General features: G+C 44.4%; 1 protein-coding gene across 3 annotated transcripts; it reads left to right on the top strand.

Moving 5' to 3' along the window:
• Positions 1–41,558: 41,558 nt before the first annotated feature.
• On the top strand, positions 41,559–133,170 carry NCKAP5L (NCK associated protein 5 like). 3 transcript variants are annotated; one of them, XM_040425497.1, is made up of 13 exons: positions 41,559–41,659; positions 100,063–100,124; positions 101,222–101,323; positions 102,941–103,009; positions 109,467–109,505; positions 110,330–110,449; positions 113,989–114,069; positions 114,467–116,970; positions 123,166–123,331; positions 123,414–123,480; positions 124,048–124,350; positions 126,996–127,111; positions 131,975–133,170. In XM_040425497.1, exons 3-13 carry the CDS (start codon positions 101,225–101,227, stop codon positions 132,194–132,196), a joined length of 3,786 nt encoding a protein of 1,261 aa, XP_040281431.1. In that variant the 5' UTR covers positions 41,559–41,659; positions 100,063–100,124; positions 101,222–101,224; the 3' UTR covers positions 132,197–133,170. The 3 variants fall into 3 exon arrangements, with proteins under 3 accessions (XP_040281431.1, XP_040281429.1, XP_040281430.1); XM_040425495.1 differs by having other exon boundaries at positions 113,974–114,069; XM_040425496.1 differs by lacking the exon at positions 41,559–41,659 and adding an exon at positions 91,181–91,256 and having other exon boundaries at positions 113,974–114,069.
• Positions 133,171–144,179: the final 11,009 nt, after the last annotated feature.

Below are 144,179 nucleotides of genomic sequence, written 5' to 3'. Positions count from 1 at the left end.
AGAGAGAATAAGCAGCAGCCGGCAGTGCAGGGGGGCATGGCCAGCACAGGGACGTCTGGTGTACAGACACATATCTGCTCTCTCAGGCTTGTGCTGGAAACATTATCAGAGCAGGGAGAGAAGCTGACATCACAGGTCATGTGACCCTCAGTGAAATCTGAGAAAGGAGCAACTACAGATGCAGTAAGTGCATGGTAAAGCTGTTACATTTGATTAGTTAGAAACATACAAAGAACTCAGACAACCCCTATATGGGGCCCTGGAAAAACCTAATAGTGGCCCCATGTTGTAGGTAGGTCCAAATTGACAGAAGGTGGGGCAACATACATAGGCAGGGCCAATGGCCTGCAATACTGTAGTACCAAACAAAATACCGCAGTGCAGCACAAAATACTGCCTCAGCAGAACCAAATAACACAGTGCCACCTGTCAGGTGCATAAGTACCTGATGCTCCTAAATGAATTAATGCTGAAAGCATTAGATCATTATATGCCCGGACGGCAGCCATAAGGAGGGTTCGGGCGGCCCCCTGAGTATCGGCCGACCAGGAAATTTCCCTGTAGGGTTTATGGCCCGTCTACCCCTGGGACTATGGAAGGTGAGTGTTTTATTTTTATTTTTATGGGGCACATGTTAGGACCACAGGGGTTGTTGGACAACCCCTTTAAAGAAATCTTCAATTTTAAAAAAATACAAGCGGTATGAGCTACTTACATCATAAAATAACAAATAGTCACCTTTAAATTCTATCTCCACTCCAGTTTAATGGTCTCCTGCGGGACTCTGATTACATTATTGAAGTGATCATGTGCCATACCAACATGTGATCATTGGAGCCCATCCCTGGGCATAGTGGTAATGTCAGTTTGTATGGCATGTGACCACTACGCGATTTACCGCAGCAGTTACATGTCCGTACGGCATATCATGATTCAGCAATAGACATCGACTGAGGACCACGTAGCTGGAGCAGTGGACAATTTGAAAGGTCTTTATGGACCTAAACATAAAATGTACTTACATGCTCATTCAGGTGAGTGATTTTCACATCCGTGTTCTGTCCGAGTATAGAACAGACAGCACACGGACTGAATATGGATGACGTCTGTGTGACATCCGCGTTGCCTTAATTTTTTTGGCGGATCCATTATAACAATGCTATGTTTGTCCACAAAATGGACAAGAATAGGACATGTTCTATTTTTTTTGTGGGGCTAAAGAATGGACATACGGATGCTGTCCACACAGACCCACTGAAATAAAACGGGTCCACATCCTATCCGCTAAAAAAACGGAACAGACGCGGAAACAAAATACGTTTGTGTGCCTGAGGCCTTAATCCGTTAAAAGGTGGTCAGTGATGCCTCCGTGAAGATGTCCGTAATGGATCCATGTTGGGTCCGTGTGACATCCGTGTTTTACTGACGCTGAACAGCTGAAAAATAATTTTCAAAGCATCTCTTCCTAATGATCTGTGAAAGACAGATGAAACACGATGGCATCTGTGTTGCATCCATGGTTTTCACTGACCCATAGACTATAATGGGCGTGATGGAACGGGAGTCTCCCTAAGGCCTAATACAAAACGACAAGGAAATGCAACACACAGAAAAGCCAAAATACTAAGGGAAAGGTAACACTTAACTTCCAAGAAGCTATGGCAGCACCAGGAACTCAGCTGAGAACCAAACACCAGCTATCCACAGGTCCAACTGAAGCTATAAACCGCACAGCATTGTGGGAGAAACAACTATAAAAAGGGAAAGTTAGGCTACTTTCACACTACCGTTCAGAGCGGGTCCGTCTGATGTCTGCTCAGACGGATCCGCTCATATAATGCAGACTTGGGATCCGTTCAGAACGGATCCGTCTGCATCATATTGTAGAAAGAATTCTAAGTGTGAAAGTAGCTTCAGACGGATCCGTCCAGACTTTACATTGAAAGTCAATGGGGGACGGATCCGTTTGAAAATTGAGCCATATAGTGTCAACTTCAAACGGATCCGTCCCCATTGACTTCCATTGTAAGTCTGGACGGATCCGCTTGCCTCCGCATGGCCAGGCGGACACCCGAACGCTGCAAGCAGCGTTCAGGTGTCCGCTTGCTGAGCGGAGCGGAGGCTGAACGCTGCCAGACTGATGCATTCTGAGCGGATCCGCGTCCACTCAGAATGCATTAGGGCAGTACGGATGCGTTCGGGGCCGCTTGTGAGCCCCTTCAAACGGAGCTTGAAGTAGCCTTTGACCACAATAGCAACACCTGGAGGTTAAGGGTGTGGCCAGTATCAGAAACAACACAGACACCTATTGAGCCACAAGGTAAACAGGTCAAATTAAGCCACGTGTTGCCAGTCTCAAAGATCTCCTGCCACTCACTGTCACGGGGACGCTCGTATGTCTCGGTACGTCCGTGACAGTAACTTCCGGACTTCTGGTTCCAAACTAGAGCTAACTTCAAAAGGATACAAAATTGACTTATCAGTATATTTTCAATTGTGGAGGAAGCCAGAGGAAATCCACACACACATGGAACGAACATGCTAACTCCATGCAGATGTTACCCTGATCAGATTCAGACTCAGGACCTCAGTCTGCATGGCAACACTGCTAACCACAGGGAGCTCCAGATGCTCATGTAAGTCTGGACACATATGAAATACATTTGCTGTGCAGATGACGAGGAACTAGGTCACGTATTACATGCTGCTTGGCTACACAGAGAAATCTATAGACATGCATCAAACTTTGACCTCAGTGCTGTACATTTATGCATGTGATTTATGTGTGTCTGTATAATCTAAATATCAAACTGCATTATCAGATTGGATGTTATCAACTCTCCTGTTCTGCATGACCAAGGTGCAACGTGTGTCCATCCAGCCCAGGCCAGATGGATGGACAGATGTCTTTTTTTTTTAGCCTTATAAACTATGTTACTATGTATGCAACTGCATGGGATAAAATGCTATGTATTTGGAACTTCTTCAGATCTTTAATTATTTTTCACATTGTTGCAAAGTGAAAACACAAATTTGCTAATTTATTAAAAAAGAGAAAATTTGCAATTTTGCATGGACGTAAGTATTCACACCCATCACACTTCAAATTTAGCTCTGGGGTCCTCCCAATTTTCTTGATCATCTTTGAGATGCTTCTACGCCTTGATTGGAGTCCACCAGTGCTGAATTCAGTTGATTGGAAGTGATTTAGAAAGATACACCCCTGTCTATAAGGTCTCAGACTCACAATTAACAATGCATAGCAGAGCAAAAGCCGAGCCATGGGGAGAAAAGAACTGCCTGTAGAGCTCAGAGACAGGATTGTGTGGAGGCACAGATCTGGAGAAAGGTACAAACAATTCTGCTGCTCTGAAAGTTCCCAGGAGCACAGTAGGTTCCATAATTCTTAAATCTAGGAAGTTTGAAACAATCAAGACTATTTTAGTTTTTCTTTTTTTAATAAATTAGTAAAATATTTCAATTATTCTGTTTTCACTTTCTTATTATGGAGTATTAAGTGCAGAATGATTTTTACTTTAGCACAAGGCTGCAACATAACAAAATGTAAAAAAGTGAAATCCAAATGCACTGTAAATCAGGGGCAAATACGTTTAACCTGCATTTCTGTACATCTCTAGAGCCTGTAAGCACAGAATGTCTAGTATCTTAGACACAAAGTAGGCCACCCCTTAAAGGAGTATTCCAGGATTTTAATATTGAAGGCCTATCCTCACGATAGGTCATCAATATATGTACAGTTAACAGCACCCTTGACCCCCCCGCTGACCACCTGCTTTAGAATACCCCTGGTGTCGGAAGTCAGCAGTGGAACTACACAGTTCCATTCACTGTGTAGTGGACAGAGCTGGTTACTGCAGCATTGTTCCCACTGAAGTGATCGGGAGCAGTGCTGCAGTAACCAGCTACATCCACGTCACAATGGATGGAGCTGTATAGTTCCAGTGCCGACTTCACTCAAACAGCTGAACGGCAGGGGTGCGGGGTGCCAAACCCGCGCTGATCAGTTAGTGATGGCTTATCCTGAAGATAGGCCATCAATATTAAAATCTTGGCATACCCCTTTCGGTTGTGTAAGGCTTTAAAATGTGTGTGCGCTAGAAAAATAACAGCATGCAATCCATTTAACCTCCATTCACTATACACAGCTGTGAGGCTCTGCTCCTGACTTCAGATTGATTTCCAATATCCCTCACTGCCTCCGCTCTCTACTGTGTTCTTCGCATATTGCTAAATACACGTATTAACCAAATTAGGTTAATGTCACAATCCCCAAGACAAGCAGGCCTATTGTGGAAGATGGTGCAGCTGCTGAAATACTTCTGTAAGGATGCCTTCACATCTGCAGCGGAGTCTCTGGTAGAAGCGCCTGTCAGGTGCCGCTCGTGTCTGTCCTGTGATGGGTCTGGTAAGGCATTGTGGCTTGCGTCATCAGAAGAAGCTACGGTGCAGATGTGAATAGAACCATAAGCAGCTGCACAGAATTTACACTCCTATAGGCACACATTCACTAAAGTGACGCACCTACAACTCATTACAAATTGTGCCAAACTTGGTGCAAACTGGAGTCTGGCATATTTTTGGTGCAATCTGGATCACCTAGTTTCAGAAAATCGTTGTGGTTCAATTAGAAATGGGCGAGACAGTGTGGAATTCTGGTATAATATTCTGTCGCAAAGTAAGGCTACTTTCGGTATTGAGTTCCGTCATAGGAAAACACTTCAGTTTTGTCCCCATTCGTTGTTAATGGGGACAAAATTGAATGGAGTGCACCAGAGTGCATTATGTTCTGTTTTGTTGGATTCCCATGCCAGACAGAAAAACACTGAAAGCAGCGTTTTTGAGTGCATCATGGGATGAGGAGCAAGATGAATTCGCATGAAACACAATGTAAGTAAAAGGTGCCGGATCCTTTTTCTCTGTCACAAAAAAAAACAGATCCGGCGGCCATTGACTTACAATGGTTTTAGTGCCGGATCCGTCATGGCTATTTTTAGAGATTATACAACCAGATCCATTCATAATGGATGCAGGCGGTTGTATTATTCTAACAGAAGTTTTTGCTGATACATGACGGATCCAGCAAAAACGCAGATGTGAAAGTAGCCTAAGCCAACCAATAGTTGGAATAGAGCTAAAAGGGTTGTCACTTAAGGAAATAGCATTTATCATGTAGAGAAAGTTAATACAAGGCACTTACTAATGTATTGTGATTTTCCATATTGCTTTCATTTCTGTCTGGATTCATTTTTCCATCACATTATACACTGCTCGTTTCCATGGTTACGACCACCCTGTAATCCAACAGCAGTGGCCATGCTTGCACACTATGGGAAAAAGCACCAACCTATTTGTGCTCTCATGATCTCTGCCACCAGAGAGGTCAGAACTTTTTCCTATAGTTTGCAGGCATGACTTCCTCTTCCGGATTGCAGGGTAACTTTCTCTACATGATAAATGTCACTTGCTGAAGTGAGACAAGCTGTCACGTCTGTATGTGAGCAACAAGAGCATACACAGTGAATAGCTACTGACCGGACCCAAACTAGGGAGGATAAAGGGTGACCCCTGTCAGACCCTAAAAGCTCTCCCTATGCTGCTAAGCACATGTCCAGATCCAAATGGTGGATTGAGACATGCCCGCGTACCTAAGGCTGATGACCACTGTAACCCCTACAATAGTGGAAGGGGCACGGCCACCGGTGCCCTGCTCAGAATATGGACGGAACCGGGGTCGCCTCGGATCCAGTCAGAAAACAAACAGAAACACACAATGTCTGCACACTTAACTGAAGGAGCTGCAGCAGCAGTGAAAACAGATCCAAAGTCAGCAGACACTATCCGAAGTACTTGCTTCAGCAGAACTCAGGTCCATAGAAAGATATCACACAAGTAAAGATACTCAAGCGAGAGATACAGCTCAAATGAAAAGTATAATCCACACCCTACAAAGGAGGAGGGGTGATTTAAAGGCAGAGAAATCAAACACAGGAGGGACAGCTAGGAGGAAGGAAACAGAAAGTAAAGACCTCAACACAGGGGCGGAGAAACAGAGCAGAGGGAACTCCTCCAAGCTCTAGTAGTGACATCATCACAGGGGTGGAGAAACAGAGCTGTGAGAACGTCTCAAAGCTCTGGTAGTGACAGTACCCCCCCCCTCTACGGGTGGACTCCGGACACCCAGGACCCACCTTCTCAGGATGAGCCCTATGAAATGCCCTGATGAGGCGAGTGGCTTTAATGTCCGACACCGGGACCCACATCCTCTCCTCAGGACCATAACCCTTCCAATGAACGAGGTACTGAAGAGAACCGCGGACAATGCGAGAGTCCACAATTCTGGAAACCTCAAACTCCAGATTGCCATCAACCAAAATCGGAGGAGGAGGCAAAGAGGAGGGTACCGTGGGCTGGACATATGGTTTTAAGAGAGATCTGTGAAATACATTATGTATCTTCCAAACCCGTGGAAGATCAAGACGGAAAGCAACAGGATTGACGACTGACAAGATTTTATAAGGCCCAATAAACTTGGGACCCAATTTCCAGGAGGGAACCTTCAGTTTAATATTTCTTGTAGACAACCACACCAGATCATCCACATTCAGGTCCGGACCAGGCACACGTCTCTTATCAGCCACACGCTTATATTTCTCACTCATCTTTCTAAGATTACTCTGAATCTTTTGCCAAATGGTAGACAAAGACGAGGAAAATCTCTCCTCCTCAGGCAAACCAGAAGGAGCCCCTCCCGAGAATGTCCCAAACTGCGGATGGAACCCATATGCACCAAAGAATGGTGACTTATCAGAAGATTCCTGACGACGGTTGTTCAGAGCAAACTCAGCCAGAGGGAGAAATGAACACCAATCCTCCTGGTTCTCTGCTACAAAACAGCGCAAATATGTCTCCAGATTCTGATTGACACGTTCAGTCTGCTCATTCGACTGCGGGTGAAAAGCAGAAGAGAAGGACAGCCGAACCCCCAGGCGAGAACAGAAAGCCCTCCAGAATATGGACACAAACTGCGAGCCTCTATCGGAAACAATATCAGAGGGAATGCCATGCAATTTAAGAATATGGTCGACAAAAGCTTGCGCCAACGTTTTAGCATTGGGTAAATCAGGGAAGGGTACGAAATGAGCCATCTTGCTAAAACGGTCCACCACCACTAGGATCACCGACTTCCCTGAGGAACGAGGAAGATCCGTGATAAAGTCCATGGACAGGTGTGTCCAAGGACGGGAAGGTGTCACTACCAGAGCTTTGGGACGTTCTCACAGCTCTGTTTCTCCACCCCTGTGATGATGTCACTACTAGAGCTGGGAGGAGTTTTCTGTTTCCTTCCTCCCAGCTGCGTTTGATTTCCCTGCCTTTATATTCCCCCTCCTCCTATTGTAGGTGTGGATTATATTTCTCATTTGGGTTGTAGCTCTTGCTTGAGTATCTTCCCTTGCATGCTATCCTTTCACTGGACCTGTGTTCTGCTGCAGCAAGTACTCCGGATATTGCCAGCCTGTCTTTGGATCCGTCTTCACTGCGGCTGCAGCCCCTTCAGCTAAGTGTGCAGACATTGTTGTGTATCTGTGTGTTTTCTGACTGGATCCGAGGCGACCACGGTTCCCTCCATATACTGAGCAGGGCACCGGTGGCCGTGCCCCTTCCACTATTGTAGGGGTTACAGTGCTCATCAGTCTTAGGTACGCGGGCATGCCGCCTTCCACCATTTGGATCCGGGCATGGGCTTAGCAGCATAGGGAGAGCTTTCGAGGGTCTGACAGGGGTAACCCTTTATCCTCCCTAGTTTGGGTCCGGTCAGTAGCTCTATTTTCTGTGCATGCTCTTGTTGCTCACATACAGCCGTGACATTATAATCCACCAAAACCGTCTTTTTTGACATGGATCCGCTTTCTGGCCTGGTTGACCGCATGCAGGGTCTTTCTTTGGAGGTAGCGGATCTCCGTCAATCTATGACTCAGCTTCAAGCATTGGGCTCTGCTCCGGCCCATGGAGTCTGTTGCGAGCCAAAGGTCTCACTTCCGGAAACGTTCTCCGGGGGCAGTGAGAGTTTTGTTCGCTTCAGAGAGGCATGCAAACTCCATTTTTGCTTGTGTCCACATTCCTCTGGTAATCAGGAGCAGAGGGTGAGGATTGTCATCTCCCTGCTCAGGGGTAATTCTCAGACTTGGGCTTTTTCGCTGCCATCAGGGGATCCCTCCCTTCGATCCGTGGAAGGATTTTTTGTGGCCCTGGGGCAGATATATGATGACCCGGATCGTGTTGCTCTGGCCGAATCTAACTTACGTTTTTTAAGCCAGAGCAAACTGTCTGCAGAGCTTTATTGTTCTGAATTTCGGAGATGGGCAGCTGATTCAGGTTGGAATGATGCTGCACTCCGGAGTCAGTTCTGTCATGGTCTCTCAGAGAGATTGAAAGATGCGTTTGCTTTCCATGAAAGACCAACGTCCTTAGAGTCTGCCATGTCATTGGCGGTACGCCTTGACAGGCTTCTAAGAGAAAGAAACGAGACCTCTCTGTCCAGCCATTGTCAGTCTAGGGGCAGTGGTGCGGACTCATTCAGTGTGCAGGGGCCTCATCCTGTCTCGCTCCCCTCTGAGGAGGAGCCCATGCAGCTAGGTCGACTTGCCCCTGATAAAAGAGGATTTAGTCCTCAGAGTATGGTGTGTTTTTGTTGTGGGGGCATAGGTCATTTGGCAAATGTTTGTCCGTCTAGGAGATTCTTGAACTGTACTAAGAGCGATAATAAGAGAAAAACCTCAAAAGGTAAATCATCAAACTCTGCTTCATCTGCTACTTTGGGCAAAGTTGATGTAGGAATTGATGCTTTTCCTCTGACCTGCAGTTCCCGTTTTCTCCTGTCTGCCAGGGTGGCGCTAGAGAGCAAAGTCATTTCTTGTGAGATTTTTGTTGATAGTGGAGCGGCCGTCAATCTTATTGATACTCAATTTGTAGCCATGCATGGTTTTCAGGTTTGCACATTAGAAAAGGATATACCTGTTTTTGCTATTGACTCTGCTCCACTCTCACAGAGATCTCTGAAGGGCATTGTTCACAATATCCGGTTAGCTGTAGGTGACACTCATGTGGAGGATATATCTTGTTTTGTCCTTAACGGATTGCCTTCTCCTCTAGTTTTGGGGTTACCCTGGCTCACTAGACATAACCCCACTATTGATTGGCAAGGAAGGCAAATAAATGAGTGGAGTGACTTTTGTAGAGAGAATTGTCTTACAGCGACTTTTGCAGAGGTGTCTACTAAAACTGTGCCATCATTTCTCTCTGATTTCTCGGACGTGTTTTCCGAGAGCGGTGTTCAGGAGCTACCTCCTCACCGGGAGTTTGACTGTCCCATTAACCTCATTCCCGGCGCCTAGCTGCCAAAAGCTCGCCTCTACAATCTCTCACAACCGGAAAGAATCGCAATGCAAACCTATATCTCCGAGAGTCTCGATAAGGGGCATATTCGTCCCTCAAAATCACCTGTTGCCGCTGGTTTTTTTTTTGTTAAAAAAAAAGATGGCTCTCTGAGACCTTGCCTAGATTTTAGGGAGCTGAACCGTATCACGATTCGCGATCCCTATCCCCTTCCTCTGATCCCGGACCTCTTCAACCAAATTGTTGGGGCCAAGGTTTTTTCCAAATTGGATTTGAGAGGCGCGTACAACCTGGTCAGGGTCAGAGAGGGGGATGAATGGAAAACGGCCTTTAATACCCCTAACGGGCATTTCGAGAATCTCGTTATGCCTTTCGGCCTGATGAATGCTCCGGCCGTCTTTCAGCATTTTGTTAACAGTATTTTCTACCATTTAATGGGGAAATTTGTATTGGTGTATCTTGATGATATTTTGATTTTTTCCCCTGATGTTCAGACCCATCAGGATCATCTTTTTCAGGTTCTGCAGATTCTGCGGGAAAATAAATTGTACGCCAAGCTGGAGAAATGTGTTTTTATGGTATCGGAGATTCAATTTCTGGGTTTTCTCCTCTCTGCTTCTGGTTTTCGCATGGATCCGGAGAAGGTCCGTGCTGTACTTGAGTGGGAGCTTCCTGAGAATCAGAAGGCATTGATGCGCTTTCTGGGTTTTGCGAACTATTACTGAAAGTTCATTTTGAATTATTCCTCTGTTGTCAAACCCCTCACTGACATGACAAAAAAGGGGGCGGATTTTTCCTCTTGGTCGGAGGAGGCGCTTGCAGCTTTTTCTAAGATTAAAGAGAGTTTTGCATCTGCTCCCGTCTTGGTGCATCCCGATGTTTCCTTACCTTTTATTGTTGAGGTGGATGCTTCCGAGGTGGGTGTGGGTGCGGTTTTGTCCCAGGGCCCTTCTCCTGCCAAATGGCGACCCTGTGCCTTTTTCTCTAAAAAACTCTCCCCGGCAGAGAAAAACTATGATGTGGGAGATAGGGAGTTGTTGGCCATCAAGTTGGCTTTCGAGGAATGGCGCCATTGGTTGGAGGGGGCCAGGCACCCTATCACCGTTTTTACCGACCATAAGAATCTGGCATACTTGGAGTCGGCCAGGCGTATGAATCCGAGACAGGCCAGATGGTCTCTGTTCTTCTCCAGATTCAATTTTGTCGTTACATTCCGACCTGGGATCAAAAATGTGAAGGCTGATGCTCTCTCTCGCTGTTTTCCGGGAGGAGGAAACTCCGAGGACCCGGGTCCCATTTTGGCGGAGGGGGTAGTTGTTTCTGCTCTATATTCGGATTTGGAGGCCGAGGTCCAGGCTGCCCAGACTGAGGCACCTGCCCGTTGTCCTTCTGGGAAGTTGTTTGTGCCTCCTGAGCTACGTCACAAACTCTTCAAGGAGCATCATGATACTGTTCTTGCTGGTCACCCCGGGAGTAGAGCCACGGTAGATCTCATTGCTCGGAGATTTTGGTGGCTGGCTCTTCGTAAGTCGGTGGAGGGTTTTGTGGCTGCTTGTGAGACGTGCGCTCGCGCTAAGGTCCCTCGTTCACGGCCTTCAGGTTCCCTTCTCCCGTTACCCATACCTTCCCGTCCTTGGACTTTATCACGGATCTTCCTCGTTCCTCAGGGAAGTTGGTGATCCTGGTGGTGGTGGACCGTTTTAGCAAGATGGCTCATTTCGTACCTTTCCCTGGTTTACCCAATGCTAAAACGTTGGCGCAAGCTTTTGTCGACCATATTGTTAAATTGCATTGCATTCCCTCTGATATTGTTTCCGATAGAGGCACGCAGTTTGTGTCCAGGTTCTGGAAGGCTTTCTGTTCTCGCCTGGGGGTTCGGCTGTCCTTCTCTTCTGCTTTTCACCCGCAGTCGAATGGTCAGACTGAGCGCCTCAATCAGAATCTGGAGACATATTTGCGCTGTTTCGTGGCAGAGAACCAGGAGGATTGGTGTTCATTTCTCCCTCTTGCTGAGTTTGCTCTGAACAACCGTCGTCAGGAATCTTCTGATAAGTCGCCATTCTTTGGTGCATATGGGTTCCATCCGCAGTTTGGGACATTCTCGGGAGGGGCTCTTTCTGGTTTACCTGAGGAGGAGAGATTTTCCTCGTCTTTGTCTACCATTTGGCAAAAGATTCAGAGTAATCTTAGAAAGATGAGTGAGAAGTATAAGCGTGTGGCTGATAAGAGACGTGTGCCTGGTCCGGACCTGAGTGTGGGTGATCTGGTGTGGTTGTCTACAAGAAATATTAAACTGAACTGAAGGTTCCCTCCTGGAAATTGGGTCCCAAGTTTATTGGGCCTTATAAAATCTTGTCAGTCATCAATCCTGTTGCCTTCCGTCTTGATCTTCCACGGGTTTGGAAGATACATAATGTATTTCACAGATCTCTCTTAAAACCATATGTCCAGCCCACGGTAGCCTCCTCTTTGCCTCCTCCTCCGATTTTGGTTGATGGCAATCTGGAGTTTGAGGTTTCCAGAATTGTGGACTCTCGCATTGTCCGCAGTTCTCTCCAGTACCTCGTTCATTGGAAGGGTTATGGTCCTGAGGAGAGGATGTGGGTTCCGGTGTCAGACATTAAAGCCACTCGCCTCATCAGGGCATTTCATAGGGCTCATCCTGAGAAGGTGGGTCCTGGGTGTCCGGAGTCCACCCGTAGAGGGGGGGGGGTACTGTCACTACCAGAGCTTTGGGACGTTCTCACAGCTCTGTTTCTCCACCCCTGTGATGATGTCACTACTAGAGCTGGGAGGAGTTTTCTGTTTCCTTCCTCCCAGCTGCGTTTGATTTCCCTGCCTTTATATTCCCCCTCCTCCTATTGTAGGTGTGGATTATATTTCTCATTTGGGTTGTAGCTCTTGCTTGAGTATCTTCCCTTGCATGCTATCCTTTCACTGGACCTGTGTTCTGCTGCAGCAAGTACTCCGGATATTGCCAGCCTGTCTTTGGATCCGTCTTCACTGCGGCTGCAGCCCCTTCAGCTAAGTGTGCAGACATTGTTGTGTATCTGTGTGTTTTCTGACTGGATCCGAGGCGACCACGGTTCCCTCCATATACTGAGCAGGGCACCGGTGGCCGTGCCCCTTCCACTATTGTAGGGGTTACAGTGCTCATCAGTCTTAGGTACGCGGGCATGCCTCCTTCCACCATTTGGATCCGGGCATGGGCTTAGCAGCATAGGGAGAGCTTTCGAGGGTCTGACAGGGGTAACCCTTTATCCTCCCTAGTTTGGGTCCGGTCAGTAGCTCTATTTTCTGTGCATGCTCTTGTTGCTCACATACAGCCGTGACAGAAGGTATGGGTAACGGGAGAAGGGGACCTGAAGGCCATGAACGAGGGACCTTCGCACGAGCGCACGTCTCACAAGCAGCCACAAAACCCTCCACCGACTTACGAAGAGCCGGCCACCAAAATCTCAGAGCAATGAGATCTACCGTGGCTCTACTCCCGGGGTGACCAGCAAGAACAGTATCATGATGCTCCTTGAAGAGTTTGTGACGTAACTCAGGAGGCACAAACAACTTCCCAGAAGGACAACGGGCAGGTGCCTCAGTCTGGGCAGCCTGGACCTCGGCCTCCAAATCAGAATACAGAGCAGAAACAACTACCCCCTCCGCCAAAATGGGACCCGGGTCCTCGGAGTTTCCTCCTCCCGGAAAACAGCGAGAGAGAGCATCAGCCTACACATTTTTGATCCCAGGGCGAAATGTAACAACAAAATTGAATCTGGAGAAGAACAGAGACCATCTGGCCTGTCTCGGATTCATACGTTTGGCCGACTCCAAGTACGCCAGATTCTTATGGTCGGTAAAAATGGTGATAGGGTGCCTGCCCCCCTCCAACCAATGGCGCCATTCCTCGAAAGCCAACTTGATGGCCAACAACTCCCTATCTCCCACATCATAGTTTTTCTCTGCCGGGGAGAGTTTTTTAGAGAAAAAGGCACAGGGTCGCCATTTGGCAGGAGAAGGGCCCTGGGACAATACCGCACCCACACCCACCTCGGAAGCATCCACCTCAACAATAAAAGGTAAGGAAACATTGGGATGCACCAAGACGGGAGCAGACGCAAAACTCTCTTTAATCTTAGAAAAAGCTGCAAGCGCCTCCTCCGACCAAGAGGAAAAATCCGCCCCCTTTTTTGTCATGTCAGTGAGGGGTTTGACAACAGAGGAATAATTCAAAATGAACTTTCTGTAATAGTTTGCAAAACCCAGAAAGCGCATCAAAGCCTTCTGATTCTCAGGAAGCTCCCACTTAAGCACAGCACGGACCTTCTCCGGATCCATGCGAAAACCAGAAGCAGAGAGGAGAAAACCCAGAAATTGAATCTCCGATACCATAAAAACACATTTCTCCAGCTTGGCGTACAATTTATTTTCCCGCAGAATCTGCAGAACCTGAAAAAGATGATCCTGATGGGTCTGAACATCAGGGGAAAAAAATCAAAATATCATCAATATACACCAATACAAATTTCCCCATTAAATGGTAGAAAATACTGTTAACAAAATGCTGAAAGACGGCCGGAGCATTCATCAGGCCGAAAGGCATAACGAGATTCTCGAAATGCCCGTTAGGGGTATTAAAGGCCGTTTTCCATTCATCCCCCTCTCTGACCCTGACTAGGTTGTACGCGCCTCTCAAATCTAATTTGGAAAAAACCTTGGCCCCAACAATTTGGTTGAAGAGGTCCGGGATCAGAGGAAGGGGATAGGGATCGCGAATCGTGATACGGTTCAGCTCCCTAAAATCTAGGCAAGGTCTCAGAGAGCCATCTTTTTTTTTAACAAAAAAAAAAAAACCAGCGGCAACAGGTGATTTTGAGGGACGAATATGCCCCTTATCGAGACTCTGAGAGATATAGGTTCGCGTTGCGATTCTTTCCGGTTGTGAGAGATTGTAGAGGCGTGCTTTTGGCAGCTTGGCGCCGGGAATGAGGTTAATGGGACAGTCAAACTCCCGGTGAGGAGGTAGCTCCTGAACACCGCTCTCGGAAAACACGTCCGAGAAATCAGAGAGAAATGATGGCACAGTTTTAGTAGACACCTCTGCCAAAGTCGCTGTGAGACAATTCTCTCTACAAAACTCACTCCACTCATTTATTTTCCTTCCTTGCCAATCAATAGTGGTGTTATGTCTAGTGAGCCAGGGTAACCCCAAAACTAGAGGAGAAGGCAATCCGTTAAGGACAAAACAAGAAATATCCTCCACATGAGTGTCACCTCCAGCTAACCGGATATTGTGAACAATGCCCTTCAGAGATCTCTGTGAGAGTGGAGCAGAGTCAATAGCAAAAACAGGTATATCCTTTTCTAATGTGCAAACCTGAAAACCATGCATGGCTACAAATTGAGTGTCAATAAGATTGACGGCCGCTCCACTATCGACAAAAATTTCACAAGAAATGACTTTGATCTCTAGCGCCACCTTGGCAGAAAGGAGAAAACGGGAACTGCAGGTCAGAGGAAAAGCATCAATTCCTACATCAACTTTGCCCAAAGTAGCAGATGAAGCAGAGTTTGATGATTTACCTTTTGAGGTTTTTCTCTTATTATCACTCTTAGTACAGTTCATGAATTTCCTAGACGGACAAACATTTGCCAAATGACCTATGCCCCCACAACAAAAACACACCATTCTCTGAGGATTAAATCCTCCTTTATCAGGGGCAAGTCGACCTAGCTGCATGGGCTCCTCCTCAGAGGGGACCGAGACAGGATGAGGCCCCTGCACACTGAATGAGTCCGCACCACTGCCCCTAGACTGACAATGGCTGGACAGAGAGGTCTCGTTTCTTTCTCTTAGACGCCTGTCAAGGCGTACCGCCAATGACATGGCAGACTCTAAGGACGTTGGTCTCTCATGGAAAGCAAACGCATCTTTCAATCTCTCTGAGAGACCATAACAGAACTGACTCCGGAGTGCAGCATCATTCCAACCTGAATCAGCTGCCCATCTCCGAAATTCAGAACAATAAAGCTCCGCAGACAGTTTGTTCTGGCATAAGAAACGTAAGTTGGATTCAGCCAGAGCAACACGATCCGGGTCATCATATATCTACCCCAGGGCCACAAAAAATCCTTCCACGGATCGAAGGGAGGGATCCCCCGATGGCAGCGAAAAAGCCCAAGTCTGAGCATTACCCCTGAGCAGGGAGATGACAATCCTCACCCTCTGCTCCTCATTACCAGAGGAATGGGGACACAAGCAAAAATGGAGTTTGCATGCCTCTCTGAAGCGAACAAAATTCTCACTGCCCCCGGAGAACGTTTCCGGAAGTGAGACCTTTGGCTCGCAACAGACTCCATGGGCCGGAGCATAGCCCAATGCATGAAGCTGAGTCATAGATTGACAGAGATCTGCTACCGCCAAAGAAAGACCCTGCATACGGTCAACCAGGTTAGAAAGCGGATCCATGTCAAAAAGGACGGTTTTGGTGGATTATAATGTCACGTCTGTATGTGAGCAACAAGAGCATACACAGTGAATAGCTACTGACCGGACCCAAACTAGGGAGGATAAAGGGTGACCCCTGTCAGACCCTAAAAGCTCTCCCTATGCTGCTAAGCACATGTCCAGATCCAAATGGTGGATTGAGACATGCCCGCGTACCTAAGGCTGATGACCACTGTAACCCCTACAATAGTGGAAGGGGCACGGCCACCGGTGCCCTGCTCAGAATATGGACGGGATGGGGTCGCCTCGGATCCAGTCAGAAAACAAACAGAAACACACAATGTCTGCACACTTAACTGAAGGAGCTGCAGCAGCAGTGAAAACAGATCCAAAGTCAGCAGACACTATCCGAAGTACTTGCTTCAGCAGAACTCAGGTCCATAGAAAGATATCACACAAGTGAAGATATTCAAGCGAGAGATACAGCTCAAATGAAAAGTATAATCCACACCCTACAAAGGAGGAGGGGTGATTTAAAGGCAGAGAAATCAAACACAGGAGGGACAGCTGGGAGGAAGGAAACAGAAAGTAAAGACCTCAACACAGGGGCGGAGAAACAGAGCAGAGGGAACTCCTCCAAGCTCTAGTAGTGACATCATCACAGGGGTGGAGAAACAGAGCTGTGAGAACGTCTCAAAGCTCTGGTAGTGACACAAGCCCTTTAAAAAAGTGTCTATCCCTGCACCACAGTTATCATCAACCCTGAGCCCCTGTGATAAATATGGTGCAGGTCCAGACAGCCGGTCTAAGCCTACGCTATCTATAGGATTAGTAAATCGACTCCAATAATTTCAGAGGAAACAGCCTTGATCTTTTTCTTGCCATGCATGTAGTAAACGATTCATCAGCCTGTGTGGGTATGAAGCCATACTTACATCAGTGGCCAAGGACAGGTTATCAGGTCACTTAGGTAAACACATATGAGTAATAATTACCTGTGTCTTATAGTCTGCAGGGCCAGACCTCCCTGACTGCTTCCTTAACGATCTGGCAGACCGCTCATACACCGCTCTGCCCGGTCAATGAGAGACCTGCTGTGCGATGACATGAGTGGGAGGGGCCAGAACAGGAAGAATAAGAATACTGTGCTTGTAAGAAATATGATTTTTCATTAAAAATAATATTGTGTGCTTGAGAGAGAGAGAGAGAGAGAGAGAGAGGTAGCAGAGCTGTGTATGTATATAAACTGTGTAACAAAGCTGTGTTTGTTAGCCTAATGATGGCTTGCTTCACTGATAGTGACAGCTCTTTGGATCTCACCTTGAGAGTTGACAGCAACAGATTCCAAATGCAAATAGCACACTTGAAATGAACTCTGGACCTTTTATCTGCTCATTGTAATTGGGATAATGAGGGAATAACACACACCTGGCCATGGAACAGCTGAGAAGCCAATTGTCCCATTACTTTTGGTCCCTTAACAAGTGGGATCATAGAAGGAAACTCCTTAATAGAGAAGCCTTCTGGATATTCCAGCAAGGATCACGTCAGCCTCAGGGACTTAATAAGCGTCACAATCTTATTCTGCAATACTAATTATATGCTATATATACACTGCTCAAAAAAATAAAGGGAACACTTAAACAGCACAATGTAACTCCAAGTCAATCACACTTCTGTGAAATCAAACTGTCCACTTAGGAAGCAACACTGAGTGACAATCAATTTCACATGCTATTGTGCAAATGGGATAGACAACAGGTGGAAATTATAGGCAATTAGCAAGACACCCCCAATAAAGGAGTGGTTCTGCAGGTGGTCACCACAGACCACTTCTCAGTTCCTATGCTTCCTGGCTGATGTTTTGGTCACTTTTGAATGCTGGCAGTGCTTTCACTCTAGTGGTAGCATGAGACGGAGTCTACAACCCACACAAGTGGCTCAGGTAGTGCAGCTTATCCAGGATGGCACATCAATGCGAGCTGTGGCAAGAAGGTTTGCTGTGTCTGTCAGCGTGGTGTCCAGAGCATGGAGGCGCTACCAGGAGACAGGCCAGTACATCAGGAGACGTGGAGGACGCCGTAGGAGGGCAACAACCCAGCAGCAGGACCGATACCTTCGCCTTTGTGCAAGGAGGAACAGGAGGAGCACTGCCAGAGCCCTGCAAAATGACCTCCAGCAGGCCACAAATGTGCATGTGTCTGCTCAAACGGTCAGAAACAGACTCCATGAGGGTGATATGAGGGCCCGACGTCCACAGGTGGGGGTTGTGCTTACAGCCCAACACCGTGCAGGACGTTTGGCATTTGCCAGAGAACACCAAGATTGTCAATTTCGCCACTGGCAATTTCACAGATGAAAGCAGGTTCACACTGAGCACATGTGACAGACGTGACAGAGTCTGGAGACGCCGTGGAGAACGTTCTGCTGCCTGCAACATCCTCCAGCATGACCGGTTTGGCATTGGGTCAGTAATGGTGTGGGGTGGCATTTCTTTGGAGGGCCGCACAGCCCTCCATGTGCTCGCCAGAGGTAGCCTGACTGCCATTAGGTACCGAGATGAGATCCTCAGACCCCTTGTGAGACCATATGCTGGTGCGGTTGGCCCTGGGTTCCTCCTAATGCAAGACAATGCTAGACCTCATGTGGCTGGAGTGTGTCAGCAGTTCCTGCAAGACGAAGGCATTGATGCTATGGACTGGCACGCCCGTTCCCCAGACCTGAATCCAATTGAGCACATCTGGGACATCATGTCTCGCTCTATCCACCAACGTCACGTTGCACCACAGACTGTCCAGGAGTTGGCAGATGCTTTAGTCCAGGTCTGGGAGGAGATCCCTCAGGAGACCGTCCGCCACCTCATCAGGAGCATGCACAGGCGTTGTAGGGAGCTCATACAGGCACGTGGAGGCCACACACACTACTGAGCCTCAGTTTGACTTGTTTTAGGACATTACATCAAAGTTGGATCAGCCTGTAGCGTGTTTTTCCACTTTAATTTTAAGTGTGACTCCAAATCCAGACCTCCATGGGTTGAAAAATTTGATTTCCATTTTTTTATTTTTGTGTGATTTTGTTGTCAGCACATTCAACTATGTAAAGAACAAAGTATTTCAGAAGAATATTTAATTAACTCAGATCTAGTATGTGTTATTTTTGTGTTCCCTTTATTTTTTTGAGCAGTGTATATATATATATATATATTTTTTTTTTCATGTGTCCCTATGTTGATTATTTATAAACACTGAATCCCATTTATCACTATTGTTTTAGTGTTAGAATTTATACCTCAACCTCTTTCCACTGTTTTTCATGCTTTGGCTTGTAGGTTTTTTAACCTAATTAACTTGCAAGGAACCGCCTCCTGATATCTCCTCCTCCCAGGTGATAGGTATCAACCTGGGGTGAGTTTAGGATATATGTGGAGGTGCTTCCATTTCATATTCATGCTTGTCATGAGGAAGGACCCATATATCTAAGAGGTCTGAAACGCGTAGATGTATACTTGTATTACGGATTTTTAACGCTGGAATAAAGGTCAACTATAATTTCACCTGAATTGAGCTGGATATTTTCTTTCTTAACAAGTGGGAGGCACAGATGCAAACTGTTGTAATTCCTACACCGTTCACCTGATTTGGATGTAAATACCCTCAAATTAAAGCTGACAGTCTGCAGTTAAAGCACATCTTGTTTGCTTCATTTCAAATCCATTGTGGTGGTGTATAGAGCCAAAAATGTTTGAATTGTGTCGATGTCCCAATATTTATGGACCTGACATATATATATATATATATATATATATATATATATACACTGCGTGCAGAATTATTAGGCAAATGAGTATTTTGACCACATCATCCTCTTTATGCATGTTGTCTTACTCCAAGCTGTATAGGCTCGAAAGCCTACTACCAATTAAGCATATTAGGTGATGTGCATCTCTGTAATGAGAAGGGGTGTGGTCTAATGACATCAACACCCTATATTAGGTGTGCATAATTATTAGGCAACTTCCTTTCCTTTGGCAAAATGGGTCAAAAGAAGGACTTGACAGGCTCAGACAAGTCAAAAATAGTGAGATATCTTGCAGAGGGATGCAGCACTCTTAAAATTGCAAAGCTTCTGAAGCGTGATCATCGAACAATCAAGCGTTTCATTCAAAATAGTCAACAGGGTCGCAAGAAGCGTGTGGGAAAACCAAGGCGCAAAATAACTGCCCATGAACTGAGAAAAGTCAAGCGTGCAGCTGCCAAGATGCCACTTGCCACCAGTTTGGCCATATTTCAGAGCTGCAACATCACTGGAGTGCCCAAAAGCACAAGGTGTGCAATACTCAGAGACATGGCCAAGGTAAGAAAGGCTGAAAGACGACCACCACTGAACAAGACACACAAGCTGAAACGTCAAGAAATATCTCAAGACTGATTTTTCTAAGGTTTTATGGACTGATGAAATGAGAGTGAGTCTTGATGGGCCAGATGGATGGGCCCGTGGCTGGATTGGTAAAGGGCAGAGAGCTCCAGTCCGACTCAGACGTCAGCAAGGTGGAGGTGGAGTACTGGTTTGGGCTGGTATCATCAAAGATGAGCTTGTGGGGCCTTTTCGGTTGAGGATGGAGTCAAGCTCAACTCCCAGTCCTACTGCCAGTTTCTGGAAGACACCTTCTTCAAGCAGTGGTACAGGAAGAAGTCTGCATCCTTCAAGAAAAACATGATTTTCATGCAGGACAATGCTCCATCACACGCGTCCAAGTACTCCATAGCGTGGCTGGCAAGAAAGGGTATAAAAGAAGATAATCTAATGACATGGCCTCCTTGTTCACCTGATCTGAACCCCATTGAGAACCTGTGGTCCATCATCAAATGTGAGATTTACAAGGAGGGAAAACAGTACACCTCTCTGAACAGTGTCTGGGAGGCTGTGGTTGCTGCTGCACGCAATGTTGATGGTGAACAGATCAAAACACTGACAGAATCCATGGATGGCAGGCTTTTGAGTGTCCTTGCAAAGAAAGGTGGCTATATTGGTCACTGATTTGTTTTTGTTTTGTTTTTGAATGTCAGAAATGTATATTTGTGAATGTTGAGATGTTATATTGGTTTCACTGGTAAAAATAAATAATTGAAATGGGTATATATTTGTTTTTTGTTAAGTTGCCTAATAATTATGCACAGTAATAGTCACCTGCACACACAGATATCCCCCTAAAATAGCTAAAACTAAAAACAAACTAAAAACTACTTCCAAAAATATTCAGCTTTGATATTAATGAGTTTTGTGGGTTCATTGAGAACATGGTTGTTGTTCAATAATAAAATTAATCCTCAAAAATACAGCTTGCCTAATAATTCGGCACTCCCTGTATATATACAGTACAGACCAAAAGTTTGGACACACCTTCTCATTCAAAGAGTTTTCTTTATTTTCATGATTATGAAGGCATCAAAACTATGAATTAACACATGTGGAATTATATACATAAAAAACAAGTGTGAAACAACTGAAAATATGTCATATTCTAGGTTCTTCAAAGTAGCCACCTTTTGCTTTGATTACTGCTTTGCACACTCTTGGCATTCTCTTGATGAGCTTCAAGAGGTAGTCCCCTGAAATGGTCTTCCAACAGTCTTGAAGGAGTTCCCAGAGATGCTTAGCACTTGTTGGCCCTTTTGCCTTCACTCTGCGGTCCAGCTCACCCCAAACCATCTCGATTGGGTTCAGGTCCGGTGACTGTGGAGGCCAGGTCATCTGGCGCAGCACCCCATCACTCTCCTTCATGGTCAAATAGCCCTTACTTTCAAAGTTTTCCCAATTTTTCGGCTGACTGACTGACCTTCATTTCTTAAAGTAATGATGGCCACTCGTTTTTCTTTACTTAGCTGCTTTTTTCTTGCCATAATACAAATTCTAACAGTCTATTCAGTAGGACTATCAGCTGTGTATCCACCTGACTTCTCCTCAACGCAACTGATGGTCCCAACCCCATTTATAAGGCAAGAAATCCCACTTATTAAACTTGACAGGGCACACCTGTGAAGTGAAAACCATTTCAGGGGACTACCTCTTGAAGCTCATCAAGAGAATGCCAAGAGTGTTCAAAACAGTAATCAAAGCAAAAGGTGGCTACTTTGAAGAACCTAGAATATGACATATTTTCAGTTGTTTCACACTTGTTTGTTATGTATATAATTCCACATGTGTTAATTCATAGTTTTGATGCCTTCAGTGTGAATCTACAATTTTCATAGTCATGAAAATAAAGAAAACTCTTTGAATGGCAGCACCGGGAAAAATAAGAAAAGAAAAAGAAAACGGGTGCACAGCCCCAAAAAGATTACCCAGTATGAAGAGACCAAAAAGTGGGCAGCACTCCAGAGTAATGGTGAAATATGCAAAACTTTATTCACCCAAGTGACAAGGCAACGTTTCAGCTCAATGTGAGAGCTTGAGAAAGGCTCACATTGAGCTGAAACGTTGCCTTGTCACATGGGTGAATAAAGTTTTGCATATTTCACCATTACTCTGGAGTGCTGCCCGCTTTTTGGTCTCTATATATCTATATCTATAGTCAGCTGTATTGTATGGTTGAGTTTGTCAGGAGTGTGTAAGCAGTGGAATGTATGTGTAAATATATGTTAACTGTGTAGCAGACTGTGTTTGTCAGGTGTGTATGCAGCAAAGCTGTACGGGTATATAATGGCCCTGATTTATCATAGCCTGGTCGTGTAAGCAATCTACACCAGCTGGCTGGAGTAGATTTGTGTTGTTCTACGCCAGAAAACTGACATAGAAGATAACTGTGGTGCAGTCACTGGCCCCGTCCCCTCCCAATGCCCCTGTTTTGGAAAAGTAGCGAGGCTGGCAGAGAAACACGACTTGCGCAAAATTTTTTTGCAAGTGCCATTGAAAAAGTTGTCATCATGCAGACATGCAACTTTTTCATGCCTCATATATGGTGTATTTGGAATGCTAAATTTGGCCTAATGTGCTTGTGTACATGTATAATGTGCGTACTGCAGTGCTGTGTTTGTGTATTTGTATAATGTCATGATCATGGAGAGTAAAAAAAGAAAAATACCTAAAAAAAGAAATAATCTAGCAGAACAAGGCGGGACACTACTGAGCAATGACAGGAGACACATGTACTCGGCTAGGTACTGTAAGGGATCGTCTCTTATCCGGGGGTCATTCTCACAGACTTTGCTACGGACACCAGATTGAAGTCCAAACGATGCTTTATTTTACAGCACCTCAGCATAAAACAGCAACCAAACATAAATCAAAAACATAAATCCTTAGCCGTCTGGCCACTGACTAAACAGTCTTTCCCTGTCACGGTGGGGAGTGGGGGAAACCCCCCACCGTATGATGACTGGGGGATAAGGAAAGCAACTAGGCCTGAACACAAGGATAAGGGAGCAGGTCACCTCCTAATGCATCCCTATACCTAGCCCTAACTCCTCACCATATGAGCGGACCTGGATGGTAGGCCGGCTCATACCCTGGATACCTGAGGCCCTGAGAATCCCTCAGAAAGGAGCTGAGGAGAGGCGCCCTGTTCTTCCGGGACACGGAAGAACAGGAGTCTCAAAAGGCCTAGAAGCAGGGAAAGGAAAAGACCATATGCAGCAAGAGAACCGGCAGGTAAGAAAACAAGACAACACACTTACCTGGCGCTGCCACAACGACTGGAACCCGTGAATACGTACCGGAGCCCTAACACCAAACAGGACACCATACCAGCAACTCACACAGGTATCCAGCACATCAGACTCCGCTAGGACCCCCATGCCGCAAGGTGCATGGCAGCCCCAGGCGGCACTGCATACAGGCTTGTGGTACAATTACAACAGACCTCGATGTCCCACTAGGTGGCCCTAACTCTGGGAGATGGAACATGAAGACCAGGAGCATAACTCCAACACACACCATGGCTGGAGTACCACTGACTCCTGGCCTCTAGCCACAGGTAAGATGAAGCACCTAGTGACCACGCCCAACAAGGTTGTTAACCCCTCCAGCACCGGACAGAGGAGGAAACAACTGAAAGGGGAAGTGCACACACCAGCATAAAAAGCCACACGTTGCCGCAGGCAACAACATGCAAGGCAGCTATGTCACAGCACACACCACAAAGGCCGTGACACTGCCCCCGCATGCTGAAACAGCAACACATTGCCACGGGCAACAGCAAGCGTGGCATAAGTGTCACAGCGCACACCAAAGGCCGTGACATTCCCTCTCTATCGGGATCTGGGTCTACCACCCAGCTCCCCAAAACACATCACCAGTCCTTACCCTACAGACAGGGTTAGAGGGTCCCGGCTCCCACAGGCCTCAACACAGCCTGCTCCTTTCCCAGACTGGGAAGTTCAGCAACACCCAAGTCCAGCAACAGGATTAAATAGCATCCCTGGACATGTGCATATTCCAAAATCCCAGACTGGAGCATGGGGAACAGGCACCCACTGTCGGGATTCGAACCCGTGACCAGCCACATCCCAGGCCCTGCTTACTAGGCTACCGTCCTCTCTGGACATTACTCCCTGAAACCTATTATGTAACCTCAGTCTTGCCAAGCCTTGCTCATCACCCTTGATTCCCCACACCTGGTACTTCCCTATATAAGTCCAGCCCCTTGCACTCTAGCTTGCTGATTATTGAGCTCCTGAGCCTTGATCAAGCTTCTCCTCATCTGCTGCTTCTGCTACTACTGAAAGTCCACTGCTGACCAGGAATTGCCTACCGACTACTCTTCTGTTTGTCCCTACCTACTGAACTGCTACCACCGTTGCCATCCGGATTGTCTGACCACGCTTACTGCCGCCTGCCCTGACCCACCGCCTGCCTACCGACTACTCTTCTGCTTGTCCCTACCTACTACCTGCCTGCGGTCCTTGCCACTGGGCTCCACTCCTACCTCCAGCCAACGGTCCTCTGACTCAGGTGAGCCTGTAGGATTGTTACATCCACCCAACACATTGCCTGTTCCCAGTAAAAGCCCGCCCAGGACTAGCTGGAGCCAGCTAAGATAACTATCTTGGTGTCCACCAACTAACTTAGTGGCCACCTATATCTAGGGCCTTTACTCCACCAAGGCCGGGCCCTTTGGGGACATGCTCCTGGTGCAAACACCCCTTTTTTCATGCTTCCCCGGAATTTTACTGCACCCATCACTATTCACATTGCCACATATCCCCCCCGTGTTCAACCCTGTGGGGGTGAACACATGTACCAAACGGATGCTTGTGATAGGGCATCCGCATTAACCTGCCATCTTCCAGCTCAACATTCCCCCTGGAAGATGTGGCCAGCATCACAGGCTTCCCTTTATTCTGCCAAACCCAGGCCAGAAGAGCTCGGTTTGTCATAAACACTGCCTTCACCCAACAATGTAACAGTGCTGCCCATTGTCTTGCTCTCATGCTCAGGCCTTTTCTTCTACTGCTGCAGCTCTTGACTGGACTGTTTGCATAGTTGCTCCCATTCATGTTCGTGTTCAGACCCTTTCTCCTTGGCTTTAAGGCGCTCCTTCAGCAGAGCACGCTTGCCCCCGCTCGCTTCTTTTTCAGCAGTGGTTTATTCAGATTTGGCCTCAGTTTTAGGGTCTTCTGCTTCTTCAGTGGCTCTCCCCACTTCGGCAGACCCCTCTTCAGCCTTATCCTTGGTCTCTGGAACATCCGAGGATTTCTCCCACTTCAAGACCTCGGCCTTAGCCTCTTCGGCCTCTGTTTCTTTGAAGTCTCCATTCACTTTATTGGACTTCTCATCTTCCACGGACATGGCATCATATCCTTGCCTTCTTAACTCCTCCTCCTCTTTCTCATCAAGGTTGGAGGCCTTGGGGACATCGGGATCTTCACCAGACTCGTCGTCTTCTGGCAATCCCTCCAGAGGTTCACCCAGGATTTTGTTCCCCATTTGTTTAGGCTCTAGGAGAGCCATCTCACAGTAGTAGACACCCAGGGCCGGCGCTACCATAAGGCAAACCAAGCGGCTGCCTTAGGGCACGCCCTGTGGAAGAATGAATGAAAGCTTTTTTTTTTTTTGCACTTACTTGAACCCGCCCTGGCTGCGTGTGCCGGCCGGTGGCCACGGTGCTCGTCGTAGTCAGGGCAACAGGACAGATCATTGGATTATGGATACCACCCGACCGGCCCGCCCCCAGCCTGCGTGTGTGCGGACAGTGCGGCAGCGGCTGTGCCGGCCGTCGTAGCATCCTGTGAGGAAGCTGCTCCTCTCTCTCAACTTCTGATACTGCTCTACAACAGTGCCCTTCCCTACTGGGCGCCTGCGCTGCTGAACTGACTGCACAGGAGGTATGTCCGACCTGGAATTCAGCCAACCAGGTTGACCCCATGCATGGTGGCAAAGTCCACCCTTGAATATAATAGTCACAATGTATAGTGTAAGTTCTTAGACAGTTACTCCTGTGATGGAGTCAGGACATACAATAGTCCTCTGGATTGTTATAGGGGTATTAGTTCACCTCCTAACCTGATGACAAATATAATTGTAGTCAATATTGCAGACTACCTCGACAGTTTTGAAAAGGGGCCAAGATAAGAGAAGATGCCTCAAATGGATTAGCAACCTGCGCCAAAAAATATCGATGTTCACCAGCCCCGAAGTGGAGTAAGAAAAAGCATCTAACAGCATTTAATAGCATTTCTAGCAAATATATTATTCCACGAGTGTCACCTTGGGACAAATTGTGTCATTTTTGACAACGGAGAAGAAAACCTTCCCTTGCACTCCCATAGGAATCAATGTATTCCCTTGAACATGAGAAGACTTCTTGCTTCATGAACTTTTCCACCTATGATCTTCTCTACAGGTCACCAAATCCAAGAAGCCGATTATGCTTCCTGTCACGTTCATGGATGGGACAACAAAGACCCTCCTCACAGATTCGGCCACCACAGCCAAGGAACTCTGCAACTCCCTGGCCGACAAAGTCAACTTGAAGGACAGATTAGGGTTCTCCTTATACATAGCTCTGTTTGATAAGGTATGATCTCCTGAACCATCGCTCTGAAATCCATTGGACCCACCAGCAGAAATGATTCTGAGGGCCCACCCTCTGTGTATATAGAACCTTAAAGGCCCTGCTTTACTAGAGCTTGGGCCCACCGGAGGATCCTCTGGTGTTCTGGTGGGTCAGACCGACCCTGGCTTCGTGTGAAGTCTTTTAATGTTATAATCAGTCCATGGAAACCAAGTTATCTTGGTTTCCTGCAGTGATAGCTACCACCAGTAATTATAATTTCCATAGGGATTGCTACCTATCTCTGTCTTTTTTTAATGTGTCAGTCTTCACTGCACTTTTGGCATTCTGTTCATGAATAAGGGGATCAAGATGATTTTTTTTTTATATAACTACAACTCCCAGCATGTCCTGTCAATCCGAGGCAAACGTCCCAGAGGAAATGTCTTACCTACTCAATGTGGTGCCTTGTTGTTAGTATACTTCATTAAAACAAGCACCATTGATTAATGGTTAAGGTCGAATAACCTCTGTAAAGGAACAACACGACCGTGCCGTGTTTTGCAGTCCGCAAATTGCGGATCCGTAAAACACGGATGCCGCCCGTGTGCCTTCTGCAATTTGCGGAACGGAACAGACAGCCCATTATAGAAATGCCTATTCTTGTCTGCAAAACGGACAAGAATAGGACATGATTTATAATTTTTGCGGGGCCACAGAACGGAGCAACGGATGCAGACACGGTCGTGTGAATGAGCCCTTATATAGTGCTAAAATAAAAACCCCATATAGTGCTATAGGACACTACTATACAGTGCCCACATAATACTGTCATACAATAACAAAAAAATGCCACCATACAGTGTCAAATAGTGCTATGTAATGACAAAATAATACTGTAAAATAGTGCAAGAATAACAGTGCTACATAATGCTAAAATAATAGCCTACCATAAAATAATACCATACCATATAATGCCCACATAATACTACCGTACAGTAAGGCATTGTAACAAACTCCCCTCTTTTGAGGTTGCCACGAGTGCTTGGAGAGGACTACTTGCCCGCCTCTTACCATGCGATTATGGTCCCATGTTGTATGCACCGGTTTTGTGCAGAAAAGCCATGAGTACAGCCAGGCCAAAGAGACTTTTGAATTCCTGGTCTAATTCGTGTCATTTTGGGATGTGTTAAATGTCTATGTGTATTGTAAAGGGTGGGACATTGTATGTTTGAGTAAGTGATGTCTGTTCCATTGTCTCTCTGTGTGTATTGGCGATTGTCCTCTGTCCTGGAGACAACCGAGTTGTAATTCGATTGTCTCTCAGGACAGAGGGCAATGTGTATTGTCCTGCCTGTGTTGATTATGTTAACCATGGTGTCTATGTGGGTTGTAACCTTTGTGTTATGGGTTAATGTATGGTTGTTGTGGGTGTCTCCCTTGCATGGGAGCAGGGGATAAAAGCAATTGTATTTTTTCAATGAAAAGCCTTCCAGTAAAGTATTTCTAGCATTCAGCTTGGGCTAATGTATAGACTTATTTGGCGATACCAGCGATAATAGCGATTTATTGCTCTGTGGATTATTTGGCTCCGCTATTTCAAGGGAAATTGTAATTTTTATTATGAAAAACACTTTTTTTTACTTTTTATTTTTGTCCCACTCTGGGACTTCAACTTCTGGGGTCTGATCCCCTCTGTAATGCATTACAATACAACCTGTATTGTAATGCATTGGCTGTCAGCTTTTATGCTGACAGCCTGCCTGTAAGACCCAGCCTAAGGGCTGGATCTCACAGGCTTCCGTAGAAGACAAGCTCCGATGCCTATGGAAGGCATCGGGCTTGCCTTCTCTGCCATCGGGTCCCCGCCACTGCAGCACAGGGACCCGATGGGGAAACGGAGAGCACCCATACCCTCAGCGAACCCTCTGCATGCCGCGGTCAGCTTTGACCACGACATACAAGGGGTTAACATGCCAGCATCAGTGTTTTCACCGATGCCGGCGTATGCAGCAGGGGCCTGGCTGTCAGTGACTGCCAGGTCCATGCCGCTGATCGGGCAGGTGCAGCTCCTTCACCCGCCCGATCAGCCCGCCGTACATGTACAGCGCTGGTCCTTAAGTCACGTCCACCAGCACCGTACATGTACGGCGCGGGTCCTTAAGGAGTTAATGTAAAAATTTAAATCAAACTTAATATAGTACATGACACTCTCTTTCTTTTTTTTCCTTAATTGACTGTTTATTAAAGTTTCAGACACAGATTCAATTACAAAAGTAGCATAGATCGTATTTTTTCCATTGTAAAAACATCATGCTAAGGTACAGAAAGTGAGGATAACAATAGTCGTGAGATCAGCTGGGTACATGCCCCAGATGAGTGGAAGCAGAGTAGTCATATTCAGGTTGAACCCAAGTAGTTCACATCCTTAAATTTAACTTCTGAAAGGTGGCGCCAATAGTATCAACCAATATACAACAAAAAAAAGGACAAGACAAGGGGACAAGACAGCACAGGATACATCCAGGGTAAGTATATGAGGGAGAACAAAGCCCAATTTAGGTTGGGGCACCAAATACCAGGTTTTCCAAGTATGGAAAGGGTGATATGCAGGTCTGACAAGGTAAGAAGGACATCATCTGTGAATAAGGAAACCTTGTATTCAATTTGATTAACTTTAATCCCATGTACGTCTGGGTGGGATCGGATAGCTGCAGCTAAGAGTTCAATGCATAGCACAAAAAGGAGGGGGGAGAGCGGGCAACCCTGCCTGGTGCCATTACGGATAGGGAATGGGGCAAAGTTAGCTTATGGCAGTTTAACCGCCTCTCGTCCGCCCATAGGATATAAACGTCCTATGGGTGGACGTCTATTTCTGACAGCACGTTTTAAAACGTCCTGTCAGAAATAGCAGCTGCACGCTAATCGTGCAGCTGCTGATCGGGTTGCCCGCTGTCAGTGACAGCAGGGCAACCCTAAGACAAGGCAGGGACAGTGCCCAGGTGTCCCTGCCTTCACGATCGCTGCAGACACAGCGCTCACCGAGCGCTGTGTCTGCAGAGCAGGAAGCGCTGTGCGCTTCCTGTTCTGGCCCGGCGGTCACATGACCGCCGTGACCGGAGAGTGCAGGAGCTGTGTGAGGTCTCTCAGAGACCTCGATCAGCCCTGCTGTGAGGCTGTACAGCGCAGGATTGCTGCTGTACAGCCTCTATAGGGGTGCATTTGTCCTGTAACTGGGGCTACTATGTCAGCCCCAGTTACAGGAGAAATCAACAGTGTAAAAAAAAATAAAAAGTGAAGTAAATGTCCCCCAGAGGTCTTGTATGACCTTATGGGGGACGAAAAGTGTAAAATAAAATAAAAATAAAATAAAGGGTTGAAAAAATAAAATAAAAAAAAGTTTCACATGTAAAAAAAAAAAAAAATCCCAAGTAAGGAATAAAAAATAAAATTAAAAATAGAAAAAATAAAATAAAATAGACATATTTAGTATTGCCGCGTCCGTAAAAACCAGCTCTATAAAAATATCACATGACCTAACCCCTCGGGTGAACACCGTAAAAAAAAAAAAAAAAACTGTGTCAAAACAAGCAATTTTTGTCACCTTGCATCACAAAAGGTGCAACACCAAGTGATCAAAAACGCGTATGTCCCACAAAATGGTACCAATAAAACCGTCACCTCATCCCGCAAAAAATGAGCCCCTACATAAGAAAATCTCTCAAAAAATAAAAAAAACTATAGCTCTTAGAACATGGAGACACTAAAACATCATTTTTTTGGTTTCAAAAATGCTATTATTGTGTTAAAGTGAAACAAATAAAAAAAGTATACATATTAGGTATTGCCGCGTCCGTAAAAACCAGCTCTATAAAAATATCACATGACCTAACCCCTCGGGTGAACACCGTAAAAAAAACAAAAAAAAAACTGTGTCAAAACAAGCAATTTTTGTCACCTTGCATCACAAAAGGTGCAACACCAAGTGATCAAAAATGCGTATGTCCCACAAAATGGTACCAATAAAACCGTCACCTCATCCCGCAAAAAATGAGCCCCTACATAAGAAAATCTCTCAAAAAATAAAAAAAACTATAGCTCTCAGAACATGGACACATTAAAACATAATTTTTTGGTTTCAAAAATGCTATTATTGTGTAAAACTTTAATAAATGAGAAAAAGTATACATATTAGGTATCGCCACATCCGTAACAATCTGCTCTATAAAAATGTCACTTGACTGAACCCCTCAGGTTAACGCTGTAAAAATAAATAAATAGAAACTGTGCTAAAACAACCAATTTTTTGGTCACCTTGCCCCATAAAGTGTTATAATGAATGATCAAAAAATCATATGTACCCAAAAATAGTACTAATAAAACTGGCACCTTATCCCCTAGTTTCCAAAATGGGGTCACTTCTTGGGAGTTTCTACTGTAAGGGTGCATCAGGGGGCTTCAAATGGGACATGGCATCTAAAAACCATGTGGAGTTCCTTTCCTTCTGCGCCCTGCCGTGTGCCCATACAGCAGTTTATGACCACATGTGGGGTGTTTCTGTAAACCGCAGAATCTGGGTAATAAATATTGAGTTTTGTTTGGCTGTTAACCATCGATGTGTTAAAGAAAAAAATTGATTAAAATGGAAAATCTGCCAAAAAAGTAAAATTTAAAAATTTGATCTCCATTTTCCTTTAATTCTTGTGGAACGCCTAAAGGGTTAACAAAGTTTGTAAAATCGGTTTTGAATACCTTGAGGGGTGTAGTTTCTACAATGGGGTCATTTATGGGGGTATCCACTATGTAGGCCCCACAAAGTGACTTCAGACCTGAACTGGTCCTTATAAAGTGGGTTTTGGCAATTTTCTTAAAAATTTGAAGAATTGCTTCTAAACTTCTAAGCCTTCTAACATCCTAAAAAAATAAAATGACATTTCCAAAATGATGCCAACATAAAGTAAACATATGGGGAATGTTAAATAATAAATATTTTATGAGGTATCACTTTCTGTTTTAAAAGCAGAGAAATTGAAATTTAGAAAATTGCGAATTTTTCAAATTTTTGGGTAAATTTGGGATTTTTTCATAAATAAAGGTGAAATATTTTGACTCAAATTTATGACTATCATGAAGTACAATGTGTCACGAGAAAACAATCTCTGAATGACTTGGATAAATAAAGGCGTTCCAAAGTTATTACCACATAAAGTGAGATATGTCAGTTTTGCAAAATTTGGCCTGGTCAGGAAGGGGGCAAAGGGCCCAGATGGGAAGTGGTTAATAGTGGCCGTAGGGTGACTGTAGAACGAACAGAGGGCAGTGAGAAAAGGACTGTGAAATCCAAATGATTGTAAAGTGGAGAACATGAAAGGCCAACTTAAGCGATCAAACGCTTTTTCGGCGTCCAGACTCAGCAGTAGAGCCTGCCTGTTCTGTTTATTAACTATTTAAATCAAATCAATAGTCCTCCTCGTATTATCTCCACCTTGACGGCCCTTTACAAAGCCGACCTAATCTGTATGTACGAGTTGCGGGAGCCAATATGAGAGCCTGTTAGCTAACAATTTCGTAAATATTTTCAAATCTGAATTAAGGAGAGCAATAGGGCGGTAGTTGGAACAGTCTATGGGGTCTTTGCCCGGTTTTGGGATAAGGGAAATGTGGGAGTGGAGAAACGACGTAGGGACCGGGGAACCCAGCAAAAAAAAGTTGAACAGAGTACACATATACGGTACCAAAATAGATGAAAACGTTTTGTAATATGAGTAAGGTAGACCATCCGGCCCAGGTGACTTGCCATTGGGAAGTTGGGAAATCACCTCTTGTATTTCCTCAGTCGTAATCTGAGCATTAAGGGCAGACAAGGCCTCTCTTGACACCTTAGGAAGGTTACATCGGGTCAAGAAGGAGGCAAAGAGGGATGCCTTGAGAATGACAAATCTACCATGCACATTAGATGTACAGGAGCCGCGGGTGAGGTAGGCATCTAGCGTCGCACTTACGCTATCGGGTGAGTATTGAGCTTCTTGAGGGGCAGCTTTTTCCCCATGGGACGCGTCTCCTTCGGCTGGAGAGGTCTCTTTATGAAGCGCAAGCAGCGGAGCTCGGGACTTACGCCACCATTCCTTCCTCCTTTCTAACAAAGCTAAAACCAGCCCTGTACCTCACATGGATCCAGAGATCTCCCCATTCATTGCTCTGCTAGATTACCAACTGAATCAACAGTCATGATACACGCTGATAATTGGGTGTAATTGACTCATTTAATGAAAGGGGGTGTTCAAATTAATAGCAATGTGGAGTTTAACTAGTGAGGTCATTCATTCTGTAAAGAAACAGGTGTCAATTATGGCCCTTATTTAACCACCTAACTGTTCTGCCTAAGCTCAGCTCCAGCAGTGGGAAAAGTATAACTGTTCTGCCTGAGCTCGGGCAAAAAGTGGAGCGGGGACCTCTCCACTTTTTGCAACAGAGGAGATATCACTGTTAGAAATCGAGTTGGGAATAAAACCTGCTTTTACTTTCACTTTCTGCTGAATTCACTGCCTCCTGATTTCTAACAGTGATATCTTCCCGTGCAGATATCGCTGTCATTCTGGTATTATTAGAAAGCTTGGAATGTCAGCTTTCAAACAATTCAAAACCCATATCTCTATCTGGTACCAAACCAGAGATATGAGCAGCTAAATCATCTCCCCCCCTCCTTCAGTCTGGAGGAGAATGAGGGAGCAGCTGCAGAGCTGACAGGCTGCAGGAGGAGAGAAAAATAGTAAAATATATAGAAATGTGACAATATCATCAGTGTAGTGACCCACATAATAAAATTACGTTATTTTTACCACACAGTGAACACCGTAAATAAATTCCACAAAATAATGTAAAAATTGCAGTTTTTTAATTTTCCCCCCTAAAAATAAAATAATAAAAGTTATTTAATACACTATATATACCCCAAAATAGTTCCTAAAAAACCTACAACAAATCCTGCAAAATAAAAAAAACATTTTTAGAAGAAAATTTTTTAACGTTATGACTGCTGGAACACAAAGAGGAAAAATATTATTGGTCCTTAAGGCTAACATTAATTATGTCTCTAAGGGGTTAAAAATTCAATAAAAATGTGCGCCAACAAGATTTACTGCAGACACATTAAAAATCTACAATTAAAAAAGTGACATTTTTTGGGAAGATTTTCCGAATTTTAACGTGACTGTTAGGCCTCATGCACACGGCCTTTGTGCGGCCGTTCCATGCATTGGGGACCGCAATTTGCAGTCCCCAATGCACGGGCAATACGGCCACGGCCAGGCAACAGCTGTGTGCATGAGGCCTTAGAAGGTTAAACAAGGAGGGCAGCAAATGTTGTACCTGCTGGTACCTGCAAGATATTTCTCTCACCCAGCATGGGTATATGTAAAATGACACCCCAAAACACATCCCCCAACTTCTCCTGAATACGGCGATACCACATGTGTGACACTTTTTTGCAGCCTAGGTGGGCAAAGGGGCCCATATTCCAAAGAGCACCTTTAGGATTTCACAGGTCATTTACCTACTTACCACACATTAGGGCCCCTGGAAAATGCCAGGGCAGTATAACTACCCCACAAGTGACCCCATTTTGGAAAGAAGACACCCCAAGGTATTCCGTGAGGGGCATGGCGAGTTCCAAGAATTTTTTATTTTTTGTCACAAGTTAGTGGAAAATGCTTATTTTTTTTTTCATACAAAGTCTCATATTCCACTAACTTGTGACAAAAAATAAAAAGTTCCATGAACTCACTATGCCCATCAGCGAATACCTTGGGGTCTCTTCTTTCCAAAATGGGGTCACTTGTGGGGTAGTTATACTGCCCTGGCATTCTAGGGGCCCAAATGTGTGGTAAGGAGTTTGAAATCAAATTCTGTAAAAAATGACCTGTGAAATCCGAAAGGTGCTCTTTTGAATATGGGCCCCTTTGCCCACCTAGGCTGCAAAAAAGTGTCACACATCTGGTATCTCCGTAATCGGGAGAAGTTGGGGAATGTGTTTTGGGGTGTCATTTTACATATACCCATGCTGGGTGAGAGAAATATCTTGGCAAAAGACAACTTTTCCCATTTTTTTATACAAAGTTGGCATTTGACCAAGATATTTATCTCACCCAGCATGGGTATATGTAAAAAGACACCCCAAAACACATTCCTCAACTTCTCCTGAATACAGAGATACCAGATGTGTGACACTTTTTTGCAGCCTAGGTGGGCAAAGGGGCCCACATTCCAAAGAGCACCTTTCGGATTTCACAGGTCATTTACCTACTTACCACACATTTGGGCCCCTAGAATGCCAGGGCAGTATAACTACCCCACAAGTGACCCCATTTTGGAAAGAAGAGACCCCAAGGTATTCGCTGATGGGCATAGTGAGTTCATGGAAGTTTTTATTTTTTGTCACAAGTTTGTGGAATATGAGACTTTGTATGAAAAAAAAAAAAAAAAAAAAATCATCATTTTCCACTAACTTGTGACAAAAAATAAAAAATTCTAGGAACTCGCCATGCCCCTCACGGAATACCTTGGGGTGTCTTCTTTCCAAAATGGGGTCACTTGTGGGGTAGTTATACTGCCCTGGTATTCTAGGGGCCCAAATGTGTGGTAAGGAGTTTGAAATCAAATTCAGGAAAAAATGAGGAGTGAAATCAGAAAGGTGCTCTTTGGAATATGGGCCCCTTTGCCCACCTAGGCTGCAAAAAAGTGTCACACATCTGGTATCCCCGTACTCAGGAGAAGTTGAGGAATGTGTTTTGGGGTGTCTTTTTACATATACCCATGCTGGGTGAGATAAATATCTTGGTCAAATGCCAACTTTGTATAAAAAAATGGGAAAAGTTGTCTTTTGCCAAGATATTTCTCTCACCCAGCATGGGTATATATAAAATGACACCCCAAAACACATTCCCCACCTTCTCCTGAGTACGGAGATACCAGATGTGTGACACTTTTTTGCAGCCTAGGTGGGCAAAGGGGCCCATATTCCAAAGAGCACCTTTCGGATTTCACAGGTCATTTTTTACAGAATTTGATTTCAAACTCCTTACCACACATTTGGGCCCCTAGAATGCCAGGGCAGTATAACTACCCCACAAGTGACCCCATTTTGGAAAGAAGAGACCCCAAGGTATTCGCTGATGGGCATAGTGAGTTCATAGAACTTTTTATTTTTTGTCACAAGTTAGTGGAATATGAGACTTTGTAAGAAAAAAATAAATAAATAAATAAATCATAATTTTCCGCTAACTTGTGACAAAAAATAAAAAGTTCTATGAACTCACTATGCCCATCAGCGAATACCTTAGGGTGTGTACTTTCAGAAATGGGGTCATTTGTGGGGTGTTTGTACTGTCTGGGCATTGTAGAACCTCAGGAAACATGACAGGTGCTCAGAAAGTCAGAGCTGCTTCAAAAAGCGGAAATTCACATTTTTGTACCATAGTTTGTAAACGCTATAACTTTTACCCAAACCATTTTTTTTTTACCCAAACATTTTTTTTTTATCAAAGACATGTAGAACTATAAATTTAGAGCAAAATTTCTATATGGATGTCGTTTTTTTTGCAAAATTTTACAACTGAAAGTGAAAAATGTCATTTTTTTGCAAAAAAATCGTTAAATTTCGATTAATAACAAAAAAAGTAAAAATGTCAGCAGCAATGAAATACCACCAAATGAAAGCTCTATTAGTGAGAAGAAAAGGAGGTAAAATTCATTTGGGTGGTAAGTTGCATGACCGAGCAATAAACGGTGAAAGTAGTGTAGGTCAGAAGTGTAAAAAGTGGCCTGGTCTTTCAGGGTGTTTAAGCACTGGGGGCTGAAGTGGTTAAAGAAGTGCAGAAACACACTGGCTGCTCTTTTTCAGTTGTTTTAAACACACTGCTATTACTTTGCACAGAACTACAGTATATATCAAGCTGTCAGCTCAAGGGGAGTGTCTTTCCTGCTGCAGCTCAGGAGGCGTGTCTGTAATCTCCCTATCACAGCTCAGGAGGCAGTTGAAGGATGAAACTGGGCATGTGCAGCCTTCCCAGTGAGCAGGTCAAAGAAATAAGAACAAAACAAACAGCAGGTGGCGATACACAGATACATTTTATTGAATAACTCAGTGGCTATGCTAAATTTTTAATTACATGCAATTACAAAAGTATTCAGATCCAGGTGCTGTTTTTTTTTTGTGGGACAACCTGTTTCAGTTTAGCTTAACCGCCTCCGGACCGCCTAACGCAGGATTGCGTTCCGGAGGCGGTCGATTTGTTCCTCCTTGACGCGCCGGCACGTCATCTCGCGAGATGCGAGATTTCCTGTGAACGCGCGCACACAGGAGCGCGCGTTTACAGGATCGGGAGGTAAACGAGTGGATCTACAGCCTGCCAGCGGCGATCATTCGCTGGCAGGCTGTAGATGCGATTTTTTTTTTTACCCCAAAAAGGTATATTAGACGCTGTTTTGTTAACAGCATCTAATATATCTGCTACCTGGTCCTCTGGTGGTCCCTTTTGCTTGGATTGACCACCAGAGGACACAGGCAGCTTTGTAAGTAGCACCAAGCACCACACTACACTACACCCCCCCCTGTCACTTATTAACCCCTTATTAACCCCTGATCACCCCATATGGACTCCCTGATCACCCCCTGTCATTGATCACCCCCCTGTAAGGCTCCATTCAGACGTCCGTATGTGTTTTGCGGATCCGCAGTATTTCTGTATAGCAGTATAAATACCCCACATGTGACCATATTTTGGAAAGAAGACACCCCAAGGTATTTCGTGAGGGGCATGGCGAGTTCATGTAAAATTTTATTTTTTGTCACAAGTTAGTGGAATATGAGACTTTGTAAGTGAAAAAACTAATAATCATTTTCCGCTAACTTGCGCCAAAAAAAAATATTCTAGGAACTCGCCATGCCCCTCACGGAATACCTTGGGGTGTCTTCTTTCCAAAATGGGGTCACTTGTGGGGTATTTATACTGCCCTGGCATTTTAGGGGACCTAAATTGTGAGAAGTAGTTTGGAATCCAAATGCGTAAAAAATGCCCTGTGTAATCGTAAAGATACTCTTTGGAATTTGGGCCCCTTTGTGCACCTAGGCTGCAAAAAAGTGTCACACATGTGGTATCGCCGTACTCAGGAGAAGTAGGGCAATGTGTTTTGGGGTGTCTTTTTACATATACCCATGCTGGGTGAGAAAAATATCTCTGTAAAATGACAACTTTGTATAAAAAAATGGGAAAAGTTGTCTTTTACTGAGTTATTTCTCTCACCCAGCATGGGTATATGTAAAAAGACACCCCAAAACACATTGCCCTACTTCTCCTGAGTACGGCGATACCATATGTGTGACACTTTTTTGCAGCCTAGGTGCGCAAAGGGGCCCAAATTCCAAAGAGTATCTTTACGATTTCACAGGGCATTTTCTACGCATTTGGATTCCAAACTACTTCTCACGCTTTAGGTCCCCTAAAATGCCAGGGCAGTATAAATACCCCACAAGTGACCCCATTTTGGAAAGAAGACACCCCAAGGTATTCTGTGAGGGGTATGGTGAGTTCATGTAAAATTTTATTTTTTGTCACAAGTTAGTGGAATATGAGACTTTGTAAGAAAAATATAAAAATAAAAATAAATAAATCATTTTCCGCTAACTTGTGACAAAAAATAAAAACTTCCATGAACTCACTATGCCCATCAGCGAATACCTTAGGGTGTCTACTTTCCGAAATGGGGTCATTTGTGGGGTGTTTCTACTGTCTGGGCATTGTAGAACCTCAGGAAACATGACAGGTGCTCAGAAAGTCAGAGCTGCTTCAAAAAGCGGAAATTCACATTTTTGTACCATAGTTTGTAAACGCTATAACTTTTGCGCAAACCAATAAATATACACTTATTGCATTTTTTTTTATCAAAGACATGTAGAACAATAAATTTAGAGAAAAATTTATGTAGAAATGTAGTTTTGTTTGAAAAATTTTACAACAGAAAGTGAAAAATGTAATTTTTGGGCTAAAATTTCGGTCAATTTCGATTAATAACAAAAAAAATTTAAAATGTCAGCAGCAATGAAATACCACCAAATGAAAGCTCTATTAGTGAGAAGAAAATGAGGTAAAATTCATTTGGGTGGTAAGTTGTATGACCACGCAATAAACCGTGAAAGTAGTGTAGTGCAGAATTGTAAAAAGTGGTCTGGTCATTAAGGGGGTTTAAGCTAGGGAAGCTGAGGTGGTTAAAGGGGTTTTCTGAGATATTAATACTGATGGGTCATCAGTATCTGAATCGTGGTGGTCTGGCACCCAGGACTTTCACTGATCAGCTGTTTGAGAAGTCACTGGTGCTGATAGAGATGTGTGAATTTTATTCTATGTTTTGTATCTCTAGGACTGTAATTGGTTAACTTTTTCTTCTTACAAGTGCCTCCCACCCCCCTCTTTGTTTCAAGACTGGAGAAGAGAGGGGGGGGGGGGGCAAAGAGCTGTGCTGTGGGAAGTGTCTGTTTTCTCACCTTTGTACAGGTGTCCCAAGGGAGGTGTATAGACTGTGGAGGAATGCATAAGCCAATTATATGGCTTGATGATATATACATATTATTCACTGCCTATAGAGAAGCACCTCCTTGAAGTGTCACACATGACGTATGCAGTATTCTTGTTAGAATAGACGCCATTAGAACATGGCGTCTACTTGATGTTTACATTAGTTCATATTCCAAAGTGGTGCACAGTGCGCAGATGTTAGAGTGTTATCTCTGTTTCTCTTATCTCTTTTTCCCCTTTGACCAATGAAACAATGTTTAAGCCTCAGAGAGGACTGCCCTCTTCTGAAGATGTATATAACGTTTACTCTTTGTAATAAAAGGTAGAGATTGCTTTGACCAGCGTCAGTGTCCAGTCTCTCAACCACGCGTGGATATTAACCCCTGGGGGGTACATTGATTTGGAGCACCAGAGTGCATCTCAAATGCTCTAATTTAGGGCGACTTTAACAGTGCTCACAATAGCATTGCGGCTTTCTCTCAGCTTTTCCTAGGCCAGCGACTATACGTTCGTCGGTCATGTGGCCTAGGTGCTTCTCAGCCCCATAGAAGTGAATGGGGCTGAGAACGTTAACAAGCAGAGCCATATACAATGTGCGGCACTGTGCTTGGTGAGCTGTGAGTAGGCTACGGCACTCACAGGAGCTCCGATGCCTTCTCAAACAGCTGATCGGATGTCGGACCCTCACCGAACAGATACTGATGACCTATCCTGAGGATTGGTCATCAGTATTAAAGGGGTTGTCCGGGTTCAGAGCTGAACCCGGACATAGCCATATTTTCACCTAGGCAGCCCCCCTGATGTTAGCATCGGAGTATTTCATGCATCGATGCGCTCCCTTGCATTGAGCTGGATCGCGCAGGCCAAGGACTCTTTTGTTTACAATAACACACTGCCGGGCGGAAGCTTCTGCCCGGCAGTGTGTTTGTTGACGTCACCGGCTTTGATGGGTGGGCTTGAGCGCTGCCCTAGCTGTTTTACAGTCTAGGACAGCGCTAAAGCCTGCCCATCAATGCCGGTGACGTCACCGGGCTCACTGCAGGGAGGAAGCCTCCGCCTAGCAGCCCTAAGAGGAGCCTGGTTTGTCATCGGAACTCCTGAAAATGCCTTTGCCCTGTGCGATTTAGCACGGGGCAAAGGAGAGCATCGATCGGAGCATGAACTGCTCCGATGCTCTTGTCAGTGGGCTGCCTGGGTGAAAATGGGGATATGCTCTGAACCCGGACAACCCCTTTAAAGTCTTGGAAAATCCTTTTAAGTGAGTGTTTATGAGCTGTCAGGGAACTAGAGATAAGGGCTACTGATGTATTTCACTGAGAAAGAAGAGTCTGCAGATGTAGTGCAACTAGAAGCTGTAAAACACAAAAGCCGTGATTTATCAAGCCGGGTGTGTGGAACGATGGGCCCTCTGCTGCTGGACGAGGACACCTTTTAAAACTCCCTCTGTACCAGCGCTGTAGCTCCCAAAAGTTCCCACCGGATATGAAGTGACAGGGACCCATTCTTGATCACAAGACTACTGCCGTCACTCACTGGCCTCAGTGGTCACATGTGCAAGAACATCTCAGACTGTGATGGACCTGTCGTAGGAGGCTGCAGTAGAAGACAGTATTATTAGAGTACACTAATGAGACACATGGACCCCGGCGGACCCCATTATGGTGAATGGGATCGGTTGGACCCTGGCAGTGTCTGGCATATGTCAGATATGGCAATTCCGGTATTTTGTTCCTATCTGTGCCAAAACAGAATACAAGTGCAGATTTGGAGGTAGTAGCTAAGTGCCCCCTACTCAAAAACAGTGCCCCCCAGGCTATCTATGATCACCCACTGTGCTGCCTATTAGAAGCCCCCTGTGGACATGGTGTGCACCCCCAGGTACATGTAACATGCTGAGAGCTGGTTGGGATGAGATGGGGGGTATGTATAAAGCACTGGTGCTATACCCCATGCCCCCCAGTCTGCACACACCTCCCCAGTATCACTCCGCGGAAGTTACCTGTGCTGGTGGTGACATAATACATGTGTGTCCCAGCGCCAGAACTTTGTATGTGGAGCGCCCCCTCCCCCCGCCAGGATGGGAAACATCTGGGGAGCGCGGGCCGGGGCCGCCTCTCATTGGCTGCACACAAGGGGCCGGGGCCAGAGCTTTAAACCCGTGACGTCACGGGCCGCGGCTGCTCCAAGCTTCGGGGACCTGGAGGGGATTCCAAACTGCAGCGAGAGCGGGCGGCGGGGACGGAGGTGAGAGGTGTGCGGGGCTGAGCGGCGGGAGAGGCCGCCCGGCGGGTTACGGGAGGCGGGTGAGAGCTGCGATAAGGGGGGGTCACAGACACAATGCCAGACGCGGGCAGAGGATGTGGAGGGGGAGTGGTTATCGGGAGATGGACACTGCGTCCTGCCCATTGTGTGCGGTCCGCTGCAGGCTCCCTGTGCGCAGGTAACTAGGCCGGTATATGGATCCGCACCGGTCACAGTCCGGCGGCTCTGCACGGAACATGGCCGGCCTGTAATCCGGGAGCCTCCGACCATCTGGTGTGCACAGCCGCATAATAGCTGGGATAGAATGATGGATCAATATCTGCCTCATATATCATTATCTATATCTCTATCTCTCTCTCTATATTTTTGTCTCTCTATATTTTTCTCTCTCTATATTTTTCTCTCTCTATATTTTTCTCTCTCTATATTTTTCTCTCTTTCTCTCCCTCTATATTTTTCTCTCTTTCTCTCTATCTCTCCTGGCAGCGGTTGTTACCCATCTTTTTTGGGTGACCTTCTTCATTACTGGTTGTTAATGCTGTTTAGGAACATTTGGTGCCAACCTTTCTGAGCAGCGATCACCCAGGGCTTGGGGTCCAGCTTTCCCATGGCTTGCTCCAGTCATTCTCTGTATTGTGTAATATGTAGGCATCTTTTCCATTCAGAACACTAGGAAGGTTAGGTGTCTGACAACCTCTATAGCAGCCAGGTTGGTGGTCACAACTGGTGTAAGATGAGCACAAGCGTGGGCGGCCCCTGAAGAGGGCACCGCTGGTCCTGAGGGCGTGGGCAGTGTCTGGGTGCTGGGGACTGACGGCGCTGTGCTGCGGTATACTGCGTGTTGTCATATGATGTAGGAATTCTCCAGCTATTTGTGTCATCTCATCTCCTCCACCGCCGGAGGTCAGCCTTTTGGCTACCGAGCCCTTGTGACAGATGTAGGGAAGTTGCACAATAAATGGTTTAAGTTTCACAAGAATGAAAGTTCCCCCTAAAGCAGATGTTGTCGCAGTAACAGGGCCGCCTTGTTGGCTGGTGGAGCCGGAGAACAGCTGGGAGATCATGTAAAGCTCCTTTACTCTCCCACCCGCCTGGAATTTCATTTGGCCAAATGGAAACTGTACATTCTCTGCATGTTTTGTGGAATGGAATTGACCCACGTATTGGAGGAATTTGCCAACTTGCAGCACGGACATTATTAAAGGGGTTCTCCGGGATTTATATATTGATGACCTGTCCTCAGGATAGTCCTCCATATGAGGTTGGTGGGGGTCTGACTCCTGCATCACCCCGCTGATTGAAGAGGCCGCTGCAGCCTCTTCCTAGGCCAGTGACATCACCTTCATCCAGGGGTGCAGAAGTAGCAGTCGCTACCGGGCCCAGGAGCCTGAGGGGCCCGAAGACCCTTGTGCCATATAAGACACTGGCATTATAGAAAGTGCATGCTGGTCAATTTACACCTCTGGCTGGAGGGAAGGGGTTAGGTCAAGAATTTAGCATGAGGGGTGCCCTTTCAATGTTTGCCTCAGGCAGCAGGAAGGATTTGTGCTCCCCTGCCCCTTGCCAACAAGCACTGAGGGACGGGGGCCCAAGCTGAACTCTTGCTCTAGGGCCCATGAGCTTTTAGCTACGCCCCTGCCTTCATCAGTCACATGACCTAGGAGCTGCTCAGCCCCATTCAAGTAAATGAGCCTGGGCTGCACTGCCAAGCACAACCACTATGCAACGTACGGCGCTGTGCTTGGTAAGCTGCCCCAGTGATACCAGGAGTCGGATCCCCTCCAATCTCATACTGATGACCTATTCTGAGAATAGGTCAATCCTGGAGAATCCTTTTAAAGGGGACCTGTCACCATAAAATGCAGTGCAGTGTGCAGGCAGCATGTTCTAGAGCATGAGGGGCGGAGTCTGCAAAACTTGTCATTTATGGATTGAAATTTCTGCTCGTTCTGGGCCTAGGAGTCCGGTGGGTGGAGTGTGCCTGTCGGGATAGCTGTCGCTCACTGATAGGAGTCTGGTGGGCGGTGCTAAGTTCAGAGTGAGCAGGGATTTAAAGAGGACCGGTCATCATTGATTTTTAATTTGAAATGCAATACCTTTTGTTGCTTCTGTTCTCAGATTCCAGTGCACTTTTTTTTTTTTCAATTGACCCTTCTGTTCTCCCGCTTTGACGTGCAATGCGTAAATCCGCAGTAAAGGTACAGGGAGGAGGAGCGTTGCCTTCTCCCTCACTGTCCAATCGCAGTGAAGAGGTCCACATTGTTTGGACAGGGTCACAGCAAGGGAGAAGGTGACGCCCCCGAGGAAGCTGTATCTTTACTGCAGGTTTACATATTGGGCGCCAAAATGGAGTGGGTGCTGTAGCGAGAGGGCCAGTTACAAAAAACAAAAGGTGCACTGGTATCCGGAGAACAACAGGAATAGCAAAAGGTATTCATTTAAAGCGAACCTTTCACCTGGATTTCACTTAATAAACTATTACCAGTACCTTATAGATTATCCTCATTGTGTTTCAAAGCATTCTTGTGCCGCTTTCCTGGGAGGTATATTCATGAAAAAAAACGACTTATAAAGTCCTCGTCTCCAGCTCCTGAAGTCACGCTAGAAGTCAAGGGGGTAGCCCTTCCCTCACTCCGGGCTGTAACTCCCCTGCCCTAACCCCTCCTCTAAGTAGTGTAACTGACACCCGGCTCAGTCGCCGGGACCGCGCTTGTACAGGCGGCGCATGCGCCGTTGGACTCAAGCGCCATCCTGTAACTGAATCGCGCGTGAGGAAGAGAAGACAGGCAGGCATTGGGGACGGCGCATGCGCGATTCAGTTACAGGATGGCGCTTGAGTCCAACGGCGCATGCGCCGCCTGTACAAGCACGGTCCCGGCGACTGAGCCGGGTGTCAGTTACACTACTTAGAGGAGGGGTTAGGGCAGGGGAGTTACAGCCCGGAGTGAGGGAAGGGCTACCCCCTTGACTTCTAGCGTGACTTCAGGAGCTGGAGACGAGGACTTTATAAGTCGTTTTTTTTCATGAATATACCTCCCAGGAAAGCGGCACAAGAATGCTTTGAAACACAATGAGGATAATCTATAAGGTACTGGTAATAGTTTATTAAGTGAAATCCAGGTGAAAGGTTCGCTTTAAATGAATACCTTTTGTTATTCCTGTTGTTCTCCAGATACCAGTGCACCTTTATATATAGGTTTTCTTTATATGAATAAATCGCACGTTGCCCATAAAACAATCTGCCCTATACCCGGCCATACACGTTCACTTGGCCGACGGCTATCTCTTCCAACTCTACCATACACACATACATTCGGTTTGGGGACAGTGTACGGTATGTGTATTCAGTAGGGAGAGCAGGAGAATATTCACTTTGCCCAATCCTTCTCTCACCTGACTTCAATTGTTGGGGGCGAGTCGTGAGCCTCCCATACCCATTAGGTCACATGCACACGACGTATGTATTTTATTTTTTTTGAGGACCGGTTGATGTCAATGGGTTCATGGTTGGCATTTTGTGGCGAAGAAATAGGACATGCTCTGTATTGTGCGTAATGGACAAACGGATGTGGAAAGCACGCTGATCATCCTTGTGCTTTCCACATCCATATGTCTGTTCCGTAAAAAGACAGAACATGCCTATATTTGGCCACAAAATGCCAATCGTGGATCCATTGAAGTAAAAAATAAATAAAATTGATGCAACACAGAAATCGCACAGACTTCATCCGTGTTTTGTAGAACCTGCTGTTCTCAGGGGTTTAGCTGACAATACACTAATGTCATGTTGCTGACAGATCAGCGGGTTCCCTTTAAATGTATATACCGGGACCCGAGGAATCAATGAGCCCTAAATAAATGGTGCTTTAGAAAACTTTCCTTCCTTCCTTGTACAGGGGGAAATGTAAAGTCTAGGTCACATCTTGCAGCTTTTGTGCAGTTATTGTATTCAAAGAAACATAGTAATATTTGTAAATAAAATAGTACATTTAGTAAAAAAAATGCTGCCCCAGGAAGCAGGAGCCCTCTTCCTGTATGCCTCACCAGCGCTTTAAGGGTTCATGCACAACACCGTATGTATTTTGCGGTTTACAAAACAGTGATCTGCAAAAAAAAATAAAAAGATGACGTCAGTTTTTTTTTTTGTGGTTCCATTGTAACAATGCCTGTACTTGTCGAAGAATAGGACATGTTCTATTTTTTTGCTGAACTGACTTGCAGACATACAGATATGGAATGAACGCAGAATTTCCGTTTTTTTGCGGCTCATTCTGCCGGTGTCCTGGAAAGGTGCAATTATCCCTCAACACGATGGCAGTAATATCCAATTGCAGGAACAGGTCCAGCAGCATCAGCTGTGCCTCCTACTGACCTCCTGAATTACAGCCCTGTGTAGACAATGGGGTCAACCGGGCAGTAGCGTCATTTTGTTACAGTATAGCGTAATGCAGCGTTTACCTATATGTTCAGTTTCTGGACATCCCCTTTAATTTACCGTACATTAACCTGCGGGAAAACAATGGGTGTAAAGCCATTGAATCGGCTCTTAAATCAGCGTCCTTTTTCTGGGACAAAAGCCATAATCCTTTTCAAGGCTAATTTTCGTGTGACTTTGTCAGGTGTTTTAGCAGGGAAAAAATAGTTTTCTATTGACCTCATGTACTGACCTTTTCATATCCTATGTGTCAGTCTTTGAATGCTGGATACATGCTATGTGAGCTTCTGCCATGTACCAGTGTGGTATGCAGGCTATTAGCGGAGCGGGCACAGGGTGGGAGCTTAAGGAGGACCTTTCATTAGTTTAGCCCTGGTCTAATTATGGTCTTATCTTATAGGACGGCGCCCACTGATGCCATGGCACATTTATTAATTTTTTTCCAAAGACCTCCCCGTTCGTCCGCTGTTGGCCCTTTGATTTCTGCGCCTTATATTATAATGAGCCGACTCGGTTATACTATGCGGATACTCGCAGTTTCGCTGTGGGCGGTTCTCTTCTCCCTGGCCGTGAGCGCATCCAATCAGAGCGCACCGCTCTTAGCCAGGGAGGAGCTCTCTAAGGCGCCAAAATCAACGGGGTCAACAACGGACAAATGGGGGGGGGGGTCTTTGGAAAAAAAAAAGTGCTGTGGAATCAGTGGGGGCCGCTATATAAGGTAAGACCATAATTAGACTAGGGCTAAACTGATGAAAGGGCTAAACTGATGAAAGGTCCTCTTTAAGGCTACCTTCACATTTGCGTTGTTTTCCGGTATTGAGATCTGGCAGAGGATCTCAATACAGGAAAAAACGTTTGTTTAGTCCTCATGCATTCTTAATGGAAAGAGATCCATTCAGGATACATCAGGATGTCTTCTGTTACGGCAGCATTCCGTTTTGTGACCGGACGCAAAACCGCTGCAAGCTGCTGTTTTGTGTCTGGTCATAAAAAATGGAGGAAAAAAGGATCAGTCACTAAAAACAATGTAAGTCAATGGGGAGCCTAAAAAAAACGGATCTGTCACCCATTGACTTTCAATGTATTTAGTGACGTGTTCATTTTTTTCCATTATGATTTCGCGCAACCACATCCTAACAGAACGGATGCATCCTGATGTGCAAAATCAAAACAGATCCGTTTAATTCCGGTGTTCTGCCAAATCTCTATACCTTGCGTAAAGTCTATACCGGAAGTGACGCGGCCGCACAGGAATCGGCTGGAGGAGGGTGTGCGCAGTGCTGCACAAGCGCATATCCACCGGCTTAGCAAAGAATTATTGCAGCGCAGCGATAGAAGTACTTCGTACACCGCGCGTGCCCACTTAAGGGTGTTTCATCAGATCTCCCTATTTTTATCTTTTGTTTTATTTACTTTGCCCATCACATTTTGGAAACTGTTCTTGCGTACACTGGAGAATGTATTCCCAAGGCCACACTGAGCACTGTATAGGCCAGAGCATCGCTGCTGTGCCTGTACCAGAGCTGCTCTCAAGCCTGGCATAGATGTGTCTGGTCAACTCCCTGGTGAAATGGATGGTATTTTAGGCTTTAGCCGGGCAGGCACTTCAGCCATGAGATATGTAAGGCTACTTTCACACTTGCGTTGCTAATCCCTCTGCCGGATCTCAATTCCGGTGTTCTGCCAAATCTCTATACCTTGCGAAAAGTCTATACCGGAATTGACGCTGCCGCACAGGAATCAGCTGGAGGAGGGTGTGCGCTGCGCAAGCGCACATCCACCAGCTTGGCAAAGAATTATTGCAGCGCCGCAATAGAAGTACTTCGTACACCGCACGTGCAGCGCAAAATGTTCCATCAGATCTCCCTACCCCTGAGTGCGCAGGCGCCCACAAATCATCCGTTGCAGTTCAGCTCTACTATGTGGTGAGCTCGGTATCCAGCACTCAGCTCTGCGGTAAGGATGAACTGCAACTGATGATTTGTGGGAGCATGCGCACTCAGGGGTAGGGAGATCTGATGAAACATTTTGCGCTGCACGTGCGGTGTACGAAGTACTTCTATTGCGGCGCTGCAATAATTCTTTGCTAAGCTGGTGGATGTGCGCTTGCGCAGCGCACACCCTCCTCCAGCTGATTCCTGTGCGGCAGCGTCAATTCCGGTATAGACTTTTCGCAAGGTATAGAGATTTGGCAGAACACCGGAATTGAGATCCGGCAGAGGGATTAACAACGCAAGCATGAAAGTAGCCTTACATATCTCATGGCTGAAGTGCCTGCCCGGCTAAAGCCTAAAATACCATCCATTTCACCAGGGAGTTGACCAGACACATCTATGCCAGGCTTGAGAGCAGCTCTGGTACAGGCACAGCAGCGATGCTCTGACCTTGGGAATACATTCTCCAGTGTACGCAAGAACAGTTTCCAAAATGTGATGGGCAAAGTAAATAAAACAAAAGATAAAAATAATTTCCCTCACATTTAGAATAGATTTTAATAACGTATTGAAGGTTTACACTTTGATCTTTAAAATGTGCCACAATAATGAGGGTTAGAAGAAGAAGCCTTGGGTCTGAGGCCAACAATGTGATATTTGTCTGCACTTAGACCAGGCTTCAGTACATCCACACCTACAATAAAAATCTCTGAACAATGAAAAAACTAACTCTGGTGTTACCAATGACTTGCAGACGTGTTACCTCCTTCTCTACAGCCCAATTTTAACATCCACACCTCTTTTTTTTTTTCTTTTTTCCCATCCGAGATGTTTCTTGGGAGTATTCCCCAATGTATAGCGCTGACGGAAGGCTGCACTCTACACCCCATGTGCAGTATCTCTGTAAATAGATTACCATAGGTACCGCATGTTCTATGGTGATCTTCGTTTAGTTGCGTAGAACCCTTGAGGTCTTCTGCGTTACAATACTAGTGCTAAAGTACAGCCAATTTATGTCCGTGCGCAACAACATAAGGCCTCATTGACATGGCAGAATTCTGAAATAGATCTTGCATCCATATTTATATTAAAGGGTTTGTTCAGCAATATATATTGATGACCTGTCATCAATATCTGATCAGCGGGGGTCTGACATCCGGCACCGCCACCGATCGGCTGTTTGACGAGGAGGCAGTGCTCCATGCGAGCGCCGCCTCCTGGTCATTACACTAGGCGTCGCCACCTTTGGAGCGGCGGCGTAGTGTAGTTACAAGTACTCGCCACTAACAATATGATTTGATTGAGGACTGTTACAAGTACTTGCTCCATTCAAGTGACTGAAGCGAGTACTTGTCATTACACTGCACCGCCGAGACTTCTGAGACGACGGGCAGTGTAATCAACAGGAAGCAGCGCTCGCGTGGTGCACCACCTCCTCTTCAAACAGCTGATCGCCAGACCCCCGCCGATCTGATATTGATGACCTATCCTGACGATAGATATATGTATGTAGCAGGACAACCCCTTTAACTATAATGGGGTCCTAAGGAGATCCGTCCGCAATCCAGCAAAAATGCAGAGAATTGACTGAACAGAAACCGCTGCACGCCGTGGCCGATTCCTGCATTCTGTGCCAGAACTGGTGGCCGGATGGCAATGCAGCGGAAGTGAAAGTAGCCTAACCCAGATCCAGAAATGGAGACTACAGGAGAGAAAGTATAGTTGAAAGATTTTTTATTTTTTAGACCCACTCCTCATAAAAAACAATGAAAAAAGCCCTCTTGTTGCTGGAGTATAGTTTGTGACATGAGCATCAAAATCTGGATTTTATTGCAGATTTTGCTGTAGATTGTCCCTGGTTTCCACCCAACGCATTGCAAAGGGTGATATCTGCTATGGAAACCCACAGCATAAATTTACATGCTGTGGATTTAAAATCTGCTTGTAAGTCAGTTTCTGTGCAGATTGCACACAGATTTTATTTTTAACACAAGAGTGGATGACATTTGTTTAAAGGGGCTGGCCCATCTCACTATACTAGGATATGACCTCAGTGTCCAATGGGTCCAGGTCCCACCTCTGGAACCCGCTCCTATCTTCAGAAAGGAGAGCACACTGTGCATGCGCTGTATGTTGTCCATTCACTGCTATGGGAGTTACAAAAATAGGCAGGCGAGCGAGCTTGGCTCTTCTCCGAAGGAACCATTGCTGCGGATGAAGAGCTCACCACGCATGTGCGCCCAACTCTCCATTCACCGCTATGAGACTGCCAGAAGCAGCGCTTGGCTATTTTCGGAACTTCCCCAGCGGTGAATGGAGGACGGCTATGCTTGCACGTCATGCTCTCCTTCACTTTGAGGCGCCTGTTCTGGAGTTTAAGGCCCTATTATACCAAGTGACAATTGTACGAACGTTCGGAATCAAGCGATAATCGTTATGTCTAATAGTTTTAAACTATCATAGCGTTGTTTGATTCTCGATGATTGTGACCTTTCAGCAAGTTAAAAAAACTAGCGCTCATCGCACGCATATCTGTACTTCTAATCTGTACCGCTGTCTGGTGATTAAAGATTATTTTTTTTTATTTACTTATTTTGGGAGTGCCGTGTAGTTTTTCCTTTTTGGTTGGTGGATCGCCTCTTCAGCCGCTGGCACACCGCACTTATTTGACCGCTGTGCTGCTCATACAATTTAAGTTTCTTCCGTACTTCTAATAAGTCTTTTGACGCTCGGGAGGTGCGGTTTGAAACTTTCGTGTGTAGCAGACCTCCATGAGCAATCATCTGACTGCGCAATAGACCTAGAAAGTAAACTATTACACAGCGATTTTTATTCCGGTCGCATAGAACGACAATTGCGATGTCCAATATTACCACGACTCGCAAACAATTGGATCTTCTGTCGTCAGCAGAACAAAATATTGATGTTATACAGGTTTTAGAGTGGGACCCACAGCTATCTGACATTGGTGGCATATTCTAATAATATGCCACCTGAGATGCGTATAGCCCTTTCGCAATCTTGGCTGCAACACCTGGCACACAACCAGGGTGGAAAATCGACTGCATTTTACAGAAGAAAAGTGGTTGAGATTTAGGCTATTTTCATACTAGCATCTTGGCTTTCCGTTTGTGAGATCCATTCAGGGTTCTCACAAGCGGTCCAAAACGGATCCGTTTTGCCCTAATGCATTCTGAATGGAAAAGGATCCGCTCAGAATGCATCAGTTTGCCTCCGTTCCGTCTCCATTCCACTTTGGAGGAGGACACCAAAACGCTGCTTGCAACGGATCCGTTCTGACACACAATGGAAGTCAATGGGGACGGATCCGTTTTCTATGACACAATAGAAAACGGATCCGTCCTCCTTTGACATTTAATGGTGTTCAAGACGGTTCTGTCTTCGCTATGTTAAAGATAATACAAACGGATCCGTTCTGAACGGATGCAGACGTTTGTATTATCTGAACAGATCCGTCTGCAGATCCATGACGGATCCGCACCAAACGCGAGTGTGAAAGTAGCCTTAGGCTGGAGCTGCACAGTGATCGTGGCCACGACACCCATCACATGACCAAAGATTGTTGTGTAGCAATGCAGCCATGGAATGGGGTCGCAGTGCAAAGAAAAACAGTGTTGGATTTATTTTTTTTGTTGTGGTAAGTTGCTAGCCACACTGCAACCCTATTCAATTCAACAGCTGCAATGCTACACAGCGATCTTTGGTCGTATGATGGGAGTCGTGGCCAAGATCACACCAGTGGATTTTCCACGCACAATTCTGCAGTGGAACATCATAAGAGTATATGCCATGTTCGAGTGCTAGTGCCGGGAACACGTGTGTGCTGTGTTTCCCATCCTGCTGGTGGCTTCATGATGCAAGTTCTGTGGAATGTGAGTCCATTCCTTGTCCGTCCGTCCCCCCCCCCCAGGTAGTGTTGCTGCTTCTTAGTGACTTTGCATTTGACCCAAAAATTCCTCTTGATGTAGAGTCAAAGGGGTTGTATCACCAATATTGTACGGTTTTCAGACCAGCACCTGGATCTGAATACTTTTGTAATTGTTTGTAATTAAATATGTATTATAGGTACAGAGTTATTCAATGAAATCTCTGTATAGCGCCACCTGCTGTGTGTTCTCTTTCTAATTTCTCTGTCCTGCTCACTGGGATGGAAGCACATGCTCAGTTCTATCCCTCAATTGCCACTTGCTGAAGCAGACAGGACATGCCCTTTGAGAAAGGACATGTCCCCTGAGCTGCCAGCTTGAAAGAATTCTAGCAGAACAATTGGAGCAATGAATGGGGAGATCTCTGGATCCATGTAAGGTACAGGGATGGTTCTAGCTTTGTTAGAAAGAGGTTGTCATATGCTAGACTATGTAAGATTTTAATTTTTACGTTAATCCTAGGAAAACCCTTTTAAACGGTGCGCTCAGGCCTTCTGTTAGCGCTGGTTGGATGAATGGCCCACTAAGGTTTTATGTGCACATTTGCTGAAAGCTGTCAAGAATCCACCAACTTAATAACCCCAAACTTTTCCAACAAAACCACCTTGATTCTGCTTAAAGGGAAGTGGTGACCAGTATTTCCTCCGTTAAACCACCATTATTGGGTTGTTCTGCATGCTTCTTGGTACATTACATGCCAAATAGTCACCTGGGGGATGTAATTCCTGTAATTAGTAATGCAGTTTGGGCTGTAGTTACACCGATCATTGCTTGCCCATAGATCGCCCACAGTCATTAGAAGCCATGCTGAAATCTGAGTTTGGGCTCCTGGACATGCGCAACCAATCATGGTGTCCTTGCCCCGACTATCTGTGTGGTGCATTTGCAGTGCACTGATGAAACCCGGGCGAGTACACCCAAAAACCCAAGCTCAGCAGGATTCAGCATGTCTTCTAGGATGCCCTATGGCAGGGGTCAGTGACCTCCAGCAACTCCCAGCATTCTCCATTTACTGCTGTGCGAGTTCCAAGAACATGTTGGGAGTTGTAGTTTCACAGCTGGAGTGCTGGAGGTTGACGAGCCCTTCTATGGGATGTCAGTCAGGGCACAATAGGCATGATTACAGGAACGGAAGGCATGATGCTAAAGCTATTGGCGAGCAGAACAATGCGGCGGTGGTTTCGGGGAGGAACACCTAATCACAGATTCCCTTTAAATCCTCACTGGGGGTAAGACAAGAATGAGTGTTCTATACTTCAAAGTGCTGAGCCCCTGAGTTGTATGGCCCCGTATTAGCTACAGACGTATACAGCAGAGAGAGGTGGCACTTTCATCAGTTCTGACATGTCTGAAGTCGTCGGAGTGGCTCCTACACAATGCGGAGGAGACTGAAATATTATCTGGATCTGCCTTGTGCTATTATTAACCTTGGGAAGTTGAGCGATGATGGGGGTTTTGTTGACTTTTCTGATCTGTATACAGATATACTACCCCGATTTTTGGGAAATAACATCTTTATGCGTCACTCCAGACCTCTGCTGATTGTAACTGGTGGGTAATGTTTATGGACTCCTTTTAGAAAAATCTGTTTTTTGGAAGGCTCAAACTGGCTCCGTCATTGCAAATCCAACCACAGACATCTGCACGGAGTTCGTGCGTTCTCCTACGCTTTATGATTTCCTAAATAGCATAAAGAAAAAAGTGGTGTGCGCTGCCAATTTTTGCCACAATTACTTACTACATGGGAAAACACTGGGTAAAACCAACATGGCAAGGGACCTACGCCTCCTGCACACAACCATATTTTATTTATTTATTTTTTCTGTTTCTGTTCCGTTCTTTGCATTCCGTTTGCGGGCCGTATGCGGAACCATTCATTTCAATGGGTCTGCAAAAACAACGGAAGGTACTCCGTATGCATTCCGTTTCCGTTCAAAGATAGAACATGTCCTATTATTGCCCGCAAATTACGTTCCGTGGCTCCATTCAAGTCAATGGTTCCTCAAAAAAAAAAAAAAATGCATCCGTACATCTTCCGTATCCTTTCAGTTTTTGCGGAACGATCTATTGAAAATGTTATGCCCACCCCAATTTTTTATGTACTGACTGTTTAAACATTATTGTATGCTTCTGTTTACCATCCGCAAAAAATGGATCCCAAACGGGAAAAACAAAATGGAAACCCTACTGAAACAAAAAAAAAAGAATCCGTTTAAAACGGACTGCAAAACCATACAGTCGTGTGCAGGAGGCCTTTGGAATATAAACTGATATTAGGCTGCATTCACATCTGTTTTGGAGATCTGGCAGCCTGAACTGGTGCAAATGTCGGCTAGACAGAAATCTGTTGCATGCAATGTTTTTAGTTTTTTTTTGTCTGTCTGAAACCCAGAATTTATGCTGGAAATCCGCTGGATCACCACTGGGACCCTGTTGCAGTCAGCGGGCATCTGGCGGTGAAGTTCAGTATCCGTCAGGCTTCTCTGTGCCGGATCTCCAGATGGAGATGTGAAAGACCTTGATCACCCCTGGAAACATGGTCTGTGTGTCTGCCAGATCTCCTAGCCCAGGGATGCTCAACTTGCAGCCCTCCAGCTGTTGCAAAACTACAACTCCCAGCATGCCTGGACAGCCTACAGCAGGGCATGGTGGGAGTTGTAGTTTTAAAACAGCTGGAGGGCCGCAGGTTGGTCATCACTGTCCTAGCCCGACCACGGCTCTCCTGAACTGACTGTATCATGGTGTTTTATGATCGGTTTAGTTGACATCTGATCACAGTTCTCTTGTACTGATAGTCAGTTCAGGGAGCTGCGGTCGGTCCAGGAGATCCGGCAGACATACAGACTGTGATCGGCCAGGAAATAGTCATGTGCGTGAGCCCTTAGCTGTAGGAACCAGCATCAGGCAAACAAAATCATGGGGTACATCAAAAGGTCATCAATAGATGCACATAACGAAAACCTATTTCTACTGCTTTGAAATCTGCAGACGGAATCCTGTAGATGACATAAATTTTGACAGTCAGTCTAAAGATGCAGTAAAATAGTCCCAGCAGCTCAGGCTGGATGAGGAGTCTGGTGCATGGCTAGATACGGTTGTCTCAGTTTCCATCTATTGGTTGACTTCATTGACTTCTAAAGCTAGATGCACCTATTTTTGTTCCATTTTACATCAAGGTCTAGGCACAGTGACATTAGTAACTATGGGCCTTTGTGTGCGGTTTCTTGGGCACCAGTGTACAAAAAACATGGTATATAGAGTTTCAGCAACTAAACAAAAAATAATGCATGGGCACTGGCTGTGTGCACGCCGTTTATGGATGCGGACCCATTGACTTGAATGGGTCCGCGATCGGCAACACACGGCCAAAGATAGAACTTTCTATCGTTTTGCGGATGGGAAGCCCACAGAAGCACTTTGTAGTGCTTCCGATTCGGGCCTCCGCTCTGCAAAAGATAGGTGAAGTCCCATCTTTGGTCATATGTTGTGGATTGTGGCCCCATTCAAGTCAATGCCCAGACTGGTCGTTTACGGTCCGTATTGCGGGCACTGAGCGCTTATGCTTGTGGGCATGAGTACTAACAAGGGGGTGTCCTTTACATCTGGAGCAAATAAGTTTTCTACATTAAAGATGCATTTACATGCACCAACTGAGCAGGCAATTATCAGAAAGGGGCCTTCCTGATAATTGCCGCCTTGTCACTGGAGGAAAGAGCTGGATTTACATGCATCGATCACCTCTACTGTATGGGGACAAGCGATGGATACAGCCATCTCTCACCCTCATACAGAGTCATTTGTTTCCGGACAGCAGATTGCTGTGTACACTGCACATACTGATGCCCGGAGATGATGATTTAGGGGTCCAAATGAAAGATCATTTCACAGGATGAACGAGCATTTGTGCTAACTTTCGTTCTCGGTAATCGGCCAAACAATTGTGTTCTTTGGGCCTCATGCACACGAACGTTGTGTGTTTTTGCGGTCCGCAATTTGCGGATCAGCAAAACACGGATGGCGTCTGTGTGCGTTCCGCAATTTGCGTAATGGCACGGACAGCCATTGATATAACTGCCCATTCTTGTCCGCAAAACAGACAAGAATAGGACAGGTTATATATTTTTTATTTTTTTTTGCGGACCACGGAATGGAGCAACGGATGTGGACAGCACACGGAGTGCTGTCCGCATCTTTTGCAGCCCCATTGAAGTGAATGGGTCCACACCCAAGCCGCAAAAACTGCGGCTCGGATGCGGACCATAACAACGGTCGTGTGCATGAGGCCTTACTGTAAGAGCAGTGAGTCTATGGCCCTCTGCCAGAGTAAGTTGTAATGGTGAACTCCCTAAAAGAGTTCCAGAGGGGCCTGAATGCCTTTGAGGATAATATTACAAGTTATATGTACTTTGTTTCTGGAGAAGGATGTTGATCCTGCAGTTTATTATCATATTTGCAGTTGGGAAGGATTTTTTTTTTTCCCCCTAAGATGACCTCATTTTTGCATTCCTATGGATCAACATTGCAGAATGTTAGGTTGAACTAGATGTACAATTGTCTTTACAACCTGAAAAGCTCATATCAGTCAGCAGGTCAATTATTGGGAAAGAACATATGTAGAGACGCCTGTTCCTAATATTTAGCCCCTGTAAATGACATACGAGCTGATCCAATCGGTTATGTGGCACAAAAAAATATCAGGGTCTCCAGGCCACTCGTTATCCTATGTAAACGGAGAGGTGCTGCCGACAAACAGTGAAACTGTATGTGAACAATCGTAGTAACGATCGTTCATCCCTCTACAGCAGCCAAGATCATAATAAATGTTCATTCCTGATAATTTCCCCCTTTATTGACCCATGTTAAAGGGCCCTTTCTATGTGACTTTCCGAATTCCTTACACACAGGATACATTGTTACTATTGTGTGTTGTCGCTGCGGCACAGTAGTGTGACCTCCATACAAAACTATTTTCACATAAAGCAAATGAGCTTCTTTTAAGTTTCCGGCGTAAACTAACAAATACATTTCTTAAAATAAACAACCGCCATAGACGTCTTCCGTGGAGGGTTTAACTACAGCGTGGTTTGGAAAAACAATGGCATTGTGTGATTGCAGGCTATCATTTGATCTTCCTGCGCCGACTTTGTATACTCTGTGGGGTGTCTTTTGTGAATGGATATTATTACAATGGAAAAGCTTTCAGACATATTCTGTAATGGTAAAACAGATGTCTGCTTGATTCCAGAGATTAGTGAGCGACTATAGAAAACAAACAATGGCCCCTCTAGTGGAAATGTCACCCTATAGACAACATAAGCCGTCTGTTCAGACAAGCACTCGATAAACGTGACTGCTGTTGGATCATAGTCCTGTCCACCCAGTGGGTCATTACATCGACCAGTCAAGACAGCAATCACAGGGATCACCAGACGGCTGCTGTAGCAGAGTAGAGTGGTCACTACAGGGACAAGGGCTATAGCAATGGTCAGCAACCTTTGGCACAAACTACAACTTTGAGTATGCTTGGAGTTGTAGTTTCACAACAGCTGAGGGCCCAGGGGTTGCTCACCCCTGAACTATAGTAAAGGTCCTTTTTCGGCTAGATTCACACAGCCCGTGTGTCGACTGGATTTCCTGGACCAACCGTGGCTCCTGACTGCATCATAGTGATTTATGAAAGTCGGTTGTACTGCACTTCCAAGACGATGCAGTCAGTTCTGGTCAGGAGAGCTGTGGTTGGTTCGGATAATGCGGCGGATGCACGGGCCGTCCTTTCCGTACCGAGCATGGTTGTGTGAATCTGATCTTACACTGACCAATGTTGCAGGCAATTATTGGGAACAAACTAAACGTTCCCAATAATTGCCCGATCTGATGACGTGCTTTGGATTTGAAAATCTGCACTGCAGCAATTCTCTCTGCTGTGTGGGGATAGAGGATAATTGTTTCTGGGCAGCAGATCCCTCTATACACAGGCCAATCTGCCACCCAAAAGTGGTTGAAAGCTGCTTATTCATCGGACGATCTCTGGCACCTTTAGATGTGATAATTGGTCCAATGATTATTCCATAAAAGGCCCTTAAGACTATCTGTAAACATTGCGGGTTACACATGGTTTTCCGTGCAGATTCCCACTGCAGTACAAGATAGAAACATAGAAACATAGAATGTGTCGGCAGATAAGAACCATTTGGCCCATCTAGTCTGCCCAATATACTAAATACTATGGATAGCCCCTGGCCCTATCTCATATGAAGGATGGCCTTATGCCTATCCCATGCATGCTTAAACTCCTCCACTGTATTTGCAGCTACCACTTCTACAGGAAGGCTATTCCATGCATCCACTACTCTCTCAGTAAAGTAATACTTCCTGATATTACTTTTAAACCTTTGCCCCTCTAATTTAAAACTATGTCCTCTTGTAGCAGTTTTTCTTCTTTTAAATATTCTTTCCTCTTTTACCTTGTTGATTCCCTTTATGTATTTAAAAGTTTCTATCATATCCCCTCTGTCTCGTCTTTCTTCCAAGCTATACATGTTAAGGTCCTTTTAATCTTTCCTGGTAAGTTTTATCCTGCAATCCATGTACTAGTTTAGTAGCTCTTCTCTGAACTCTCTCCAAAGTATCAATATCCTTCTGGAGATATGGTCTCCAGTACTGAGCACAATACTCCAAATGAGGTCTCACTAGTGCTCTGTAGAGCGGCATGAGCACCTCCCTCTTTCTACTGGTAATGCCTCTCCCTATACACCCAAGCATTCTGCTAGCATTTCCTGCTGCTCTATGACATTGTCTGCCTACCTTTAAGTCTTCTGAAATAATGACCCCCTAAATCCCTTTCCTCAGATACTGAGGTTAGGACTGTATCACTGATTTTATATTCTGCTCTTGGGTTTTTACGTCCCAGGTGCATTATCTTGCACTTATCAACATTAAATTTTAGTTGCCAGATTTTTGACCATTCCTCTAGTAATCCTTTTCCATTTGGTGTATCCCTCCAGGAACATCAACCCTGTTACAAATCTTTGTGTCATCAGCAAAAAGACACACCTTACCATTGAGGCCTTCTGCAATTTCGCTGATAAAGATATTAAACAATATGGGTCCCAGAACAGATCCCTGAGGTACCCCACTGGTAACAAGACCTTGGTCTGAATATTCTCCATTGACTACAACCCTCTGTTGCCTGTCCCTCAGCCACTGCCTAATCCATTCAACAATATGGGAGTCCAAACCCAATGACTGCAATTTATTGATAAGCCTTCTATGTGGGACAATATCAAAAGCCTTACTAAAGTCTAGATAAGCGATGTCTACTGCACCTCCTCCATCTATTATTTTAGTCACCCAATCAAAAAAATCAATAAGATTAGTTTGACATGATCTCCCTGAAGTAAACCCATGCTGTTTTTCATCTTTCAATCCATGGGATTTTAGATGGTCCACAATCCTCTCCTTAAGTATGGTTTCCATTAATTTCCCCACTATTGATGTCAGGCTTACTGGCCTATAGTTGCCCGATTCCTCCCTACTACCTTTCTTGTGAATGGGCACAACATTTGCTAATTTCCAATCTTCTGGGACGACTCCTGTTGCCAGTGATTGGTTAAATAAATCTGTTAATGGTTTTGCTAGTTCACCGCTGAGCTCTTTTAATAGCTTTGGGTGTATCCCATCAGGCCCCTGTGACTTATTTGTATTAATTTTAGACAGTTGACTTAGAACCTCTTCCTCTGTAAAGACACATGCGTCAAAAGATTCATTAGTCTTCTTTCCCAACTGAGGTCCTTCTCCTTCATTTTCCTTTGTAAAAACTGAACAGAAGTATTCATTGAGGCAGTCAGCTAGTTCTTTATCTTCTTCCATATACCTTCCTTCTTTAGTTTTTAATTTGGTAATTCCTTGTTTTTAGTTTCCTTTTTTTCATTTATGTATCTGAAGAATGCCTTATCGCCTTTTTTCCCTGACTGAGCTAATTTCTCTTCTGCCTGTGATTTAGAAGCTCTTATAACTTGTTTGGCCTCTCTGCCTAATCTTATAAATTTGTCTGTCATCCTCGTTTTTTTTTTTTTTTATAATTCCTAAATGCTATCTTTTTGTTTTTAATTATTTTGGCCATTTCTGCTGAGCACCACAGTGGTCTCTTCCTTTTTTTGCTTTTACTGACAAGCCTAATGCAATCTTCTGTTGCCTTCAATAGTGCCACTTTTACGTAGTCCCATTTCTCCTGGACTCAAGATCTCAAATCTCATGAACACTTTGCTTTTTCTTCTGTGCAGAAATTGACCTACTGTGTGGATTATGAAATCTGGAGCATGTCAGTTGTTTGTGCGATTATTATAATTTTTTGTGTGTGCGGATTTCACCCTTTGACAATTCGCAAGTAAAACGTGCAGATTTTGGTGCGGAAATTCAGGAATTTCTGTTTGGTAACCTACACAAGTTGAAGATTAAAAAATTTGCACGTGTTGGTAACAACCACATTGAAGTCTATGGGGAAAACCACTCCTATATAGGGTGCAGTATTGCACAAATAATTGACATGCTGTGGATTTAAAAATCTGCACGGCAGGTGAATTTCCGCATGGAAGAAAAAAAATCAAAATGAAGATGAGATTTGTCAAATCTCATTCACTTTGCTGGTACAGCATTAGGGCTCATGCACACGAACATATTTTCTTTCCGTGTTTTTTTTTTTATTTCAGTGGGTCCACAAAAAAAACAGAAGTTACTTCGTGTGCATTCCGTTTCCGTATGTCTGTTCTGCAAAAAAAAAAAATAGAACATGTCCTATTATTGTCAAAATACGGCATTACGGCCAATGATGGTACTGTTCGATTAGGGGCCAGCTGTTCCGTTCTGCAAAATACAGAATGCACACAGACGTCATCTGTATTTTTTGCGGATCGCAAAATACATACGGTCATGTGCATGAGCCCTTATGCTGTGTTTTTTCCGCACAAAAATCCACGCTGAAAAGCTGCACGTAATCCACATTGTGCGCAGGCACAGTCTACAGTAACCTCCAGCTCGTGGTGAAGAGGCAGAGTAGTTTTGGCACAAGGTGCTCAGTCGCTTACAGGCTCTCATCTCTGCGGGGTTGCAGACTTTGATGGAATCCGTAGTTGTGCATGGAGTTAATTAGTTACCATAGTGATTAAACTTGAGGAAAAGCAGATTTATGGAAGGAGGTTTTAATGTTCACATTCACACATGGACTGTCTCGTCTCTGGCGTATTATGCAAAAAATGTTTTGCAAGTTGGCGAATTCATATGTAGAATTTAATGATTACATGGAAAGTCTGACAGGTTCAAGTTAACACTCTGCTTTCCTGTGCGGGGGGTGTGTATATCGATGTGCATCCATCCACAATGTCCACCTCTGTGTTCTGTCCACGTTTTTTACAAGTCTGGTTTTCCACCTGGACCTTTGATCTTTGCTCACCCATTGAAGTCAATGGATCCATGAAAAAATAAAATAAAATGGACAGCTCATGAATGCCATCCACACACGGTCCATTTTTCATGGATGGTTGGAAACGCCAAAAGTGAAAATGTATAATTTTTTCAAAAGTACAGAAGGGAAGAACAGACAAGAATGCGTTCGGTGACCATACTGCTTCCGCGCGTATTGATGGAAAATAGTTTCTAGCAAGTTTGACAGTGCTTGTCTGAATGTAGCCTTGCGCTTTCCTGATCCTGCATAGTAGTGATTCATGAACAATCCATTGGTTGTAGTAAAATATGGTGGAAGCGTACGGGTTACATCATCTTGACCTCCATAAACCTTCACACAGTACTTCTAATTAAAGAGCGGGAGGATATGGCCTACGTTGCTCCCCTAACTAACCACTTCCTCTGGGAAGCTGAAGTCACATCCTTTGCATGTGCCTCAAACGCTCGGTAACATCATGTGTGGCAGCCATGAATCATAGGACAACATTTTCTTCTTTTGATGGATCCAGACCTTTAGAAGTACCAGAAAAGGGTGAGTTTAGTCGGTCAGCCCGGTTACATTGCTAATGCCCTTTGGTGCATGGATCGTTGGAATGTGACCGCTGGAGATTTCACAATGTCTTCCCTCTGTATTCGGGATAATGAACAGATTAGGTCTCGTCTTGCTTGTATTTTTACCTGGATGATGTTTTATTTTGTTGCTATGTCCAATTATTTAATTTGTCCGTTGGTTGCCATTCTCCCTTTGATCAGGGTTTTCACGGGGTGCCTGCGGCTAATACCTCTATTGGGCTACTTTTACACTCGTGTTTTGGGCGGATCCGTCATGGAACTGCAAAAAACGGATCAGTTACAATAATACAACCGCATGCATCCGTCATGAACGGATCCGTTTGTATTATCCTTAACATAGCCAAGACGGATCAGTCATGAACTCCAGATTGTGTCAGAGAAAACTGATCCGTCCCCATTGACTTGCGTGCCAGGACGGATCCGTTTGGCTCAGTTTCGTCAAGCGGACACCAAAATGCTGCAAACAGCGTTTTGGTGTCCGCCTCCAGAGCGGAAAGGAGACGGAACTGAGGCAAACTGATGTATTCTTAGCGGATCCTTTTCCATTCAGAAGGCATTAGGGCAAAACTGATCCGTTTTGGACCGCTTGTGAGAGCCCTGAACGGATCTAACAAACGGAAAGCCAAAACGCCAGTGTGAAAGTAGACTTACCCTGAAAATTCATGCAGCCTTTGTCCGTGTTGCATTTTGGCTCTCTATGGTTTCAGATCCAATACATTTCATTTCGTACTTTTTTGTTTCTAGTTACGGCTGAAACAAGAACATTCCTTTTATTAACTATAAAACTGGTAACTGTATTGAAGTGGTGTGTATAAGATGCATCCCATATGACAGGACCCTTTCTGGGATCCATACAGTTGGTTATGAATTGCTGTGGTGAATTTCGACAGGGAAACACCTTTTAGGGGCATCTGACATCAGATTTGTCCCTATGAAACTGGCTGACCTGCTACATGTGCACTTGGCAGCTGAGGGCACCTGTGTTGGTTCCATGTTCATATGTGCCCGCATTGGTGGAGAGAAGAGGCCTTCGCTTCTTCACCCCCACACCTTTTATCCCTTGTAAAGAAGGTGGTTTCTTTTGTTTGCCAATGTTGAGGTGTCTGGGGATGGGAGGGGGGCACAGCAGTGACAGACGTTACCAACACACAGACCATGCAAATGCTTGGGGCTCTATTGACCATAGGGGTGGACATGCAATCTGTGCGGCCAGTTCATCTGCAATGGGGGCCCAGAGGGAGAGGGGATGCTTCTGAGGTCAAGAGCAGCAGCATAAGTCCCCAGGCTGCACTGCTAATAGCCCAACGGTGGTGGAGCTTAGTGGGGCTACATTCACGGAACTTTGCAGTGTGATGGGGGTTGTCCCCAAAAATAACTTTGCTCTGGGTCCGGAAATGCCAAATCCGCCTCTTGGAGCACAGCACCAGGTCACATCACCCACAGGGAGGACAACCACCCTTTTTAGGGTCATTGTTAGTTGCCTTTGCCAACTCTTTAAGGTTCTACATATTAAAGCTTTAATAAGCAATGTGAACACGTTGTGTAAACCTATGCTGGACTTTCATCTAGCTTATCCATCCATGCCGCAGACAACTCTACTGCTCGCTTGGCCTTGAAGGCATTCATGCGTAGAAATATGGCACGGGCACAAAGATTGGAAATGGTTTGCGGCATGTGACTGTATCCTAGAACAGGACATGCTATGAGAGAGCGCGGTCAGTCTGTGTCCAGTATCCTTTATGTGCTGTAAGTTGGTATGAAGATGAAGTTATGATCATCAATGGGAGTTGACAGGTCTGCTAATGTGGTATTTGGCACTCTTGAGGCCTTCCTGGCAGCGCTTGAGCCAAGTAACATAAGGCTGGACTCTTCTCCAATTAGGACTACACTGTGACTCATTTGGGGTCTTGTGGTGGCGTTTCTCTTCCATCTGCATCTACATTGTTATAGTGATTTGTCAGACAGTTCAGCCAACCTTGGTGAAGAGGACCCGTCGCCTTTCCGGACATGTCTGTAACTACTTTGCATTCCTCATGAAATATCAGGTCTGGAGCATCTGTTCATATAACTCTCAGTTCTGCCATTGTATTATTCCAACAAGAAATGTATGAATCAGAGGCCAACTTGAGCGTTACCATTCCCTTTGTCAGAGAGGTTTGTCCCTACAGTCTGCCACTGCAGCAGCGATTGGCCAGTGTCAGGGACCCACCACCAACTGGTAACTCCCCAGTAGGTTATTTATTCTTTAACTTCTATTAAGAATGGTTTAACGTTGTCACAATAGATGCTCAAGAATTGTCATTTCATGTGGAATCATTGGTGTACCTTCAGTAGAGGCAAACTATGCAACTGCTACAGGACCCAACAGGGTGGGTGGCCCAATGCTAAATTCTTCTTCTCCTGACAAGAAAACACCACTAGGAGGCTATTTCAGCTTCCATCCCAGTAAAGGGCAACTGTAAAAATTCCTATGCACTGAGCTCCCCCTAGTGGTGGCTGCAGGCAGCCAGCTTTGTAGTAGAGGGGAGCAGGAGATTCATCAATGTATTTGGCCAGTTGTTTGGTGTACATACATTGAGAAATATGTTCATGAAGCACCTGTTCCATTTTTTCGGACATAAAAATCTGATGAAGTGGGTGAGGTTAAAGGTGACATTTTTATAACCTTTTTTTTAAATTAAAATGTATTTTAAAAGAAAAAGAAAAAAACACAAATCCATCAAATCTGGGACTTTGTGTTGCCTGGTAGAGATTGCTGCATGTGTCCTAGGAAACTGGGGGAGGGGGCAGGAGTGCCCATACTAAGTTTTGCTATGGGGCCCCTTTGACATCTGTGTACGCCCCTATGTGGAATACAATAATTTACTAAGAGACATGTCGGGAGTGGTGACATGTTCTGTATATACTTTGGGCAGACTATATGGGCCAAATGGTTCTTATCTGCCGACACATTCTATGTTTCTATACTTGCTGCAGGCCTCATGGCGAAGTGATAATTGATAAGATGGGACAAAATCCTCTTCAGCCTGGGAAACGGCCAGTTATATATGAATCATTTATTCTAGCCCTTTCTTCCTACTTGGACTTGCTACGTCAAATGCACTAATAATCTGTATATTTCTGAATAACGGTCATCGTTGCCCATAGGCTACAAGTCTGGAATTAGTAGTTGACTCAGTATCTGTGGTTTGAGCAGTAGCAGAAATGCCAGACGTGTGATTTTTTTTTTTTTTTTTTTTTTATATATATTTTTTTTTTCCTTTTAACTCTCCCCAAAAATGCAATTTACCGAAACCATGAAAACTCCTTGCCATCATGTTTGTCACAGGCACTGTGGTTTTGCTGTACTTAAGCTTTGTCGGCAGAGAATTGCTGGACGTGTGATGACATCTATTAACTTTTGGCATCACATGTTAGAAAAGGGCCCTTTCTGCGCTGTGTTGCTGTTCATATGGCATATGTGGGTGTGGAGGAGCCAAGTTTACAGGGGAGATAAGCCTCAGGGGTCCACGCAGTCTGGTGAGTGTGCTGATATGTGGTCAGTATAGGGGAATAGCTGGAAAGTGTTTGCATTAAGTAAATCTAGAGGGATGAGCTCATTTATAAAGGAGCCAAGGGAACGGCCGATATTAGAATGATGCAATTCATTTTTTGTTATATTACGGATTTATTTTTGTTTTTTTAACGGTGACATGCACACTGATTAAAGGGGAAATCCAGTCAAAATGATGCAACATAGATACACATGAGAAGACACACCAGTTTAAGGCACCATGCACACAACCGTATTTTTTTGGTCCGCATCCAATCTGAATTTTTGGTGGTCCGCATCCGTATGTCTACCTGAAAAGAGAAATGCAGACAGGAATAGGCATTTTTAACATGGTGCGGCGTGTGCGGAACGGGAAATTGCGGAATGCACACGGCTGGTATTTGTTTTCTGGACCCACAATTAGAGGGACAGCAAAACGGATGCTGTCGTTTGCATGGGGCCTTATACAGCCTAACCTGAATTAAAGTGGTTTTCCCATTAAGACAACTTATCCCCTAGCTACAGGATAGGGAATAAGGGGGAGATTTATCCTCTTCAGTCTGGGAAACGGCGCTACTCGCTACAAATTTTGTCACAAGTGGTGTTTCTGTGCTGCCTTTCCACTTTCCCTTTCCTCTGGCAAATAAAGACAATTCTATTGCAGCTTCGAGCCTATGCACAAATTAATACAGATGTAGCAGAGTTAACACTCAAACTCTTAGCGCAATGAGTTAAGAAATTAGAGTTATCTTGAAACAAAAGCTGTTGAAAAGCAATTGAAGGTGTTTGCTTAACGCATTTAGTTTAGAGAACACTTCTCATAAAGCATGTGTGCTAACTTTACTACATCTGTACATTTAGCGCTTGTGCTTTATTACTTCTTTTCTTCCTCCTTGGTTAGAGTAGTATATTTACATCCAAGGATTTGGGACTTCGTGGCCATGTATGATGACACAGCATCCTTCTTGTGTATCCCTTTGACATGTCAAAAGAAAAATTCATAAAATCCCCCAAAAAACTAGAAATAGAATTTCCCTTTTATCAGGACAAAAGTTTACAGTAAAACATCAAACTCTTTAACAAAGTATCTTGTTACAGGAAGCAATTTACCAGGAAACGCACATGATGAAGTTGTACGGATCTTTCCTGCCCGAAACAAGCACTGGACACAATACAGCATGTTGATTGGCTGTAACATTGTTCAGCACGGCGCAACATGCATGGGGACGAATGATCGTTAATATGACCATACAGCCCCATTAAGTCTGGATTTGTCTGCAGCACCAACCCCATAAGCAATGTCCACCGATAATCAGATTCTCGTTTGTTGTAGCAATTAATAACTATAACATCGGCAAGGGTCCGACAGACCGCCCATCGGCTGTTTCAGTGTAGCTCTGGTGCCGGAACTACAAAGCTCTGTCCATCGTGCAGTGGACCTGGTTATTGCAGCGCTGCTCCCATTAAAGGTCTGCAGTAACCGCTCTATCCACTACACAATGGACAGAACTGTGCATTTTCAACACTGAAACAGCTGATCGGTGGACTTAAGACCCCCGCTGATCAGATATTGATGGCCTGTTCTGAGGATTGGCCATCAATAACAAAATTGTGGGAAAACCCTTTAAGAACTGTATGCATGTAACCTAATAGCGTGCACAGTGACTAAATCTAGATCTATCCTAGGAAACTATTAGCTACTAATTGCGCACATCACATGTACATTTTGTGCCATGTAATTACACGTGATACTGTCACATGGCAGTATGCAGTATATGGTATAAAAAGTTATTTTAACCCAACAGTACCTGTATTGTGACAACGCTTGACCGCTCATTTCTAATAGCTCTATAAAAAGCAGCTTTCACATAGTGTCAATATCGGTCATGGCGTGGCCTATGATGGCAGGGAATCCTAGGGACGTAATCACTGCAATTCTCTGTATAACCACTCTGCAAGCAAACTGCATGTTCAACAATTGCACCAAAGGAGTTTCTTCACTCTAATAATACATTTAGAAAACCACAGGCATTCTGTTTTGTTTAGTCCCCCCAATGATTTTATATACTCCATTCAATTCAGTGAGTAAAATCTCAGACGGTATCTGCTTTGTGTCCGTGGTGCATCCGTTTTTCACTAAAGACTGATAGGCTATGTTCCGGAAATTCATTTTCAGCTAGGCAAAATCAAAATTCTTTAAAAATGTATGACATAAAAATTTGATTTAAACAATAGGTCCTTTTCTGATAACGCCTTCCCTTTAAACAAAAACCATAAAATCCTGCAGTTTTTTCGCATTGGCCACTAGGCCTAATAATGGGGGCCACTTCTTGTTCTGTACAGATCACTTTACTGTCATTCTATTCCTGCCTGTAATGATATCACCTCTGTGTATAGATAAGGCTACTTTCACACCTGCGTTCGGGTGTCCGCTCGTGCGCACCGTTTGAAGGGGCTCACGAGCGGCCCCGAACGCATCCGTCTGGCCCCAATGCATTCTCAGTGGAGGCGGATCCACTGAGAATGCATCCGCCTGCCAGCGTTCAGCCTCCGCTCCGCTCAGTGAGCGGACACCTGAACGCTGCTTGCAGCGCTCGGGTGTCCGCCTGGCCGTGCGGAGGCGAGCGGATCCGTCCAGACTTATAATGGAAGTCAATGGGGATGGATCCGCTTGAAGATGACACTATATGGCTCAATCTTCAAGCGGATCCGTTCCCCATTGACTTTCAATGTAAAGTCTGAACGGATCCGCTCAGGCTACTTTCAGACTTAGAAAATTTTCTAAGTAATAATGCAGACGGATCCGTTCTGAACGGATGCAAACGTCTGCATTATCGGAGCGGATCCGTCTGATAAAACATCAGACGCATCCGCTCCGAACGCTAGTGTGAAAGTAGCCTAAGACAGGATCCACCATTCACAATAGGTGATTGTCAGAGTTTATCTATTCTTTCCTTGTACAATGACGTCTGCACAGATCACAGAGCATGCTAGAAGACTCCTCTATAGAAGTCAGGGACCCCTCCTGACCACTGTGTCTATGGACCATGGGGCTGCTGTAAAGCATTTTCTAAATATTTTCTAAATGTTAATGACAGCTCAGGCAAGATGGCCACCCTCATAATCATGTTCAGTAAAAATAATTAAAAAAAACTGTAATCAAAAAATAAAAACAGATTAGAGAAAAAGGATATGTATCACTATCTGGTTTTAACTGGCAGATAAAGGCATTATCTTGTGCAGACAAAAGTCCAGATACTCTGGAGAATTCTTAGGCCTCTTTCAGACGGACGTTGCGGGAAAATGTGCGTGTACGTTGCAAGGAACACGCGTGATTTTTCTGCGCAAGTGCAAAATGTGCGTTTTGCACGCTCGTGAGAAAAATCGCATGTTTGGTACTCAAACGCAAACTTCTTTACAGAAGTTTGGGCTTGGGATCGATGTTCTGTAGATTGTATTATTTTCCCTTATTACATGGTTATAAGGGAAAATAATAGCATTCTGAATACAGAATGCTTAGTAAAACATCACTGGAGGGGTTAAAAAAAAAAAAAAACTCACCTTAGTCCACTTGATCGCGCAGCCCGGCATCTCCTTCTGTCTCCTTTGCTGAACAGGACCTGTGGTGACGTCACTCCGGTCATCACATGATCTTTTACCATGGTGATGGATCATGTGATGACCGGAGTGACGTCACCACAGGTCCTGTTCAGCAAAGGAGACAGAAGGAGATGCCGGGCTGTGCGAGCAAGTGGACTAAGGTGAGTTAAAAAAAAATTTTTTAACCCCTCCAGCGCTATTTTACTTTGCATTCTGTATTCAGAATGCTATTATTTTCCCTTATAACCATGTTATAAGGGAAAATAATGATCTGGTCTCCATCCCGATTGTCTCCTAGCAACCGTGCGTGAAAATCGCACAGCATCCGTTCTTGCTTGCTGATGCTTGCGATTTTCACGCAACCCCATTCATTTCTATGGGGCCTGCGTTACGTGAAAAACGCACAAAATAGAGCATGCTGTGATTTTCACGCAACGCACAAGTGATGCGTGAAAATCACCGCTCATGTGCACAGCCCCATAGAAATTAATGGGTCGGGATTCAGTGCGGGGGCAATGCGTTCAACTCACGCATCGGATCCGCGCGGAATACTCGCCCGTGTCAAAGGGGCCTTAGAGAGCAGCTCTGTCTGAAAGACCCAACACGTCTGTTACATGGAAAGCTCATTGATTTTAATGGGAACTGTAATACTGCATTTCTCTGCTGTGGTGGCGCTGCACAGGAATCGAGAGCTTTCTAGTTAAAATCCCCCCTCTCCACCCCAACACATTACAGAAGGTCACAGGGACATCCTGTGATCGACTTATCAGTGGACCCTCACCCTTTCACAAGAAGGACCAAATGGCTACTCCAACCTTGGACATTAATGGCATATCCACAGAATGTCATACGTGTTTCTGTAACTCCCATAGAAGTGAATGGAGAGAGATGGACCCATTCATTCTCAACCTCAACCTGAATGTGATGGCCACCTCACCACGTGGGATTATTGAAATGTCTGTAGGTGTAAGTACCAAACAATGCTGCCGGGAAGGGTTACAGAAAGTATTTCAGATTTCTTTAGAAAATATACGTATACAACATTGATCTTTTTGGAGGTTTTCGATGATCCTTTAAGGCCTCATGCACACGGCCGTTGCCAGCCGTGACCCGTATTGCGGCCCGCAAATCCAGAGTGCTTACGTGGCGTTTGTCCGTGCCTCCGCACCGCAAAAGAATTGAACTTGTTCTATTTTTTTTACGGTGCGAACGGATCACGGACCCATTCAAGTTGAATGGGTCAGGATCTGTCGCGGCTGCCGCATGGATGGGGTCCGTGCTTTGGGGACCGCAAATTGCGGTCCCTAATGCACTGAACGGCTGTGTGCGTGAGGCCTAAGACAGCCATCTGATATTGAAATCGGTCAACATTAGAGTGTTTAGTCTAGATGGCACATAAGGTTGGTGTGAACAGGAACCCAGACGTACCATAACCAAGTCAATACTGTACTGGAAAACCTCTCAGGACCCTCTAACAGGAGATTTACATAGCTCGTGTCCATTACATATCAGCAAAACAAGGATGTTAATCAAACCCAACATAAAAAAAGTCGTCACACAGTGAAAAACTGTCTACTAGGCTCCTGCCATTAACTGCCTCGTAAACATCAAAGACGTCTCATCCTTTCATCCTTTGAAGTTAAAATTCTCCATGAAATTGTGTTGAAACTTTTTTTTTTTTGTTGTCTTGATTTGGGTGGATGGAAGTGCTGCGGTTGGGGTCACTGCTCATTAAAGCTGTGCATTGTGCTATTATATATTGGAGCAGTGAGTATTTGCTTATAGACCCCTATGTGTTCTGTGTCTAATTATTCCTACAGTCTTGGTGCTATGAGCAACTGCATCTTTCAAATTACTTGTTGGCAGCACATTGCCCCATGTAGGCATGCACTTCTGCCAATTGTAAACTGTACGGGGACAAACAAAATTATATTAACGATGGGTTGTCCTGGTACTAATGATACCTGGCACAAGCTGTATCCACGATTGGCTTTCACTAACTGGCAGAAAATTGCCCGTGCATTCAAACAGCTGTGTCTTTTAGGGCCTCCAGGGCCCTGCAGACCTGCCACAAAAGTAGGACGTGTCCTATCTTTGGCCACAACCAGCGGATCGCGGACCCGTTGAAGTCAATGGGTCCATGAAGCCTGGTGCACACGGCTGGTGTATGATCCACAGTTTGCGGTCTACAAAATGGACACTGCCATGTGAATGCACCCTAAGGGTCGTGCCCATTTCTTCTTCCTTTTTTTTTTTTTCCAGGTGTTTTTCATTTTGCTGTGCTTCTAGGCAAAAAGCACCAGGTCCAGTTGTTGCATGGCAGTCTGAGAAATATTGAAATCAGGACAGTGTGTATTTATTTATGTTTTTTTGTAGTGGCGTTTTTCACCTTGGAAGTGTGTGGTTTTTTTTTTTTTATCACAGCATGCTCTGGGTCTGGCATTCCTCATTGCCTGGCCTTTTTTTCTGCCAGGCAATGAGGAATGCCAGACCCAGAGCATGCTGTGATAAAAAAAACGCATGTAATGTAGGTGTTTTTTAACAGTTTTTTTGCACATGACCTATTGTCTGTTTTGCGGACAGGGATAGGACATTTTTTACATAAGTAAAAAAAAAATGGTGCCTTGCACCTGGTAAAGATCCGTGTTTTGCAGATTGCGATTTTTGGAATGCAAGAACAGACGGTAGTTGCAGGAGGCTTAACCTGCAGTTTATGCTCCAGTTGTGGAAATTGACAGCGACTGAACATTTTATAAACTAGTTCTGTTACCATTTTACATTGGGTAGCCGTGTCGTGATTATCCTCAAGGACTCATCCACAGGAACGTGCGCCGGCCGGGCCCATGCTGTGAACCGCAAATTGCGGTCCACAATGCATGGGCACCGGCCGTAGAGCCTCCGTATTACTTTTTTGCGCTGCGGAGGCATGGACAGAAAATACAAGGAAGCACTCTAGTGCTTGTGTGGGCTTCCGATCCATGCCTCTGTTCCACACCGCTCCGTATCTCCCGTATTGTGGACCAGTTCAAGTGAATCCATGATACTGTGCACACACGGCCAGTGCCCGTATATTGCGGACCCGCTGTTTGCGGGCTGCAATGCGGGCATGACCGGGCAGCGGCCATGTGCATGAGCGCTTACTGTGTCCCAAATGTCAGATGCCTCCACTATACAACTGTTAGGCCTCTGTGCTCCCGTGGCCATATTGCGGGCTGCATACGGCGAGTCCGCAATACACGGGGCATCGGCCGTGTGCATTCCACATCACGGATGCAGACCCATTCACTTGAATTCACTACGGAGTGCTTCCGTGGGGTTCCGATCCGTGCTTTCGTTCAGCAAAAAAATAGAACTTGCTCTCTTTGCGGAACGGACTGATCATGGACCCATTCAAGTTGAATGGGTCTGGATCCATCCCGGCCGCCGCACAGACGTTGCCCGTGCATTGGGGACCGCAATCTGCGGTCCCCAATGCACAGAACGGAACCACACCGGCCGTGTGCAAGAGGCCTTATAATTAAATTCCTTATTATATATGAATTTAAAATAAAAGTTACCAGCTAAAAATTGGTTTCCAGATCTTGGATGTGGGGGATGGGACATATGTCTAATTTAGAACATAAAGGAAGGAGACGATCTAATCTGATGCAGTTGGCTAGGAGCAATATTTCTTAATTGTAGAAATGAAATCAATGAAAGAAGTGAAATTATCTATGTCGGGCTCGCTCTGTTCTGAAAGGAACATTCGTCTCTGTTAATATTCATCTAAAAATACCCTGCGTGATGAGGGGACGGCCGTATAAACCATGGCAGAGTCGGTCTTTGATCTGTTGCATGGCTTGTCAATTCTAGCCCAAGGCAGTGGATTAGGAGCCCGTGCCTGTATGCTGTGACATTCCTAATCGAGGAGGAATTTGCTGGTGCTCCCGTTTCCTTAGCAGACTGCATCTCACTTCATGTCTGATTACAGCTACTGATGGGGTGGTCTTTCCTGGCCCACTTCCTGTTTCTTTAAGGGGGGGGGGGGGGGGGGAGAGATCAGACGTTGTTCTGTACCCTTGGCTTCCTATGTGCCATATGTCAGGTTTTTCAGATATACTATTAACCCTAAGAAAATGGGGGATTCTGTGTGTCGTGAAGAATCCATATGGTATACATGCTGGGTCTTGTGGCACATGGGCACGAAGCAAAGCAAACCATGTATTATTTTTATTGCTTGCCTCATTTACGTGCGTGCTGCCTTGTACGTTTGATTTTGGAAGCAGACCACATTTTTTTGTTCATGTTTTTTAATTACACGAGGGGCAGAGCTAAAGGGAGTGCAGGTGAATCGGTCACAACTGGTGCCTTTAAAAAGCCCTTTGGCACATAAGAAAACAATAGTCACGTGGCTTGGAGAGTTCCATACAATTGCATTGGGACCTTGAGCTTCAGTTTAAGATGACCACAAACAAGCTGCAGTCCTCTCCTGCATAACGTAAACCGGACGGATCCGTTATGCAGGCCATAGACTTCTATTATGACATAATGAATAACGGAATGCCTCTAAAGGCATTCCGTTATGCATTCAGTCATAGAATTGCGTTATGGTTTGTGGTAACGGAATCCATAACGCAGTTCAGTAAATACCACAACACGAGCCCGAACACCAACTTCGAAATCTGCTCATCCCTAACAGCAACCATTGGGTAAGGTATTGGAGGCCCTACAGATATTAGACGTTTGGCCTAACCCAAAGACATTGTTGGGTTTGGCTGATGTACATCTAAGACCTCATGCACACAACTTCATTTTTAACCCATGTGCTATCCTATATTTCTATGGGGACATGTACAGATCCATATTTTTGGCGGATCCATGTGGCCGCTCTGCAGATTACAGAACATTAGCACTGGTGTCTTGCAGCGTGGGGGTCCTGGGTTCCAATCTGACCAGGGACAACAGCTGCATAGAGTTTGTATATTCTCAGTGTTCGCATGGGTTTCCTCCCACACTCCAAAAATATACAAATGTGGAAATTGGCTTCCTATGAAACTGACCCTAGTGTGCTTCATGTGTTTGAGTCGAATGCCTATACAGCAGCCACTGACTTCCCAGGGAGTCGTCCCAGACACACAACTATCCCTGAGCTTTGAGTCCCTGTGAGAAACGTGCATTACAAATGTATGTCGTTGTCCTATTAATGGGAGTGAGAAAAATGCAGAGTGCACACGTAAGGTATCCGAAGTTTGCAGACCGAAATGCGGTCACTTGCATCAGGCCAAATGTGTATGGTCAGCTTTACGCCTCTAAAGCGTTTAGCTTTCCGTTCTTCTGATCCGTCAGAAGAGAGGAAAAAAAACAAACAGGATCCAGTAAAAAAACTGATCCTGTTCCATCAGTTGTCATCCGTTTGAGCCATAAAACAACTAAATCTTTTATTTATTTTCTAACGTTCAGAATGATGAAGAAATGGTGTGCACATCAACTAGAATGTGAACAAAGAACTAATGCGCGCTGAAAAGTTTAATCTGTACGGATTGTGTATTTATAGGGGCTGCGAGCAGTTTCTTAAAAAGGCGCCCTATGCTGCTAAAAATAGCGTTTGTTGGCACTGGCCCTGGTCTCCTACCCCCTCCTGTCTGTGCCTCACCCTGGCTATGGGAAGTCCCTATTAATTGTAAATGCCTGAGTGAAGAGAACAATACCGTCAAGAAGGCACGCAATGCAGCTGAGCCGTGCTGCTGCCCTGCAGTCCATTGCAGGTTTCAGATCTGGATAGCACATGGAGTTGCATATTAATATGTTTAACTGCTGGATGCGCCCAGTAACCTTTTTTTATTTTTTTTTATTTTTTTTTTATTGGATTTGTAGACGCAGGAAATGCTAAGTGACATTTGTTGAGTTATTAGATAAAACTAGCATATAGAATTGCCATTAAACTGTAGTAGGGGGGTCTCAAACTCGAGCTTCACATAGAAAAAGTTTCCAGCTGATGTTCATTTCAGATATGATACAATTCAGAGTTATTAATAGCGTATAGAACCACATACCTATTACATCCAGTGATGTCTCCTCCTCTGATGTAAATGTTCTCTTTCCTTATCTTCTCCATTTGGATCGGACCACCTTGATGGCTTCTTTCAGCCGTGTTTCATGTCTGCAGAGTTTGGCACACAGACCTCTTGGTTTCCCAACTTTTCCATCAAATCGTATGTTACCGCGACTAGTGTTGAGTGAACTTGTGTTTTAAGTTCGGCGTCTAAAGTTCGGGTTATCGAAGAATCTCGTTATGGATTCTAAATTCCGTTATGGTCCGTGGTAGCGGAGTCCATAACGCGATTCTTCGATAACCTGAACTTTAGACTCCGAACTTAAAACACAAGTTTGCTCAACACTAACCGCGACTCCAATATCGCTAAAAATCACATACACATTAGACAGTCGGCAGGTTGGACCGATGTACATCTAAAAACTCATGTACACAACTGTGATCAGCCCTGGAAACATAGTCTGTATGTCTGCCGGATCTCTCGGGCTGACCGCGGCTGCCCTGACCTGAACTGACTGTATTTCGGTTCAGATCTGATTGGGGAGTTCTTGTACTGAACTCTCATTTTGGTACAAGAGATCCACTATCCGATATGAACTGACACCATCATAAATTACTATGTTAGTTTCCCGGGCCGATAACCGTTGTGTGAGCCCTAATGTGTATGGCCACAGTGGGTTGGAGGTCATGGTGCCTCTATATTTTCTTCTAGAAACAAGTGCCAGCCTTCACCTTGATAGAATTTTGGCTTTGGCTACATTGTTGCAAAGATGTCACAGATTTCAAAGCAACTTTATTACTTTTGAGAGGCGATATAATGAATTTCCTCCAAAATGAAAGGCTGCAGTGTGATCTGCCTGTAGGAATAACCGTGTCCTGATGATATCGTGGCTTATTACAGAGGTGCTCACTCCACAGGGACAGTGATTTTCAGCTTAATTTGTCCCATGTGATTAGCCAAAAACATTGTAACCTGCATAATTGGTATTCTTGAAAGATCAGCAAATTGGCATATTTATACTGCAAATTAATTTTCCACGGGTCTGTAGGTAAATCTTATCTAGTACTTGTTCTTCCTGTAGTGTTTAGCTAATGATTGCAAAGTAATTGTTTTATGTAAAACAGCCCATGCTTGTGTGACAATGATATTGGGAAAAGTTGAGAACAATTACACGAATATTAAAAAATAAAAAAAAAAGTTTGTTTTAATAGTTTAAGCTGTCAATTAAAAACTTTTATTTAGGGATGGTGGAATTGCCATAAAGACATAAAACGAGGCATTGCCAATACCAGCAGAACAGATGCTAGCTGTCATTTTTCCAGGGCGTACTAGACCATAAAAGAAGTCCAAAAAATGTTTCTATTGGCTAAAGTTAAATGGATTCTCTGGGGTTTTACTTAGTCTTTCTTTCAGCTAACCCGTGGAAGTAAGAGAGTTTCAGCAGTAATTACCATTCTGTCACGCTGCTGATTCCACAATCTCGGCTGTGATCATAGGACCACCCAACTTTCTGTGGGCTCTTCCTCTGAGATCCTGACTGTATGTGTTCCTGTTCAGAAAACACTGGAGCACATTCGGTCAGGACCTCGGCAGAAGATCCTGCAGCCAGTTGAGCAGTCATGTGATCACAGCCAAGATTGCAGAATCGGCAGTGCGATGGAATGGTAAGTACTACTGAAACTCTTCCTTCCACAGGTTAGCTAAAAGGGATAATTTAGGTAAAACCCTGGAGAACCCCCTTAATGTCCGTCTAGGGTTTTATTTCACAGGACAATACAGTAGGGCCTCATGGAAGTCTAAAAAGGCCCATTACAGCTCTGTACAGTGGAGGTTGTTTGGAGCCATAACACAATCGTGTACGAAATTTGACCTTTTATCAGTATTTCCCTTTAATTTCAGATTCAGTAGCTGATCAGAGAGACCACCAACGTTCAGTGTTTGATAACCATATGCACTATGATCTAAGGAGGAAGTATTTTATCCAGGTCAAATAATGCTTAAATAAAGGTCTTAAAATTAACCCGTCACATTTTAGCCTACAGTCACCACTGCTGCTATGCTGTAACACAAAGGATGTCTTCTTCATTGAGCGGATGTAGGCAGACAATGGTATCCCTATTTTGCTTTTAAGTTCCGTTTAATGTAAAAATAAAAAGGACCACATACATGCATCCTGCACTTTACATTCTGGTTTCACTGAGCTATTGCTCAATGGTTTGTTCATGATTGGTTTCTCATGCTTCCTCTTCTACTACAGATATATAGATAGGACTTTTGTGTTAGAAAATAATTGCATTTGTAACTGGTCTAATTTTGTCTCTTTAAAAAAAAAATAGACAGTTGACTGTTATTACAGATTTGAATACATAAGTGTAAGTACAAACAGCATTTTTAGGGTACGGCCACACAGTCTAGTTTCCTGATGCAGTCTTGGAAGTCAAAATCAAAAGTGGATCATAAAAGGAGAGAAAGTATAAAGGACAGATACGACTTCTCATTTTTATTTTTAATCCACTCCTAGTTTTCACTTCCAAAACTGCATCAGTAGACGTGACCATGTAGCCGTACCATCAGATAGACTGGTCCATGTCAGAGAACCAGAGGATTCTCCCATGGGCCCAGAAGGTCCAGGAGAAAAATAAAAACATTTGGTGCTGACTTTGGGCCAGTCACTTGCCACTAGGTTGTATTTCTTGGATTTTAAAACTTTATTGATTATATATGGGTTGGGTCCCAAAAATAGTTTCCTCTGGTGGACCCAAGGAACTCCAGTCTGACACTGTGTACATCCAATTTCTTGAGATGTGATCTGAATATTCCGTTCCGGCACAATGACCACAATTACATTGGTTAGCTGCTCTCCTACAACATGGCCAGTACTCCAAAATCCCACAGAAGCTTGGTATGGTTTGAAACCCAAAGACAGTACAGGCCATTGATGCTTACAGTATATTCCTGAAGATATTTTACGAAGGCATGACTGTTCTGACAAGCTATAATTCTGATGCCAGTTGGAGCATTAGAACCATAAAGATAAACTTATCGAAAATGTAAAGAAAAGTGGAAATGTAACAAATTTTACATCTGGATTTACATCTATTGAGTAACAGGAGAACATTTGTAACACTAGTATACAAAACTGTTTTTTCCCTTCCCCCACGACAGCACCATAGAGAGAGAGGATCCGCCCCCAGGGACAGGAAACCTGCAGAATAAAAAGGTGGAGCCTCTCCCCAACCTCAGTGGTTTCCTGTCCCTGGAGCGGGAGACCTGCAGTTTTCCTTTCAGGTACCGCTAGCCTAGGAGATCCCAGAAATGTTCTGGAGGGCTATGTGGTAATACCTGCCGGGGTCTATCGCGCCATAGTGTTGGGCTGACTGGACCCTAGGAACCGGGGAGGGTCCGGTCCCTCTGTCCGGTTCTTGCGGCAGGTGCGTGAGCCCCTCAGTTTAGTAAGGCCACGCAACGTTTAAAGCCCAGATCCATGGGTAAGAGGAATCAGCCTAGAGGGGTATTGCATTCCACCGCATGCAGCTCGGATCCATGGAGGGTCTGCCTCATGGGAACATGTATTCCGGTGCATTCTCCAGCATGCGGCTCAGAAGAGGAAGAAGTATAGGGCTGTGAAAGAAGGTATTCCTTATAATGACTCTACTTAAGTTACACAACACCAACTGGTGGCCTGCCTCATGGCTTTAGGGCCTGGTGGCCTGCCTCATGGCTTTAGGGCCTGGTGGCCTGCCTCATGGCTTTAGGGCCTGGTGGCCTGCCTCATGGCTTTAGGGCCTGGTGGCCTGCCTCATGGCTTTAGGGCCTGGTGGCCTGCCTCATGGCTTTAGGGCCTGGTGGCCTGCCTCATGGCTTTAGGGCCTGGTGGCCAGCCTCATGGCTTTAGGGCCTGGTGGCCAGCCTCATGGCTTTAGGGCCTGGTGGCCTGCCTCATGGCTTTAGGGCCTTTAGGGACTGTGTCGGTCTAGCTGGCTGCCTTTGGGCCTGTGCCTGTATGGCCTCATGTACCTAGGGAGCTGTTGCTTCTGTGTTTGCTTGCTGGGATGACTGCTCTTGCTGTCTCCTTCTGCTGCTGAGTTTATCTAGTGTGTTGATCAGCGGACAGCTCCACATAGGTTTCTACGGCTGTGTTGGCATGAGGGACGGCTACTGGTGGCCGTGTCTGCATGGCTGGTGTCTTCTGTTGCCATGTCCTGATAAGTGGACCACTCAGGCAGCAGTGTCTGGATGAATGAACTTGGCTCTGAGTAGGCTGTGCATGCAGGGTGAACTAGTTTTGTGCCTATGTTGGTTGTCAGATTGTACAATAGTCTACAATAGGCATAACACTCCAACAAAGCCCTATAATACTCCTGATGAGGAGTGAGAAAATGGGCTGGAACATATTGCTTGAATGGCCTACAGTATGTATGGCGTATCAACAGAGCCCTATATAGCTCCTGGTGGGGAGTAATCAGATCGACTGGAACATTTAGTCTGGATGGCCTACAGGAGATATGGCGCACCAGCAAGCTCTATAAATACTTGCTGCGGATCTAGAATTCCAGATCTGAAGGGTCCAGTGTGCTCTTTGGACCTCTGGCGGCAGACCTGTGAGCTCCCCGGGGGATGGAGGCCACGGTAGTTTTCTATCATGGATACCAGATTGCGAGGAAGGAGATTTAACGTCTAAAGTTCTTCTGGTAGATGTAACACAAGGCTTCCAGTAGATCTTGGATCAAAGCATCTGTCTAGCAATATATTCTGCACCAAAGGAATCGGTGTTCAGCAGTCATCTTCAGTTGGTCATTCCTTGTAAAGATAAGTACTTCTCTAAGATGTAAAATACAAATGTGATAGCACTCTGCAACCAGCACTCTGCCCTGCCTCTATGCTGAATGTTGAATGAGGCATTGGTGTACATTTTGGCCAAAGCCACTCACCACATCAAGGTCGCCTCTGAGTGGTCCCTAACACTAGTTCCTACCTGTTATGGGCCATGACAGCCACACAAAGTCCAGGGAGCGCAGGTACAGCATGCACGCCAAGCACACTCTGCTTTTAACCCCGTATTTCCCTCACTTCCCATAAGCCCTTGCTCTCCTCACATAAACTAGCAGGACCAATCGGAACGCAGATAACTTCCCACAGTACCCAGAGCAGTGTGTATCCTCACATACAACATACTAATCCGATCTGTATACTGCATGCACTTTGGTCTGGCTCTGTGATCAGTAGTACTTCAGGTAGGCCGCTATATTCACAAGCATTGATTAATTTGTTTTCTAACTTCTGACCAATCCACTTTGAGTAAGAACCTGTAAAGACATTGCCTCAGCCATGCCTGTTATATAGTAGTTGTCTATGCCTCAACTTGCAAAGAGATTTGTTAGACCACTGAATGTGGAAGCTGCTCATTTTTGCCTGTTTTTTTCCAATTTTTCACAATATTGGCCGACTACCACTTGAAAATTTAACATGAACATGTTTATGTTAAACATAACAGAGAGTTATAGCTGGTCTGGTCCATCCTGACCAGACAGGCTTTATTCCGGGACGGCAAATACATAATAGTATTTATAGGGTCTATCTGAATCTGTCAGTTGGGGGCAGTGTGGACCACTCCGTCCTGTCATTGGACGCCGCAAAAGCGTTTGATAGGATGGAGTGGCCATTTCTCTGGGCTACGATGTCATGTTTTGGCCTTGGGAACGTATTTTTGGAGATGACCCAAATGCTATATGAACAGCCTGTTGCATATATTAACATCAATGGCATAAGATCTTCCCCGGTTATGATGCCGAGGGGGATGAGACAGGGATGCCCCCTGTCTCCTCTCCTCTTCGCTCTCTTTATTGAACCGTTGGCTTGTCGGATACGTTTGGAGAATCGTATAGCAGGTTTCGGGGTGGCTGGTGTTAGCGACAAAATAAGCCTGTATGCAGATGATGTGATCCTGTTTCTGGATCAGGGGTGGAAAATCCTCCCGTTGGTTATACAGTTAATTGAAGAATATGGTAAACTTTCAGGCTATTTGATCAACTGGACAAAGTCATCGCTCCTTCCGTTGAATCGGAAAGCTGTGGATGTGGGGAGTCGAGTCCGCGTCTTGGCCCCTAATGATTCTTTGGATTATTTGGGGGTTAAGATTGGGGTCCCTATAGATAGGTTTTATGAGCTCAATCTGGCCCCAGTGCTGAATAAAGTTAGGACCAAAGTTGGCGCCTGGCGAAAACTGACATTGGCACAGACAGATCGAATTGCATTGATCAAGATGATTATTCTGCCTATAGTCTTGTTTCCGGTGTGTGCCTGCCCCATTTGGATTGATGATATTTTTTTCCACAGATTGGAGATATTGATCAATGATCTAATCTGGGGAAGGAAGAGGGTGCGTATTAAGCAGAGATATTTATGGCTCTTGGAGGCAGATGGTGGGTTGTCACTACCTTTTTTTCAGGGTTATTATCTTTGCGCACAGATTCAGCGATGTTGTTATTGGAAAGAGTTTACTGTCACGGTATTTGAACAGAGTTATTGACACTCCGATAGAGAATATTTTTTCATATCTGGAATCTGGATCTATGGGAATGAGGAAGTCCTTACTGGTCCCTTTCTCACTACAGAGGGTGTGGAACAGGCTGAAGGAGATCCTTAAAGTCCCCGGTCCGTTTGTTTTCACCCCTTTGTGGAGGAATGGGGCGCTGGAGGAATTCTTCAAGATTACAGATTTTGGATATTGGTCACGAAAAGGCATCTATATGGTGTCTCACCTTTTTCATTTGGGTCGTTTTAAAACACTTCAGGAATTTGGCTTTAATAATAGTTCTCCACTAGAGATATTTATGTATGCACGTTTGAAACATGTTTTTGAAGCCTCTAGGAATAGGGGTTGTATTTTTCCACGAGAGAATATATTTTTTCATTACTGTGACGCCCAGAAGTATGATAAGGTGAAAATATCTAGATTATACGCTAAACTTCAAATGGCACTGGTAACGGTTACACCTTTTAAAAGCCCAAGTAAATGGGAGCAAGAGCTGAATTGCTCTCCTTTACAGTGGCCTACTATCTATAGGAACACTATCTATAGGAACGTAAGAAGGGCGTCAGTTTCTAGCGCGCATAGATTAATTCAATTTAAGATTCTTCATAGACTGTATTATACGCCTAGGGTCCAAGGAAAATTTCCACAAAATAGGGACCGGGACTGTTGCTGCCCTAAATGTGGATATGTTAATGCAAACTATGTCCACATGTTATGGAGCTGTAGTAAAATAAGAAAATATTGGGATGAGGTTTTTTCTGCCCTACAAAAGGAATCCTCAATGAACTATAACCCGGGGATCTTGATAGTGATTTTTGGAGACTATGGTTCAGAAACGGAAGTCTCTCCCCGGGTTAGACAGATCTGGATGAAAGGATTGATGGTAGCGAAAGCTATACTGGTCAAGTACTGGGGCTCTGTCTCCCAGCCTTCTGCAAGGGAGTGGGATCTATACCTTCGGCAAATTAAAATCTATGAGGATATCGGAAAGAATCGGAGAGTTGCACGCAGAGCCACGTAGACATATACTGATATTATTTGTTTGTTGTATTTGAATGAATTGAGGGGAACGACAGCCAATGGAGGGGGGGGGGGGGAGGTATAAGGATATCTAAGATTGTTATACTACACAGCTATGTATATATACTGAAGTGGTTTATATTGGTCTATGTACTAATTCTAGTATTGTTATATTACATTCACTGTTGTATTGGTAATATTTTTATGACTTTCTATAATAAAACAAAAAACAAAACAAAAAAAAAACATTCAAAATGGCTGTCTGTGGCCAAAAATATACATGTTTATCATGATCAGTCAAATATGGGCAATTTTGTTTTTTACATTTTGTGTACACCTATTTTGTGTTTTTGTTTTTTTTGTTTTATTTCTGGTTTAATGTGGTTTTCACAATGTGATTTCCCCCCAATCGACCACATTCTGGCCTATGCTTTATCACAAGCCATTATTGGTTCAAAACTATTGAAATAACAGACAGCAGAGTCTGTGTGTAGGTAAACAATGTAAGTTACAACCCTACTAACCCTAAGGCCTCTTTAAGACGGGCGTTGCAGGAAAATGTGCGAGTGCGTTGCGGGAACATGCACGATTTTTCCGCGCGAGTGCAAAACATTGCGTGAGAAAAATCGGCATGTTTGGTACCCAAACCCGAACTTCTTCACAGAAGTTCGGGCTTGGGATCGGTGTTCTGTAGATTGTATTATTTTCCCTTATAACATGGTTATAAGGGAAAATAGCATTCTGAATACAGAATGCATAGTAAAATAGCGCTGGAGGGGTTAAAAATAAATAAATAATAATTTAACTCGCCTTAATCTACTTGATCGCGCAGCCGGCATCACTTCTGTCTTCTTTCTTTGCTGTGTGCAGGAACAGGACCTGTGGTGACGTCACTCCGGTCATCACATGATCCATCACCATGGTAAAAGATCATGTGATGACCGGAGTGACGTCACCACAGGTCCTTTTCCTGCACACAGCAAAGAAAGAAGACAGAAGCGATGCCGGCTGCGCGATCAAGTGGATTAAGGTGAGTTAAATTATTTTTTCTTTTTCTTTTTTTTTAACCCCTATAGCGCTATTTTACTATGCATTCTGTATTCAGAATGCTATTATTTTCCCTTATAACCATGTTATAAGGGAAAATAATAATGATCGGCTCTCAATCCCGATCGAATCCTAGCAACCGTGCGTGAAAATCGCACAGCATCCGCACTTGCTTGCAGATGCTTGCGATTTTCACGCAACCCCATTCATTTCCATGGGGCCTGCGTTTCGTGAAAAAACGCACAAAATAGAGCATGCTGCGATTTTCACGCAACGCACAAGTGATGCGTGAAAATCACTGCTCATGTGAACAGCCCCATAGAAATGAATGGGTCGGGATTCAGTGCGGGTGCAATGCGTTCAACTCACGCATCCACGCATCGCATCTGTGCGGAATACTCGCCCGTGTGAAAGGGGCTATACCGTTGCGTAGTGTGGGTTGCCAGCACCCGGGGCAAGCCAAGTATTGCGCCCCCCCCAACCCGTGGGCACGCCTCTTTTTTACAGATAATGTAGTAGATATCACCTGCAGTCCTATGTAACACCACAGATGACAGTGATAACTCTCTGAGTACAGATAATGTAGTAGATGGGTGTGAGCCCCCAGAATTCTGAACACGCACAGTGTGATCTGAAGTCTGGGGCCGAATGCAGCAGTGTGGGCAAAATTCTATATCCACCCTCCCATCACTACAGAACATACATGGTAATACAGCGCCCCATACCTCTTACATCTAGAGGCGTCTCCTTTGATATAGATGTTCTCTTTCCTCATCTTCTCCCTTCAGACCAGACCATCATTTTTCAGCCATTTCTCGTTTCTGCATTGACAAAAAAAAAATCTTAGTTTACTACTTTTCCATCATCCTCCCATCTTCTGGACAAATCACCCTACCACCCCCAATACTGTGCCACTGTGCTCCCCAATACTATACTGCAGAAACAGATAACCCCCCTGAAAATACTAGTGTTACACAGATAATGCCCCCTTCAATAATTGTCACACAGTGCCCTAAAATAACTGCTCCCAGCAAATATTGCTCCTGACGCTAATAATGTAAACATAACGTCCCCCAAAATTATTTGTGGTAAGCTGATACTGTGCCAAGGTGCCCCCACAGTAATAGTGCTCCCAAAATTCCCAGCAATAGTAATAATTCTCTGCTAGAGCACACATGGCAGTAACAGTGCTCCTACAGTGCCCCCAATATGTCCCCACTGTGCCCCAGAAGTAATAATGCTCCCATAATGCCCATACTAGTAATCATGTTCCCCATAGACTCCCAGTAGTAATAAAGCCCACCATAATGCCCCTCCCCAGTAGTAATAATTCTCCTTATAATGTGACCGTACAAAAAATGCTTCCTTATGTGTGCTAGTGCAAAAAAATACCCCCTTTTAATGCTCCCAGTTGAGCTAATGTCCCCATAGTGCCCCCATAATGTGCTAGTATAAAATACCCCTATATAGTTCCCCCAGTAAATTCCCCATAGTGCTGCTCTCCCCCCTTCCTCCTAGTGCCCCCCATAATGTACCAGTATAAAATGCCCCAGTAGATGCCCAGTGTCCCCCATAATAAGTATAAAATACCCCTTCCTAGTGCCCCCCATAAATGACCCCATAGTACTCCTCTCCCCCCTTCCCCATAAAACCCACCATAATGTGTCCCAGTATAAAATGCCCCTATACAGAGCCCCCCCATATAAAAATACCCCTTCTTTGTGGCCTCAGTAGATGCCCCCATAGTGCAACCCAATAATGTGCCAGTAAGAAGTGCCCCCATAGCGCTCCTTTCCGTATTGTACCATTTAAAAAAATTAATAAACACTTATACTTAACTCCATCAGGCTGGCAGCGATGCGATGCAGGCCTCTTCTGACCGGTGTCCTAGGCTGCAAGCACTAGAGCCGTACAGCGCATCAGAGGAACGGAAAAGGGAGATGCCTCTCCCCTGCCCCGCCGCAGCACATCTATCTGTATCGCTGTCCTGAGGACGGCGATACAGATGACTATAGATTTGAGCGCTTACACAATGGAAGCGCTCATCTCCCTGTGCCCTGCCGCCGCCCCCCACTTATCACCAGGGCTGCGCCACCGGAGGCAATCACCTCGCCTAATTGGCGGTGCGGCCCTTCTGGCGCCCCCTGCAGTTTTGCGCCCGGGGCAATGGCCCCCCCCACGCTACGCCACTGAACCCTAAGGCTAGTTGCAAACTAGTGTCAGAGATCTGGCAGGGAACAGCCTGCTGGACCTCTGCACACTCCACCATTGCTGGAGGTTTGTAAGGCTCCGTCTGGCCCCATTCACCATAATGGGAGAGATTCGGCTACGTTCCAGCAGATATTCCGAGAATCGCGCAACTAGCCTAAATCTTTCGCTACATCATTTTGGCCCCTGCCCACCCTGGAGCATACCAGTCTATTTTGGGATGATGCTTATGACCAATAAAACACATTTCCATTTGGTGAAACCCTTCATTGAGGCCGTACTGGTAAAATGTTAAATTTTATGCATGGCTACCTAATAGAGGACCCTTCACCTCTCCTGATATGACTGTAACTGCTTGCATTCCTTGTGTAATAATTCTGGAACATTTATTTTGACTGTTATACTATTCCTTTATTGTTACTGCTAGAAATTATGAATGAGTTGCTAATAGTTTGCAATGAAGGTCCAGTTGGGTGTTAACGGTTGAGGGTTTGGACCCGACGGTCTGACACTGGCAGCACAGATTGGATAGTGTCAGACTGTGCAGGAACACCACCTCCCAACTGGTAACACCCAGCTGGACCTTTATTGCAAACTGTTAGTAATTAATTTGCAACTCTAATACAGGAATGATACACTATAGTCATAAGAATAGATGCTCCAGAATTGCTATTACATGGGAATGGAAGTAGTTACTAAAACAGACCTGTTGGGAGATGTGACAGGTCCTCTTTAAGAGTGAATAGAAGGAGCAGTGAAGTAACCTAGTGATGATTGTGTCTGATGTAGAAGGTCGGTGGAGTATAATTGGTTCATAATCTAGGTCTTCTTTCTCTTGTTCTTAGACATGAGGTGGTCTTGCCAGTTATAATCCGGGTAAGTATTTGTCAGCTCTGTGTGAGCGGAAATAATAATGCCTAACTGTTCACGTGTGTTTGCCTAATATGAGATCTAACTGTGAAGCACATGGATGCCAAGCGAAGGTGCAGAGGGATTGGTAGTCTCCAGATGTACAGCTGAGACCCCACATGTCCATATGTAATAATGAATCCTTTAGGCTCTGTTGGAGGTAAAGTAAGAGGAGGGGTACCTAGCCTTACATAACCCAGGCACAGCTGCTGCCCGAGCGTACAGTCACTCGTATGAGCCATGCCGCAGGGCGATATACGGGAGCTGAAGGCTCTGCCCTTCATATAAAGTGTGAAATGGACATTGTTTTGACCTCTGTGGTGGTAAAGGCTACAGAGTTGTGACAGTGAAAGGTAGGTTACGCTTGGAGACTACATAATATTTGCCATGGTGCCTGGACTTCTGCTGATGTCTTATTAAACACGACAGCCGTTTTCTACCATTAACCCTGTCATTGCTGAGACGCTCCTCAGTGTATGAAATGGCCGTACCGTTTTGTTTTGTTTTTTCTCCATCTTTAGTGGCAAGAGCCAATTTGTAAATAATAACAATATAAGGGAGTGACTGGTTCATTGTGCTCCATAGCTGTAATGGGTGTGATGATGTCCCTAGGCTGTAATTGGAGTGCCTGCTCTAGGTCTCGGATCCTACGGTGTATAATGAGAGATGGAACAAACACCTTTTATGGACTTAATTCCATCTGTCTGTATTAATTACTTGCTGTCAGCAAAGAAAAGAGAATTGATATGAAAATGATTGCCTTTCTGGTTTCGGGTGATACTCCTAAACATGGAGATTGAATTGACATAATCTCACTTTATAGTTCAGTTGAGAACTATACATAATTTGGATGTAATGTCTTCAATCAGCTGTGATATTAAAGCGGTAGTCCATTCCTGGCCCATCCTCAATATAGGCCATCAATATCTGATCATCCGAGGTCCAACGCCACACCCCTACTGATCACCCGTTTCAGAATAGCTTTGGAAATCTGTACCAGAACTACACAGCTCCATCCATTGTGTAGTGGACGGAGCTGATTACTGCAGCACTGCTTCCATTGAAGTGAATGGGAGCAGTGCTCCAGTTACAAGCTCCATCCACTGTACAGTGTACAGAGCTGTGCAGTTTGGGTGCCGGAGCTTCTCTGAAACCGCTGATGGGCCACCAATATCTGGAGTTGGTCTACCCCTATAAAATAATTTCCAAATAATTTTTGATTTAATTTAAAATGTATTTTTAAAGGAATATGAAAATGTTTGGGTGGTAGAGATCAGTCTGGAAAAGCTGAAATTTCTTCCCCTCCCAAATTATTGATTGTATAAAGATCTCACACTCCTTAATTTAATGGAAATCTGCTGTCCAATCTGATTGCACACCGGGGGAGATTTATCAAAACTGGCTTAGTTGCCGATGGCAACCAATCAGATTCCACCTTTCATTTTCCAAAGGCATGTGGAATCTAGTTGCTACAGATAACTAGGCCAGTTTTCCCCCTATAGTCTTCGTGCAGCAGTTCACTTTAATCCCTGCTTGACCCTGACAGTAAGTGGTCAGTTTCCCTGCAGCACCCACCGCAGGGGAAATTAATCATTACACAGTGCTGATTCAAATCAGTTGGTTGTCTGTGTAAGGGCTCATTCATACGGCCGTATGCTGTTTGCAAAAATTTTTTGCGGACGGTTCAGCATGTCCGCAAAAAACGTATTGCATTCAGTTTTTTTTGCTTACCCATAGACTTCAATGGGGCCATGTCCTGATTTTCACTGACAAGTATGGCCTCTTGCACACAACCGTATGTATTTTGCGGTCCGCAAAAAATACGCATGGCTTCCGTGTGCATTCCGTATTTACATCCGTATGCATTCCGTATTTTGCGGAACGGAACAGCTGACCCTTCATCGAACAGTACTATCATTGTCCGTAATGTGGACAATACGAGGACATGTTCTATTGTTTTGCGAAACGGACATACGGAAACGGAATGCACACGGAGTAACTTCCGTTTTTTTTATTGTGGACCCATTGAAGTAATTGGTTCCGCATACGGTCCGCAAAAAACCCCGGAACGGACGCAGAAAGAAAATACGTTTGTGTGCAAGTGGCCTATAGGACATGTTTCATTTGTTTTGCTGAGCCATGGAATGGAAGAAAAGGGCCACATAGAAGTGAATAGGGCAGCATCTAAAACGCAAAAAAACGAATCCACATTTTTGCAGACAGCATACGGCCGTCTGAATGAGCACTAATGCAGGACAGGATAGGTCCTCCAGAGTTGTTAAGAAATGCTCTTTGTAGTTCTTCTCGACTTTAGATAATAAATGAGGGTCCTACACAGAAGACCACTCTCTATCTTCTCAGAATTAACTAATAGGGTGTATGAAAATCCATCACCCCCCCCCCCCCCCCCCCAATAAAAAACAAATACATCAGTTTACATGGGGTCAACAAAGGAGCTTTTTTCCTCTTTTGTCAGCTGATTGGGTCTTCCTACGTACATTCGTTCTCGATCATCGGGCTGTGTAAGAGGTCTCTAAGACCCCTTTCACACGGGCGAGTATTCCGCGCGGATGCGATGCGCGAGTTGAACGCATTGCACCTGCACTGAATACTGACCCATTCATTTCTATGGGGCTGTTCACATGAGCGGTGATTTTCATGCATCACTTGTACGTTGCGTGAAAATCGCAGCATGTTCTATATTCTGCGTTTTTCACGCAACGCAGGCCCCATAGAAGTAAATGGGGTTGCGTGAAAATCGCAAGCATCCGCAAGCAAGTGCGGATGCGGTGCGATTTTCACGCACGGTTGCTAGGAGACAATCGGGATGGAGACCAGATCATTATTATTTTCCCTTATAACATGGTTATAAGGGAAAATAATAGCATTCTGAATACAGAATGCATAGTAAAATAGCGCTGGAGGGGTTAATTTTTTTTTAAACTCGCCTTAATCCACTTGCTCGCGCAGCCCTGCATCTCCTTCTGTCTCCTTTGCTGAACAGGACCTGTGGTGATGTCACTCCGGAAATCACATGATCCATCACTATGGTAAAAGATCATGTGATGGATCATGTGATGACCAGAGTGACGTCACCACAGGTCCTGTTCAGCAAAGGAGACAGAAGGAGATGCCGGGCTGCGTGAGCAAGTGGATTAAGGCGAGTTAAATTATTATTATTTTAACCCCTCCAGTGCTATTTTACTATGCATTCTGTATTCAGAATGTATTATTTTCCCTTATAACCATGTTATAAGGGAAAATAATACAATCTACAAAACACCGATCCCAAGCCCGAACTTCTGTGAAGAAGTTTGGGTTTGGGTACCAAACATGCGTGATTTTTCTCACGCGAGTGCAAAACGCATTACAATGTTTTGCACTCGCGCGGAAAAATCGCAGGTGTTCCCGTAACGCACCCGCACATTTTCCCGCAAAGCCCGTCTGAAAGGCCTAAGAGTGGGCATTCAGCGTCAATATCTGTTGGCCAAAGGATCTTTCGGACAATCGCTGTTTCAGCCACCCCAGGCCAATCATGCATATATTCTCAATGGAAGGGCTGTACCTCTCCTGAAAAAAAAAAAAAAAAAAAAAAAGGATCAAGCATGTAAACTTCAACATGCCCAATCCTTTTTCGGAAGTCCAGAAAAATGTCTACTCCCCATCAGAACTACTTCATCTTGGGCTTCAGAACCTCTAGAAATCTTTGCCTAGATAGCTCATCGCGTCTTGCTTGTTTATGTGGAATAATGTGTAACAACCGTCATATCTCCGTTCAACGCTTCGCTCTTGAGAAGGGTGAAATGGTTAATGTTTGCTAGTAGAGAGAGAGTAATGGCACTGGGGGGTATTTCTTCTAGTTGGGTGATGAGCAATCGTACACAACCGTTCCTCTTAAGGCGCATATAATCATGTAACAGATAATATTAGAGATTTGGAGGATTATGTTGGAGAACCATGTTAAATGTCTGACCTTGACCAGAGATATGGTGTCCCCAACCCCCCCGCCTCCCTTTGTTGTGCGACAGAAGGGAAAGCACTTGCTGTTATGAGGGTAGGATAAGGATTCTCCCTCAGGGGAGCTTAGGCTGCAGTGCATGTGTGTATGTGACGTGGGCCTCTCTTTACATCATAAAGAGCGAGGGACAGGCTCTACAGGCCGGGATGAGCACACGCTGATACTGGCAGGGATTCAGCCTTGGCCCCCTCCTCCCGTCACCACATCCCTCAGCCCCCTCCCTTCTTCCCTGCTGCGCCTGTGCTAGCTAACAATGCAGCACAATAACCAAGGCAGCCGGCTCTCTAAGAGCTTCCATGAAGTGAGAGCAAAGAAGGCAACCGAGCAGGGGTGAGTTGGCAGTGGCCTTTCTACCCATTTCTTTCCCTATTTCCATTTTTGGATTTAGATGACCTTCACGTTTGCATCCCCGCATGCCCCGCAGCTGCATAGACCCCTCTGCCGGAAAGTCTGTTTATACGAATGATTCCCCTGCCAACTTCCATACGTCTTGCTATATGTTAACGATGGTCTTAAAGCCCGGTATTGTAATGCATCATCAATGAGGCTTTCTAATGCGTAATAAACTTTCTTCGGCGTATTGTGTCACGGCCTTGTTTCACCATGTCAGGCGGTGTAGTACATATGTCGTATGCACAGTCTGAAGACCCCTGTAACCCTGTGCCCCTTGTGATGCTGCCTATGGCCTGACAACGGTGACTTGGTGGCCGGCTCTGATCTAGTTAGACCTTACTTGCTCAATATTGCTGATGTAAGAAAAGGGAGGAAGAGATCATCTGTGGTCTGAAAATATTGTACTCCTCGGTGTTCAGAACCATGTTTTCTTCATTGCAGTAAATATGCCACGTTCAAAAATGTAACCAGTGCTACAATGTATCAGCCGTAGTTTGGGGCAAAATGGTGCCAAAGCTCATTAAAAAATGTTGGATGTTGATTATGTCCATTTTAGAAAATAACTGCATAACAATTTACAGTTGTCTCACATGTTATCTCTCATATATGGCTGTGCCATCCATGAGCTATACATCAAGTCTTCCTTGTTACCAAGTTTTGTTATTGGCACTACCCTTTGATTTTAGGTATAGCCTACATGTTTTTCCTTCATTTTCTGGCTTGCTCACAAGGTCGCTTTATTTGCGTCCTTCCCTGATGCCCTGGCTTCTTTGTGAAGAACACATTCCTGTTTTATTGGCGCACTCTGCCTTTTTTTTTTTTTTTTACTTTTCTTTTTTACATGGTTCCATTCTCGGCTGCAGAGCCTGCAAAATAAATTTTGATTCTTTCCTTTTTAATTCTTACGCTGGTGGCTTTTGGTATCTGCAGAGTTAAATTTCTTCATTGTTTCGCCTTCCTTTGCTATTTTGGCTTTGCTGCTCTGACCGTTTTAAAGTTTGCCTGAACAGTCGCAGCTGCAGTGTGTTATGGTCCGAGATGTGGGCGGCTCATCTGTTGCAGTGCTTTGCAATTCGGTGATTTAATGGTTAAGTGCCTAAGCAATACAGTGATTATGACTACCCTAGCAAAAATGGTGCGTCTGTAATTCCGTACACTTTCAGCCATTAAGCCCAATTCTTGCAGATACACAGGGTCACCTCCATAGCTTCTCCTATAACTTTGATGGTCCAGAGCTTGTGCTCGGTGCAGCGTTAATAAGGACGATGCTTGGAATGATTGCAGCAGAGACAGTCTAGTGGTAATGGTTTCTAGGTGTACAGAAGGCTTTGAGCGTTACACACTGTACAGTCTCATTATATTTTTTGTAACTGGTTAAAGTGCAGTTGGTTTTGTGTCTCGGTGACAGGTTGGAACTTGTGGTATGCAAGTATGATGTTTTGCGGTGTCTGAGAAGTTTAGTCGGTCCTCTGAGGACACTGCAGTAAGCAAAGTCATAATTTTTTTTATGGCACCCCTAGCTTGCAATCTCCCAAATATATGCAGATGTGACATATATGGATGCAAATGACCTGTTCATTTTAATAGTTGCATCCATCGTTCATACATTCGAGATGCAATTTGCCGTTAAAAAGCTAGTGCAGGTGCACATTTTATTTTTTTTTGGTCCTTGAAAAAAGACTTGGAAAGGGTCTGAAATATATATACGTGTGTGTGTGTGTATATTTTATATATTTTTTAAATTGGGAACAGTGCCACTTTCTCATGGACTATGTCTGGTATTGCAACTGCCTATTCACTTGATTGGTGAAACGGTGCTGTTTTTTTTATTTTATTTTTTTTATACCAGAACCCTAGCTGGCCTGGCACATTTAGTATAATCTGTGCCAGGAAACTAATTATACCAGAAAGCTGCACTAGCTCCCTTGCTGGCATACAGTTCTCTTTTTTTTGGCACACCAACGCGCCAGAATTAAAAGGTGTGCCCTGCTTTAAGAGCCTCTGTCAGCCCTATTAAACCAAACATATTGCTTGGTATGGTTGATCATGCTAAGTAAAAAGATGTCTTTCTTTTCTCTAAAGGGTGAATGGCTGAGATATATTAACTTTTATATTTATGTAAATTACCTAGTTGAAGCACCAGGGGGCTGGCCATAGTGCTAGGAGCACTGCTAGTGCAAAGCCCACTGTGCTGTTTGTACTCTTCCCCTCCCCTTTGAGTGGCATCTCGTTTAGCCCTGTTTTCTTGTGGCAGTGCTGAGGCTCAGTTACCCAGGACCTGTGCAGTGGATCTGATGAGCTCTGAAAGCAGTGTTCATCAGATCCACTGCGCAGACGCAGACACACTGAGCCAACTCGGCACTTGCTTAATGGATCTTCTGCTGCTCCACCAGCTCGGGAAGCAGCGTCTGATTCACCACACAAGCGCTGAGCCTCGGCACTGCCGTGAGAACATAGGGCTCGACATCTCGTCACACAAGGGGGAGGGGGAAGTACAGAGAGCAAAGGGGGGCTGTGTGATAGCAGTGCTCCTAGCACTATGGCCAGCTGTCTGGTGCTCCAGCTAGGTAATTTATATAAATGTTAATGTATCCTTCCCATCCTGCTGTAATGTATTTTTTGTTATACACGACCCTGTGTGTTGACCCCCATCATTGTAGTTGGATATGTAAAGGTTATCTGTTGTCTGTCACTCCATAGTTTTTATAGTATGGCATCAAACAATAGAAACTCTTACAATTTGACAATTGCATGTTTACGACCAACCACACTCCTGACACTGAACGCACCACATTACCTATATGAGTGATTCTGCTACCTGAATGACTTGCAGCTGTTATGGTGCCCATACCATACATCTTCATCCTACTGTTGGACGAGCGCTTGGTCAACCGACAGCTATCTCTCACAACTCTCGCCCATGCACATTACATGTATATTGGACTAACTTGACAATTTTGGGCCTCCTATCCTCCCCCGATGGTAGAGGGTGTATGGTAGTGGCTTTCCTCCCTCTCCCATTCATGAGCTGAACATGCATGTGTATTGTGAGAGATGGCTGTCTGCCAACCATTCTGTCATTGAGGTGGCTGGGTATAAATGCTTGGCTTACTCAAATGTATGTTTTTGTTTTTTTTAAGTAGGGAGAGAGGAGAATACCACTGTCAAACAGCACTGGAAGCAACCTATCTCCCATGGGAACCAGAAGATCAGGTGCTGAAATTCAGCATGCCTGATTCTTCTCTCCCCAAACATTGTCTTTAGTGGGAGTGTCGAGAGTTCCCCATGAGGGGCGGATTTGACATTTCTGGCGCCTTAAACAAAGTGAATTCTGAGGCTCCCATCGCATTGCTAAACTCTGCCCCAGTTAGCCTACTAAGCGCCACTCTCAGCTTAGACACCTCCCCTTTTGGTCCTCTCAGGCCTCAAGCATTTGCCTGGTTTGATTGTAAAGTCCTCCACTGTTCCACAAACGCAGTACGTCGTCAACCAAGGTGAACAGTATTTAGGCCTCTGTTTTCTAGCTGAATATAATTTGGATGATTATGGCTTACAGTTTATGAAAACCCCAAATTCACAATCTCAGAAAATTAGAATATTGTAAAAAAAGGTTCAATATTCTGGGCTCAAAGCGTCACACTCTAGTCAGCCAATTAATCCATAACATCTGCAAAGGGTTCCTGAGCCTTTAAATTGTCTGTCTGGTCCAATAGGAATCACAATCATGGGAAAGACTGCTGACCTGACAGTTGTGCAGAAAACCATCGTTGACACCCTCCATAAGGAGGGAAAGCCTCAAAAGGTAATTGCAAAAGAAATTGGATGTTCCCAAAGTGCTGTATCAAAGCACATTAATAGAAAGTTATGTGGAAGGGACAAGTGTGGAAGAAAAAGGTGCACAAGCAGCAGGGATGACCGCAGCCTGGAGAGGATTGTCAGGAAAAGGCCATTCAAAAGTGTTGGGGACTTTTACAAGGAGTGGCCTGAGGCTGGAGTTAGTGCATCAAGAGCCACCACACACAGACTGATCCTGGACATGGGCTTCAAATGTCGTATTCCTCTTGTCAAGCCTCTCCTGAACAACAAACAACATCAGAAGCGTCTTACCTGGGCGAAAGAAAAAAAGAACTGGCCTGTTGCTCAGTGGTCCAAAGTCCTCTTTTCTGTTGAGAGCAAATTTTGCATCTCTTTTTGAAACCAAGGACCGAGAGTCTGGAGGAAAAATGGAGAGGCACACAACGCAAGATGCTTGAAGTCCAGTGTAAAGTTTCCACAGTCTGTGTTGATTTGGGGAGCCATGTCATCTGCTGGTGTTGGTCCACTGTGCTTCATTAAGTCCAGAGTCAACGCAGCCGTCTACCAGGAGATTTTGGAGCACTTCATGGTTTCTTCCGCAGACTAGCTTTATGGAGACAATGACTTCATTTTCCAGCAGGACTTGGCACCTGCCCACACTGCCAAAAGTACCAAAACCTGGTTCAATGACCATGGGATTACTGTGCTTGATTGGCCAGCAAACTTGCCTGACCTGAACCCCATGGAGAATCTATGGGGGCATTGCCAAGAGAAAGATGAGACCGAACAATGCAGAAGAGCTGAAGGCTGCTATTGAAGTGTCCTGGTCTTCCATTACACCTCAGCAGTGCCATAGACTGATAGCATCCATGCCACGCCTCATTTAGGCAGTAATTGATGCAAAAGGAGCCCAAACCAAGTACTGTACATGTGCATGATTATACTTTCCTACATTTTTCTATTTAACATCCCTATTTTTTATTTATTTTTTTCATTTCATGTAATATTCTAAATTTCTGAGATTGTGACTTTGGGGGTTTTTAAAAGCTGTAAGCCATAATCATCCAAATTATAACAAACAAAGGCTAGAAATATCTCGCTTTGCATGTAATGAGTCTATCTCATATGTTAGTTTCACCTTTTAATTTGCATTACTGAAATGAACTTTTGCACAATATTCAAATTTTTCGAATTTCACCTGTATGTCTGCATGGACTTGACCTCGAACGGTGACCATCTGCAGCAGGTTGCGTAGTTTTTTTTCATGGTTTTTGCATCTTATGTCTGTTTTCCTTAGCCTGCAGGTATGTCTTGGTCTCCTTTAAGATATATGTATAGGTAGAATAGCATGCAATTATTTTGGTATCTCCTATTACAAAGTGAGCATTATCCACCATAGTAAATAATTTGTAGTGTCATCTAGTCAGTGGATAGCAATTTGCTTGAGAGGGCGTAGATTATGGTTTTTATGGTAAGTGCTTTCTCGATCATAGTAACGACATCTCTCTAGGTAATGTGATTGTGCTGCCACAGAGTCCTGCGCTGTTCTCCTATCCTTTGGCACATATGGTGGGTGCTCTGATTGGGCTGTGTTGATGATCCTTGTTGCGTGCAGTTTTCAGGTCAGATAGAAATGCTCTCGCATTCCTTTCAGAATGTCCTTATGTCACCGGCACGCAGCATTACTCCAGCATACAGAGCAATAACTCCCTGGAGCTGGGCTCTGATGTGTGTTCTTGCATGGTGTGGAGGAGTGGTACTGGATGTGCCAGGGTGTCTGCAATGCAGTCTTCCGAGATATAGCAGTGGCATTCCTAACAGCACCGAACTGACGGAAGGGCAGAGGCTGACTATGTGATCATGGTCCGCAAGTGACACTGCTTGCTGCAGGAAGGCTCGTTGTTTCCCTTACTTGCTGATCATTCTTTTATTCCAAAGTTTTTAAGAACTTGTTCATTTTATAGTATGGATTATATAATCTTCAGTTTTTTGTACTATGTTGTTTGCCGTCACCTACTCTTATTTTACACACATGATATGATTGAATAAGGTATAGTAAGTTATAAAAGTCAAGAAAACTTACATTGTGCTGTATTCCCCAATCTGCCATAATATGCCTAATATTGTGCAGGCCCCCCTCATCAAGCCAAAAGAGCTCAGACCGATTGAGGCAAAAACTCCAAAAGACCTTGAGATGTCCTGTAGTATTTGACACTAAGACAGCAGATCCTTTGTTCTGCAATTTACAAAGTGGGATCATCATGGATCGCATCCCATAGATGTTTGATTGGATTAATATCTGGGGAATTTGCAGGCCAATTAACAGCTTCAACCCCTCATCATGTTCCTCAAACCATTACTGAACAATTCTTTTTGTAGTGTGTCAGGATGTATTATCCCGCCAAAAGAGGCCACTAGCTTTTATAAGCATTCTCACGAAGGAGTGTACTTGGGCTGTACAGTGTTTAGACAGGTGCTATGTGTCAGGCAACAGCCTAATTACTGTCAGGAACCAAGGTTTCTCAGCAGAACATTACCTAAAGCATCACACTGCTTCAGTTGGTGTGGCTTCTTCCCATACTGCATCCTGGTGCTGTCTCTCCACCTTGTTCCATTGTTCTGATGCCCGCATGCTTATGATGGGTGTTTTTTGGCGGCGGACAGGGATTAGCGTGGTCTGTCTGACTGGTCTGTGGCTATGTAGTCCCATACACAGCAAGCTGGATTTCATTGTGGGTTCTCACCTTTCCATCATAACCAGCATTACCTGTGTCAGCAATTTGTGTTTTCAGTAGCTTTTCTGTCGATTGGACCATTTAGTCTTCACTCCCCATGTGCATCAATATGCTTAAGTGCTCATAACCCTGTTGCCAGTTCACCGGTGGTCCTTCCTTGGATCACTTTTGGTAGTTACTAACCACTGCATACTGGGCACACACCCCAAGAGCTGTCACTTTGGCGATTGTCTAACTTAGTCCAGCCATCGCAATTCATTTGAGTTGCTAGTTGGTAAGGGGGGAGAGGAGTGATTGCTGCCTGGTCTTGGTGTCCTGCATATGCCCTTAACATAGAAGATCATGTTCAGGTGTGTAGCACTCAACATCATTGTAAATTTAGCCAAGTAACATAAGTACTCGAAATTGGTGCAAAGTGTTTAAAGGAAGTTCGTGAATAGGACTACCAGTAAACTGTTCCAAGTGAGTTGCTTCTCAGTACAGTGAGCAGGTTGTGGTCATGGGTGGGACTCAGTATCCTGCACATCGCTTTTCACCAGTATATAACAGAATGCATAGCTAGTAGTATGTGTATTGAATTTACTGTTTCACATTTTAACCTATGTATGAATATTCAATGTATTTTTTTATTAAAAGAAAATGAGTGGATGGGTTTTCTGGATATAATTTCTTTAAAGGGGTTCTGCAGTTCTTTTAAACTGATCTACAGCATCTGATCGGCGGGGGCCCGACACCCGAGACTCCCGCCGATCAGCAGTTTGAGAAGGCAGCGGCGCTCCAGCAGCGCCGCGGCCTTCTCGCTGTTTACCGCAGGCCTAGTGAGGTCACGACTAGTATCACTGGCCTGGGTGGGGCTAAGCTCTGCCGTTTAGATGCTGATGATCTATCCAGAGGATATATCATCCGTTTAAATGAACTGCAGAACCCCTTTCTGTCCTGGTTCTTTATCTTCCTCTTTGGAGTTTTAGCTCAGTAGACCGTTTCACTTATTCTCAGTCAGACCATTCAGCCAGACAGAGCCTTGTAGTGACTCAATTAGAGCATCACACATTACACTAACCAATGCAATGTTCTTCTGTGGCCACCTTTATCAAGACCTATTGAGAACAATAGAGCTGTCATACTGTTGTCCCAATTCTACACCTACTATTATAATAAGGACTACCTTTCAGATAACATCTTCCCCTCACAGCAGCAGTAAACTGACAAATAATTGCCTACATTTTGTTGACTGCTACAGAAAGCTAATACTTAGTATTTCATTTTCAATTTTATATTGAATTTGAAATTTAAAACATTTGTAAATTAGGCTACTTTTACACTAGCGCTTTGGCTTTCCGTTTCTGACATCCATCATGGATCAGTTTTGCCATAATGCATTCTGAGCGGACTTTTCCATTCAGACTGCATCAGTTTGCCTCTGTTCAGTCACTATTCCGCTCTGGAGGCGGACACCAAAACACTGCCTGCAGCATTTTTCTGTCCGCCATGCGGTGCGGAGCATGAAGGGTCAGTCCTGACACACAATGTAAGTCAATGGGGACTGATCCGTTTTCTGACAATAGAAAACGGATCCGTCCCCTATTGACATTTAATGGTGGTCATGACTAAACAGTTATGGCTATAGTAGACATAATACAACCGGATCAGTTTGACTAATGCATGCGGTTGTATTATTGTAACGGAAGCGTTTTTTGCAGATCCATGATTGATCCACAAAAAAACGCTCATGTGAAAGTAGCCTTAAAAAAAAAAAATGCTATCTCTGACTATTGAGTTAAACAATTCCCCTTTCTGATGGAAGTGCCCCAATAATGAGCTGGGATTCCGTCTGCTTTGTAGATGGATTAGCTATTTTCTGAGTGCTTCTTCAAGTGCACCAGTCTTTAGCTGCAGTGTCCTTTCTAGGGGTAGTGTGAGGTAACTGGTACAGGTTTTTGTACATTATACAGAGTCAAGCACTTAATTACAGATGGCCCAGAGCTGTAATGCTGTGCACTGTACCGTGCAGCGGGTTTAAAGAACACCCATCATTAAGGAGGTCAAACAGATGTGATTAAAGTCTCCAGGGAATAATGGTCCAGGGTTAACCCCTGGCTCTAATGGTATGGTACGGTGTGAGCGAGCGATGGCAGATAATCTAATGTTTACCGTACACAAGAAGTGTCTAGAATTGATCCTTGAACTAATGCTCGTCTTTGATTTGTGTGCAGGTGTAGTGACATGCTGTGGACCGCGCACACATCCAGTTTCCGGGTATGACATCACATAGAAGGTGAGAGCGCTACAGATCCCCAGTGTGATTGCCTATGTATGCCCAGATGTTTGTAAAAATCCACCGGATGATCTGTCTCTGAGGATCCAGATAAAGCCTTCCCACATGTACTTACCATACAGGAGGTTGGGCATACTGAGAATGACCTAATCTCCATAATCCTCCCCGCCAGATGGGAATGTCTAGTCACTTATTTGTCACTAAAGTGGGAAGGTAACCTCTTCATGTCAGAACCATATTTTGCAGGCCTGTTCACTGTTGATCAATTAGAGAGAAAAAGACCCTGCATGGTTACCTTCAGTTTATTATCTGAAAGGGAGTTAATGCAGGCCTTCTTGTTCATGTAATCCTTGCCATTCAGAATTTATATTCAGATTTTTTTCTTTTTACATCTGGTACACACAGAACTGTATAGACAGAGACGTCTCTGTAACAAGATTCACATGGCTTTCTAAGCGCCTGGAATGAACAGATAATTCTTACAGGAATATCAGATGAGATCATATGACTTAGAAATCTATAACTCTAGCGGCATGCAACCTATATGTTGCATGAAGACTTTAAAAAGCTATATACATTTTTTTTTTTTCAATGCATTCTCTGTATTTATGGGTTTTAGAATTGGAACTTGTTTAAAAATCTTCTCCTGCAGCTTGCATGCATTACAATATATAGCAAGCTACTCATTCTCCTTCTGTGCTTATTCCTTCAGATAGGCTTCATCTCCAGCTTCTCCTATACCAATCAAGTTCAATTCTAAATAAGTTGATCAGATTTTAACTTGGATGCTCTGCCATCAGATGATCTGCAATACTATCGGCTGTTAGGCAGAAAGAAAGAAAACCAAAATAGTACATTTTTTGTGGTTCAGGTTACAGATGGCAGGGAATTCTTTGTCACATGCAAGCGCAAGACTGTAGGTGCTATTTGGTATTTTTAGATGTCTTTAAAAGTCTGAACGGATATGTGATATAGTAGCTTTCTATTCCTGACCGTATCAAATGTCATACTTTCTGTTCCTTTTGTTCTGATGTTAGATATTATTTTGGCTACATGCCAAAATTCAATCACTACTTGGCTTTGGTGTATGTTTTCAGAGAATGACGTCTGAGGTGGAGGAAGAGATCCGGCTCCTTGGTGGAGGGGTGTCTGAACCATTGGTCATTCAGAACCTTCTGGAACGATTGCGGGAACTTGAGGTGAGGGTTATTCTGGGAACATGTTTTTGCCTACTTTCTGCTTAAAATAATGAATAATGCCTGTTATCCCACCTGCAGGTTGCTCTAGTCATCTGTGACCGTTGTTGGAGTGCAAGGCTGTATATTAGAAGTGAATAAAATGTTTAAGAGCCATAGCAAATAATTCCAAATCTGATTTGTATTATATTTTCACCTGGGCTGGACAGATTGCCGTTTTATGCTCTATATTAATATAAGCAGATAAATCAACGATCAGCAAAGTATATTGAGGCTTCACGGCTGAACCCCTTTGGACAGGTTTTGGGGGATTCCAGGATGCTTGAATTATTTGTTCTGGCAGGTTATAAGTCACTGTCAGACATGCAGCTTGTCTCCTCCCAAGTGAATGCTTCTTGCAGCCTGATTAGGGGCTCCCCGGAACCAGCATTGGTAAGACCTGTAGCTTTTGAGGGTAGGTTGAATTGTGTCGCCACAACATTAAAGAGGCACTGTACTTTGGGAAAACTTTTGATATGTCATAGAGACATAACAAAATATTTGATAGGTGGGGGTCGGAGAGCAGTGCCCCTCACCAATTGCTAGTACTTGGAGAGAGAAGCTCTTACATGGTGCCCTCTGTCTCCTTACTCCACAGACTTTCTATTGAGTCTCTCGCCTCCATTTCCTGCTGTGAGAAGAGAGAGAACACTGTGTGTGTATTTCTTTCTCCTAGTTCTAGTGATCAATGGGGTTCTCTGCGCTCGGATCCCCGCCAATCAAAAGTTTTGATATGTTGCTATAACATATCAAAATTTGTCCTAAAGTACAGGGACACCATGAGGGGATCTCCAGGATTTTCAAATTGTTGGCCTATCTTCAGGATAGGTAATCAGCATGAAATCATCAGGGTCCAACTCTTGACACCTACACCAGTCGGCTTTTTGTGGAAGACGCATCGCTCATCTGAGCTCTGGTGAGCATTGTGGCCTCCTCACAGCTCATCAAGCACAGCACTGTCCATTACTTGGAATTGCAGCTCAGCCCCATTCACTTGAATGGGACTGAGCTGTGCCTTGGCCAGGTGACCGATTAATAGGACACCACTGGCCTATGAAGAGGCATAAGCACTCGTGGAGAACCACAACATCTTCATACAGCTGATCGTCAGCGGTGCTGGGAATCAGACCTCCACCAATCAGATATTGATGACTTATACGAAGGATAGGCCATCAATATCAAATTCATGGAGAACTCCTTTAAGGTTTTGAGAACTGGATTAAATATGCTGAGTTCCATGAGGACCACCTTTATTACTATAATTTGTCCTAGTAACAGGTTCATTTTAATATGTATTCACGTAGTGGGCACTGATTGCCCTAATGTAAATTGTCCCCCAAATCTCCTGATCTAGAACCCTTCTGTTCTGAGAAGTAGAAGGGACCGGAGCTTATCCATATCTGACTTTTGTGTAATTATTTAGCTGAGGCTAGTTTGCTTTTGCTGATCGTTTTCCATACAACTTTATGCACATTTCAGTGGGAGTTGCAGAACATAACTCGTATGGACGATCAAGCAATTGATCCCATAAGTTCTTTATACCTGACTTGTAAATTCCTTGCTCTCATTATTGTCTTGCAGACTGAAAACACTGCTCTTGCTCAAGCCAATGAAACCCAACGGGAAACTTATGAACGTTGCCTTGATGAGGTGAGTCTTGAGTTCAGGCTAGATGTAGTATAATGATTTTCTTATTACTGGTTCAACAAGAATCCACTGTTTAATAAAGCCATTGTAATGTGGCAGCCGTTCATGTGCTCGGATCATGTCTTGCACGCCTGAACTGATTCATGCGAGTCGCGTTTAATCAGTTTTACAAGTCTGTCCATCGATAATGTAAAGACCAGATAAGACGCTGTATTAAGTGAGTGCAGCCAGAGGACATTCCTCAGGGTGTATTCAGATGGTGCACTTCGATGCTTTAAAAAATAATATATATATAATTTTTAATTAGTTTTGTTGTGCAGTTTTTACAGGTGAAACTCATTTATCGAACATGTTTCACCTTTAAATTCCGCAAAGCACTGAAAACAGCAGCAAAAACCCCATTCATTTTATTTTTCATTGCACCCAATGGCACCATCAGAATACACTCCAACAATGCGCTGCTTGTGAAATGTTAGGGCTGCATTTAAATGACATGGCTAGATACTAAGCTGTATGCTACAAACAGCTGCGGGAATGCAAATGTTTTACAGCCCACGGCTGGCTTCAATTATTGTGTCACCCATAAGGAATGCCAGAAATCTCATCCGGCATTCAATCCTGTAGATAAGGGTTAATATATATATATATATCTAAATCTAAATCCTTACAGCTGAGCTCCAAGTTGTCCCATGGCAGAATCTTAAAAAAGCAACTTAGAAACCAACTTTCAACAAAGGCTTTTCACATTTGCCATCAGTTTCTATTGTGTTATGGGCATAAAGGTGGCACTTTAGAATCAAACTATTATGGGATTAGTGGCAAGCTTATTAAAAGCCTGGGGGCACAATTGTGTGTCTTAGATTTATTTCTGGTCAATTATCTCTGCACGCGTTGATATTTGTCCTGCCGAAAGCTGGTATTTATGCCAGAAAGGGCCTGAATCCCAATTGGATTCCATTATAAGCAATTGGGATCTGGCAGTGTGCAGAGGTATATGGATATTTCAGCGGGGCTTCACAGGGTACAGGGCCCCTGCTGTCCTGATTGGTGGGGGTCGGATAGAGGAGAACTTATTTTAACCAGAATACCTTAAAGGGCTATTCCAGCCACACACATTTATCGCCTATCCCTGGGTAGGTCGTAAGTGTTAAATTGGTGGGGGTCCCATCACCCGGTTGCCTGTCCCTAAAGTCCACCAAACACATTAGTGTACTGTTGACGGGTTCGGCTGATCGTTTAATGTGTATGGGAAGTGAACAATCGGGTAAAATGGTTGTCTTCCCTTGATCCTTTTGTTCACTTAGGAGATAAGCCACCTCCAGAAGTGTTTGGTAGTGGCTTTCTTCCCATTGAATCGACATACACTTTAGGCAACATGTATGAGGGAGTTGTCAGAGTCAGGAGAGAGATCTCCTCGGCCAACGGCTATTGAAGGTGCCTTCAGAGACACATTACGGACGCAAGGAGTTTTCATGCAGCATTGTTCAAGCATGGGCACTGCCCCCTCTATATAAACTCTGTAGGAGTGTTAAGGCGGGTTTACACGTCCCAATGTTACAGCCAGTTGTTGAGAAGGAAACGTTCCTTCCCGATAGTGCGCTGCTCGTTCAGTGAAGGAGACCGCGCTTTTACATGCAGCGATCTCCTTCACCGTATGAGGACGAGGGATGGCTATTGCGATCCTTCGTCCCCATACAAAATCATTGTTCATCGGGTGATCCAGTCATTCGTGCAGGCAGATAAATGATCATTTCTGGGCAGCAGATCGTGTGGTCTAAACAGCGATCTGCTGCCCAGAAATGATCATTTATCTGCCTGCACGAATGACAGGATCACCCGATGAACGAGTGTTTCGCTTGTTCATCAGGTGATCGGCTGCACATTTAGATGGGCAGATTTCAGGAACGAGCATTCGCAGGAACGAAAATCGGACCGTGTAAATCCACATTTAGAAACAGCCAAGCATTCATCTACCAAGTAGCTAGGTGATAAGGTGCGTGGCAAGAATTTAAGTAAATGCCACATGGCTTAAAATGTTGGGCCAGAGATTTCCAGTAATGATGATCTTTGACCAGTTTTATGGAGTGTGCCAACCTCTTTATTTTGTAAATTAGTGGCAGTCCATGCTCAGACCTCACTGATGTAATCTTGAGATATATAGACATGACATTTTAATGCAAGAAGGTCATTTTGGCTGGAATTACAATTTTTTTTTTTTTTTTTTTTTTTCGGGACTTAATCTGTAACTGCCGTTTTATTTTTATTTGTGTAATGTATAGAGCCAGGGATACTCACCAGTTTTGTATTATACTTTAATGACTGAAATCATTCTTTTCCAGTAGAAAAATAGCTCTAAAGTGACCAATTTTGAGCCTTAGCAATGTTCCTCTGTCTTCTGTTTACATAACCCAGTCCTTAGCAGGTCTCCGCTGTTATGTAAACAGAAGACAGAGGAGCGTTGCGAAGGCTCAAATGGGCCACTTTAGAGCTATTTTTCTACTGGAAATGTTTGATCTCCGTAATTAAAGTATATTACAAAAATGGTCAGTATCACTGCCTCTATACATTACACAAATAAAAATAGAACGACAGTTACCCTTTAATTCTTGATGACATATCCTTAGAAAAGGTCATCAATATCAGTTGTGGCATTGGAACTACACAGCTCCATACGTGTAGGGGTTGTACCTGGTTACTGCAGTACTACTACTCCCTAACCCCTTAGCCTATATTTATGGTTCAATTTTTTTTTATTGAAAACCATATACATTTGAAAACATGCAGTATGAGCTAGTTACATTTGAGTATATGCATTATGTGGGCATTACAATAGTACATATCAAGTCAGCATATAGAAAAAAGAGTCATCAAACATCAATATTAGATGAATGGAGTAGAACAGGGGGAGACAAGACAAAGGATCCAGGGGGGAGGGTAAGGAGGGAGGGGGGGGGGGGGAAGGGATTGAACTGGCAATCTATACAAGATATAACTGCAGTCAGACTGGACAGAATATTTTAAGTGGTAGATCCTGAGGACAACCAACCCGAGAAACCTGCTGATGCACGGAACTGGTACCAGGCCTCCCATTGTTTAGAGTGAGCGAGTCCAAGACCTTGATCTTCGGCTCCCAGCTCCTCTAGACGTGCTAGAGAATCCAAAGCATTAACCCAAGTGATCCTAAGGGGACTATCTGGTGATCTCCAAGCTCTGGGAATTATTTGACGCATTGCTATAACAAAAAATCTAAGAATGCCCTTCTTGACTATCTTAATTCTGCCCGGGTAAACTGAAAGGAGAGCTATCTGGGGCGACATAGGGATATGGATTTTGTACAAATATTCGTGTAGCTTGAAGATGTCATTCCATAGTGTTGCTACTCCCATACACTCCCACCAGATGTGTAGCATAGTGCCCCTATCTTTCGAACACCTCCAACACGTGTCTGGCACCGAAGGATAAAACTGGTAAAGTTTAACCGGGGTCCTATACCATCTAGACCAAATCTTATAATTGAGTTCCTGAATCTTGCAGGAAATTGAAGATTTATGGGTGAAAAGGAGAGATCTCTTCCATTGATCAGGTGTGAGAGGGTATCCCAACTCAGATTCCCATGATAGCATAATTTTCTTAGTTGGGGAAGGGAACTCTTCTGTATCATCCCCGATCTCTCCCGAGTTCAGAATGGCATATATAAGGGATATAGAATGCCCAGGAGCAGAAGAAGCTAGGCATAGTTTCTCAAAATCAGTCACAGGATTGAAGTTGCATACCGGTGCCAGAGATCCAGTGAAACTACGTAATTGTAAGTAGTGAAACCATCGCCCTGGTGAGTCAGGTATAATATGGCCTAGGTCTTTAAGATCTTTCAACCCTCTAACTGAGTATATATCTTTGACCCTAATCTGGGGTCTGGATTGTAAGCTGAGGGCTGGTAGAGCTAACAGTGTGGCTGGCATCAACGGATGACCAGATATGTTTGTGAGAGGGCCAGGGATCGTAACCAATCGGGTCGTAGAGGCGAACCTGGTCCAAATGTGTACTAGAGAAGATAGAAAAGGTGATAACCTTTGAATAGGCATTTGGGTCAGTGTACTTGTCGGAAACCAGAAAACGCCTGGGATAAGACCAGGGGCTAGAGTGTGTTCTAATTCAACCCAAAGTTTTCCCTCAAGATTATGGGTAAGGTCAATCACGCAGTTGGCGACCGCCGCTCTGTAGTATGATAGGAAGTTAGGCAAACCTGTGCCTCCGTGTTCCTTGGACTTGATCATAAGATTGTAGCTCAACCTGGCTTTGGATCTACCCCATATAAAGCGAGAAGTGAGTTTCCTTAAACGTGTAAAGTAAGAGGCTGGGATCCGACAGGGGATTGTCTGGAATAAATAAAGAAGTCTGGGTAGAACGTCCATTTTTAAGGTGTTTATTCTACCAAACCACGAAACATTTAAAGCTGACCAAGCTTGTAAGTTATTCTCAATGGTGTGGAGTATAGGGAGGAAGTTGAGTTTGAACAGGTGGGAAGTGTCAGAAGAGATGTAAGTTCCTAGGTGTTTAAGCTTACTTGAGGCCCATTTAAAAGCGAATGTATCTCTGAGTGCAGTGACATCTCGAGAAGGGAGAGAAATATTTAAAAGTTCAGACTTCTGGACATTGACCTTGAAGTTGGATAACTTCCCAAAAATCTGAAATTCCTTTAGTACTGAGGGAAGGCCAATTCTAGGGTTTGTTAGGTACATCAAGAGATCGTCTGCAAACAGTGATAGTTTATGTTCTATATTGCCAATGTGAAGGCCTCTAATTGCGTCATTGGCTCTCAAGGCATTCGCCAGAGATTCCATGACAAGAATATAAAGAAACGGAGAGAGAGGACATCCCTGCCGCGTTCCATTTGAGATAGGGAAGGAATCCGACAGGACACCATTGACACGAACCCGCGCGGTAGGGCCAGAATACAAGGCCATGATTCTATTTATCATCTTGGGACCTATCCCAATATGAATCAGAGTCCTTTCTAGGAAGTGCCAACTGACCCTGTCGAATGCCTTCTCCGCATCCACTGAAAGAAGACACATGGGTATCTTTAGTTGTTTAGCTTTAGATATCAGACGTATGGATTTGATGGTGTTGTCACGGGCCTCTCGTCCTGGGACAAATCCCACCTGTTCTCTATGGGTACATTTTGGTATGTGGGGATGTAATCTTAAGGCCAGAATTTTAGCAAATAATTTCACCCTTAGCCTATATTTAAAGGGGTATTCCAGTTATAGGAAGTTATGCCATAACTATTAAAATTCATACCTCTGGGATGACCCACCGATCATGGGAATAGGACCCTGTACCCCGCTGCCTCCCCTGAATGAAGTGTCAGGGTGCATGCCCAACCCAATGCTCATCTCACTTTGGGGTGCTGCGCTGAGTACGGTGTCCCTGTTCTTGTGAACGGTGGGTGGTCCCAGAGGTAGGGCTCCCATTGATTTAATAGTTATCCCATATACTGTGGATACACTTTGCTACAGTCTGAATACCCTTATAAAAAGAACCTGTCACCATGAAATGTAGTGCAATCTGCAGGTAGCATGTTATAGAGCAGAAAGAGCTGAGCAGATTGATATGTAGTCCTGTGGGAAAAGATTCAGTAAAACCTGTAATTTATACATATATCTCTTGGGCGATGGAGCTTAGAAAAAGCAGAAAGAGTAGAGATATAAATGTATAAACTTCAAGTTTTACTACATCTTTTCCCACAGAAATATTTATCCGTCTGCTCAGCTCCTCCTGCTCTTTAACAAGCTGACTGCATTTCATGCACACGGCAGTATAATTTATGTGGTTTTTCTGAGTGAATTTCGCTTTGTTTCCGTAGTAAATCCACTTCAAAATCTGCATGTGTTACTTGCATTGCAAAAGGTAAAATCTGCACAAGCAATTGTCATGCTGCAGATTTCAAAATCCGCACTCCAGGTCAATTTCTTAGCAGAAAATTTCTGCACCATGTAGATGAGATTTTGAAAATGTCATCTGCTGAACTGGAGCTGCAGATGAATCAGCAGCAGGTGGGCAGGGGGAGTGGCTATAGCTCTGAATTAAATAAACGCTGGACTCACTGACATCACGCTGGACTCAAATCAGCTCATTAGCATGCGGCATGTGGCATCTTTGTGTGTATATTATGAGGTAACCATCTGTCACACCAGTAAGTGAATACATCTAAGGCACTTTTTAGTAGTTAATGATTGTATATAATTAGTTAGATTATAATCAAATATCCACATGACAGGTTCCCTTTAAAGTGCCACTTTCAAGAGACAGACTTTCAATACAGGCATCTTATTGGTTTCCAGACAGCAGGCACAATGATGTAAAATTGTTACTCCAAATTATTTTATTCTATTATGTTTGCAATTTAATTTTGTTTTATTTTTTTATCTATGTAATGTCTTATTGTTTCCTATTATAGGTTGCAAACCATGTTGTTCAGGCACTTTTAAATCAAAAGGTAAGTACGGTAGTTGATTTGTGTCTGTGTTTTTTTTGTTTTTTTTCCCTCTTGTGATTTTTGGCTACTGTCTGTGTCCCTGTAGGGCAGCGAGCTTCATTTGGTACACATGAAGCATTGCTTTTTATGCATTTTGTAGTTCTCTTGGATTTCTGGAATAGTCATTCATGCACAGATCTACGAAACATGGCTCATTTACCTTGTTTTTTTTCCCCACTTTTCCACAAGCTTCTGTAATGAAGGTCCTCCCATTCCATTCCTTTCCTGTTGTCATACAATGTAAATAATATATGGCTTTATGCTGTGTACTAGGCACATGTTCACATGACGCTAACTGCTGTTGCATCCTAGTCATCCATTCCATCTGCTTTTTTTTTGGCCAAATCGATTATTGGTCCCCTTAAAAGTATTTCTTAGACCCGTTTCACACTTGCGTTGTTGTTTTTTGCGGTACTGATATTGTCATAAAAACTGCAAAAAAGGATCAGACACTAAACCATATAAGTCAATGTGGACCTACTCCTTTATTTAAATTTTTAAATTTTTTTATTAGGAGCCTAAAAAAACTGATCCGTCACCCATTGTATTTAATGATCAGTTTTTTTTTTTCTGTTTTTGATTTCACACAACCACATCCTGATAGGCAAAATCCAAACGCATCCATTTAATTCCGGTATTGAGATCCTCTGCCCGATCTCATTAGCAGAATTACCAACGCAAGTGTGAAACGGCCTTACACGGTAGATATTGTTTTTCAGTTTGGGTTTAATACACTTTTCCGTCCCTTGGTTTCATTTTGTTTGTTTATTTTATTCTTTCTTCAGGATCTTCGGGAGGAATGTATTAAACTGAAAAAAAGGGTGTTTGACCTTGAGCGTCAGAACAGAGCATTGAGTGACCTCTTTCACCAGAAGTTGCAGCGCTCCTCGGGATCATCCCCTGAGGTAAGAGCCGTTACCATGGAGAACAGGTTGCATGTGAGGCACACGCTTCAGTTGTCATTTGTGGTACATGTAACTACAGCATTTTCCTCACTTTTTTATAGTTTTTTTCTTTGGTTGCACCGAAATGATACGTTCTCTGAATTGGAAGTCATAATTTGTCATCCGAAGGTTTTTTTCTTACTGAACACACACTGACTGATTCTGAGGAATCCTTTATAGGAATGCTGCAGTTCATTAAGGCCAGATTCTATCCGAGCAGTTTGTCTAAGGCCTCCTTCAGATTGGAAGATTTGTTGCAGCTTCTTACTTTACAATTTGCTGATATAAAGTACAGTACTACACTTGTGAATGAGGTTTTCAACTGCCATACACTCGTATTTTAGGGGCATGCTGTGCGCTTCTTACTTTTTTAAGAAGATGTCAGTGAACCTTTTGGCATTACCTGGATTTCTGCATAGATTACTAATCAGATGTGGTCTCATTGTTCTAGGTCCCAATCACAGGCAAACACAAAACTGAGGCGGAATTTTGGACCAATCCTCCCTGCAAATGTGTTTTTAGCTATATTTTTTATCTATTGCTTCCCAACATTTCTTTGGGATAAGACAAGCTTTCCCTGGATTAAAACTAGGGATCGACCGATATTGATTTTTTTAGGGCCGATACCGATAATTTGTGAACTTTCAGGCCGATAGCCGATAATTTATACCGATATTCTGGGAATTTTCATTTTTGAGAAAAAATAAATAAATTCCTACACAAATCTGCTGAAAATTAATATGTTTATTGTTAATGTGTATTTTTTTGTTTATTGTTAATGTGTATTTTTTTTTTTTATAAGTCTTTTATATTTATACTTTTTTTACTAACTTTTAGCCCCCTTAGGGACTAGAACCCTTGTCCTATTCCCCCTGATAGATCTCTATCAGGGTGAATAGGATCTCACACTGTCCCTGCTGCTCTGTGCTTTGTGCACACAGCAGCATGGAGCTGACTATGGCAGCCAGGGCTTCAATAGCGTCCTGGCTGCCATGGTAACCGATCGGAGCCCCAGGCTTACACAGCTGGGGCTCCGATCGGATGAGCAGGGGAGAGGGGATCCTGTGGCCACTGCCACCAATGTTTTTACTATTGGCCAGGATTGGGGTGGGGGCGCACTGCGCCACCAATGATTAATACTGGGGTGCTTGGGGGGGGGGGGGGGGCGCACTGCGCCACCAATGAAGATAAGTCTCTCAATCATTCATATACAGGAGGCGGGAGCTGGCTGCAGAATCACATAGCCGGCTCCCGACCTCTATGAGCGGTAGCTGCGATCCGCGGCACCTGAGGAGTTAACTACCGCGGATCGCAGCTATCGCTCATAGAGGCCGGGAGCCGGCTATGTGATTCTGCAGCCAGCTCCCGCCTCCTGTATATGAATGAATGAAAGGCTTATCTTCATTGGTGGCGCAGCGGCCACAGCCCCTCCTCTTGTCTTCTCTTCTGTCATTGGCGGCAGCAGCAGCAGCACAGGGGGAGGAGACACGGCTTCCTTCTCCCCTGTGCTGCGGAGGGAACACAGAACGCGCTGAGAGCAGCTCGTTCTGTGTTCCCCATACGTTATCAGTATATCGGCAAAATAGATGCCGATACCGATAACGTTCAAAATCCTCAATATCGGCCGATAATATCGGCCAAACCGATAATCGGTCGATCCCTAGGGAAAGGGGAAAATTCCTGAGAAAATGTAAGGGAATGTTTCCCCTTGTGCCAATGTACTATACTTCCTTTGATTGTAAAAAGATGTATGAATGAACAGATCTCCTGACTTTAAAGAGGCTCTGTCACTAGGATCAACCCAATTAAATCAGATATACTGGCTGGTAGGGCTCATCATGCTGATTAAAACAATACCGTACCTTTCTTTTGTCTGTATGTTAAATAGCTGCAGTGAGGTCTTATGTATGCATATGCAAATGAGCACATTCAAGCACCAGGAGGCTGGGCTGAATCATTTGAGCACTACTTTGTCCCACCCTGTGCACTCTGCACCCCCCCCCCCTCCTCCTCCCCCACTTAATTGACAGGGCTAGATATCAGCATGCTGAGGGCAGAGCTGTGCCCTAGCATATACTCTATGTACTATAGCTTGGCACATGCTCAGAAAGGTAATATACATCTTACTGCTTTATTCACAAGCGCAATGTATGATTATTTTGCCACACCTGGCAGGTATAGGTGGGAAAACGTGGACTAGACTGTCTAAAGGTGCGCCTAATAGATCATCCAGCATAAGCCTCTGTGATAACTCTGGCACCTTTTTAGCCTGTCTAGTCTAAGTGTGCAGTATTAATAAATCTGCCCCTGTGTATTGGTTTAGTAAAACTATATTATAGGAGCATCTTTATAAGCCATCTTAATTACTTAATTAAAGGGTTTCTCAAAGACCAATAACCCCTTTTCATATTTACAAGCAGTATGCATGGGTTTAAAAAACAAAACAAAAAAAAAAATCACCTGTAAGGCTCGGTTCACATAATTTATTTTTCACTTCTTCTGATCCGTCAGAAGAACAGAAAAATAAAGAAAAAAAAAATAAATGATGCCAAATGTGCATAAATGAGCATAACGGATGCTTAAAATACAGGATCTGTTTTTTCCTTTTATTCTTTTTTTTTTCTTTTCTGCTGGCCAATCAGTGGCTTCAGCAGTGACTTGTGCAGGCACAGTATGTTACCGCTGCCACCGCTGAGACCATTCATTGGCTAGTGGCAATAATATGCGTGTTGCGCGTCCAGTCCAGGGAGGACTGAAAGCAGAGGAGAACCGGAGCACCTTGCCTGTAAATATGAAAAGGGGATCCCAGTCTCTGAGAACCCCTTTTTAAGATCTATGTGGTTTAACAAACCTTGTGTGTAGTCTGATCTGCAGTTAGGCAATTACTCTGCTTGCTTTGTGTACATGACTGCAGTAACTGACTACACAGGGTTTATAATCACGTTGCTTTAGTTTTTATATTGAATTACTGGAGCACAACAACAGATTTGTTACTTAGGTATTTGTCCAGCAGCTTTGCCATTGGTTCTTAAACTGACCCATTGAATCCTAAAGGTGTTTCCAGGACATGGTTCTGATGACTTATTCTCAAGATAGGTCATCAGTATTTGATCGGTGACGGTCCAACTCCCAGCACCCTTCCAATCAGATGTTTCAAGGGGCTGCAGCACTCGGTTGAGTGCTTGAGTCTCTTCATTGTGTACAGGTACATACCCTACATTGTATACCAGCTGTGCTTGGTATTGCAGCAGTCCTATTCATCTGAACGGGGCTGAACTGCAGAAAGGCCATATGACTGATGGATGTGATGTCAAAAGCTGCAGCGTGGCCCATTCCAACAGCCAAATTGATGACCTTTCCTTAGGGCAGGTCATTAGTAACCCCATTTAAACTTGTTAAACTTTTTTTCTTATTTTGATGCAGTTTGTCATGCTTTATTTTTCCTTTTAAATTTACATTCCTCACGTGTTTGTTTTCTAATATAGTTGCACCCTTTGCAGGTTCTATCTGACTCCCAGGGAGCTGACCGTGACAGGATATCAGTCTCCCTTCCACTGGGACAATGTGGAGTGCAGAGAGAGGTAACTAAACCTAAATGTACAACTACTAGTAGACTGCACCTTTCTGAAAGGTCAGGGAACTCCCAATATCTCTTAAAGCTGGCCATACACATAAAAGTTGGTCAGACTCCCTGATTTCTGTGGGATTAGCCAACAGTCTTTGAAGACATGATCCCCAGGAGATATGCCACCCCCAGAGGTGTCTACTACCAATTTAATTCCCCTTCATGACACATTTACACATATAATTCATATTTCTAAAAACCTATTTCTATTTACTCTTTTTGTGAGAGAAGTCAAAATTTCTCAGTTTGTGTGAATATCATGTGTTCTCATTAAAAAATGATGTTTAAGTTACCAATACAAAATCGCTTTCTGCACTTCTAAAGTGATATAAATGTTTTTTTTTCTCGCATAGGAAAAACAACGTTCTGGTCGGTCCCAACCATCATGTCGCTCAGTAGATGCTATGTCACCATTCCTCAGGAAAAAGGCTCAAATCTTAGAAGTCCTACGGAGGCTAGAGGCCACAGGATCTCAGAGTGGATCATCCTGCACTACACCGCCAATGTATCTTGGGGGGATATCATCAGCTAATGGGAATGGATTGCGTGTGAGACCAGACCAAGGCTTGGATTATGTGAATGGTGAAGGCTTAACTTCTTCAGAACATGGAGGAGATGAACCTTGGGCGTCTTGTTTGCTTTTGGCTCAGAACGGTTGGGAGGAATTGCTTAAGTGGAAGCCTGTACAACGGGAGCCACCAGCAGGCAGCCCTGGAGAAGGAGGAGGGGAACACCTTGGTTTGGCATCAGGAGAAGATGCACAGCAATCATTGCGGCAAGCTGAGGGAAGTTCTTCATCTTCAGATGATGACATTGGAGATCCACCTCCTCCTTGCAATGAAATTAGGCAAAGACTGCCATTAACAGACTTGACTAAGGGTTTAGCGCCATGTATGTGCTCCCGTGGAGCAGTAGATAAAAGGGGCCCTATTGAGGGCTATTCAGATGGAACTGGCTATTCTAGGGGCCACACTGGGCATCTTCATTCATTAACTTGTTACAGCAGAAGCCTTCGTGACATGGCAGAAAGTCAGCATGTGCCAGTGACACCACCAGCAGTTACAGAGAGAGGGGATTCCTTGTCGTCTTCACCAGGAAAGCAATCAGTTTCTGAGAATGCTTCTGATGGACCTTCCTCTTCTTGTCCTCCTTCTCCTGAGGCCGCTGTCAGTTTGCCAAGGGATGGAACTATTTTTTCCCACAAAAATGCAGTCCAGGAGCAACAAGATGATTGTCCTCAGCCCTCGATGGTGGTTTCTAATCCCACTTGTCCTGACCCACAAGATGCACTTATTCCTTCCTCTGAGCCCCGGACCCCTCATATTCCTTCTCCAGCTAAGTTTCTCAAGTTTTTGAAACTGCCAGGCTCAGGGGATAAATTACAGAATCCAAACTCTCTGAGGCTTAGTCCTCAACTTACTCAAACCTCCAAAATTCCTTGTAGGAGCAATAATTATGAGGCATTTCCCTCACCACGCCTTAGTCGAAAGGCAAATGAAGAATTATCTGGTCCAGAAACTGATAATAATCCACCTTCTCCATCTGAGTTGAATAATTCTGATGCCAATAGGCAAGGACAAACAGAAAGGTCAAACAATTTAATAAATAGGCCTGGAATACAGTGTTACACCAAAAAGTCACATGATTATGAAAATGTTCCTGCTAAAAATACTGTGCTTCCCACTGCGAACCAAACTGAGGATTTGGATCTGTCTCCCAAACTAATTGGGGAAGTATGCTCCTCCAATTGTTCCCCTGGGCCTTGTGTTCGTTCCCAAGCAAATTCTTCCGATGACCATAATGGTCAGATAAACACACAATTTATAAGAAAGCATGTAACTTCCAGGAAACCAACCGAATCTGCTGGACCTCTCCCATTTAAAGAAAGAATTGGAAAGCCAAGAAGCTCTGACAGCCAACAGTCAGAACTTACTGTTGCAGTGACTGATGAAAACAGGGTTATACCAGATGGCCCTGATATTCGTCCTATGAAAAGATCCTTGGGTGTGAGCAGTTTAAGGACTCCTGAGCCTGGATCTACTGAGAGTTATCCACCAAGGTACCATGGGCAAAAATCTGATTCTGCTCGGAGTCGACAGACAGTTTCTAATTGTCAACCAGGCTCACCTCATGGTCCACGTAATCAATCTCGTGCACCACCTGTCCCAAGCAAGTCTCCACGTAGCCCTCATGGAAGCCCAACAAAGCTACCCGCTAAGTCCCCAAGTAAGGCAACAGCCAAGCCTCTTGTATCTCGACCCCTAAGTGAAGAGTTGAGACCAAGTCCCAGACAACCCACTCTTCCAAATGATGAGAAACAAAGGATGCAATCCTCTGGTGCAGGCAAAAAAAGTAGCACCTGCCCAGACTATGCATGTCCCCGAAGTCCAGGCTCGCAGGGCACAGAAAATCTTCCACTGAGTGTTCTGCACTCTGCCATTGAAGAAAAGGTTATGAAGGGCATTAAAGAAAACATGTTAAGGTTGCAGGAACAGCACCGTGCACCTGCTCCTGATCCTAAGCAACGTAATTCCAGTGGTATTGCAAGCTGGTTTGGCTTAAAGAAAAGCAAACTACCTGCTCTTAGTCGTAGGCCTGAGGCAACCCGTGTCAAAGATGAGAAGAGGGAGAGAGCTGCGAGCAGCTCTCCTCGTACAAGGGATACAAAGGGTGAGAGTCTGAATATTTCCATGTTGATGGAAAAAGCTGAGGATCTACGAAAAGCACTTCAGGAGGAGAGAGCTTACATCAATGGTCTATCTCTTGACAAGAATTGCACAGCTATATCTATAGATCAGACACTAGAAACTTCAAGATCCTTGACAGCTGACCATTTTATGCAACAGCTCTTGAATCGGTGAGTGTGGCCTACTCATAGCAATTAAGGGTACTTTCACACTAGTGTTATTCTTTTCCGGTATTGAGAGCGTTCCGTCCTAGGGACTCAATACCGGGAAAAAACTGATCAGTTTTATCCTAATACATTTTGAATGGAGAGCAATCCATTCATTATGCATCAGGATGTCTTCAGTTCAGCCACTCTTACAGTATTTGGCCGGAGAAAATACCGCAGCATGCTGTGGTATCTTCTCCGTCCAAAATTCCGGAATGCCGGATCCGGCATTATTTTCCATTTGAAATGCATTAATGCCGTATCGGCAGAAAGTGTTCTGGCAAAACGGATCCGGTGTTCCAGTCTGCACATGCGCAGACCTTTTAAAAATGGAAAAAATAAATAAATACCGGATCCGTTTTTTCAGATGACACCCGAGAGACGGATCCAGTGTTTCAATGCATTTGTTAGGGTACTTTCACACTAGCGGCAGGACGAATCCGACAGGGTGATTTCGCCATGCCGCCGGACTGCTGCTCCGTCCCAATTGACTATAATGGGGACGGGGGCGGAGCTCCAGTGCAGCACGGCAAAAAGGCCGCCGGACTAAAAGTACTGCATGTCCGACTTTTTAGTCCGGCCGCCTCTCGCTGTGCACTGCCGTGCTGACCCGGAGCTCCGCCCCTGTCGCCATGGCGAAATAGCGGCAGGACGGATCCGACAGGGTGAACAGCCTGTCGGATCCGTCCTGCCACTAGTGTGAAAGTAGCCTTAGACGGATCCATCTACAAATGCTATCCGTTTGCACACGGATTTCCGGATCCGGCAGGCAGTTCAGTCGCAGTTCATAACGCAAGTGTGAAAGTACCCTTAGGATGCCTTCTAAAAATTATTTCAATGAATCCGGTAGCTTTAATTTTTTTTAAATGATTCAGGCTTCATTAAATAGTTATTGTATAGGTACAATGAATCATACACCTACTATAATGACAAAAATGTGGCCTAGATGTTAAGGGATTGTATTGAAGGGGCATTTATCATGTAGAGAAAGTTAATACAAGGCTCTTCTCTTACTAATGTATTGTGATTGTCCATATTGCCCCCTTTGCAAAAAGCACTGGCCTCTGTGGTGGCTGGGACCGTGTGAGTATACATAGGCAAGCATGCACTGCAGCGGCGCTGTCTCGGCCATCTTGTGTCTGTGCTGCAGTGGTGGCCGTGACGCCTGGAAACTAGCAGTGTATAATGTGATGGAAAAATGAATCCAGTGAGGAAAGAAGGCAATATGGACAATCACAATACATTAGTAAGTGCATGGTATTAACTTTCTCTACATGATAAATACCATTTGCTGAAGTGAGAGAACCTCTTTAAAGCCTGCACATTAAATTTCATTGTTGAGCCCTCGGGACTGACTCATAAGACCAGGTGTTTTTTTTATTTTTTGCACCTATTTTTGAGCAAAAAAAAAAAAGCCTTCAGTTGTTCTCTGTGAGCCTATGGGAATTATGAAATGAGAACAATGTTTGTTTTTTTGTTTTAGTAATGTTTTTTCACATTCTTATTACTCACTTGCAGTGCATTTTTGGGTCTGTATTATTTAGAAAATGGCAGCATGCTCTAAGGCTACATGCACACGACAGTGAAAAACGGACATGTGATGTACATTTTTTTTTAACGGCCATCACACATCCGTTTTAAGACCAATGATAGTCTATGGGGTTATTCACGTGGCAGTTTTTTTGACTGACAGTGAAAAACGGACGTAAAAAAATAGAACATACTCTATCTTGTCTGTGTTTCACTGACAGACTGCCCTCATACAATTGAATGGGTCCGTTTCTCAGAAAGGCATCGGCGAAAAAAACGGCCGTTAAAAATGTCCATCGTGTGCATGTAGCCTGACTGGAGTTTTTTGGCTCATGTTCTGGCTTTTGTGTACCTTTTTTAAATATACATTTTTTTCCCCTCTACTTAAATAAAAAATTTCAGTGTGTGGCATTTTCTTATGGCTTTTTTAAGTTTGCTTTTTTTTTTTTATATGGAGGAAGTGACATCAGAGGGGAGTATATACTTCACTGTTTAAAACGCATGCCTTTAAAAAAAAAAAGCTACAAAATATGCATTTTGCCATTGTCAACTTTCTATGGGTATGTCCATCAACAAGAATCGCTCTAAGGGCTCATGCACACAAACATATTTTTCTTCGGTTTCCATTTTGTTTTTTTTGCCGACCGTATGCGGAACCATTCATTTCAATAGGTCCGCACAAAAAAAACGGAAGTTACTGTGTGCATTCCGTTTCCGTATGTCCGCATGTCCGTTCCGCCAAAAAATAGAACATGTCCTATTATTGTCTGCATTACGGACAAGGATAGGACTGTTCTATTAGGGGCCAGTTGTTCTGTTCCGCAAAATACGGAATGCACGTCATCCGTTTTTTTTTTGTGGATCTGTGCTTTGCGGACCACATAATACATAGTCATGTGCATGAGCCCTAAGGCTACCTGCCCGTGATGCAGATTACCCTTGTTTTTTTTCGCACAGATTTACTTGTAGCGTTACTTGTAGCGTAATACAGTACCAGCACAGTGTATGAGATTAGACAAATCTCATGTACACGTTGCTTTTTTTTCTTAGATGCGGAAGTTGACCTGCAGTGCGGAGAAATCTGCAACATGTAAATTGCTGCGCTTTTTTTTGTGTGGATTTCACTCTTTTAAATAGAAGGATGAGATCTGTGGAAAATCTGCATCAAATCCACACCGAAAAAAAGATAAAAAAGGAACCCAAAAGCATGATTGTGTGTATACACTCACCTAAAGAATTATTAGGACACCATACTAATACGGTGTTGGACCCCCTTTTGCCTTCAGAACTGCCTTAATTCTACGTGGCATTGATTCAACAAGGTGCTGATAGCATTCTTTAGAAATGTTGGCCCATATTGATAGGATAGCATCTTGCAGTTGATGGAGATTTGAGGGATGCACATCCAGGGCACGAAGCTCCCGTTCCACCACATCCCAAAGATGCTCTATTGGGTTGAGATCTGGTGACTGTGGGGGCCATTTTAGTACAGTGAACTCATTGTCATGTTCAAGAAACCAATTTGAAATGATTCGAGCTTTGTGACATGGTGCATTAGGCTACTTTCACACTAGCGTTCTGCTGTCCGCTCGTGAGCTCCGTTTGAAGGGGCTCACGAGCGGAGCAGAACGCTTCCGTCCAGCCCTGATGCAGTCTGAATGGATGCGGATCCGCTCAGACTGCATCAGTCTGGCGGCGTTCAGCCTCCGCTCCGCTCGCCTCCGCACGGCCAGGCGGACAGCTGAACGCTGCTTGCAGCGTTCGGGTGTCCGCCTGGCCGTGCGGAGGCGTGCGGATCCGTCCAGACTTACAATGTAAGTCAATGGGAACGGATCCGCTTGAAGATGACACCATATGGCTCAATCTTCAAGCGGATCCGTCCCCCATTGACTTTACATTGAAAGTCTGAACGGATCCGCTCAGGCTACTTTCGCACTTAGAAATTTTTCTAAGTTATTAATGCAGACGGATCCGTACTGAACGGAGCCTCCGTCTGCATTAATATGATCGGATCCGTTCAGAACGGATCCGATCAAGCGCAAGTGTGAAAGTAGCCGTATCCTGCTGGAAGTAGCCATCAGAGGATGGATACATGTTCTCATTCTGTTTACGCCAAATTCGGACTCTACCATTTGAATGTCTCAACAGAAATCGAGACTTATCAGACCAGGCAACATTTTTCCAGTCTTCAACAGTCCAATTTTGGTGAGCTCATGCACATTGTAGCCTCTTTTTCCTATTTGTAGTGGAGATGAGTGGTACCCGGTGGGGTCTTGTGCTGTTGTAGCCCATCCGCCTCAAGGTTGTGCGTGTTGTGGCTTCACAAATGCTTTGCTGCATACCTCGGTTGTAACGAGTGGTTATTTCTGTCAACGTTGCTCTTCTATCAGCTTGAATCAGTCGGCCCATTCTCCTCGGACCTCTAGCATCCACAAGGCATTTTTGCCCACAGAACTGCCGCATACTGGATGTTTTTCCCTTTTCACACCATTCTTTCTAAACTCTAGAAATGGTTGTGCGTGAAAATCCCAGTAACTGAGCAGATTGGGAAATACTCAGACCGGCCCGTCTGGCACCAACAACCATGCCACGCTCAAAATTGCTTAAATCACCTTTCTTTCCCATTCTGACATTCAGTTTGGAGTTCAGGAGATTGTCTTGACCAGGACCACACCCCTAAATGCATTGAAGCAACTGCCATGTGATTGGTTGACTAGATAATTGCATTAATGAGAAATAGAACAGGTGTTCCTAATAATTCTTTAGGTGATGTGAATATGTGAATTTTTATGCTGTTTTGGTGTAGATTTCATGGGGATTTTCTGCACATGAATCTGCACTGTGGGCAGGCACCCTCAGGGTGCTGCCGCACAGCGCAGTTGTGATGCAGTTGACTGCATGCGGTTACTGCAACAGCAGACATGCATTCACAGTTATAGAATTTAGCCAGTTTACCACCTAATTAAACATTTCTATAGCAGAATTATCTAAATAATTTCATTAATTGCAGCTGCCTACAGTCAAATACTGTATGTGGGTATCAGCATTTTCATTCGTCACCATTTCTGTTCAACGCGTGAAAATATTGGGTTTGAGTATTTTGATAAATTTCAATTGCAGACACAGCATTCATAATCTATCAAAACTGGTATAAAGAAAAACTGCCCATAGCAACCAATCAGATTCCGCTTTAAGTCTCCCAAAGGACCTCTGAAAAATGAAAGGTGTAATTGGTTGCTATGGGCAACTAAGCCAGTTTTCCTTTATACCATTATCTTTTGGGGTGAGATTTAAAGTACAAGTACACAGTTTATACAGAAGATTCTGTCTCCTGGCATGTCATATTGCCAAGACCACTGTCTGTCTGTTCTTTATGCGCGACCAAATGACTGGACCGATCTTCACCAAATTTGGCAAACAGGTACATCAGGTGTCCGGGAAGGTTTTAGACTGGGTCTCAGCTCTCTAGGACATACCGTTCCTGAGAGATTCCCCAAAAATTACCCACATTAGCCAATACAAGTCTACAAGTCTTTCTTTTCAAATCCCAACTGCCATAAACTGTTTTACTCCAGGTTCCCATAACAACCCAGCCATTTTTCTTTACTGCTTAAAATGGCAGGCACTGTGGAGGTCACTGTGAAAGGGATGGCCCCTGTGGAGGTCATTGTTAAAGGGGCGGGTACTGTAGAGGGCACTGTTATGGGGGAAACTGTCTATCTTTTTACAACACACGGAAACATAAAATGAAATAGATTAAATATACCTGTGCGAAGCCGGGTCCTTCTGCTAGTGATCAATAAAGTGAAGGAGCTGTTTCTCTTTGTGCAGTTTATATTCTGAAACAAGCCAAAAGAGGTCAACAGGAACTGGAAATCATTAGGGATGAGCGAATAGACTTCGGATGAAACATCCGAAGTCGATTCGCATAAATCTTTGTTTCGATACTGTACAGAGCGAGGGACTGGGGAACAGTACTACAAGAACTGCAAGTCAATAAGCCAACATTCAAGTAAAAACTACTATAAAATAATTGCTTAAAGGGCATCTGTCAGCAGATTTGTACTTATGTGTGCTTGCCAGCTGAAGGCATCTGTATTGGTCCCATGTTCATATGTGCCCGCATTGCTGATAAAAAAAATTTAATATATGCAAAGAGCCTCTAGGAGCAACGGGGGCATTGTCATTACACCTAGAGGCTCTGCTGTATCTAGATCTTCTGCGCCCTCTCCAGTTTGACAAGGCCAGGCAGGCGTGATCACACCTATCCCTGACTTTTCTCCTAAAGTTAAAGCAGCCTTTAGGTGTAACTGCAACGCCCCCATTGCTCTTAAAGGCTTGTTTGCATATATTAAAACCTCATGTTTCTCAGTAATGCAGGCACATATGAACATGGGACCAACACAGATGCCTTTAGCTGCCAAGTACACATGTAACAGGTCAGCCAGTGTCATAGGTACAAATCTGCTGACAGATGCCCTTTAAAAATGGAAAAAATCCACTTGCTTGTAAAACCCAGCTGCCGACTATTCACACCTCCATTGTCAATCAGCATAACACTACAAAGAACCCATGCCAGTTTGTAGGTAGCAGATGGCTCTAACAAGAAAATATTGATCTCCTGTTTAGGGTGGATGGAAAGGAAGTTCCTGCTGAAGGACGTGTAGAAGGGAAGGCCCCACTCCGAGACTTTCCCAGATTGTCACCAGAGAACAAGGAACAGCGTCCATTTCGTTCACCAAGAAATGGGATGGTGGCACATGTGCAGCGATGTGAGCAGAAGAGTGTGGATCAGGTAAAGGCCTAGAATGGAAATTTAATTATTGTATTCATGTGTGAACAGCAAAATATTATTAATTGTGGTCTTCTCCCACCAGAACCAAGAGATTGTTCTGCCTCCAGATGAGCGGATTTCCGAATCTATTACTTCAGAGCACTTTGCAGGTATCTATCAAAATGTATTTGCAGTGTAAACTTTTATAAAGGACGAATCAAAAAATTACTGCCTATAACCATTCAGCCATATATTCCATTTATACATAAAACTTTGGTAGTAGATCTAAAGTATGACATTTAGTAAAAAATTTAATTATTATGCCTAATGCATCAGTGTGGCTCTGAAGGCAAAGCAATTGTCAAGATCAATGTTGGGAACCCCACAGCATCTTCAGTGCCAAGATGTATTTGGCAATCAATATTGGAACACATTGGTGGCCAGGGCCGGCATTCATCCTGATGTCACTGATGCCGGCGGCATTTGGTTACTGCAGTTCCATGTATAATACATCATCACACTGAAGATGTAGACAAGTTGTTTTGTGCCTTTTGGGGGATATTTTAGGGGTTAGAAACCCTCTTTGAAAACAGTCATTCCTTCATTATTTCTTTGAATTTTCCTTCCACTATTTTTACTTTATTTTTCCTATTTCATATCACGTTTTTCTTTCAAATCTAATTTATTTTTTACTCAACATTATTCTTTAACTAATTTTCATTTCCCCTACTCCATAGCTTGTGATTCACTCACTCGGACTCTGGACAGTGGTATTGGGACATTTCCTCCCCCGGACTACTGTGGAGGGACTCCTAACAAAAATACTCCAAAGTTAAAACCTAGGCTAGACTCTCCTTCTGTCCTTCCAGTGGGAAGGTTTTCTGCCTTCCCCAAGGTACCCAGAAGAGCTAGGACCTTGGAAAGAGACTTGCGAGGTGTGGAGGAGATGTTTCCAAGTGGACAGCACCAGAGTGTCCCAGCATTCCATGCACTGTTAGCAGAACCAGAACCGGCCATAAGTCATAGGATGTATGGAGAAGGTTTGTGTTCTTTGCTTTCCAATCCAATGTGACTGTTAATTGTTGTGGTAGTAGTAGCTGTATATTTCTGTTGTACTTGAGCAAATGGTGAATATTATTCTGGATTACATCCCACATGACTTCTATTTATTTTTGGATTGAAGGGAAACGGTCCTTTCAATAATTAAGCTTGCCATACACATGAGATCTTTGTTGGCCGCCACCAATTTCAGCAGGTTAAGTTGACCTTGGGGAGCCTCCTGGCTCTCCCCTGATGTTGGTGGAGTTGAGGATTTGTCATGCTGGATTTCAGCGCCTGATCCTTTTGTTCTTGGGGAGATAAGCTGCTGTCAGAGGTGTCTAGAAGCATCTTTCTTCCCGTTCTTTACATATGCATGCTTGTCCAAGCTGAGCATGCATATTTTTGGGAGGATCAGGAGAGATATTCGTTGGCTGAACGAGCGTTTGTCCAAAAGTTATTTTCTGTAAGGCAATGGGATTATAAGTCATACCTAATATAATTTGAAATACAATAAAAAAAAATACAACACTAATTGACCACATCATTTTATTAGTTAAAGGGAACCGGTCACCGGGATTTTGTGTATAGAGCTGAGGACATGGGTTGCTAGATGGCCGCTAGCACATCCGCAATACCCAGTCCTATAGCTCTGTGTGCTTTTATTGTGTAAAAAAATGATTTGATACATATGCAAATTAACCTGAGATGAGTCCTGTAGGTGAGATGAGTCAGGGACAGGACTCATCTAAGGTTAATTTGCATATGTATCAAATCGGGTTTTTTACACAATAAAAGCACACAGAGCTATGGGGACTGGGTATTTCGGATGTGCTAGCGGCCATCTAGCAATCAGTGTCCTCAGCTCTATGCCCAAAATCCAGGTGACAGGTTCCCTTTTAACCTTTACCATTAACAAAAGTCAGAGAACAATATCTTTAAATGATAATCAACAACTTATTAAATTTATCAAACCAAGAATAAGCTTAACCAGATACCCTCATAAAGAAATTTTACCTAAGTTAATAAAAATAAATAAAAAGGCTGCGACAGAATAAACCATAAGGGAAAAAAATGGATGGAGGGAGGGGGCGATCAATCGACACTCTTCAGATCTTTAACAAGTGAGTTGCTCAAGCCCCTGGATGGCCCTATTTTGATATAGCTTATGCTAGTTTCACATCTGCGGCTGTCCTCTACAGCAGGCTGTTCCGGCAGTCAACCAACCAAAACCTTGGCGTGCAGCTGTTTTTGTCCAATTCCTGCCGTATTTGCCGGTTAGTGGCCAGATCTCTGCCGGACCCCATTATAATCAATAGAGTCCGACAGGTAGGCGGCAGTATCTGGCAATGCCGGATCCGGTGAACTGTGGTAAGGCTGTTCTATGTCGGAACATCCTGCCAGAGAGGACAACTGCATATGTGACAGTAGCCTAACCCCTGGTCACATGAGAAATCTTATCTCCAATAAAATACTTGTCCCTGGGGCGAATTGTCTCCAGATTTGTCGAATTAGTAGTCCAATGAAACCCCTAGGTAATTCTACTCTGCCATGGCAGCTACTTTTTGGCAGGAAAATCTGTAAGGGTTCCACAATGGACGACTATAATCTCATGTGGATTCCTCCTTTATATTCCGGGATCCTGCCAGCTTTAGAGTTTTACAAGTTTAGACCTCATGCGCACAACTGTAGTTTGTCTGCATCCGATCTGCACCCATTCATTTCGATGAGGCCACAAAAGATGTGGACAGCACACAGTATGCTGTCTGCATCAGTATGTCCGTGCCGCGGCCCCTCAAAAAAGATAGAACATGTCTGATCCTTGTCAGTTTTTCAGACAAAAATAGGTGTTTGAAACATTCTGTGGGACCTGCGAAAGGGAAAACGTTGGATGCACTCAGGCGGTTTCTGTGTTTTGCGGATCCGAGATTTGCAGACTGCAGAAAGTGATACGGCCGTGTGCATGAGGCCTTAAAGGGAACCTGTCACCAGTTTTATGGTGTCCTAACTAAGGGCAACATAAATAAGTGACTGATTCTCTTAGCAAAATGCTGGGTCACTTTCTTTTATTGACCCAGTCAATCTGCCAACATCTTGTATTGAAAAGCTCCAGCTGATAATGAGGAGTCCTGAATAGTAATGAGCTCCTGACTCTTCCCGCCTACCTGCTGCTGATTGACAGTTTTTTTCCATATAAATCAGCAGCAGGTGGGCAGGGGAGTGACTATAGCTCTGAATAAAAAATAAAACGCCGGACTCACTGACATCACGCCGGACTCACTGACATCACGCCGGACTCACTGACATCACGCCGGACTCACTGACATCACGCCGGACTCACTGACATCACGCCGGACTCACTGACATCACGCCGGACTCACTGACATCACGCCGGACTCACTGACATCACGCCGGACTCACTGACATCACGCCGGACTCAAATCAGCTCATTAGCATGCGGCATGTGGCATCTTTGTGTGTATATTATGAGGTAACCATCTGTCACACCAGTCAGTGAATACATGTAAGGCACTTTTTATTAGTTAATGATTGTATATAATTAGTTAGATTATAATCAAATATCCACATGACAGGTTCCCTTTTAAATATCACCATTTGGTTAACCGCTTTTAAAAATATCTTGCAGATTCCAATAGAGAGCGTAGTCTGCCCCAACAAGGAAAGAACTGGACCTTTCCCAATTCCAAGGTCAGTGCTGGCTCTACAGAGAACTTCAGGAGTAGAGCACATGAGCTGGAGGAGGTAAGTGAACAGTGACAGATCTAAGTTGAAGAGTCGTACCTAAACTTTATTTCCCAACTTGGAATCAATGCCTTCTTAATATGTTGCTTTAAATAAGCTGTTCACATAGATTAGTGGAACCTGTCACCATGAAAATGCAGGGCAGTCTGCAGGCAGCATGTTATAGAGCAGGAAGAGCTGAGCAGACTGATGTATAGTTTTATTGGAAAAGATTCAGTAAAACTTGATGTGTGTTTCTTTTAAATCCCTGTTCTTTCAATGCTTAGGAATCTTACTCAGTGATTGACAGTGAACTTGTGCAGCATTAGCAGTCATTCACTGAGACCACCCACATGACTCCTAAGCATAGGAAGAGCTAGGATTTAAACGAATAAATTACGTTATACTGAATCTTTTCTCATAAACTGTATTCGGTCTGCTCAGCTCCTCCTGCTCTATAAAATTCTGTCTGCCGATTTTGTTGCATTTTCAGCTGGCTGGGTTCCCTCATTTCTGTCACTAGAATTTTCACTATTAAACTGGCTGACATTAGCGATGTGCTAATGTCAGCTGCACCTAACTATGCTATTCTTGTGATTATTCATGCCCCCGTTACTGCAGAATTTACTTTTATAATATATAAATTATCATCTAGGAGCAGGGGAGGCGTTGCTCCTGTTCCTAGAGGCTCTGTTCTCCCACCTCATTATACGCCCTCCAAGTCTTGATTGACAGGACCAGGCAGCTGTTCGCATCCTCCTGCCACCCCTGTATTCGGCGCAGGTGCAGTATGGAGGCAGTCAGCTGGCGAGTGTCTTTCCCTCACTGTGCCTTCGCCGAATACTGACAGGTGCGAGATTTACCCAGCTCACAGGGGCGGCAGGAGGATGAGAACGCTGCCTGGACCTGTCAATAAAGACTTGGAGGGCGTGTAATGGGGTGGGAGAACGGAGCCTCTAGGAGCAGGAGCAATCCCCCGCTCCTAGAGGCTAATTTGCATATTATAAAAAGAATTCTGCAGTAACGGGGGCATGAAAAATCACAAGAATAGCATAGTTAGGCACATCGCTAATGTCATCCAGTTTAATAGTGAAAATTCTAGTGACCGAAACCCTTTAAGCTGCACCTGTGACCTGTACATTATGGAAAAGGCTGACTGTGAGCTGAAATAATGTTTGTTAGAATTATGCCAACCTATTCATTAATAGTCCGTTAAGGCCTTATTAGGTGTGTGTTTGGTACGGACTTTAAATGAACACAGTGGGTGGACCATATACACCAGGGATGCTTAACCTGCGGCCCTCCAGCTGTTGTAAAACTACAACTCCCACCATGCCCTGCAGTAGGCTGTCCGGGCATGCTGGGAGTTGTAGTTTTTCAACAGCTGGAGGGCCGCAGGTTGGGCATCCCTGATATACACTGTGCTATGCCTAGTTAAGGGTCGAGAGATCAGTGCAAAACTTTATTTTGCCAAAACTAATAAACCATGTTATGCTTGTATTATTTAGAGGGTTTCTTTAAGGCAGTTGTCCAAAATTTGAAAATAGAGGGCCTGTATACCACCCCTGGAAACTGTGCCACTATTATCCATGGTCTTTGATATTGAAGCCAAGCCCCATTGAAATGACTTAGCAAAGCTGCAGGAACCAGGCCCAGTCCATGGACAAGGGTACTGCTGTTTATGGGCAAAAAAGTTAAATTTTTTATTTTATTTTTCTTGAGGACCAGTCACCTCTCCTCCTTTTAGCAACTACTAGCCTTCCCTTTCTTGAGCGTCTATTATAATTCTGTTATGCCATTCCTTTATTATTACTTCTGAAAGTTAGGAATGAATTACTAGCCGTTTGTAATGAAGGTCAGTCTGGGTGTTGCCAGTTGGGGGTGTGTCACTGCATAGTCTGACACTGGCAGCACTGATTGGATAATGCGACTCTGCATGGACCCACCCCCAACTAGTAACGCCCAGATGGACCTTCACTATAAACTAGCAATTTATGACTTCTAGAAGCAATAATAAATGAAAGGCACAACACAGTCATAAGAATAGATGCTCCAGAATTTTTATTACACGGGGAATGCAAGTGGTTGCTAAAACAAATTTCAAGAGAGGTTAAAGGTCCTCTTTAAATCTGGACAACCCCGTTAAGGGAACAAATGATCCTCATTATGCCATGTGAAAATCTGTGGTTCATTGTTCTATACAACTTTGAACCATAATACTTTTGTGTGTTTGCATCTTAAGTATGAGAAGCTATGCAATTCTAAATTGAAGGGGAGGCATAATGTAAAAATGCTACTACGCGCCACATGTCATGTGCTGTTTGGTCACCACTTGGATGCAGGAATAATATATTCACTCTGCTCTAGCGACTCATCAGACCTTTTTTTTACCAAACCACTTTATCTCTTCGTTTCCATCACCGTCTACACATATAAGCCTTAATTGGCTGGAGCAGCAATCTGCACATCCAAATGAGCAAGACGGTGTCGGAGCCAAGATACAGATATAATCACATCTGCACTTTACCTTGAGGAAATAAGGGAGTGCGCTGCCACCAGAGAGGAGAACCCAGGGCCTCTTGTCTTCTGCGTTCAGGGAAAACAGCTTAATTAGAAAGTAATTAGTTCTTATTTTGTTTCTCTGGCACAGGATCTTTCTCAGAATAAGTGGGCTGCCCCTGGTATATCAATATATTACACAACATCTAAAATGCAGGGGGGGGGGGGGGGTATATACATATGCTATCATTTTCAGACAGGGTTATAAAATGTACAGGTGAAACTCGAAAAATTAGAATATCGTGCAAAAGTCCATTAATTTCAGTAATGCAAATTAAAAGGAATTGCATTAATGCAGCTTAAAATTTGAATTTTGTGAAAAGGTTCAATATTCTAGGCTCAAAGTGTCACACTGTAGTCAGCTAATTAATCCATACCCCCTGAGCAAAGGGTACCTCAAAATTGTGACTTTGGGGTTTCATAAGCTATAAGCCATAATCATCCAAATTATAACAAGTAAAAGCTTGAAATATCTCGCTTTGCATGTAATGAGTCTATCTCATATGTTAGTTTCACCTTTTAAGTTGCATTACTGAAATAAATGAACTTTGCACGATATACAAATTTTTTGAGTTTTACCTGTGTATATATAGAGCTGAAAATTATCATTGAATGAAACAAAAGTTAAGTATTGATAGAATAAAGATGGCAATACACCTTAGATGAACTTCAACATGCACGTCACATGTGAATATGTATGGGGGGAGAATAATTTGTCGACCTAAAGCTATCTAAGGTATATTGCACAATTAACCTCCATTTTTGGTGTCACAGCTGTCCTGTAATAGAAGTGTATGTCTACTTACAATTGCTCAGTGTCATGTCTGGTTTTGGGTAGTCTAGGTGGTGTCCGCAAAGAGAACTATTGACCTTAAGATATTGTTTTTCAGATCTGGCCAGCTACAGGGGATCGAATTTCTAGGGCTCTTTGTGGATGTTAGATTTTCAATAGATCCCACAAAAACCAAATGTGTATTGTGACGTATTGCCTTAAAGGACATCTGCATCAGAACTCCGTATTCATAGAAAACTTTTTTTTAAATCTTTGGTGGGTTGGTCTTTTATATCTCGGCAGTACTGTGCCATTGAAAATTACGTAAAGAATACTGTCCTCCTGTAGCAGACAACATAGAAATAAAACTCATATAGATGGGTAATCCATTGTCAGTTTACTGCTTCTGTGAGTGCAGATGTTATCTGAAGAGTACTCCTCCTGATAATAGTCAGTATGATAGCTTTATTGTTCTCATAATAGGCCTAGATAAAGATGGCCACAGAAAAGCATTGCATTGATTAATGTAATGTGTGATGCTCTAATCGAGTCACTCCTGCTTTCTTTGGCCACAGTGATGGCTTGAGAGTGTTAAAGGGGTATTCCCATCTTAAACAATGGGGGCATATCGCTAGGATATGCCCCCATTGTCTTATAGGTGCGGGTCCCGCCGCTGGGACCCGCACCTATATGGAGAACGGAGCCCCGTAAGTGAAGGAAGGTGCACTGCGCATGCGCAGCTGCCCTTCATTCTTTTCTATGGGGCTATTGCTGCCTGCCCCATAGAAATGAATGGGAGCCCGGGCCGCGCAAGCGCGGTACGCTCCCATTCATTTCTATGGGAGAGCCGGGCGAGAAGCACTTGGTGGTGGACGGACCCCAGGAAATCTGGGGTCCTGCAGCCACAGCTCTCCCGCCTCCGTTCTCCATATAGGTGCGGGTCCCACCACTGGGACCCGCACCTATAAGACAATGGGGGCATATCCTAGCGATATGCCCCCATTGTCTAAGATGGGAATACCCCTTTAAGGCTGTATTACACTGGCTGATATTATCATATGAACGCTCATTAGCAATCAACTTGCAGTGCAATCCTGCCGCCGACTGCGCGTTCATCTGGCAGTTCTGATTTTTAAGGATGCTTCAAAATCAGACATTGAATATTCACATGCTTTAGGAATTTGATATAAGTATCCCTTTTAAATTCTGTCTACTGCACAAGATTCTAGTGTGGACAGTACTCGGCAACCATCCTGCACAACAGTGAGCATCACAGAGACATCTTACCTAGGCAGGTTACTTCATCATGCCAGCATCATCACAGAAGGTTGCACTTGGGGTGGTAGGCTATGTGCCCTCATTTACATTACATCATGCAAAACCTGAAATATCTGTGTGTGGCCAGAATGAGGTGGAACTGCAAGGCTAATGTATATAGTTATTAATAGTAGGGAAGTGGACTACACGTGTCATCTGATCTTTGAAAATAATTAGAATGAATTAGAGGGACAACAAAATAGATTTTCAACAATTTCCTGCTTCTTGTTTTACAGATCCCATCTGAAGGTGACAGAGACTGTGACATGTCAGGGTACCCACATTCCTCACTTTGCTTTCCGAGCAGTCGTACGCCCAGCACTTCTGAAGTTGGAGATGAGGGTACAAGTGAAGCCAAATCTCGAGATAACGAACAGGGTCAGACTGGGCTGGAGAACTCTGAATCCCTGAGTGATTCCTTATATGACAGCCTGTCATCCTGTGGTAGCCAAGGCTAATAGAACATTTACTCCATCCTTTATCCATCATGCTGCCTGACATCTTTACAAGCTCCCTAAAAGTAGATGGACAGTGTCGGCCGCTATGTGGGTGCTATTCCATGTGGAGTCTTTGTCCTTTTTATGACTTTGTTGGTTGCTCCCATAGAATGACCTTGTACTTCCCACATGAGTCTCAAAAATTCCAAGTATTAGAAATGTTCTAGAGTCTTGCTGCCTCTGACCTTACAGGTAAAGGTCATGAAATACTGCAGAACTGTTGCCTCGTTCTCTGCCTCATTCTCTCCCAAGCTGTGGAGGGTTCTGAACTTGCTCTTTCTTTGAGTTGCTACCCCTTTTTGTAGATCGCCATTGTTCTCGTGTTCTTTCGGGTTTTTTTTGTGTCTTGTATGGGCTGCCCCTTTACTATGCATCTATACCACCAGCGGATATTATGTCATTCACTGCAGGAAGACTGGTGAAGGGGAATTCACGGGTTACCAGAATACCTCACATCTGTGTCTCTCTGATCAATATCCCAGCAATGCATTAATGCACTGATCCAGAAGCAGAATACCAACTTTACTATCTTTTAGCTTTTTATCAGGGAGTAAGTTTGGAAAAAGTCCATTTTATTTTAGCTGCATATCTGGAAGTCTTTGTGATAATTAGGGAGTATTGACTAGTTTGACTTGATGTGACCTTTCCATCCGTGGCCCCTGGTGTTATCTTTTTTTTTTTTTTTTTCCCCTTTGTTTAAATTTGTGCTGTTTTATATAAATATATATATATTTTTATTTGTGTAAAATGTTTAGTTTTTATTTTAAATTTTCCAATGCGTTGTGTTTTCTTTCTTTGCTGTTCCTCTTAAGATGGTGCTAACCAGGAAAATATTATTTTGTCAGGTTTCTCCTCTGACTCCTATTTCCTTTTTTTAATTATTTTATACCAGTCTCATTTTTTTTTTCTTTTATTTATATAAGTTATTGTGACAGTTTTTTTTTTCTGCCTCACTTTCTTTTAAGCTAAAAATAAAAAAAAATCTAAAATGATTCAAAAATGTTGACTTTATCTAGAATTTTGGGATTTACATGCAGTTTTTGAAACTGACACTTTTTTTTTGTATACACTTCTGTGTTTGGGCTGTATTAGACCAACAGATTATCTGACAGATTTTCTGACCAATCATTGGTCAGATGGCCGTTTACACACACAGATCTTTTGTTATACACACCAACTGTTGGTCTGATTAGACAGATATTGGTCAGATAATCTGTTGGTGTAATATAGCCCTTTGCCACCAAATATGGCACTATTATTCTGGCATAAGGCTACATTGACACAACAGTATGTATTTTGTGTCCTACAGATCCACAAAATACAGATACTGGCCGTGTGCATCCTGCACTTACCCCTGTCCCTATTATAGAAATGCTTATTCTTGTCCACAACACGGACAAGAATAGGACATGTTCTATAATTTGTGGAAAGGTTGCATGGATGCAGACAGCACACGGATGAGATCCATGTGCTGTCCGCATTTTTTTTGCGGCCCCATACAAATTAATGGGTCTGCGTGCAATTTGCAAAAAATGCAGATCGGATGCTAACCCAAAATTTAGTTGTGTGAATGTAGCCTAATAAAGATAAAGATGTTGCCAGCATTCACAGTAAGGGCCTGTTCACACGACTGTGTGCAGCCCCTGCTGTGCACCGCAAATTGCGGTCCGCAATGCATGTGCACCGACCGTGGGCCAGCCGCATGTGGATCGCGGACCCATTTACTGGAATGAGTCCGCAATTCGTCTGTTCCGCAAAAAGAGCAAGTTCTATCTTTTTGCGGTGCGGAGGCACAGAACGGAACCCCGGGAAGCACTCCATAGTGTAGTGTTCTGTTCCGTGCTTCCATTCTGAACCATTCCGCATCTCCAGATTTGCGGACCCATTGAAGTGAATAGGTCCGCATCCGTGATGCGGATCCGCAATATGACAACGGGCAACACACGTTCGTGTGAATGAGCCCTAAAGCTTCCTTTTTTATGAATACTGAACATTGGTATAAAATATGCTTACTCCCTTTGCTGATGTTCAGTGTTTTGCGAATCGAATGAAATGAATTGACTTTGATTTGAATTTCGCAACAAAACCGAATTTGCTTTCGCTTCTTGGTAACAAATCTATTCCCCGGCGCCTCCCCAACGACACTGACAGGAGTGTATCTCAGCTTCCTGGACAGGAAACAACACTGGAGCTCCAGATTAAAAAGGCTTCCTCTCCTTACCTAAGCCAGTGTTGTTTCCTGTCCACGGACAGCGTGAATGCTTTTGCCAGTACTATGAAGATTCCGCACGACCTTGCTGTTTCCCCTGCATTGGGAGGGCCGCTGCAAAGGTCGGAGGCTCCGGAGATGTGGTGCCTCCCTTCTCCGATCTTTGGCATAGGCCCTTCTGTGGAAGGCAGCCTTCTTGCCCCTTCTTTGGGGTTGTGGATCCGACGCGACGGGTGTCGAGGCAGGCGTGACGTGCATAGTCTCGTGCACGCACGCGGACATCCCTGCATTCAGGGTGTGCTGGTGGCGGGTATTTTTATATATTTATGGCCACTGCCTTGTTGGTGGTGTGTTTCCCTGCACCAGCATGTCGACTCCTCAGGAGGATGCAGCTCGCAAGCCTGTAGATCCTGGTTCCAGTGCCCTCAGCCTGGTAAGCCTCCTCTCCTGTAAGCTTGTGCAGATATCTTGGCTGTGGGGCTCTCCTCTTTTTTTACAAAATGCACTTATAGGTGTCTGATGGTGGAGGTTAATATATATAAAATTACTAGCCCTTTTTTAAATCTGATTGTTTTAGGGCAGAGAAACCTCCACTACCAGGACACAAGGAGGAAACTCAGGATGCAAAACTTGTGCTATATGCGGGAATTCTTTTGTCTCAAAATCCAAGAAGTCACTATGTAAAATGCACAAAAAAAGTAGTATCAGAAGAGTCTCCCTCTTTTCTGAACTCCATGAGGAATATGATTAGAGAGGAAGTAAATACGGTGGTGGAATCAAGGCTACCTCCCTTATCTCCACAAGCTTCCACCTCTCAGAAATCCCATAGTTCCCAATTATGTGAATTTGAGGTTGATGAAGGGGAGATCCTTGATGACAGCTCTGTCTCCTCGAAAGACGGTTATGGAAGACCGTTATTCCTTCCAGAAGATTCGCAGTGTCTTCTAAAAACAAATAGGGCTACTATGGATATACCCTGTTTCCCCGAAAATAAGACATCCCCCGAAAATAAGACCTACCTCTAGTTTTGCCTATCGCTGTAATATAAGGCATCCCCCCGAAAATAAGGCCTCCCCGATTATAAAGCATCGGCCGAACATACCGTAATGCCTGCCCGATTATAAAGCATCGGCCGGACATAATGCCTCCCCGATTATAAAGCAAGTCACCCCAGAATGTAAGGAGCTCACTGATTGGCCGCAGCCGCCGCCAGGACAAGCTGCCGCCTTCTTCCGCCCGCTGCTCGCTCTGCCCTGATGGGGTCTCACAACTTGGCTGGCACGGATACACAGGAGACGGGGTGACAGGTAGGGGGGTGAATATCTGATGGAAGGTGGGGGATGTCTGGTGAAGATGGGGGGAGGGAGACTAAAAACGGTAATCAAAATGACACAGGGTGATCAGAGAAGGGAATCAAAATGACACAGGGGGATCAGAGAAGGGAATCAAAATGACAGTGTGATCAGGGTGGGGAGGGGGATCATTTAAAATGACACAGGGGGATCAGAAGGGGGAATCAAAATGACACAGGAGGATCAGAAGGGGGTACTAAAATGCTATAGTAATCCCCCCCTCTGATTCTCCTGTACCCTTTTGATTCCCCTTTCTGATCCCCCTGTGTCATTTTAAGTGATCCCCCTCCCCACCCTGATACCCCTGTGTCATTTTGATTCCCTTCTCTGATCACCCTGTGCCATTTTAAGTGATCCCCCTCCCCACCCGGATTTCCTTTTTTTTTGTTCAACAATAAATGTGTACCGTATTTTTCTTCATGGAAAAATAAGACATCCCCTGAAAATAAGACCTAGCGAATCTTTGGAAGCAAAAATATATATAAGACACTGTCTTATTTTCGGGGAAACAGGGTAGAAGACCCTGAAGAGAGCCAGTCAATACAGAATCAAATGTTTCAAGGTCTGGGAGAGAGAAGAAAACGCGTCTTCCCAGTACATAATAGTATTAAAGATCTAATCTCTAAGGAATGGAGAGATCCGGAAAAAGCCCCAGTTACAAGCTCTTTTACAAGGAAGTATCCTTTGCGGATTCTGATGCGACTCTTTGGAATAAAATTCCTAAGATTGACGCATAAGTAGCCCATATATCAAGGAAATCCTCCCTTCCATTTGAGGATATTGGCTTACTACGTGACCCCATGGACAAAAAATGCGAAAACCTGCTTAAAAAAGCATGGGAGATCAATACTGCAAAGTTTAGACCCAGTATTTCTTCCACCTGCACGGCTAGGTCCTTGTTGGTGAGGCTAGGTAAATTAGAACAGGGATGCTCAACCTGTGGCCCTCCAGCTGTTGTAAAACTACAACTCCCACCAGGCACTTCTGTAGGCTAATAGCTGTAGGCTGTCTGGGAATTATGGGAGTTGTAGTTTTGCCACAGCTGGAGGGCAGCAGGTTGAGCATGCCTGAATTAGAAGATCCCCTGGGATCTGGAACTCCTAGAGAGGAGATCTTAGCATCTCTGCCGAAGTTGAAACAAGCAACAAACTTTTTAGCCGATGCTTCAGCTGATTTTGTGAGATTGTCTGCTAGATAAGCCGCTGTCTCCAATGCAACAAGAAGGGCCATCTGGCTCCGTTCCTGGTCAGGGGATACGGCACAAAAAATCACCTTAGTTCTATCCCCCGTGAAGGAGACCGTCTTTTTGGGTCAGTCCTTGAAAAATCCTGATAGGAAGAAAGGATTCCCTAAAGAGAGTAGATTTTTTTTTTTCAGCAGAGACGGTCCTTTTGGAACCAGAGGAACAGACAGAAGACTGATCAGAAGAGAGAGGATTACTTAGGGAATTGGCAGTCCTCAAGAGGGAGAGGATTCCTCTTTAATCCAGACAAGCTGGCAAAATCCACTCAATGACACCAGATGCCCGGTTGGAGCAAGGTTAAAAACTTTTGCTCCAGAGTGGGAAAAAATAGGAACCTCCCCTTGGATTGTAAATTCCATCAAAAGAGGGTTCAGCCTAGAGTTCAATACCTGTCCAGAAGATTACTGTGTAATCAACAAACCACTGCCTCAGAGGAAGAAACAACTATCCCTCGAGGCAGAAATATCAGTTCTTCTCCAGAAGCAAGTATTGATTCGGGTTACAGACCACCAAAAAAAAGGGGATTCTACTCTCCAGTATTTCTGATAAAAAAAAAAAAACCTGAGGATTCATTCAGACTTGATATAAATCTAAGGAAGTTGAACAAATATTTAACTTACAAAAAATTCAAAATGGAAACCATCAAGTCGACAATAAACCTCCTTCCTCAGAGCTGCTATATGGTAACTGGATTTACAAGATGCCTATTATCATGTGCCAATAAAAATACCTGAGAACTGCTGTTCACATAGGAACCCGCCTGTGTCATTTTCCATTCCAGGCTCTTCCCTTTGGGCTATCCTCTGCTCCGGAGAATCTTCTCAAAGATAATATCCGAGGTGACAAGTTACCTCCATCTACAGGGTATTCTCATAATACCCTACTAGACGACTTCCAAATTGCAGCCAAAACAGAACACGAGCTGCTACTTCATCTATACCAGGGGTCTGCAACCTTTAAGACATAAAGAGCCACTTGGACCCGTTTCCGAAGGAAAAAAAAACTGGGAGCCGCAAAAACATTGCGACATTTAAAACAAATATAACACTGCATATATTTCTTACCTTAATGCTATATACAGGATCGTGCAGTCAGCCGTCAATCTGAAGAAAAAACGGACTTTTTCACTTAACAATGTAAAATATATTTTTGCAAATTAATAGCTAATTAAAATATTTAATTTACCTTTACCAGACCCCCCCAATCATGTGCCAGTAATACCAGACCCCCCCAATCATGTGCCAGTAATACCAGACCCCCCCAATCATGTGCCAGTAATACCAGACCCCCCCAATCATGTGCCAGTAATACCAGACCCCCCTCCAATCATGTGCCAGTAATACCAGACCCCCCTCCAATCATGTGCCAGTAATACCAGACCCCCCTCCAATCATGTGCCAGTAATACCAGACCCCCCTCCAATCATGTGCCAGTAATACCAGACCCCCCCTCCAATCATGTGCCAGTAATACCAGACCCCCCCTCCAATCATGTGCCAGTAATACCAGACCCCCCCTCCAATCATGTGCCAGTAGTAATACCAGACCCCCCCAATCATGTGCCAGTAGTAATACCAAACCCCCCCAATCATGTGCCAGTAGTAATACCAGACCCCCCCCCAATAATGTGCCAGTAGTAATACCAGAGACCCCCCCCCCCAATCATGTGCCAGTAGTAATACCAGAGACCCCCCCCCAATCATGTGCCAGTAGTAATACCAGCCCCCCCCAATCATGTGCCAGTAGTAATACCAGCCCCCCCCCCCCCCCCCAAATCATGTGCCAGTAATTCCAGGGCCCCCCAAATTCCCCAATCATGTGCCAGTATAATACCAGGGCCCCCCCCCCCACCCCCATTATGTGCCAGACTACCGGTTAAAAAAAAAAAAAATTAACACTTACCTCTTTGGAGCGATGCAGGCCTCTTCCGGTCTGTCCCGACTCCAGCGCTGTACGGCTCAGGCGGCGCGATGACGTCATCGCGCCGCCTACGCCGGCCTCTGATAGGCTGCCAGCACTACTAGGCCGGCAGCCTATCAGAGGAACAGGAAAGGGACACACCTCCCTGCCCTGCTCCTCCACACAGCCTTCTGTTTGTATCGCTGTCCTGAGGACTGCAATACAAACAGATCACTATGGAAATGAGCGCTTCGCTTCCACAATGGAAGCGCTCATCTCAGTGCCTGCCCTGCCGCCGCCGCACAGTGCCTGGCCCGCCGCCGGAGCCGCGGCAAAGGTTCAAAAGAGTCGCATGCGGCTCCGGAGCCGCGGGTTGCCGACACCTGATCTAGACCAAGTAAAAAGTAAGTCTTCCTTTCTTTAGAATGGATTATAAATCACAAAAAAAATCAGATTTCATCCCAAATCAACAAAACATCTTAGGAGTTCTACTGGATTCATGCCTTCAGATGTCCTTCCTCCCAGAAGAAAAGCAGTTGACCATAATTTAAAAGATCTCTCAATTTTGCAAGTTAAAAGCTTCCACCATCATGACTGTTTTAGGTTACGGAACATCTTCTATACCCGCAGTCAGATGGGCGGAGAGCCATACGAGGGTTCTACAATCCTTTCTTCTAGATTCCTGGGACGGTACTCAAACCTTCTTAGAAAGAAAGGTAAGCCTTCCATCAAGAGTATTACAGTCCCTAGCCTGGTGGAAAATAAGAAGAAATTTGCAGACAGGAGTCTGCTGGCATCAGAAAAATCTGCTAGTAGTCACTACAGGTGCCAGCAACAGGCTGGGGTGGTCATGCGACAGACCTAATGGTTCAATGAGTTTGGAACAACTGGCAACTGCCTCGTCAAATCAGAAGGAACTTTCGGCAGTTTTCAAGGTTCTTCTAGCACTCCATTTAAAGATGCCTCTACACCATATAAAAATCTTATCTGACAACAAAACCACAGTTGCATACATAAACAGACAGGGGGGCACTCAGAACAAGTTTCTAGCCGCAATCGCCATGGGGATTTTTCTATGGGAAGAAAAATATCTGACTGCCTTATCAGCGGTCCATTTAAAGGGAAGCAAAAATCTCATGGCCGATTTCTTAAGCAGGCAAAGGAAGGAGATGGGGTCCTGAGTCCCGATATATTCCAACTGATCACAGCAAAATGGGGTGTTCCAATGCTGGACTTATTTGCAGATCGGGGCAACAGGAAGGTACAGAGATTTTGTTCTCTGTTCCCACAGGACCAGACACAGATTCTAGATGCCCTATCTCGTCCATGGCCAAAGGGGCTGCTATATTCGTTCCCCCCTTTCAGCTTAATTCTGAGAACCCTAATGAAAGTGGCGGAAGAACAGGTGCAGGTAATTATGATCGCTCCTTATTGGCCAAGAGGAGTCTTGTTTTCCCGGCTTCTCAATCTGTCAGGAGGGGAATACAGGACTCTCCCAGCACTTCCAGATCTTTTATTTCAGGGTCTGATTTCACCACCCCAGAGTGTCTCAACTCAAATTGATGGCTTGGAGATTGAACGCCTAGCTTTAACTGGAAAAGGCCTCTCAGATCCAGTAATCTCCACTATACTAAAAGGTAGGAAAGCTGTGACATCAAAAATGTATCTTAGGACCTGGAAGGCCCTACTTGCCTTTTACGAAGAGCAAAAACTGTCAAAATTCCCTTCCGTATGTTCCCATTATTTTGGATTTCTTACAGTCGAGGTTGAACAAGGGTCTCAAACCCTCTACCCTCAAAGTGCAGATATCGGCCTTGAGTATTTTTCTGGATGCAAAATTGGCAGAGCAACCTTTTTAGTCAAGAATTTTTTTTAAAGGTGCAGTCAGAATCTCACCAACCGTACGCTCTACTATTCCAACATGGGACTATAATTTAGTTCTTACAGTCTTAAAGGAGTCACCATTCGAACCCATTGATAGTATCTCCATGAAGCTTTTATCACTTAAGACTGCCTTTCTTCTAGCTATAACAACTGCTAGAAGGGTGGGTGAGATCCAGGCATTCTCTTGTGCACCATATCTTAAAATTTTAGATGACCGTTGTAGGAAGGCGCAAGGGTCCGTTGTTGACGGAAGGTATGTGTCACCGAGGTAACTGGCCTCTGTAGAGTAAAAGCCAGTTTTCATGTGTCAGCAGCAGTTGCTGTTTGACACCTAGCTATTTAGTATAGCTGTATATCTGATCGGGGACGGCTCTTACTGGGGGTAGTCAAAGTGCTGGGTGGGTGACTACTCCTCAAGTTCCAGGCCGGGTCTTGGCAGGCTTATAAAAAAAACAGCCAGCACTATCAGGTGGTGTGGATTACCTCCCTCTGACAGTGGAGCTCTGGAGATCTCTGTGCTGAGGTCTGAAGACTGTGTGTCAGGCGAGCAGGCCACCTTAAAGCCTGCAAGTGGACTTTCTGAGGCTGAGCATTCAGCGGGTGTGAACTGACACCCAGGATACCAGGTGAACTTTATTTTGTTTTTCTGTGTGTGAACAAGCACCAAGCCTGAAAAGTGACTGTTGTGTTATAAGTGTGAATAAACACTGAAGCGTGATTTACAACCTGGTCCTGCCTCTATACTGCGTCTGCTAACCTGCCAACCAGAGCGAATCCCCACACCATATATTCGTTAAGCATTGCCCAGTGTTCCTTCCAAAAGTAGATTTAAAATTCCACTGTAATCTGGAAGTTGTTCTGCCGTCCTTCTGTGATTCTCCTACCACGGACCAAGAGAGGAAGTTCCACAATCTGGATGTAAGACGTTGCCTACTATGTTATCTGGAGAAAACAAAGCAGATCAGACAGTCAGACCACCTCGTTATCCAGTTCTGGGGTCCTAATAAGGGTCTAGCAGCCAGGAAGCCTACGATCGCGCGGTGGATAAGAGACGCTATCTCTTTGTTATACCAACAAGAATCTTGTTTCCCCAGTAGGACTCGAGGCCCATTCGACTCGGGCTAGGTCAGCCTCCTGGGCAGAAAACACCGCTATATCAATTGAACAGATCTGCAAAGCAGCTGCCTGGGCTAATCCTATGACCTTTTTTAAGCACTACAGGCTGGATGTGACCCATAATCAGGACTTGTCCTTTGTGCGTAGTATTCTTTCTACAGTAGTCCCTCCCGGAAATATGTTCATTCTCTGTTAATCCTGTCAGTGCCGTTGGGGAGGCGTGGGAGAAAAGGGTTAATTACTCTTACCGGTAATTGGATTTTCCATTAGCCTCCCCAACTGCACTGGGAGTTTCCCCACCCTTGTTTGTTGTTTTTGGTAAAAGTATAATTACCTTGGTGGATTGTATTATGTTGAATTAATAATAATAATTTTCTTGCATCATTTTCTGTGTCCTTGGTTATTAACTGGCTTAGGTAAAGAGAAAGAGGCCTTTTTAATCTGGAGCTCCAGTGTTGTTTCCTGTCCAGGGGGCGGGGATACCCTTCTGTCAGTGCCGTTGGGGAGGCTAATGGAAAATCCAATTGCCGGTAATTAAAATGGTGCCTAGTAAAAAGTGATAGTAAGAAGCCCGGGAATGCGATATGTCCCATATTGCCATGCAGCCAGCCATTCAGTAGAAAGCCATCCTCTGTGAAGTTTTGTCATCCTCTGTGATGTCACAACCCTATAAAAGCATCCGCCCATGTGGTCGCTGCCATTTCACTGTGAACTGAACTTTGGGAGAGATGTGGCAAGCGCTAGGTACAGTGCAACCTGCGGCACTCCAGCTGTTGTGAGACTACGACTCCCAACATGCATACTTGTTCTGCTCTTCTGAGAGCTCTTATAGAAATCAATAAATACTAGGGATCGACCGATTATCGGTTTGGCCGATATTATCGGCCGATATTTAGGATTTTGAACGTTATCGGTATCTGCATCTATTTTGCCGATATACCGATAACATATTGGATACACAGAACGCGCTGCTCTCAGCGCTCTCCGTGTTCCCTCAGCAGCACAGGGGAGAAGGAAGCAGTGTCTCCTCCCCCTGTGCTGCCGCTGCCGCCAATGACAGGAGAGAAGACAAGAGGAGGGGAGGGGCTGTGGCCGCTGCGCCACCAATGAAGATGAGTCTTTCATTCATTCATATACAGGAGGCGGGAGCTGGCTGCAGAATCACATAGCCGGCTCCTGACCTCTATGAGCGATAGCTGCGATCCGCGGTAGTTAACTCCTCAGGTGCCGCGGATCGCAGCCACCGCTCATAGAGGTCGGGAGCCGGCTATGTGATTCTGCAGCCTGCTCCCGCCTCCTGTATATGAATGATTGAGAGACTTATCTTCATTGGTGGCACAGTGCGCCCCCCCCCCCCCAAGCCCCCCAGTATTAATAATTGGTGGCGCAGTGCGCCCCCCACCCCGATCCCGGCCAATAGTAAAAACATTGGTGGCACAGTGCGCCCCCCCCCCCCCCCACCCAGTATTACTCATTGGTGGCAGTGGCCACAGGATCCCCTCTCCCCTCCTCCTCCGATCGGAGCCCCAGCAGTGTAAGCCTGGGGCTCCGATCGGTTACCATGGCAGCCAGGACGCTATTGAAGCCCTGGCTGCCATGGTAAGCTCCATGCTGCTGTGTGCACAAAGCATAGAGCAGCAGGGACAGTGTGAGATCCTATTCACCCTGATAGAGATCTATCAGGGGGAATAGGACAAGGGTTCTAGTCCCTAAGGGGGCTAAAAGTTAGTAAAAAAAAAAACCACAAAAATATTAAGTATAAATGAAAAAGATTTATAAAAAAAAAAATACACATTAACAATAAACAAAAAAATACACATTAACAATAAACATATTACTTTTCAGCAGATTTGTGTAGGAATTAATTTTTTTTCTCAAAAATGAAAATTCCCAGAATATCGGTATAAATTATCGGCTATCGGCCTGAAAGTTCACAAATTATCGGTATCGGCCCTAAAAAATCTATATTGGTCGATCCCTAATAAATACAACACTTTTTTTTTAAATTAATTATCTTTATTAATATACCAAAACCAGTCACAATAAAGAGAATTGAATAAACGCTCCACATATTCAATATATTTTCCCCTTATGCCTATTCCCCCAGACCAACCCCCCTCCCCCCACCTCAAACCTTTGATGCGTCCACCCTCCCCTGCCCCTTCCCCCCCAAGAAAAAAAAAAGGGGGGCAGAGACAGGGGAGGGAGGGGAGAGGAAAGAAAAGGGAAAAAAAAAGAAAAG

Source organism: Bufo bufo, chromosome 3 (assembly GCF_905171765.1).
Source record: "Bufo bufo chromosome 3, aBufBuf1.1, whole genome shotgun sequence".
NCBI lineage: Eukaryota > Metazoa > Chordata > Amphibia > Anura > Bufonidae > Bufo > Bufo bufo.
This window is presented reverse-complemented; position numbering and strand designations above follow the sequence as displayed.

What these genes read in the sequence shown, in the direction of transcription:
- NCKAP5L (XM_040425495.1), top strand. Translation starts at nt 101,225, where the DNA reads ATGACGTCTGAGGTGGAGGAAGAGATCCGGCTCCTTGGTGGAGGGGTG. An exon ending in ATGAACGTTGCCTTGATGAG is followed by an intron (nt 103,010 to 109,466) that starts GTGAGTCTTGAG and finishes TTCCTATTATAG; the next exon opens with GTTGCAAACCATGTTGTTCA. An exon ending in ATGCAACAGCTCTTGAATCG is followed by an intron (nt 116,971 to 123,165) that starts GTGAGTGTGGCC and finishes TCTCCTGTTTAG; the next exon opens with GGTGGATGGAAAGGAAGTTC.